The 143,261-nt window shown below is 47.0% G+C and overlaps 5 protein-coding genes across 11 annotated transcripts in view; 2 read left to right on the forward strand and 3 right to left on the reverse strand.

The window, feature by feature from the left end:
- Positions 1 to 1,033: 1,033 nt before the first annotated feature.
- Positions 1,034 to 49,071, reverse strand: PITPNM1 (phosphatidylinositol transfer protein membrane associated 1). The gene is given in 26 exon segments (XM_029575618.1): positions 1,034 to 5,760; positions 6,861 to 6,989; positions 8,942 to 9,125; positions 10,799 to 10,948; positions 15,130 to 15,278; positions 15,739 to 15,855; positions 15,964 to 16,074; positions 16,237 to 16,385; positions 23,097 to 23,258; positions 24,811 to 24,981; positions 25,083 to 25,264; positions 26,646 to 26,860; positions 27,618 to 27,725; positions 28,462 to 28,651; positions 29,555 to 29,799; positions 30,616 to 30,680; positions 31,832 to 31,908; positions 31,910 to 31,943; positions 32,063 to 32,105; positions 32,107 to 32,159; positions 32,984 to 33,298; positions 39,313 to 39,534; positions 40,954 to 41,075; positions 43,484 to 43,698; positions 44,707 to 44,878; positions 48,373 to 49,071. Coding segments are annotated over 25 exon segments (3,786 nt in total). The 5' UTR covers positions 44,785 to 44,878; positions 48,373 to 49,071; the 3' UTR covers positions 1,034 to 5,460.
- Positions 49,072 to 51,665: 2,594 nt separating this feature from the next.
- Positions 51,666 to 61,734, reverse strand: CDK2AP2 (cyclin dependent kinase 2 associated protein 2). 6 transcript variants are annotated; one of them, XM_029575221.1, is made up of 5 exons: positions 61,593 to 61,734; positions 60,789 to 60,892; positions 60,565 to 60,671; positions 52,519 to 52,651; positions 51,666 to 52,077 (listed from the first exon to the last, which is right to left on the reverse strand). In XM_029575221.1, the coding sequence occupies exons 2-5, from the start codon at positions 60,880 to 60,882 to the stop codon at positions 52,010 to 52,012; spliced, it is 402 nt and encodes a 133-aa protein (XP_029431081.1). In that variant the 5' UTR covers positions 60,883 to 60,892; positions 61,593 to 61,734; the 3' UTR covers positions 51,666 to 52,009. The 6 variants fall into 6 exon arrangements, with proteins under 6 accessions (XP_029431081.1, XP_029431083.1, XP_029431082.1 ...); XM_029575223.1 differs by having other exon boundaries at positions 60,789 to 60,889; positions 61,593 to 61,731; XM_029575222.1 differs by having other exon boundaries at positions 60,789 to 60,889; positions 61,581 to 61,724.
- Positions 61,735 to 74,707: 12,973 nt separating this feature from the next.
- Positions 74,708 to 77,894, forward strand: LOC115075108 (G-protein coupled receptor 1-like). The gene is made up of 2 exons (XM_029575308.1): positions 74,708 to 74,789; positions 75,354 to 77,894. The coding sequence occupies exon 2, from the start codon at positions 75,359 to 75,361 to the stop codon at positions 76,451 to 76,453; it is 1,095 nt and encodes a 364-aa protein (XP_029431168.1). The 5' UTR covers positions 74,708 to 74,789; positions 75,354 to 75,358; the 3' UTR covers positions 76,454 to 77,894.
- A 3,782-nt stretch (positions 77,895 to 81,676) lies between these two features.
- Positions 81,677 to 95,993, reverse strand: LOC115075218 (calcium-binding protein 2-like). Its single transcript, XM_029575489.1, has 6 exons — positions 95,713 to 95,993; positions 88,589 to 88,619; positions 88,142 to 88,276; positions 87,501 to 87,610; positions 85,372 to 85,519; positions 81,677 to 82,908 (listed from the first exon to the last, which is right to left on the reverse strand). The coding sequence occupies exons 1-6, from the start codon at positions 95,755 to 95,757 to the stop codon at positions 82,883 to 82,885; spliced, it is 495 nt and encodes a 164-aa protein (XP_029431349.1). The 5' UTR covers positions 95,758 to 95,993; the 3' UTR covers positions 81,677 to 82,882.
- Positions 95,994 to 127,932: 31,939 nt separating this feature from the next.
- The window catches only part of GSTP1 (glutathione S-transferase pi 1), a 19,670-nt gene continuing 4,341 nt past the window's right edge, over positions 127,933 to 143,261 (forward strand). The window contains exons 1-3 of one of the 2 annotated variants that reach the window (XM_029574608.1): positions 127,933 to 128,056; positions 137,751 to 137,786; positions 139,232 to 139,338. In XM_029574608.1, coding sequence (XP_029430468.1) covers position 128,056; positions 137,751 to 137,786; positions 139,232 to 139,338 — 144 coding nt within the window. In that variant the 5' untranslated portion in view covers positions 127,933 to 128,055. Of the gene's footprint in view, positions 128,057 to 129,224; positions 129,347 to 137,750; positions 137,787 to 139,231; positions 139,339 to 143,261 lie in introns of those variants that run through there. The other variant, XM_029574609.1, reaches the window with a different exon arrangement.

Here is a 143,261-nt window from a genome sequence, read left to right on the forward strand (position 1 = left end):
AATATTTGTTTTTTGTTTTACTCTGACTGTTGGTATCCCCAGACTGTAAAATAAAAAGTTGGGTTTGAAGACACCCTTTGGAGTAAGATTACACTTATACCCAGGTGTGAGTTCAAAAGAGGGGGTTATCCGTTCTGGAAGACGCATTTAGTGGAGCCTTGGCCTCTGATCCTCTACACCATCTGCTCGACCACGTTTGTTTTTGAACCCACAGAAAAGGCTGGGGCCCAGCTCACAAACGGGCATCAGACCCGCTTTCATTTTCTGGGCCCCTTTTAGCATCTCTGCATTTCCTTTGTCCTCCTTTTCTCCTCAGAGCCTCGCAGTCTCCTCTCCCTGACCTTCCCGAAGAGTCATCGTCTTCCTTTACCATCGTAGCTATCCTTTCGCCTTCGCCACCCTGACTCCCTTCCTGCTTTCTTCAGCTTTACCTGTTCTTCTTCTTTTTGGGATCCTCTCTACTTTCTTAGCCATCTCTTTGGAAAACCAGACCAGTTTCATTTTCTTCTTACTTTTATTCACGTTCCTACCTTCTTACTGTGAACTTGTTTCAGCGCACTATTGAGATACTGAACCAGTGTCCCAGCGTGATTTTAGGATACACTTCACGCTGCACCAGTACTGAGCTAATGCCCCAGGCTGGAGTTAGGGGTCCGTTTCTCTGCACCAGTACTAAACCAGTGCCCCAGGCTGGAGTTAGGGGTCCGTTTCTCTGCACCAGTACTAAACCAGTGCCCCAGGCTGGAGTTAGGGGGCACTCTTCCCTCTGCACCAGTACTAAACCAGTGCCCCAGGCTGGAGTTAGGGGTCCTTTCCTCTGCACCAGTACTAAACCAGTGCCCCAGGCTGGAGTTAGGGGTCCTAAACTAATGCTGCGCATGGTGTTGGCGGCAGTCTTCCCCCGACCCCTTGTGACCCAGTTCCCAGCATGCACAGAGGAATGGATTCCAAACCTGCCTCGCTCCATAGGAATCTGCCAGAGCAAGACCCATGTGAATGTGCATTATCTGACACACTAAGCAGAAGACACGCAATTGCTTCTCTCTTTTATTATTTCTCACTTTTATAAATTAACATTTTACTGTCCTTTTAACCAAGATTATCTTGGAATTATTTACATTGTGAAAATAAACTCTACAAATGTCTTTTTACAAGGGAACCTGTTGAATTCCTTGTTTTGAACCAAAGTGTGCGAGTACCTGTGCCTGATGCGGGAAGTTTGCTTTTGAAAATTTTGCTACAAAGTGCACGAGGACTTGCTATTTCTGTGCATGGCAGGAAGGGGTGGGGCAACAAGCCAAAACATGCATGTGCCGTTAGCCTCCCCCCCCCCCCCCAAGCCCACCACTGGGACAGACGAGACGTGAAAGCGAAGGGAAACGTTTTCAAGCAGGCAATCTAGCCAGGTGGGTAAATCCTTTTGGAAACTTCATCCCAGTGCTCCTTCCTCTCCGCTGGTGATGAGAGCTTTCATGCAACAGGCAGCCCATGCTTGGGTGCCCTGCGGCTGAGCCCAGATCCGTTTATGTGTTAGAAGTTTCTTGTTTTCATACTTGGAGAAAATGGAATAGAAAGGCGAAGCCGTATAAGATTAGTAACCGCAGTAGCATTGCCTGATGACGGTGCTGGGATCTGCTGTGGAAGAAAGCACATGCATGCTGAGCTCCAGGTGTGTTACAGCAGGACAGGGGCTGAAGGGAGCAGGAGACATCCCCTCTTGGTCCATGAACAGGGATTTTACCTGCAATTCCCCAAGCAACAGCTAACAAGGGAGCAGTAAGGCTTGTGAAAGGTGGGCAGTGGCAACAGCAGACGAGGGAGGGTTCAAAGGGTCTAGAGACAGAAAATAGCACTCACTGCCCAATCAAAAGAGGACTTACACCCATGCAAAGTTATGATGGACATTAATAGATGCATGGGAGAAATCATTATTATAAATCAGCAATGCCATCAGGCTATTGGATGTCTCTATTTTGCAAAGTAACTTGGTCTCTGTATCATACCAGCATCTGACAAGGGAAGCAGGAAATGGGACCGGATGTAGATTTAGTATTAAAATAGCTGAAGCCCCTGACGTAGTTCCTACAATTGTTTCAAAACACGTTATTAGCTCCACAAGAGATTCTAGCACTCTAAGTTTCTTTGTGGATTAGGAACGCAACTTAGTATTTTTCTCAGCCTAACATGCGTGAAACCACTCGGGATACTAAGCAGGACTGACTCGCATGGACCCATTGACCTAGCTGAGGGTATCCAAGTATTGGGATCCGTTGCACAGTACCAGGAGTTGGATAATGCGCCATCAATGCCAGGGCACATTCAGAAAGGCCACCTGATATCACCGTGTGCTGTGCTCCATTGCCACAAGCCTGCGGTGGAAAGGACTGTACGTTTGGTCTTGTGAAAGTGCATGCATGTGACCACCTTTCCTGCACAGCGTGGGAAGGTGTGCATTAAAGGATTGAGAATCTCTCCCCAAGGCAGCCTTTGACCTTGTGCCTTAGCCCACACCGAGTGAATGCATTGATGCCCTTTAATCCACAGCTTGTCCTGTGCTGTCTACGACAGGACTCTTGCATTGAGAACCACCCAAGAATATAAGGTAAAGCACCAGAGGCTGAGCAAACAATCAAGCTGCTCTGGTGAGCTGATAAGCCAAGGCAGAGAGGGAGGAATCACTGCAGGCCCCCCACCCGAGCTGGAATTAACTTCACCCTTCATCACCCCTGTCTACCAGCAGGCAGGACACAGCAGCATGGATCACCTCAGCTGCCGTCCTGCCCCGCTCACCAGCCACCCAGCCACTTGTTTCTCCTGCAAGACTTTACTGGCAGTTGCATTCTCATTTTCAGAACTACGGTAGGACACAATTTTAGCACGGTGTCAGCAAGGCACACAGAAAAGAAGTGAGAGAGTTTTCCTGGAAATCTGATTCACAGCCAAGATGGCAGAGGGTTGGTTTTTTTCACATTATTCTTCACAGGAAGGGCCAGCAGTTTACAGGAAATGACACCATGACAGAATGGAACATGGCTGTGAATTTCAGGAAGTGACATCACATCAGTAATTAGCAAGCAGTAGAGCATAGCTACCATCGAGAAGGAAATTAACAGGTTCCTGTACTGTCTCGTACGTCTACATGCACTCCGGCGTAACCACTCTCCAATTTGACTGCTCAAAAACTCTGGGGAGCATGCAGGAAGCAGTTATGTGCACAGGAATCCATACACAGAGCACAGTGCAAATATTACAACTCTCCTGAAATCAGCACCAGTTGTCCTTAGAAGCAAGTGACTCCTTGTATCCTCACCCTAGCTCCACAGGGGCATACACGTAGCCAGTACGGGCATTCACCCCCAACGAAAAGTGAAAGCACACTGCAACTCTTTCACGGACAACTATCACTGCAAAATAAAGTCCTGCCTGGGGTAACTTCATGACTCCAAGTCCTCAGGACAGGCTGCGCAGGTCCTGCTTTTACCTCATTGCACCTATGCGCTTGTACTTCCAGTTCCTGCCTGTGATTCCAGGCCTGGCTTAATCTGACCCTGAGGACATGGAGTCATCTGGCAAACCTTCATTGTCCAGGCAGCTGACAGTGTGTGCTTGGCTGAATGGTACGTTTCAGACCCAAGTGATGCTACAAAAAGCTCTCTTTGCTTGAGAGGTTGCTTCTGCCATCTTTCTCCTTTATTACCACCAGGCGAGCAGCATAGCCTTGCTGGCAATTACAAATAAGATGTGGCAACTTGTAGAGGGGAGAGTTGGCGGCCAGTGTCACTGCAGCGTTGCCCAGTACACAAGGAATAAGAATATTCTGTAGAGGAACCAAGACTCATCTGTGCAGACCCAGAAGCAGCCAGGCTCGCTCCTCTGAGGTAATAGGAAGAGTGGCAGTAATTAGTAATATAGTGGCCTCCGTGTGATCGAATCAGAACAGAGGATTTTCAGTCAGTAATGCATGTAGGGGTTAACTCCATGGCCTCTGGTTCATTAGGGATGGACTGAGTTTAGTTCTGGTTATGGCTCAGTTATTGGTCTGCCCTGCCTGTGAAATTCAGAAACTCGCCACGGCAGGGCCAGTCTGTCCTTCATGGAAAAAGCACCTTCATCAGTCAGGCCTGCCTGGGGTAACTTCATGACTCCAAGAGGCATTTTAGTCAGCGGCTCTAAGCCATGCTACAATGCCCGAAGTCAGCCATCCAGGAAAATCGTATCCTCTTGGTAAAACCTAACCCGGGTACAGCAGGAGGCCTGGGCTGAGGCTGAGCCTCAGTGCTGACACAGGTTGGTGTTGGTGTTTGAAAAGAATGGACCTCACTCATAAGCCAGGATAGGTTGGGTACAGTCTCAATCTCTGAACATTTACTGTCAGTGCTCTTCTTAATCTCTGCATTGTGCCAGAGAGAGCCTCCTCCCAGAACCCGTAAGGTGTACTAGATACTGGCACCACATCGAGATGCATTACAAGTGCTTAATTATTTTGGCCCGGCAGTTTCTCCCTCCTCCCTTGGAACAGGGCTGGGATCTGGTACCCGCAGCCTGGGGATTTTTCCCCTGTTTTATCCCCTCCCAACTCACCTGGCCCAGTCAGCGCAGTCACAGTTCTCAGCAGGGGGCTTGGCAACCACGGGGCCTGAATCTGACCACGAGGTGTCACCACTGAACAATGACCGAGATCCTCCCGCCTCCTCCAGGGGCTATGAACACTGCTTCAGTGGCAACCGCAGCCTGGGAATTCATCAAGGCCCTCTGAATGGCAGTGCACAGCACTGGACCATGGCTCTGGCCCTTTGGAAGTTCTTTTCAATCGGCCCAACGCTGCCAAAAACAACTGGGATTACTTCTGTATCTCTGAAGACCTCTCTCATCACAGGTAGTAGAGAACAGGCTCTTGGTGCTGACATTTCTATCCTTGTGGTTTTCTCCTTTCCCGCTCTTGTCTGGTTTTCTGGCAGCTTTTTATCAGTTGCAATGAGACTGTTCCATGTGCTCACAACTTCTTTCTTCTCTGCAGTTCTGTTAGGTTCGTGTTCTGGTTTTCAATGCCCTATCAGCAGGGCCTGCTGCATGTCGGGATGTGAAGTGCATTTGCAGAGTTGTAAGGGGGCCCTCGGTGCTGCAGGGCGGGACTGAGGTGCACGGGGGTCTCTGCACTGGAAGAGAAGTGGTTGCAGCAGGGCGGGAATGAGGTGCACTGGCAGTGTGGGTATAGATCACAGCACTTTAATAACGGGGTGTGCTGCAGTCACAAAAGAATGTCATATAGTTGCACGACGACTCAGTCTGGCAGATTTGAGTTTTGGTGTTTAAATATAAATACAAGATTAAGAGTACTCACTGGCCCATACTGGGATCTCTGTGCCCTTCTTGATGTAATTTTCTGATTGCACAGCAGCTGACGGGCACTATGCTTTGGTTTGTGCACTGCTCTCTGGCTCACTCGCTCTTGCTGGCACCTCAGCCCTCGTTCTCCAGCTTCAGGCTCACACTGCGAGATTTGTTGCGGGAAAGTGCCAGTGGTGGGGTCCCCAGGGTGCTGCTCCCCTGCGCATCCCGCTCCGCCTGCCCACGCTCGCCCGCTACTGCCGGGGGGTGCCGAGAGCGCAGGAGTTGGCTTTGCTTCCTCAGGAAGTCCACGGGAGTGGGGCAGCCGTAACTGCTCTTCGTCAAGGTGCTGCGCGGGTTTCCCTTCGGTGAGTGGGTGTGGCTCAAGGATTCCAGCTGTGCCAGGTGTGCCACATAGCCCTCCGAGAGAAACTGCAGCCAGGAGCAAAGAGACAATAGTGAAAGTTGGCTAACAGAGGTCACAGGTTCTCAGTCACAAACTCCCATAATGCAATATTCTTATCTGGGAGCCTCACTCCTCTCAGAGAACCAACAGGCATAGGAGCATTTCCTTCTCATTAGAGCTGTCAACTCAGGCTGCAAAAAAATACCAGCTTTCCTACAAACCTTAGCTCGATTCAAACTTTCCCTGCCCACCGGCTGGCTCTTTCAACCCTCACTCCCTGATTCCACCAATCTCTGCTGTTTCCATCTCCAATCCCCTCCCCCCTCACCACCACCACCACCATCTCTCACCCTAGCTTTGTGCTTTGAATCCCACCCAGCGGTTCACCTCCTCTCTGCACCCTGGATCCTGCCACACCACTGCTCACCTCAGTTCTCTGGCTCACACCAGGATGTGAGTGAGTGCTGGGGGGGCTGTGAGCCCAGCGTATGCACAGTCACAGCCTTCACGGTGTCCCCACTCCCTCTACCCCTCAAACTGTGCAAGTGTTGGGTGGAGCCATGGGGGAAACGGGTGTTGGAGTTGCCCGTGTGCACGGTCCCAGCTGTCACAACGTGCCACCACTCTCTCTTAGCGAGTGGAGCTGCAATAGGGGGAAGTTGACGGTATAGGGGGGAGGAGAGGGAAGGAGCCTTAGGGGAGTGGTCAAGGAGGCCTCTGGGGTGGGGAGAGGAGTTGGGAGGAGAGCATTGGTGGGGAATGTCTGCTTCTGGGGAGGCGGCAGCCAGCGCATTGTTTTAAGATCCCGCTAGCTTCAGCAAAAGCAGCCAAGCCAGTCACCTACTGGTCGCTTGGCATTTCTGTCTCTCATCAGGAACACACCATGGAAAGAACCTCTCCTCGCACCAGCCCATGCCATCCTCATCGGAGAGGATTCGCCCACGGCCTCTCTTCTTGTGCCCTCCTATCTGGGACGCATCCAGGAGCTAATGTGCAGGGCTCACCTCTCCTCACCGTGCAGGAAGTCGTCGCCACCCTTCTGCCACCGAATTTCACACTGACTTGCAAATCTCTGTGCCCTTCCTGCCTTCCCCGCCCCTTGCCATGCCCTGGGCTTCCATCTTACCTGACACTGGTTCTGAAACTTCTTCACTGTTCTCCCCACGATGTAGATTTGGGTGGCAAGAAGCCCCAGGGAGCCGTAGACAGAGATGTCCTTGGTGGATCCATAGCCAGCCACAATGCTGAGCCCAACCTGCAACGAGAAGGCTGTCAGGCAACGTGCGGCCAGAAACCCTGCCGTGACGGCCCCCACCCCTCTCCCGCCGTCACCGCTGGCACTGCTGGAGCGCAGGAGGAGGTTGGGTGGTGGTGGTGGGAGAGAGAGAGGAGGAGAAGAAAGCAGGGAGGGGCATGCAGGACTGTGGCAGGAAGGAGGAGAAAAAGAGTCCAGGGACAGGGGAAGTGGAAGTGGACAAAAGGGCTGTGGGGAGATAAAAGAGCAGAAGAGACAAAGGATTAAAGAAAGACGCAAAACAGCAGAAAAGGAGGGAAGACAGTGAAAATGAAAGAAAGTTAAAAAGAAGACAGAGAGACCGATCAGCAGAAAACAGAAGATTTTGGGCAAATACCGCAGGCTTTTATTACTGTGGGGGAAAAAGAAACAAAAATAAATGGTTTCCAATGATTTCAGTCACATGGAGTTGGGCCCGGCCCTGGCAAATGAAAGATTGGGGGGGGTGGGAGGAGTCGAGCCAGAGACCAAACTGCCGTGGCCTTCCTCGCCCGCCAAACTTTCAGACACCGCCTGCGACCAAGGACGGACGGTGCCCCTGTCAGAAAGGACCCCAGCTTTGCTTTTTTCCCTTTTGGATCCTCGCAGTTTCTTCCTCCTTCTGGGCTTCCAGCAGACCCGGGGCTGGCGTCGGGCACCGTGAGCCTTCCCGTCACAACTCACCCGGGAATGAATTCGCCATGCGCCAGGGGTCCCCTCCCCACCCACGGGGGCTGTGACAGTCGCAGGACGCACAAAGCCCTGGCACCCGTAACCCTCCCGGCTCCCGTTCCCGCTCCCGCTCTCTGCGCTCGGAACCGGGGGCCTGACTGTCCAGTCACCGTTTTCAAAGGGGAGGGCGGGAATGGGTCCGAGAATATCCCGAGCCAAACCGACCTCCTCTTGCCCTCGTGAAAACAGCGTGCGAAGAATAAAAGGAACTCACTAAAGCACTGCCGGACACGAGCAGAGCCGCACAAAGGCACCGAACGTGAATTCTCCGAAACTAAATAACCCGCAGAGCTGCCAAGTGACCCAGTTCCAGGAGGGAGAGCTTCTGGCCAGTCCTACTATGGAGCTTATATCACAATGTAGTGCGGTATTTGTAACCCCCAATTCTACTTCCGGTCCGTTGACAGCGGCGCTGCAGCTCCCACAATGCATCAGGGTGGGGGGTTGTCAGAAATCCAGGACCGGCCTGAAACCTCCCTCCTGGAGCTGGGTCCCTTGGCCGCTCTCTAAAAGCATCCAGAGGTGCAGGGCACCACCTTTTTCACATAAACGCCTGTTCCTCGTAGCCCCTTTCACCTGGAGCATCCTCAAGCTGCAGGGCGACAGGTAACCACGCCCTGTGTGAGAAGCCTGCACCCGTCATTTCACCTGCTTCAGAAAATGTAATTTGTATCAGGATTTAGTCAATGAGAAGTGGCCCTGGGCTTTCTCTTCCATTCTGTGTGAGACGGAGGCTGAACAATAACTTATATATTCCACCTCTAGACAAAATGGGAGTTTGTGAATGAAACAGCTGTTCTCTCCCCTTAATTAATGCACATTAATCATAAGCCCCACTGAAGTGGCGCTCCATCACTGAAAAATGCCCCCGTTCCACAGATTTTCTCCAGCAAACTGACCACCCTGCCTTCCCCCCAATTAGTGCTTCCTGACGAAGCTGGGCACCAGCATCTCCTGCTTCACAGACCCCCCCCCCCCCCCCCTTTATCTCTCTACGTAGGAGCGAGCACAGGGAGAATAATTACTTCCTGCAGCGTTACTGACTGTGAGGACACAACCAACGACGACTCTGGGCAATGCCACCCGCCAAACAGTCAATATTCTTCCTATACTGAGCCGGAGGGGGCCGCAGGTCGTGCTCTGGCTCAGGAACGGGTGGGAATCGGTGGCCACCGGGCGCTGACGGGTCCCACCGGGCCTACCTCTTGCACCATGCTCTGGAGGAAGGCTGCCTTCTGCCGCAAGGGATCGTGGGTAAGGCCATCACAGAAGGACACCACGCCGTGCGGGAAGTTGTGCTGGGAGAGCCAGGCCACCACGCGGTGCTTCTGCATGTCCGGCCGTCCCGTCACGTACACGATCATGTACCCGGAGTCCTGCCAGTGTCTGGGGGAGAAAGTTAGTGGCGGCATGTGCTTCCTGAACAACGGCTTCATGTTTGAGTTTTCCTATAACCAACCATGAAAAAAAAAACCCCAAACCTCCAAACTTTCTAGTAAACATCTCATGGAGTTCCTCCTTCTGTTTTTACCCAGAACCCCTACGACTGGAGAAAGGGAGAGGCAAAAACCCAGAGAGTGATATAAAGAGAAAGCTGAGGAAAGAAAGTGTGAAGGAGAGACGGAGGAAGAAAAAAAGAGGGAAAAAGAAAGACGGCGAGGACCACGTAGAGAGCTAGAACCCGAGGAGTCACGGCCAGGATTATTGTTCTGTTTTCAGCTCCCCCCTCTTCACTGCAGATCAAGACAAGTCACATTCAGGTACTCTCGGTATTTCCTGGTCCCCAGAGGGTTCACATTCTGAGGGAGGCATTCGCTAAGCCGAGGTATTCTAACCCGAGGGAAAAATACCGCAGGAGTCACAAGGTGGCAATGAGTGACCCTGCCGCCTTCTGGGAAAATATAACAGCGGTAAATGCTTCTCTTACAATGCACAATGGTGGCCCCCAGGACCGTGGGACTGTCGTCACTTCAGGGGGCCTCGGGCCTCAAGTCAACCCCTCCCCCCTCACAAAGTGAAGACAATCCCTGGGGGTCTGAATAGACCCCCCCTCCCCTGTCCCAAGCACCCTCCCCGCCTGTTGCCATGCAGGTGACCCTAGTTAAACAAAACAATATAAATCCTGGGGCAAACCCCTCCCCCAACTCCTCTCCTTCAATAAAAAAAAAAATGTGGTCCCGTGAGGTCAGGAACCCAACACCCAGACCCTGCGGGTGGTCCAGTGGGGGGGGGGGGCCCACAGTACCCTTTAGGCTCTGGCCTGGCAGTGGCCATTTTTCAGAATTGTGCCATCCTTCCCATCACATGACGGGGGCAAAACAGCTGCCGCCGGGCGAAGAACCTAAAGGGGCACCTCAGGCCCCCACCGGACCACCAGGGGGGGAATTGGAGGGTGGGCTATGGCGTTTGTCCCACTGGAATTTATATTTATACTACATTTATTTTTTAAACTACGGCCACTTCAGGGGCGGTGGGGGTGGAGTGGACAGGAGGTTTCTGCAGCCCCCCAGGGTATTTCCTATACTTTGGGGAGGGAGGGAGGGGCTTTGACTCAGGGCTGTTGGCCCTGGGAGCATCAGGATGTGCATCCCTATTCTCCTGGGGGAACTTAGCTACAACTCAAAAGTTGTAGTTAACTTTACATCAAATAATGCACATTTTTTGGCAAACTGTGTAATTCGATTTGCATAATATAGTAATGAGCTAATTAGCCTGCATGTGCATACATTTGCATGCTAATCAGCTCATTTAAATGTAGACAGTGCCAGAGCTGAAATAATGTGAGGTATTTCAAATACCGTGCATTATCCTTGTGTTAGGCCATTTACCATGGAGTAAGTGGCCTAACACGGCTTTGTGACTGAGCCCTTACGTTTGTACCTGAGGCAATCAAAGATGAAGTGACTTGTCCAAGGAGCATGAACAGGATTTGAACCTTGGCTTCCCCGATTCCCAGCCCGCTGCTCTAACCACTAGGCTACAACCTTGCACACGGCCAGGCCAGGGTATCACTGCACAGGAGCACTGCAAACGTGGCCTCCCCCTCCTCTGCAACTCACCTCACTACATCCACTGCACCTGCCCGCACCTTGGGATCACTGCCCATGATGGAGACGCTGGCAGTGAAGGAGCCATCGATGCTGAACACAGCGCATTCTGTCTTCCTCGCCACCACGGTCAGGTAGGACTCTGCATAGGTGTGATCTCCCCTGTAACAGCAGAGACAACAAGAAACAGACTGAGAGAGAGAAAGCCGTGAAACACAAGACTGCTACTTCCATTCCCGTAACACAGGCACACTGTCTGCTCTGTGCAACACTTCTCTGCCAAGGATGGGCAACAGTCTTTTAAAGAGGAAGTGTGAGGATACTCTATGCAGTGCTCACCTCCTAAGAACATAAGAAATTGCCATGTGGGTCACACCAAGGGTCCATCAAGCCCAGCATCCTGTTTCCAACAGAGGCCAAACCAGGCCACAAGAACCTGGCAATTACCCAAACACCAAGAAGAGCCCATGCTACTGATGCAATTAATAGCAGTGGCTATTCCCTAAGTAAAATTGATTAATGGCCGTTAATGGACTTCTCCTCCAAGAACTTATCCAGACCTTTTCTGAACCCAGCTACACTAACTGCACTAACCACATCCCCTGGCAACAAATTCCAGAGCTTAATTCTGTGCTGAGTGAAAAATAATTGTCTCCGATTAGTCTTAAATGTGCCCCCTAGCCCTTCTATTATCCAAAAGTGTAAATCAAAGATGAAGTGACTTGTCCAAGGAGCATCAATAGGATCTGAACCTTGGCTTCCCTGATTCTCAGCCGCTGCTCTAACCACTAGGCTACACCTTGCACACGGCCAGGCCAGGGTATCACTGCACAGGAGGGGCCCTCAGTGGGCCACGTTTTCGGCTCTATGACATGGAAGTGTTGCTGACAGCCATGTTCTCTGCACTGCTTCTGTATACTCCACAAGTACTCTGGCTCAGGGTGGAGTTCCTGGCATTTTGTGTTGCGATCCTTTGATAGCCTATTAGTTTGAGTTTGAGTTCTTGCCTTGTTTCTGTTTTGTGTGTTTGTGTCTAGTTTGGTTCTTGTCTGTATCTGGCTTGGCCTAAGTTTTGTGGCCTTCTGCTTTGTTTAGTCTTGCTTTGTTTGCTTGTTCTTGGCTCTAGTTTTGTGGCCTTTTGGTCTTGGTCTGTCTGTCCATCCTATGACTTGCAGTGCACTTCTTATTTTGTGTTTGTGGACACCTTTTTGTTCCTGTTTCCTAAGCCAGCTGTGCCTCAGTGGGGAAAAATAGTGGAAATTGTTATAAAGAATAAAATCACAAAACATTTAGATAGACATGGTTTGATGGGACACAGCCAGCATGGATTTACCCAAGGGAAGTCTTGCCTCACAAATCTCCTACATTTTTTTAAAGGGGTGAATAAACATGTGGATAAAGGTGAACCATAGATGTGGTGTATTTGGATTTTCAGAAGGCGTTTGACAAAGTCCCTCATGAGAGGCTTCTAAGAAAACTAGAAAGTCATGGGATAGGAGGCGATGTCCTTTTGTGGATTACAAACTGGTTAAAAGACAGGAAACAGAGTAGGATTAAATGGTCAATTTTCTTAGTGGAAAAGGGTAAACAGTGGAGTGCCTCAGGGATCTGTACTTGGACCGGTGCTTTTCAATATATATATAAATGATCTGGAAAGGAATAGGACGAGTGAGGTTATCAAATTTGCGGATGATACAAAATTATTCAGAGTAGTTAAATCACAAGCAGACTGTGATACATTAAGAACATAAGAAAATGCCATACTGGGTCAGACCAAGGGTCCATCAAGCCCAGCATCCTGTTTCCAACAGTGGCCAATCCAGGCCAAAAGAACCTGGCAAGTACCCAAAAACTAAGTCTATTCCATGTTACCATTGCTAATGGCAGTGGCTATTCTCTAGGTGAACTTAATAGCAGGTAATGGACTTCTCCTCCAAGAACTTATCCAATCCTTTTTTAAACTCAGCTATACTAACTGCACTAACCACATCCTCTGGCAACAAATTCCAGAGTTTAATTGTGCGGTGAGTAAAAGAACTCTCTCAGATTAGTTTTAAATGTGCCCCATGCTAACTTCATGGAGTGCCCCCTGGTTCTTCTATTATCCGAAAGAGTAAATAACCGATTCACATCTACCCGTTCTAGACCTCTCATGATTTTAAACACCTCTATCATATCTCCCCCCTCAGTCATCTCTTCTCCAAGCTGAAAAGTCCTAACCTCTTTAGTCTTTCCTCATAGGGGAGTTGTTCCATTCCCCTTATCATTTTGGTCGCACTTCTCTGTACCTTCTCCATCGCAATTACATCTTTTTTGAGATGCGGCGACCAGAATTGTACACAGTATTCAAGGTGCGGTCTCACCATGGAGCGATACAGAGGCATTATGACATTTTCAGTTTTATTCACCATTCCCTTTCTAATAATTCCCAACATTGTTTGCTTTTTTGACTGCCGCAGCACACTGAACCAACTATTTCAATGTGTTATCCACTATGACGCCTAGATCTCTTTCTTGGGTGCTAGTTCCTAATATGGAACCCAACATTGTGTAATTATAGCATGGGTTATTTTTCCCTATATGCATCACCTTGCACTTATCCACATTAAATTTCAACTGCCATTTGGATGCCCAATTTTCCAGTCTCAAGGTCTTCCTGCAATTTATCACAACCTGCTTGTGATTTAACTACTCTGAACAATTTTGTGTCATCTGCAAATTTAATTCTCACTCGTATTTCTTTCCAGATCATTTATAAATTTATTGAAAAGTAAGGGTCCCAATACAGATCCCTGAGGCACTCCATTGTCCACTCCCTTCCACTGAGAACATTGTCCATTTAATCCTACTCTCTGTTTCCTGTCTTTTAGCCAGTTTGCAATCCACGAAAGGACATCGCCACCTATCCCATGACTTTTTACTTTTCCTAGAAGCCTCTCATGAGGAACTTTGTCAAACGCCTTCTGAAAATCCAAGTATACTATATCTACCGGTTCACCTTTATCCACATGTTTATTAACTCCTTCAAAAAAGTGAAGCAGATTTGTGAGGCAAGACTTGCCCTGGGTAAAGCCATGCTGACTTTGTTCCATTAAACCATGTCTTTCTATATGTTCTGTGATTTTGATGTTTAGAACACTTTCCACTATTTTTCCTGGCACTGAAGTCAGGCTAACGGGTCTGTAGTTTCCCGGATCGCCCCTGGAGCCCTTTTTAAATATTGGGGTTACATTTGCTATCCTCCAGTCTTCAGGTACAATGGATGATTTTAATGATAAGTTACAAATTTTTACTAATAGGTCTGAAATTTCATTTTTTAGTTCCTTCAGAACTCTGGGGTGTATACCATCTGGTCCAGGTGATTTACAACTCTTCAGTTTGTCAATCAGGCCTAGCACATCTTCTAGGTTCACCGTGATTTGATTCAGTCCATCTGAATCATTACCCATGAAAACCTTCTCCATTACGGGTACCTCCCCAACATCCTCTTCAGTAAACACCGAAGCAAAGAAATCATTTAATCTATGGATGCTATGTCTGCCTCCGAGCAGCAGGTTTTAACTGTCTGCCTTAAAATGAAAACAAAATCATAAAAATTAAAAAATATAAACCTAATTAGTTTATTAATATTTCCTTAGTTGCTATGTTTTTTAATGTGTTAATATTGATTATGTTATTTTCTGTATATTCTATATTGGTATGGTCTCAGTTGGATAATAAAAACAAACATTGCAGGAGGAGCTTGCGAGACTGGAAAATTGGGCATCGAAATGGCAGATGAAATTTAATGTGGATAAGTGCAAGGTGATGCATATAGGGAAAAATAACCCTTGCTGTAGTTACAGGTGTAAGACTCTTCTTCTGTTCTCCTGTTCCCATCACCCTTCTCCTTCCCTCTATCGCTTCCCCCTCAGCTTTTTCCCTTCTCCTTGACCCTCACCTTCTCTCCCCTTCTATTTCCTTTTCCTTTCTTTCCCAATGCTGAACTCCTCCCTCTCTCCTGTTCTCCATTTTTTGCTGCACTCTTCTCCACCTCTGATTTCACTCTCCTTCCCTTCTTCTGCTCTCTCATCTCTCTAACCCCTTCTCCCCACTATTGCTCTCCAGACAGTTCAAGCTGGCAAAGGTCACTTCAGGGAGACTGAGGTGGGAGGGGAAGGAAACCTGCCAAGAACTCTCCCCCCACCCCTACCCCTACCCCATCCTCACCCACACTGGACAAACAGAGCAAACAAAAAACCCAAAATAGAAAATCGCTCAATGACTGCGGTTAACGCTATGTGCAAAAGACAGAGCTGGCGAGGAAGGAGCAGAAGCTGCATATTGTGTTATATCTTCCTCACCTCACTACCATACGGACAGGATACATGCCGATTCCCAACAACTTGTCCTCTGGGACCCCAAAGGAAAGCCGTCCACTGTTTGTTGTGACCTCCGTGCCAAAAAATATCCATTTCCCAGACAGTGGCTGGATCATGATGTAAATATCCACCTTGGAAAAGAGAAAGGGATTTAGTGCTGACTAAGAAGGCAGACCCGGCCTCTCCCAGCAGGAGACACGGGAGGGAATGGGGTAAGAGGAGAGTAATCAATCTCTCAGCTTTAGGTTTAGGTTCACCACCCCTGTGTCAAGTTTTGATCCGTGTGGCACTGCAGAACTCTCTGTATTTACCTCTCTATTTGTGCTTTTGCCAATTGATTTTCCTTGCATAATGGCCTGGATTTTCTGACTGGAGGAGATGGTGTGGGAGCACTGGATGCGGGTGTTGGTGTCAGAGCGCTGGCTGTGGAGGAGCGTGATGGACGCGCGCCGGCCACCAGAGGATGGCGGAGAAGTGCTGGCAGTGGAAGAGAACAGTGGAGGGGGGCACTGGGAGTGGGAGACGGTGGTGGGGGAGGCACGGGAGCACAGACGGCAGGGGAGGGAGGCGCTGCTGCTTTAGAGGTTTTACCTTTTCGCCAGTGAGCGTCACCACATCCAGGGGTCCGTACATGAATCGGCCGGTCAGGACCTGCACTTGCCCCTCGGACACGATGACATCGCTGGCCCGGTGATTGGATGTCACGTTCTGGGGGCAAAAAAAAAAAAAGCAGCCCGTGTTAGTGCGGCATCGGGTAAGGCGCGTGCTCCCCGGAATCGGACGTTCCCAGTGAATGGGGAGGGGGGAGTCGCATACCCTAATCTTCACTTGCGTTCTCTTGCGTTGCCACTTTTCTCGAGGTATCGGGGGGCTGTATATGGAGGCCTCTTCACACTCTGACAGCAGCGGAGTCTCCTTCTCTATTACCTGACGGCACAAAAAGCTGTACAGCGTCACCGCTCTTCGCACGCCCCCCCAAGAAGCAGCCCATCCTACCCCAGTGGCACTTTCTCCCTCTCTCTCTCTCTCTTCCTCTACCTTGTTTCCCCCCTCTTTATCTCCGTCACCATCTTGAACATGTTAACTCACCTGCCGCAAAATAAAGGCCACGACGTCCGTGGACTCCCAGTAGCTGGCGTGGAAGAGGTGAGGCAGGGTGACGGTGGGGAAGGCCGTCAAGGCGTCGGGGCAGTACAGCGTGTAATCAATTCGCTTTGTCCCCCACCACCTCTCCAGAACTGCGGAGAGAAATGACGGTGTGAACCGTGCCCACAGAATTCGGGGAGACAGGAAAAAGAAGAAGAATTATACGATCGCTCCGTGTGGCGAGGCTCCGTAATAGCCCAGCCAGCCGCAGACTGGTCCTTCTCTGCCGACCCCGCCTGATGAGAGCTTGCTCTTACCCCGGTCCCTTCCTGATCTGTTCGCTCTCCCACCGCTCTGAACCACAGGCTGCTCTGTGGGGTCTCAAGGCTAGAGATCAATAAACTGTTCTGAATGCTGTGATGCTTTCTACATTCAGCTACAGGTGGGTGCAAGATCCTCTTCTTGCTCTCTCCCGTTCATGTATTTCCATAGCTTACCACCAATAACATAACTAAATAATAAATTACCAACAATCCTGCAATCATTCTGAAAACACTGGAAGACATTAATCGGGGTGAGTTATAGCCCCAGCTGGAGAAGGTGACAAACAGAACAGAAATCGTACCAGGTACGAAAAATGTCACCCTCCTTCCTCTCCCCAGTCTAAACCCACAGGGATATACCAGGCAGTACTACCAGTTACATTACCGGCCTCTCATACGCTGTATCTAAAAATGCCCAGTCATCCAGATCTGGGCTACTGAACCCACAGGGATATACCAGGCAGTGCTACCAGTTACATTACCGGCCTCTCATACGCTGTATCTAAAAATGCCCAGTCATCCAGATCTGGGCTACTGAACCCACAGGGATATACCAGACAGTACTACCAGTTACATTACCGGCCTCTCATACGCTGTATCTAAAAATGCCCAGTCATCCAGATCTGGGCTACTGAACCCACAGGGATATACCAGACAGTACTACCAGTTACATTACCGGCCTCTCATACGCTGTATCTAAAATGCCCAGTCATCCAGATCTGGGCTACTGAACCCACAGGGATATACCAGGCAGTGCTACCAGTTACATTACCGGTCTCTCATACGCTGTATCTAAAAATGCCCAGTCATCCAGATCTGGGCTACTGAACCCACAGGGATATACCAGACAGTACTACCAGTTACATTACCGGCCTCTCATACGCTGTATCTAAAAATGCCCAGTCATCCAGATCTGGGCTACTGAACCCACAGGGATATACCAGGCAGTGCTACCAGTTACATTACCGGCCTCTCATACGCTGTATCTAAAAATGCCCAGTCATCCAGATCTGGGCTACTGAACCCACAGGGATATACCAGGCAGTGCTACCAGTTACATTACCGGTCTCTCATACGCTGTATCTAAAAATGCCCAGTCATCCAGATCTGGGCTACTGAACCCACAGGGATATACCAGGCAGTGCTACCAGTTACATTACCGGTCTCTCATACGCTGTATCTAAAAATGCCCAGTCATCCAGATCTGGGCTACTGAACCCACAGGGATATACCAGGCAGTGCTACCAGTTACATTACCGGTCTCTCATACGCTGTATCTAAAAATGCCCAGTCATCCAGATCTGGGCTACTGAACCCACAGGGATATACCAGGCAGTGCTACCAGTTACATTACCGGCCTCTCATACGCTGTATCTAAAAATGCCCAGTCATCCAGATCTGGGCTACTGAACCCACAGGGATATACCAGGCAGTGCTACCAGTTACATTACCGGCCTCTCATACGCTGTATCTAAAAATGCCCAGTCATCCAGATCTGGGCTACTGAACCCACAGGGATATACCAGGCAGTGCTACCAGTTACATTACCGGCCTCTCATACGCTGTATCTAAAAATGCCCAGTCATCCAGATCTGGGCTACTGAACCCACAGGGATATACCAGGCAGTGCTACCAGTTACATTACCGGTCTCTCATACGCTGTATCTAAAAATGCCCAGTCATCCAGATCTGGGCTACTGAACCCACAGGGATATACCAGGCAGTACTACCAGTTACATTACCGGTCTCTCATACGCTGTATCTAAAAATGCCCAGTCATCCAGATCTGGGCTACTGAACCCACAGGGATATACCAGGCAGTACTACCAGTTACATTACCGGTCTCTCATACGCTGTATCTAAAAATGCCCAGTCATCCAGATCTGGGCTACTGAACCCACAGGGATATACCAGGCAGTACTACCAGTTACATTACCGGCCTCTCATATGCTGTATCTAATCCAGATCTGGGCTACTGACACCACTGCCTTTTTTGTAAAGGAAAGAGCTGCCGCAAAGGCAGAATGTGCTCGCATAAACTTTTTGTACGCCTCTGCAATCATTGTTTTTAGGTATCTGGAACAGGTAGGTTTTGAGGCTGGTAATCCCTTCTTACCAGATGCATAAAACACAAACTATTTGAACATAAGTACTCTCTTAACATTATGAGACTGCGTCTGCCTCTTTTTCCCAAGTTCTTGGCTCAGGACGTAAGGTAGGTAAAGCAACCTCCTGATTTCTGTGAAAGCCAGGATTCATTGTAGGAATGAGACTTGGAACAGTCATTAAAACTACTTTATCCTGAAAAATCTGAACAAACGGAAACACAGATGAAGAGAGTTTAATTCCCTCACTCATCTGGCTAAACATACGGCAACAAAAAAATCGTGTCTTAACCATGAGAAAACGCAAAGCCGGTGCTCAGCGCTCCAGCCTGCTCCCCAGCTCAGTTAAAAGCACATGCGTAAGCGAGTTACACGCATGCTGTCACATGCACTGAGCCTGGGCTGTTTTCTAACAGCCTTTACATGCATAAAACATGCTTCTAGGTGTATAAATGACTTTGAAAATGCCGATTCCTCGCTAATGGGAAAAAAAGCTCTGGCCCTAAGGTAGCAAAAGAGAGCGATAAGGTGGTGGCCAGAGCCAGTGCGATGCTCGGGTGCATAGGGAGAGGATTAACCAGCAGAAAGAAAGAACATGATACTGCCTCTGTATAGGACATTGGTGAGACCTCACCTAGAATACTGTGCCCAGTTCTGGAAGCCGTTCCTCCAAACGAATATAGACAGAGTGGAGGCGGCCCAGAGAAAAGCAAGTCAAATAGTGCAGGGTGTGCATCGAGGGTCCTATGAGATGAGACTAAAGGAGCTAAATATGTGTACCCTGGAGGGGAAGAGAGACGGAGATGGGTGGGGGGGGGGGGGGAATGACATCCAAAGTATCAATGCTGAAGAGGCAATCCTTTGTCAGGGGAGAGCATGTTCTAGAAGAGGAGGTCACAATAGGAGAGATTCAGGAGTAACCTTAGGAACTATTTCTTCACAGAATAGATAGTGGGTGCACAGGGAATGGCCTCCGATGAGGAGGAGGGGGGGGGGGTGGAGACAGAAACAATGACAAAGTTCAAGAAGGCCTGTGCAGGGACCCTCGGGGCTCCTTGTGAAGGTGAGGAGCTGTAGAGAGGTCATGCACCTCCAGGAGGAGAGAGAGGAGAGCACCCCATGTGAGACTGCGAGCCTCCTGGTATGACATCTGGTGCCCCTAGGGGCCTGTGTGCAACTTGAGTTTGCTTTGGAGAAGGAAGGAGCCTTTTCTGTTCAGTTCCTGTTAATTTGTAAAAGTGCGGAAACGAGCCTTAGGGTAAGGAGACCTAAAAATTACAAGGTTTTTTTTTTTAATCTTAAACTTATATCCAGTGAATAACTGATTTATTCCTAAGTGATTTTTGAGTATCTTTTCTGAAAAACTGATTTTGTTTTCGGAGGAAGTTTCCAGTCGCTTTCCTCTCCAGCAGAGGTAAGAAAGGAGCTGTCCTTTGAAGCTGTGATCGACTTGCTCAACCAACAAGGGAAGGAGAAGAAATGGATACCCAACCGGTTCCAAAAGGAGAAGCAGAGTTCCCCACCCGGTGCTCCTGGTGAGGATGCCCCTCCGGTGCTCCAGGACAGAGGAGAGAGAAAAGTGAGGAGCTGTGGATTCCTGCTATTGCACGAGGAGTCCTTAAGGGAAAGGATACTCGTAGCCCAGGGAAGCTTCATACTCAGTTCAAGGGTAAGGAAGGGAAGAGAGGCACCGGGGGCACCGTCGAAAACTGAATGACGCCCTCTGCTGGCGAGCGGTCGGCGGCCACCGAGGAGAGACACGCTGGGAATGAACCGCAAAAAAAGGTAAAAGTAACTTACCTCGCCCCCAGAGGGACACCAACAGGAGAAGGGGTACCCGACGCTGAAAACCCAGAAATCCGGGTAAGAAAACTGAAGAAAAAAATATTATAAGAGCAGAGCTCCACCACCGCAAGGCAACTAACTCTGCGGTAAAAAAAAGAGACTGAAGAGGGGACAGATAGTGGCATGCTGGGCATGCTCAGTGCGCCAGTCAACGTTCTAGAAAGTCTGACAAACGTTTTCCGTGCCGGGCTCCATCTGATGATGTCAGCCATCTGTGAGAACCAACATCCTGCTTGTCCTAGGAGAAAATGTAATCTACACTTCTTATTTTTCATGCCCCCTGGGTTCGCCTCCCCCCCCACGAGGCTATAAATGTGTTCATTGTGGAACCCTGAACTAATTATAAGGTGGACTGAAGGAGGGCATTTTCCAGGAGTAAACAGATTTGCAACTCTGTCCCCTTTATGCAGTCAGTCTATGTGTGATTTTAGCATCAACCACAAGTCGGCAGCAAAGCACATTTTGGCTGCGAGAAGAGCGAGATGTGCTTAGGAGGGCACTTCTCTGCAAGTCTGCGGAAGCAAAATGCGTAGGCCGAAATGCCACAGTAAGCTTGCGTTATCAAACTTCCCCTCCTCTCCTCACTCGTGTCGCACACAACGAATAAGATCTTATTTAGTCACAGATCATACAAGCAGATTCAAGGCAAAAAGGAGCATCCATCAGGCTATCATCAATAGAGATGAGGAGGAAGACATTCCTCACAAGACAGACAGCCTGCACCAGCCTCCCCCACACCTCTTGCATTTCTTTAAGGGGCTGAATCACCTGCTTAGCTTTATTTCTTTTCTTACCATAGACACAGAATGGAAGAAAAGCCTTAATGAATCAGACCCTGAATGGTCTTACAGAAAGACTTGCACCAAAAAAGGCAGGGTGAGCAGGTTAAAAGTGTCAGCAGTGCAGCTCTCCCCCCAGAGAGTCCTCCCTGGGATAGAGAGAGAGATCCGGGATGCACAGAAAGAATGAAGCTTAAAAGTCGCTTACCCAAGACAAAAAACCTACATTAAAATCTGGTAATGACCGTCTAAATCAGGGATGGCGAACTCCAGTCCTCTAGGGCCACAAACAGGCCAGGTTTTCAGGAGAACCACAATGAATATGCATGAGATAGTTTTGCATACACTGGAGGCAGAGCATGCAGATCTATCTCATGCATATTCATTGTGGATATCCTGAAAACCTGGCCTGTTTGTGTCCCTCGAGGACCGGAGTTTGCCACCTGTGGTCTAAATTATCTGAACTCTAGTTTGGTTTTATTTGATTTTATTTTTTCAAAAAGAACTACATAGAAAAAAAACCACAGAGGTCAATATTCAAAAACCATTTAGACAGATAACTGAAAAGTCATCCACCTAAACGGCTACCCGGCGATACTGAAAGCCATATGTGGCTAAATTCTACCACATAAGTCAGGGGTATTCCAGGGGCGGGAGGGCGGCGATTTCGGGTGGAGCAGTTGGCTTGCATAAGTTATGCGCCTAACTCTGGTCGGGCCATAGGGCTGTCCTAAAGTTAGCCAGTTAGACATAACCGGCTAACTTTAAGATATCCCGGTATGTTCAGCTGAGTAGCTGAGCTGCCTGTTGACTGAAAATGGAGCCCACACTATTCAGACCAAAAGGGAAACCCTTGTTCACTGCAGTACTCCACTGACAAGAAGAGAATGTAAAAATCGTTCCCCAGGGTACTCGCTTCCTAGACTGTTTCAGTGGGAGAAAAATTCCTCCTCCAGATCCCTCACCTGATCTCTGCTTAACAACTATTATTTAACATTTCTGTAACGCTACACGACACACACAGCGCTGTACAAACAACTCCACAGGTCCACCGTCGGGGAAAGTATTCACTGGCCTGCTGAGTGCTGGCTCCTTCTGCACAAAATGGCCGTCATCAGCACTCCCTGCTGCCTCGTGCACCAACAGCTCCTCCCCTCTCCCAAATACCAGCTGCGGGCCTCACCACTGGGCCCAGCTGCTTCGTGCACCAACAGCTCCTCCCCTCTCCCAACTACCAGCTGCGGGCCTCACCATGACTGGGCCCTCGACTGAGGCTTCTCACTGCCACACCGGCAAAGACACAAGAAGCGTGAGCTGCCCAGAAGTATTGTCTCCAAACCTGCCAAGACCAACGGTGAGTTGGAGAGAGGAGCAAGAGGCTCTGGCGTCCATGATGGCAGCTGCAGAAAATATCACAAGGTGGGGCCTAAGTATGAAGCATTTTCCATAGAAACAAAAGGAGGAAGACCCTTTACTACATCTGGCCCATGGAGAGGATTATTTGTCTTGAAGCTGCGGCCCACAACAAATACTCTAGGGTACAAATCTCCATTTCTATGAAGTTTGTGTGGCAAAGAGGAGCACCTGGTGAAAAGGTTTCATGGTGGTGGGGAAGATAGTGAAAGTAACACTGAATTTTTCTGTGGTCATAACTCAGCTGTTACCATCTGACAGCGACCGATTACAATTCTTTTATTACTTTTCCTTGCGGCCTTGCTGCAATTAATTCATGAAAAATGAGTTTCCCCCTCCCGCTCCCCGCCACAACAGTGCACCAAAGACGAGTCCCCCCCCCCCCAAAAACAACTTACTCTTCACCACCTCAATGGTGCTGTCCGATGACCCCATGACCTCGCAAGAGATACTCAGTTCATTGGCTTTCCAGAAGCCACAGAATCCTCCGGTGGGGGTCGTTGGCATGGCAGCTTCCAGATCATCCATGAAAAGAGAGGAGTGAGTCTGTAAGGCATCCGCTGAGCCACCCAAAAGAAACGAAAAAGAAAGAGGTTGGTGAAAAGCTAAAGAGTCAGTCATAGATGTCTTGGCTCACATATCCACCAATGGAGCTCAACACTGCCCTCAAGAAAGGGCTCCTCTCCCGAGCAGATTGAGTCTTCTCATTCCTCAGTCCTAGGGTAATTCCATCAATGCAGCCCGAACAAGAACAGGTGGAACTGCCCTCTGCTGAAGCTAAAGGGAAAATGGAGCCTCCACATTGGAAGAGAGCGAGCCCCAAAACGTGACCTACAATCGCAGTGCTGCTGTAATTGCGGTCATAGCCAAAGTCATAGCACAGACCTTTATAGCCCTCTCTCATCTCTGCCCCGGATTTCTTTTCTAGCTCTGCATGTAAATTAGGGTGGTCACCAGTGCATGTCCAGTTTACAGGTCATCTCCCTGGCCAAAATCATACCGAATATTTCCATACTGAAAAGGCTGACCCCTCCTGTCTGGCAGTCAGATGAGGGGCAGCGGGAAGCACGCGCTCCCAGTCTCCTGCCATTCCTGTGCTTCCAGATTAAAAAGGAAGCCTGCACCAGAGCAGAACTGCAGCTGGGGGGGGGGGGGGGTGGCAGAATACGCACACAGTGTCTCTGCTCTGCTGGCCTGCAGCTACTGTGCACCAAGAAACCGAGAGGAACCTAAAGAAGAGGAACCTGGGGGTGGGGTGATAGAGAGGAATCAGAGGAGACAAGATAGCTAGGGACCTGGGAGCGGGATGATAGAGAGGAATCAGAGAAGAGAAGATAGCTAGGAACCTGGGAGCGTGGTGATAGAGAGGAATCAGAGGAGAGAAGATAGCTAGGAACCTGGGAGCGGGATGATAGAGAGGAATCAGAGGAGAGAAGATAGCTAGGAACCTGGGAGCATGATGATAGAGAGGAATCAGAGGAGAGAAGATAGCTAGGAACCTGGGAGCGTGGTGATAGACAGGAATCAGAGGAGAGAAGATAGCTAGGAACCTGGGACCGGGGTGATAGAGAGGAATCAGAGGAGAGAAGATAGCTAGGAACCTGGGGGCGTGGTGATAGAGAGGAATCAGAGGAGAGAAGATAGCTAGGAACCTGGGAGCGTGGTGATAGAGAGGAATCAGAGGAGAGAAGATAGCTAGGAACCTGGGAGCGTGGTGATAGACAGGAATCAGAGGAGAGAAGATAGCTAGGAACCTGGGACCGGGGTGATAGAGAGGAATCAGAGGAGAGAAGATAGCTAGGAACCTGGGAGCGGGATGATAGAGAGGAATCAGAGGAGAGAAGATAGCTAGGAACCTGGGGAGGTTGGGGTGGGGGGCAGAGATGGAGAAGATCTTAAGGAAAAGTAGGGGAGAGATACAAAGGAATCCAAGGAAAAAGGAAGATAAAGAGGGACTCAGGCAAGGGAGGAGGAAATGGAGAGGAATCTTGGGCAGAGGAGGATGGAGTTAGAGGTATCCGAGGGAGGGAAGGGGGAGATGGAGAAGAACCTGCTTTCTCTACCTGCTCTCTAAGAAGAGGCAAATATGTCTCCGGAAAGATCTGAGCTCACCCAACAAAGCCGAGTTTCCGTCCCCCAGCGGGAACTTCTGATAGCGTGGGATGGCGAAGGGCGAGATGGCGTGGAATTTCTTGGCCAGCAGGGGCTCCAGACGGGACGCACAAGGGTCAGCGGAGTGGAATAGGTTGTAGATCTGCTCGCAGGCTGGACGCATCTGAGACACTGCACGCGGAAAGGAGAGAGAGAGAGAGAGAGACTTCACACATCTCAGCTACCTCTTTGCTCTGCCCCTTCCTTATATTCTCCCACTTCAGGGTCTTTACCGTCCACAGTGGGCATCACAGTCTTTCGCAGAGCAAGGACAAGACCCAGGGGGGAGCCGAAGAGGAAGAACCCGGACACTTTGAATTCCAGCCTCCCCGTGGCTTCACCGATATCCAGGGTGGTAGTGGGGGTGATGGGTTTATGAGCCTCCGGCTCAGACTTCAGCACGCTGGCCTGGAGACTGAGAGGAGGAGAAGGGCTTGTAAAAAAAGAGTACATAATCTTTCTACCCTAAAAACATTCACACAGACACAGGGCCTTAGGGGCAATGCAAACATGCTAAGCTGGTCTTCTCCATTACCCATAATTCCCTGCACTCGGCTTCCAGCACTCCCAGTGAAGAATCGGGTCTCTTAGCTGTAACCCTTTACGCTGCGTCTCAAACATATCCCCCACAGCCTCCTACACCTCATCCGGGGGACCTCGAGGAGGAGGAGGGACCAGTTCCCCCTCAGCCTTTGATCTGCAGGGGTTTCCTCACTTATTGCTTTCCATGCAAAGTCATTTTATTCTTGCACTCTGCTCACGTATTCAGTCTCCTGGTCTCTACCTTGGCTTGTTGCCCTCGACCTGGTCACAGCACTGCCAGTGACGCCGCCGGCCGCGTGCTGCATCATTCACAGGCCCTGCCAACCACTGCCTCCCTTCAACTTGGAACCACTTGGGATTCTTTTGGGTTGTTTTTTAAATTTCTGTTAATATTCAGTTCATAAAACTCAAACATGATACGGCTGAGCGTACGCATACCCAAAGGAATAATAATAAGGCTTAATTATATTTCTACATCAGTTCCACTCAGTATTTGGGGGGAAGGGGGCAGAAACTGTCAAATCTAAAGGCCTATTTGGAGCAGAAAGTTTAAACGAAAGCAGTGATGCGCATTCAGTTTTAAAGAAATCTCGGCACCATCAGTTGCGGTAATGATCACAAAATGCAAAGAAAAAAATATATTTCTTGCTGCAGCCTGCGATTCACAGACTCAGCAGATTTCCAAAGCCCTGGTAGCCAGGGAGAGCCAGTGCTCATCACTCAGGCCCACCTCTCGACACATCCGCTTAATCTTCCACCTGCGCCGCCTACCCTGGAGAGCCACCCTCGCCCCCACAAGATCTCGGCCTGAAATCAGTGGAACATCTTCCCTGAGCACAAGCACATTTTTCTGCGCTTGACTTGAGCAGTGCACACGAGATCAGGAAACATCCAGGGGCTGTCCCAGATTAATGTTAACTGAGCCTCAGCCCATGTCACATGTAACCTGGAGAAGTTATATTTATGCACGCTCACATTTTGGTCTAAACGGTGAACCAACGTGCCACTTAGTGGGATAGTTAATTCCCTGGTACTTATCCTCAGGGTTTCAAGGTATTCCCCAAATCCTTCCGTTTCTCACACGTGATCTATTGCTCAGGGCTTTGCTTCGTCACTGTAAAAAAGGGGCACGCTCTTAACCTAATCCCCCCAATCGCAGCTGCCTTACAAGCACATTGTGCTTTCTGGCCTCCACGTGTGCGTTCAGATTCTTAGAAAGAATTATCTTGGCTTCGTCCATCCTGCTGCGTTACCTGCACAGGAATGTCTGCTGCTGCCTGCCCGTCTCGGCTTCCAGCGCAGAGAAGTCACCGCGTTTCTGGATTAACTGTAGCCCCGCCTCCGTCGTGCCACAGCTGGTGGGCCCCGGCGGCTCGGGGCTTCTGCGGCTGAGATCCCCGGTTGCCTCTGCACCTTCTGCCACAGGGTCCTTCGCCACTTGAATCCCGGGGCACAAGAGCTCTGTGTTCTGTAAGGAAGCATCAGAAGTGCGTAAGGACTCTTCCAGATCTTTCCCAGCCTCGCTGGGGAATATGATTCACCAGAGATCTGACCTCCAAGGCTAAAAGTGCATCGGCTCAACCTTACCCATCGGTGGCTGCTGGAGGGGGCCCGCGGGTGAGACTGGGCCCAGATTCCTCCAGTCTACGCCATGGGAGGAAGCTTGGCTATATCAGGGTCCACCAAGCGAGCAGGCAGGGCTGCTACAGACTGACTGTAGAAACCAAGCCTCTCCCCTCAGCAGGACTGAATCACTCGCCTTTCCAAACCCAAGCTCAAGGCACGTTACAATTCAGCTATAGAAGGAGGGCCCCTGTCCAAGAGGTTTACAATCTAATTTAGTACCTGAGGCAATGGAGGGCAGTGGGAGGAGCGGGATTTGGATCCCGGATTCCCCGATTCACAGGCTGCTGCTGCTCCGGCCACTCTGCCACTCCTCTGCAAGACAGTGGTCCCCAACCCTGTCCTGGGGGCCCCACCGGCCAGTCGGGTTTTCAGGATACCCACAATGAATATGCATGAGAGAACATTTGCATAGCCACAATGAATATGCATGAGAGAAAATTTGCATGTTATGGAGGCAGTGCATGCAAATGTTCTCTCATGCATATTCCTTGTGGATATCCGACTGGCCGGTGGGGCCCCCAGGACAGGGTTGGGGGACCACTGGTCCAGTACCCTGTTGTTGGTGCTTTCCTCTCCCCTCCGCGCGTCCTTAGACTCACCATGCTGCCACGACGGCTGCTACCTCTGCTTCCGCACACCGTCGGCCCACTGTGACACAGAGCGTCAAAGGCCAGGATCCCACCAACACAATCCCCGATTAGAACAACCTACGGCAACACGCAAACAGGAACGCCAGACGTAAGCACCACCGGACATCACTTCTATACCATCCTCCCCAACGGTCAGCACTCCTGTATCACCCCCAGTCAGCCCTCCTGTATCACCCCCCAGTCAGCCCTCCTGTATCACCCCCCAGTCAGCCCTCCTGTATCACCCCCCAGTCAGCCCTCCTGTATCACCCCCCAGTCAGCCCTCCTGTATCACCCCCAGTCAGCACTCCTGTATCACCCCCAGTCAGCCCTCCTGTATCACCCCCCAGTGTCAGCACTACTTGTATCACCCCCCCAGTCAGCCCTCCTGTATCACCCCAGTCAGCACTCCTGTATCCCCCCCAGTCAGCCCTCCTGTATCACCCCCCAGTCAGCACTCTGTATCACCCCCCCAGTCAGCCCTCCTGATCACCCCCAGTCAGCACTCCTGTATCAACCCCCAGTCAGCCCTCCTGTATCACCCCCCCAGTCAGCACTCCTTTATCAACCACCCCCAGTCAGCCCTCCTGTATCACCCCCAGTCAGCACTCCTGTATCACCCCCCAGTCAGCACTCCTGTATCACCCCCCAGTCAGCCCTCCTGTATCACCCCCAGTCAGCACTTCTGTGCTATCCCAAGCCACAGACCTTTATACCTTTCCCCAAAGCTAACGCTCTTATCCCATCCCTCCTACATCATCTCCCTCCTCCACACCCCCCTGCAGGTATCACTCATGCCTCAGTGGCGACTCACCTGCCCGCAGAAGCCGGTCCCCTCCCTCGATTTCAGGAAGTCGCCGTGAGCCTGGTTGATGCGCGCTATCACCGTGGAGACGGTGTTCTGGTAGTGGACGGAAGAGGTGGCAAGGAGCGGCAGGGCGGCCAGCGGGATGTGGTCCTGGCTACTGAACAGGTTGTCGCTGTCATAACTGTACGGGCTCAAGCTGAGAGGCAGAGAGGAAGACGGGTGCAAAGGCGGAGAGAGAGAGAGAGAGAGAGAGAGAGAGAGAGAGAGAGAGAGAAGTGCCCCACGGATACAGCGACGAAGCAGAAGAGAAAGAAATATGGATGGAGTGAAGGGATGCAGCAAAAGGAGCAGACGGAAGAAAGAATAGGGAGGGAGGGTGGTAGAAAGCTTCCAGTTAAGCAAGGAACGCCAATTGTTAAGAAGGACGGCAGCAACGTTAGCTGGCACCACCGACCTCCCGCCACGGCCCGATCCTGGCTACGTGTTTATTATGGCCACAGCGGGTTGCAAAGCTCTCTCGCCCCCCCCGAGTCCTCGCTTTGGTCGTTTGTGCTGTGTCCACACTTTGCAGACAGCAGTGATGGCTGCGTAAGGAGAAAAAAAAAAAAGCACAGCAACCCCCCCCCACCCCCCCCGACAGCTTTATAATGGAGGGGGAGGAGTGCTGGAAAGCCTATCTGAAGGGCTGAGTCAGACATCAGGACCGGGGCTTTGCTCTCTGTGAAGGAAGAGCTGCCCTGCACTGCTGCTTTAAGGCACAGCCTGGCATCCCTGGAGGAATACGGTCATCTGGTTTTTGGGTTTTTTTTCATAAAACTCTGTTAATTGTGGATGTGCTGTGGGAGGGCTGCAAGATACCATCAAACCTGCAATATTTTCTGCTATTAAGCAGCCCCCGCAAGATCCAGCTGCCCCTGGGACGTTACTGAGGGCGCGCGCCTGGCCTGACCTCGGCCCAAGCCCCCTGGACCCTGCGGGCAAGCCGCTGCCCCTCCCCCGACCCGGTGTGAATTGCGCTCGGGGCCCCGACGGCTGCTCTCCCCCCTAAACACGGGCTGTGCTAGAAGAGCGGGAAAGGGGGGGGGGGATTCCCTCGTACTTGGAGACGAGCGCGTAGGCCTCGGCGCAGATGGGAGGGCAGGGCACCAGGCGCAGCGCGATGTGCCCCAGCGCCTCGGGGAAGTGCACCCGCGTGACGGCATCGAAGGCAGAGGACAGAGTCTGCAGGTCGGCTTGCTTGGACGCCAGGTCCCCGCCGCCCAGGTCCAGGATGTTTCCGCTGTGCAGGACGAGGAAGAGGACGTGGATCTTGCACGCCTCCCCGCTGCACGCCACGGAGCCCGCCTGCCGGCGTGGGCCAGAAAACAGAGAGGGGCGGAGAGAGCGATGGCAAGAGAAAACGGATATGCGGCAGGAGAGAGAGAGAGGGGGGGGGACAAAAAATGGGGAGACAGAAAGAAACGTTTGAACACACAAGGCAAAATTGTATGCAGGCTATGGAGGCCGTTTTGATAGACTGTGCATGTTTTCCCACCTGAAGCTTGCCGTGGCTGCAGTGGACCCGTGGATATCTGCACCTGTTTTGGTTTTTTTTTTGCGGGGATTTTCTCTCAGAAAATAACATGGGGAGATTTGAAACCGCGCGCTATTATCCTTCCTGACCCAACCTCACCCCTGGGATCACCACCTCCCAACATGGCTAAAAGTCCACGCCTCGTGGAATAACGTGAGTAGTTTTAGCTGGATTGAGGGAAGGCAACTTTCACAGACAATTTGCCCGGGTAATCGGCAATTTATCCGGGGAAACTTGCCTGTCTGTAAATGGTCTTTCACGGCATGAACGGGGGGGAGACATTCCCAGGGACACATTTAGGATGGGATCACAAAACACTTTCTAACCTACGTGGCTTGTTTTCCAGCTAACGTTTGCCCACGGAAAATGCAGGTACAAAGCCGTGGGCACTTTGCGTCCATGGGCAGTTTGAAAAGGTGAAGCAGAGCTTTACTCACAGAGTTTGTACTTGCGGACAGACAGACTGACTTAAAGCCACCCCCCCCCCCCCCCCCGATGGCTTGCGATCTCATGAAAACTCTGGGTGTAGGGAGAGAGATCGGGTAAGGGAGGGAGAGACACGGAGAACGCAGAAGGCTGAGAAATACCTCAGGGGACGCTGCAGGCCCCAGCTCATCAGGACTAAAAGTGCTTGTGACCTCAGCAGCATCTCCTAAAGAGCAAGATAAGAACACACGGTTACTGCAGGGCCTTCTGAGACGCAGTAACATAACACAGCAAATGACGGCAGATAAAGATCGACATGGTCCATCATCCAGCTTGTATCGTGGCGAGGAGAGAGCGAGGAGAAGCACAAGTGGGACAGAAACAGAGAAACAGGATGGCAGAAAAAGACCATACGGCCTACCTAGTCTGTCCATCCACACAATCCCTACCACTCCCTCAGAGATTCCCTGTGTTTGGCCCCTGCTGTCTTGAATTCAGATTCTGTCTTTCTCTCCACCACCTCCACGGGGAGGCTGTGCCATGCATCCACCACCCTCTCTGTAAGAAATATTTCCATAGATTACTCCTGAGTTATCCTAGGTTCATTTCCTCTGCATGGAAACCTTGGAGGTACTTAAATGCCTCTATCATATCTCCCTGCTCTGACCTTCATGTTTAGATCTTTAAATCTAACCCCATATGCTTTAGAATGAAGACCACTGACTGTTTTAGTAGCCACCCTCTGAGGCAGCTCAGTCCTGTTTATAGCCTTTTGAAGGTGCGGATTCCAGAATTAAAGAATTTTACACCACAGGATTATTCAGGAGCTGAGTGAGGAGAGGCAGAGGCGGGGATACCACGGGTTTATTCAGGAGCTCAGAATGAATGAGGAGAGGCAGAGGCGGGTTTATTCAGGGGCTCAGAGTAAGTAAGGAGGGATACAGAGCCAGAGCATAGGACGTGTGCTTTCAGTTATAATACACATGGCTGCCACAAGTGACTAAACACAAACATTTACATGTTAAGCTGAATATATAACAACTCCACCCCCTCCTTGCGAGGGACAGGCCCACTCCCAGGCTGGGACAGAAGGGGCCTATGAGTGCTAGCAGAGTCCTGAGCTCTGGAGGGGAGATCTGGGGCAAGATTAGCGTCTGGGGAGGAGGTATGTGTTGGGGGGGGGGGGGTGTAGCAGGAACTTTGCAGCCAGCAACATTTTCCTTCCCTAGGCACAGACCTAATAGGCCGATGCAGAAATTCAAGCCTGGGGATAAGCCCTCCCATATGAGCCAGAGGGGGACGGTGAGACAAGGCCCTGCCCTTCTGGCATAGGTCAGAGGTAGACTGGGACAGCAGCTCCCTCCCAGTGATGGTCACCAGTTACCTGCAGTTTCTTCAGCATCCCCAGCCTCTCATAGGTGTCGATAAAGTCATTGGAATTCCACTTGGTCATTCTTGGCGAAAACATCATCACTGTCGGAGAAATCCTCTGCGAGAAAAAGAGCAAAGCACAGATGAATCTAGAGTAAGGCGATTCCTCAGTCGCAGGCAGCGACACTGGGAAAACAACAAACGTTAGCTTAGCACACACAAGGAAAAGGTTTTTACCATGAGCATCAAAGAACTCCTCATCGGAGTGTTTTTCCGAGTCAACGGGCAATATTCTGCATTCTCCATTCAGATAAACTCTGAGGAGATACCCCGGCTGCAAAGCAGAGAAGGGAAAAATGATAAACTCGTCATTACCCTAGTAACAGCAGGGTTATCCTTTCCACCCTCTCCCCTCCCCCACCCAATGCTCCTACATCACCCCCCTCCCAATGCTCCTAACATCGTCCCCCTCCCCCAAAGGCCAATGCTCTTAACACCATCCCCCCTCCCCCAGCCAGTTGGTCCTACACCATCCCCCCTCCCCCAGCCAATGCTCCTACACCATCCCCCTCCACCCCAGCCAATGCTCCTACACCTCCCCCTCCCCCTCCCAATGCTCCTACACCATCCCCCTCCCCCCCCCAGCCAGTGCGCTCCTACACCATCCCCCTCCCCCCCAGCCAATGCTCCTACACCATCCCCTCCCCCCCAGCCAATGCTCCTACACCAGCGCCCGTTTCTGGGGTCATCAATCTTACGTCTCCCAACCCACAGCTACCCAATGTGCTGCATCATTCCCCAGGGAGAGGCAGGGACTGCAGAAGCTGAGAGCCTCCATACGGTCAGCAGTCCCTACAGTGCCTCCTACTGAGAGGGTCCAGGACTAGCAGCAGGATCTGTGCACTCCCCCCCCCGCAGCCAAGGATCCCACATCATTCCCTACAGTGCCTCCTACTGAGAGGGTCCAGGACTAGCAGCAGGAACTGTGCGCTCCCCCCGCAGCCAAGGATCCTACATCATTCCCTACAGTGCCTCTTGCTGGGAAAGGCTGAAGCTGCAAAAGCCGTGAACTCTCCCACGGACGGTGTTCCTGCGCCATTCCCTGTCGTGTCTCCTGCTGGGAGAGGCTTAGACGAGCTTTACTGTGCTCCCTCTTACCTCCATGTTGGGAGGAATACGATGACCTGGAGGATGTCGACCATTGCTTGGTCAGGTTGTCATCCACCATGGTGTCCAGGCCTCCCTTCCCCTCCGTTCCGTTCTTCCCCACCACGTCTCCGGGCTCTTCCCTGCCCTCTGGGCTCGGCGTTGGCACCTCGGATTGCGCCACCTCCAGGCACTTTGACATCTTCTGTGCCAGCATGCGCGCCGTCTCTTCCTCCAGCAGGCGGATGTCCTCCATGGTGAGATCACTCCACTCATCCTGCCAGCACCAGGCCTGCCGGTGGGCCCGCAACATGACCTTCCGTAACCCTGCCTCAGACCAAAATGCGTGAGAACAGGTCAGCAGAAGCCTCAACCTGGCATTCAGTTTCCGTCTCATCTGCTAGACGTGTTCTGCCAACTGAGCATGTGGGATGTAATCATCCAGTTTGCATAGGAAAACATTACTGAGCACATAATTGATGCAAATATATCTTGTACATTTACATTTTGTTCATTGATTATGCAGTTTATGCTAATACTAGGGGTTGGGGGGGGGGGTGTGTGTGTGAAATTTTCAGTAACCGGTGCTGCTGCCAAATACATATTTAATCTGCAATCTTAGAAGTCAGTTTTTAGAGAGAAACATCTCGGGTGGTTTGTTTGCAAAACTGCCCAAAAGATCTGCAGGTAAGAAAGTGCTGGTGAAATCTCTGTGGGCAGCAGAAGGGGAGATAAAACGGCACGGGGAGATCTGCAAACTCAGCTCCATGTGGGTTGTTTCCTTGCTTGACTTAAGCATGGCCCCGGGAACGTCTCTTTGTAAACCGGCTAAAAGCTGGCGCATTGTGGACGGCCCCCTGTGATTTTACCTGCTGTGAGGGGGGGAGACACGGTTATTGACCAGGGGAATCTAGCCGGGTACCAGATAAAATCCCTCCGAATACCTGTCCTCCCCGTTCAGTACCTCTGAGCTCCTTTTGCCCGTCGGCCACGGCGTAAAGGTCGCCGGCGCCAACGAAATCCCATGCAGGCGCACCGCATGCTGGCAAGTCGCTTCCGCTCCCGCGGGAGGCTCTGCGTGTGGGGCTGCTCCCCGGGGAAACCGCAGGGGAGCAACTCTCGAGTATTGGGCACAAAATGACGGTTTTGCTGCAGAATCTGGAACTGGCACGGGGCGAGCGTTCGAGCTCTCTCTCTCTCTCTCTCTCGGGTGCTTCTGAATTACTGCGCAGAAGGCACAGCTTTCATTTGCAAGCTAAAATTAGCTTGGCAGAGTCGCTCGGCAAGGCCCCGCATCTCGTTTGCTCTCACTTTTGTGGCAAAGGCAGAGCGCCACTGCCTCCTCAAGAAAAGGTAGGAAATGGCCCTTTGAGGTGGCCGGGCCGGACGGTAAGCGGGCACTGCTCTGACAGAATCAGGCAAGAGTAAAAATAGAACGTAACAGCTGAATGAGAGAAATGACTGTATCACCTAAAACAATAAAACCTGAATTATTCATGGCCAGATGGGGACTGATCAATTCCGTGCATAGCAGAGTATTCCAGTCTAGGACACGATGGCTACTTACAGACTTCCTGGCTCTGCATGTCAAAGTGTCTTGCTCAGGAAGCCCCCTCCCCCCTAAAGCTCTGATAGAAGAGCCGCATCCAAAAGTATACATTTCACATTATAAATGTTTATATTACTATTTTTTTTTTTTTAACTTGCATACTGGCTCCCAGCCCCTCCAGCAGTCTTGTCGTGAATTAGAAGACAACCCCTGGCGAGCACCCCACAGCATCCTAGGATCATTTCCTCCATATGAGCTATAGGAAAAAAATCAATCCATGACGCCCCGCACCACGGGAACTTCTTCTGTAGGGACCAGGGGCTGGTGCAAGGATCAAAAAATAAAATCTTTATCTTTTAAATCACCGTTTTAGGCATGTCCTCAGCCTTCTCAAGGCAAAGGAGTCCTTGTGGAAGAGAGAAATGTTCAACCCCTTACCACCAAAACGCCTCCGACATGGAGCCATGTTCAAAACGGTGTCTTAAGTTGCCTCATAGGCACTGGATCTGATTGGTCCATACCACCTATGATGTCACAAGTGAAATCACACACAGCATGGAATTTCCATTAAATGAACAGGAACAGTCTCACCGGGGGGGGGGGGGGGGGGGAGTGGAGGAGGCGGAGCCAAATGGTTACAGCTGGAATCCAGGGTTCAAATCCCACCACGGCTCCTGACCTTCAGTGAGTCACTTCCCACTTCCCCTGTGGTGTGCAGTGTAGCCGGTCCAGCCACAAATCTGGACCGGCTACAATACACAGCGCAGTCTTATATATTTCTTCAGTGCTTTCAAGATACAATTTGGATGAAGTGTTCTTCACAATTGGTGATACATGTCATTATTACATGTTCTAAAGAACAGGTAAAAAGATCCTATACAATAGTGGATTCACAAACATTGTGGCCTCAGCCCTGCAGGTGTGCGATTAATCTTGCTACAATTTATTGTCCCTGAGGCAGCTCTCGACCAAAGAGCGAAACTCGGCCAGAGTCGGGCAAATTTCAATAAAGGGCTTTTGTCTATGCACCGATCTTCGCTTCTAGTGCTGAGTTAGAGACACTGTTGAAAAAAATTACCATCTCGATGTCAAAATCTTATCCCAGTTCATTTCAGGATTTCACTTTTGCTCTAGCCTTAATGACCCTCAAGCTTTATGCACGGAGGCAGGATATTTTATAAAGCTGTGCGCGGACCTCACTTCTGAAAATACTTGTGTGCACATTTCCAAGCACCAGATCACCCGCCCGCCGCCTCAACCAAAAACTGTGGGCAAAAAAAGAAGTCCGATTCAATATCCGCGACTCGGTTAGCAGGTGCAAAAGCCTGTGCACGCGTGTTTGAGGATGCATTGACGTGCTCGGGTTATAAAACATGTAAATGTGCTCATCCTGCCACACCCTCTTTCTCCGTGCCTACTGTTTCGCAGTAGCAACAAAATGCATCTCTTCCTGCCCTCCTGACAGTGCGCCCACAGGGGCGCGTTACGCCCGTACACGCCGATTTTCCGGGCCCAACCCCCCGTCTAAGTCTTTGAAAATTCATCCTCAAGAGCTCGGAGCTTTCCAGTTTGCGTAAGCCCAGCAATAAATCGGGGAGTGTGGCTTTCCACCAGTTTAACGACAAAGACATGACCAGGTGCAAGTTTATTTAACAAATAAGCACAGGTACGAACAGAATCACTAAAACGAGCCCTGCTCAGGAAATTAGGCACAGTCAGCGCGCATCCGAAGATCAATCCGCTACGGGAGCTGCAATAGCCACAGCAGTAAAGAAGTCTGTGATGGGGCCTGTGGCTTTTCGCGGCAGTCAAGGAGCAGGCCGGAGACATTTAGAGAGGGCTGGGAAGTGACTCAGCAAAGTCTCTGTGAAAGTTATTAAGTCTGCGCGGCGGAACAAACCCCAGCTATCAAAAGAACAACGTCCCTCTCTCGGAAAAAGAGCAGGGGCTGCATCCGATGCCCGCAGACACCCACAGGCATCTGCCACACCCCCCCACCCCGAGACTTCCACAAGAAAAATGAAGGAACTTCCATCAGCATGGGGAAAAAAGGGGTTTCAGCTTCTGACACCTTTCTGGCTCTTGTCCCAGAAATTCCCATTTCCCAAGTGCTGGGCAGCTCTTCAAGTGCTTCCCAGAGAAAGAACAGCAGTGCCCTGCAGATAGGAACTAAAAATATCCCAGCTAGAGCGGCAGTGCCTCCTCCACTCAGCAGCACCAAACTTCAGCAGCAAGGCAGGAGGACACGATCAGCCCCGGCACGACGATGCACCGCCCTCATCTCGTCTACCTCCATTCCATCAGGGGCGCCCTGAACCTGCCCTGCGTTTCCCCAATTCAAAGCGTCTTAAGGTTTCTGGTTTGCGTTTTGCATTGATAAAAGTGCACTGGCATATTCCATGTGACATGAAACGTTGTGTGCAGTTCTTTGGAATATGTGGTCCCGGCAGTGCCTTTTCCTTACAGCAGTTTGTCCTAAACACAGTAACATCAAAGATGGCAGCAGATAAAGATCAACTGGGCCAATCCAGGGTGTCTACTTATTCTGATCTATACTGCTGTGGCTGGATAAAATGGTGCCCTGGGCAAGGGTTGCTTTCGGGGCCACTCTTCCTTTTTGGGCTTATAGACGGACTCAAAAGGATGGCGTGACGCATCCCCCTCCCTCTAAGGCCACCGTCAACCTGCTGGCATTCACCTGATTGCTTTTTGGGGAATTACAAAAGGACACAAGTTTGACATGCTGGGTCCCCGGATTAAATTTGTCCTCTCAGCCGAGGAGGGACCTTCCCCACCCGGCAGGCAAGCAGGGCAAAGACCCTGCAGCGATAAACGGGAGTAAAAAAAGCCCACAGGCAAGACAAACTGACTGCCGAGGCATGGCCCAAGCTGTGCCGAGGAAAAAAAAAAGTAAAAAGTAAAAAAAAGTCTTAAAGTGACAGCCTCAGCACCAAGGAGAGAGCAGGGAGACCCTGCTGACTGCTGCCTGTCTGACTGCCGGATTAAAGCCCGAGGACCAGAAAAGGGCCAAAAAAAAAAGTAAGAAAAATTCTGGCCAACTGCTGCAGAAGTCAGAGGTATTTGAGTACCTGCAGTTTCAGAACTTTGGTACCTTTTAAATCAGCAGTGACTGAGCGCAGGAGCGGGTCTGAAACCCTCTCGGCAGCCAGAAAAGGGGAGCGAGTCCCGGAGGGAGATGGTCCCACACCAGGAAGGTAACCTGGACTCAGACTATGCAGCGCAAAAGGGGCAAATAGCCCCGTGAGTCCGGCAAGAGCGAGGAGACGAAGTCGTCTCCCAAGGAAAAAGAAAAAGACACCAGGGATCAAAACCCCCAGAAATACAGAACAGAGACAGAAATATAACTTTTCTGAAGTACTTGCTTGAACCTAAAAAGGAATGGAAAAGGCTGACTAGCCCGAGACAGAGAACCGAAGGGGAGCTGTTGCACCTGCTGGAGACAGACGAATACTAAAAGGACATCCTCACAATTCTGGTCTGTCTCCACCTGCTGGACAGGGGACATAACCCACTGTCTGGACTGATCCTGGTACGTACAGGGAATTAAAACTAAAGATAAAAAATCCCCCACTCGCTATACCTGAGAAGGTTTGATTCTAATCACCCTGAGATTGTCATGGATTAGTCAGGACTGGGGAATATGCACACACTTTCTCCCCTCTCTCATATATTCACATACTCTCTAATGATACGTTCTCTCTCACACACACACTCCTGTATGTGCTCATTGACTCATTCACTCTCCCTCTCACACACATGCTGACATACTCTCTCTCTCATGCTCACATACATGCTCATTGGCTCAATTGCTTTCTCTCGCATACATGCTCACTCTCTCTGTCATGCTCACAGACATGCTCACTCACGCTCTTATGCTCACACATATGGTCACTGGCTCACTTGCACATTCACACATATACATGCTTTCTCTCATGCTCTCTTTAATCTCTCTCCACTTGTGAATAAGTTTAAAAAAAACATTTTTACTTATATTGGTGGTCAGGAAGGATCCAGGTCAGGGAGGGCCCTTTGTAAAGAAAGGAGCGGGCTAGAAGACCTCCGTGTTTTGGGGGTTTTTTAATTGCTTTTTTTTGCCAGTCTGAGCACGAGGGAAGCCAGAGGCAGACAGCGGTGGGAGGGTTGAGCTGGTGGTGAAGCAGCCTGCCAGGAGAGGCAGGGCTGAAGGAAGGGGAGCCAGTGGGGGGCAGTGAGTTGGCAATGAGACATCAGTAGGAGATCTGCAGGCTGCCTCTTACCACAGGAGAGGCAGGACTGATGTGAGTGGAGGCAACAGGAGAGTTTCCCACCAGCACAGGGATGGTGGGTGGGGGAAGTGTTGAGCAGAACAGGCCCAGGAAGCCACTGCAGCTGCCACAGGTAAAATCTAGAGGCAGTAGGAGTGAGTGGAGAACCTTGGGGGAGGCTCCCACTGTAGAAGAACAACTGCTGCAGGGCCTTGTGTCAGTTGCAGCGGCTCCACAGACACAGGGCCGCTGCAAGCAATACCAATCATGTGATCGTCCTGACCAGCCCACCAAGGCATGCCCGATGCCCCGATACGCCAACCTGGCCCTGGGAGGAGTAATGATAGGAAGGGGATCCCACAGCATCCAGCATTGGGATCTAAATGCTCTGTTTTTATTTGCATGGTGTCCTATGGTAGAACTATTGCCAGAGAAGCCCTAGAATCACTTTAAGAATTCCATAGCTAACAGAATATTTGCTTTTGGCATACAAAAGAAGATGTGACTGATGCACAGGTTTCACTCACCCACATCATGGATAAACTGCTCAATCTTGGACTGCATGCCCCAGTAGCGGAACTCCACCTTGCAAAGCTTGTATGCACACATAATGGGTTCATGGCCGAAGTCCTCAATCCAGTCCTCTCCCAACGGACCCCGGCTTGTCTTCACCGAGTGGTACAGCTTCGGATCCTCATCCATCTTATACTCATTCAGTGAGATAAAATCCCGCACAATATCTATGATGTCTGAGGTCACCAAGAGAGAAAAGCAGCAAGCAATAAAAAGTACAGTACTGTAGACCATTACATCAGTTTTTAAGAGATGAAACAGCCCACCTTACGGTAATCACACATTCATTGTTAGCAGTGCCTTGAGCCTTTTGGAGAGGCAGTACAGAAGTGCCTAAATAAATACTCCATATGTTTGTGAAATTATCCAAGTTTCTTTTTAAATGTGTCAACTCAGTAGGTAGTGACACCTTTTACCGGATCAACAAACAAGATCAAAAAACGAGGCAGCTCACTGTGTGATCTTGACAACTCACGTAGTGCAACATCTTTTTTAGAAAATGCCATACTGGGTCAGACCAAGGGTCCATCAAGCCCAGCATCCTGTTTCCAACAGTGGCCAACCCAGGCCATAAGAACCTGGCAAGTACCCAAACACTAAGTCTATTCCATGTAACCATTGCTAATGGCAGTGGCTATTCTTTTGATCTTTATTGTCTGTCCAGTATTAGGTAGCACTACTTGCAAAACTCTGAGTTTCCTCCAGGACCAATATGACATATGGAACTCTGCACTTTTAAAAAGTGCCCAGAAATGGAGCTGGCTTGGTGCTATGCATGGGAAGGACATGGGTTGGACTCCTGGGCCTGATTTCTGCCAGCCTAGTTGATCGGGGCAAGGGATGCTGTGGGGTCAGGGTTCACAGCCCCTGTGCAGAAAAGGTCTCTGCCATGACTCAGCAACAGCTCCTCATTAGCCCGGTACCGGAAGAAGCTACGAAGCGGGGCCCTGACTCAGGACTGCCGCAGAGATGACTGAGCAGAAGACTCTTAATAGGGACTGGTTTCAATTGAGCTGGAAGTCCAAAGAAAGAGGAAACTGCCAGACCCAAAAAAAAAATCCAATCACGGTAACCCACAGCTTCATAGGCGGTGATTCTGAAAGGTGGCCCTTGAGACTCTGCACTGGATCGGGCTTTTTAGGCTCTCCACCATGACTGTGCAGGAGGTACATTTACATACTTTGGGTCTAAGAACCAATTTAATTTGCATAGGATGTATTTTACTGAGCTGTAACCCACTTAGCTCAACTGGTTTTGCTATAAATGGGCTATAAAATATTTTATAATATATAAATTAACATTATCTACCCTAAAATCCAGTCCTGGTTGAGGGCCCCAGAGCAGAGTATAAGAGCCTTGCCATAACAGTAATATAGCTCTTCCTTAAAAGCAAGTAGAATTTCCATTTTTGGAGCTTCAGCAGAAGCTCTTTTGTCGTTTCCACATTACCCGGATGCAAGGATTTATGGAAACACAGTTCAACTTGCTTTGGAGCTCTAAGACCTATAAAGACAAAGGGGCAAATCCAGGATTGACTCAGCTTGGTCTCTGAAGACCTGGGGCCACCCTTGACTTTAGCTAAACCCCAAACTTACCCACAATCCTTTGCCTCTTTTCGGCTGATGTCAGGTTGAAGACATTGTTGTGGCTCCCAGAGTCGGGCCGATAATAAGTCTCAATCTCTATGGAAAACTTCTCCACAAAAGGACAAGTGTACCTGCAGGAGAAGGTGGCGAGGAGAGAAGAATCTGATTACAGGACGTCTGCGGAGCTCCACAAACTTGGTTTGTAAAGGGAAATAAGGGAAGCCGTCACGGCACTGGCAAATATCATCACAGAAAGACCAACCAGCAAATGATTGAAGCATAATTCGGGCAATTTCTTACCAATTGCATGTGCTGGAAAAGTGATGGGCGTAGCACGCTACTGAAGGTCACTCCAGGGCATCAGGAATCGGCTGAACCAGTCTTGGCTCTGTCCCATGAGGAAAGCAGATCCAAAACCAGGACTGGTTCAACCTGTCTTTAGTGACACAAGCGTGATCCCTCTGCATTTGAAAACGGTGCTATATATTTAAGAGACAGCCTTTTATTTAGGTCTCAGTCTTGCAGACAAAACTCTTCCAGTCCAATGCATTCCTCTTTCCCATCCAGGCCTCTAAAATACCCCTCAGAATAACACGATATATACAAATCTGTACCTGGACACCACTTTACCAGTTTATTGAGGACTTAAAGCAAACTGGCTTCTACCTATGCAATACAACATGGCTATGACATCATGAAGGCAGTCACATCTTACCAATCATGCTGTCATGGGCTAGTGAATGCTTTCTCCCGAGCACCAGAACCCATCTCAAATGCATTATGGGCGTCAAGGTCACATGACAAATACCCAAGAATTATTGTAGTTCCCAAGGAAGGGCATGGGATGTAGCAGTGATGGTCAACTACTGGAAAGAGGTCTATGGGAGAGATTCAAAATAAAAGACATCTGACAGACATCCCAGAGAGAAGCTACAAAAGCCTATCCCGTTACACTACAATGTATTATCAGTTCAAAAGGATAAAAGCAAGGCCTATGTTGTGTTCAGGCTCATTTGCGCGATTTCGATCTGCTCCTCTCGCTGCGAAATCAATAAGGAGTTTTCACTGAAGAAGCACACCGACCACAACCTTAAGAGTTAACGCTCCACCTTTAGTGCACAAACAGCATTCTAATGAAGGAGCGCAGTTACCACAATATACTGAGTACATTATTACAGCCGAGATACACAAGCAGATTCCATGCCTAGAAGTGATTCCCTGACGAAGAACTTCCATTCGAAACATTGCAGTGTCAGGATCGTTACACTTACTGCATGAAGATTTTTACAGATTGCCTTGGTGTCATAACAGTGAGCACATTTGGTATAACAATTTGATTGTATACCATCACTCACACCTACAGTAGTGGACTTATACTGGACTTATAAGATAGCTTAATGAATCAACAAATTAAGCATCTTCTTATCTGGGGTTACCAATGATTATATATTCATTCTGACATCCACAGTGTTGGAGTTGGAGTTCAAGTAGCCATATAGGCATCCATTTTAGCCTGTTATTGGCACTTTATGAGGTTTCCCCAGTTTGATTTCATACAATCCCCTTGAATTTGAGCTAGAGACTTTTTCATGTTTTTTTGTTATTACATAAGTGTCTAGCATTTTTTGGATCCGTTTTGTTTAGAACTAGAAAAGCTGCAGAGAAGAGCAACTGAAATGGTAAAGGGGATGGAACAGGTCCCTTATGAAGAAAGACTGAAAAGGTTAGGTTTTAGCTTGGAAAGGAGATGATTGGGATCCAGGGATACGACAGAGGCTTATAAAATCATGAGAGCAGTGGAACAGGTAAGCAAAGGACGGCTACTTACCCTTTCAAACAATACCAAAACAAGGGGATGCTAAATCTAATCGTAGACAGTATTTTTTCCAATGTACGATCAAGCTATGGAATTTGTTGACAGAGAGGATATCCTCGAGGCAATTAGCATAAATTAGCATGGTAGGTTTGGACAAGTAAATACTTCCTGTACCTGAATGCGCTACATGTACAATGTTCAAATATTATTAAGTCCCTAAAAGAAATGTCCATAAACAATTATTAGCCGGGAAGACTTGGGGAAAGGAAGAAGAAACAGATCTAGTGTTTGGGGTCTCCCAGGAGACAGGGTGCTGGGCTCGGTGGTCTGACCCAGCACGGCATCTCTTACGCTCTTACGTTCTCACAGCAGAGCCCTCCTGAGGGGCGTGTGACTGACTGGTATGGAACCCGCTTAACTGAGACAGCAAGCACTGCAAGATTTCAGCCGAACGGCTTCCTGGAAATCGACGGCTTTACTGAGCATTCGGATTTATTGTGATTCCCATTGACAGGTGCTGATTCGGGGATTTGGTCTGATTGCATCGTTTGGGTTTCGAAGGAATCAGGTTTCCTATGCAACGTAACTAGCCTGGGCGCCACTGTTCAAACGTCCGATGAAAATAAAACTTAACAGGCTGTTGTTACTGCATTACAGTAGCCACATCCCTGGCTACCACAGTCCAGGATTTGGCCACTTGGTGCAAGTCCTACAAAACTTTACCTTGTCCTGGTGTAGGGGTAGGCGTTCCACGATTCCTCCTCCACCTGCAGGGCGGCTTTCGGAAGCAAAGCCCGGAACCAGCTGGGAATGTGGGAGCCAACATGGTAGATTTTGTGGGTGTACTGGCCAGTCCCACCAGGCCCATTGGTGTACGGACGGTTTGCCAAGATCTCCACACCACTGCCCTCACCGCTGGATTCCTCTCGGCTTTTCTTCTGTCAAGAAAAGGAAAGACCGCCTGTATTCATCGGGTCCAAGGAGTCCACCTCGCTCTTCTATTTCTATTTGCATCCTGCTTTTGTCAAAAAAATGACTCAAAGCAGCTTACATAATACAGTCATAAAATACATAATAAAACAATCAAAAATAACTCACCTCCCTCCCCTGCACATCCAAATACTCCCACATTAGGTAAATGGGAGCCCACACTCAATGGGTTGGGACCCAGAAGCCATGGAAACAGCTAAGGGTTGCAAGTTCCTAAAAACAGCATTTCTACAGCACAGCTCTAACGCACCGGATCACGCAAACGAATTGCACAAAACGAATGGGCAGCGTTGTCCAGGTCGTGGAGGGCAGGGAAAAGGTGGGAGGCGTGCAAGCTGGAACACCCCCCCCCCCTCCTCCCGGTGCTGAGCATGGAGCCTGACTGAGGGCACCTCACCAACCCAGCCCAAGAATGATCTGTAGGGGCGAGGGAACTGAATCCCAGGGCTCCGGCTTTCTCTTTTTCACACACTCACGCTGCTCCACAAATGGAGCCTGGCCGTGCTCTGGAAGGACGTTCTTCCCGGACATAAGGGAAGATTCAGTCCTAGAGTTTCCTCTCTCCCTCACACGCACACATTAACGGCTATTAATCAAGTTTACTTAGGGCATAGCCACTGCTATTAATTGCATCAGTGGCATGGGATCTTCTTAGTGTTTGGGTACTTGCCAGGTTCTTGTGGCCTGGTTTTTGGCCTCTGTTGGAAACAGGATGCTGGGCTTGATGGACCCTTGGTCTGACCCAGCATGGCAATTTCTTATGTATCTTCATTCAGCTTTGGGTTTCTCCCGTACACAAATGCGCCCCGCCACTAACGAAGTCAGACTCTGCCCTGGGTCTCCCTTCCCCTCCAGAGGCGTCAGCCGTTCACGTTTTACTGAACTTCGCCCCTTCACCCACAAGGCTCCACTGCTACAGACCCCGCCATATTCTGCCCGAAGCGCAGTGGAGTTACCTGGATCATATACAGCTGAGCTACTTGATACTCCTCCAGACTCATTGGCAGGGGGATGCGATATTCTTTGATCAACATTATCAGTTCTAGAGAAAGAGGCCTCCTGGACCCCTGCTTCCTCTATTATTCTGGCTTTTTTTTTTTTTTAATTTCGTGAACCATCAGCAGGCTGCTAAAAGAAAAAGAAGTGACTATCAGGAGGCCGTCTCATTCATAAATCCTACAGCTATGTCTGTTCCACCCTGAGGGGTGCTGTCTCCATTCCTCTAGCCCTCCCACGCTAGGAAGGGGCTGCCTGCAATCCTCTGATCCACGGGAGGAAAGAGTTCTCTCCATTTCCTCCCTCCCATTCTGGAAGGAACACTTTCTATTCATCTAAACCCCAGAGCTACATAGATAAGGGGCTGACACCATCCCCCTCACCCTCAGAGCTCCCCCTGTCTCACACTGGGAAGGGGCTGTCTCTATCCCCCTCAGCTTCAGAGCTCCCTCTGTCTCACACTGGGAGGGGGCTGTCTCTATCCTGCTCACCCTCAGAGCTCCCTCTGTCTCACACTGGGAAGGGGCTGACACCATCCCCCTCACCCTCAGAGCTCCTTCTGTCTCACACTGTGAAGGGGCTGTCTCTATCCTGCTCACCCTCAGAGCTCCCTCTGTCTCACACTGGGAAGGGGCTGTCTCTATCTCGCTCACCCTCTGAGCTCCCTGTCTCACACTGGGAAGGGGCTGTCTCTATCTCGCTCACCCTCAGTCTCACACTGGGAAGGGGCTGTCTCTATCTCGCTCACCCTCTGAGCTCCCTGTCTCACACTGGGAAGGGGCTGTCTCTATCTCGCTCACCCTCAGTCTCACACTGGGAAGGGCTGTCTCTATCTCACTCACCCTCAGAGCTCCCTGTCTCACACTGGGAAGGGGCTGTCTCTATCTCGCTCACCCTCAGTCTCACACTGGGAAGGGCTGTCTCTATCCCGCTCACCCTCAGAGCTCCTTCTGTCTCACACTGGGAAGGGGCTGTCTCTATCTCGCTCACCCTCTGAGCTCCCTGTCTCACACTGGGAAGGGGATGTCTCTATCTCGCTCACCCTCAGTCTCACACTGGGAAGGGCTGTCTATCTCACTCACCCTCAGAGCTCCCTGTCTCACACTGGGAAGGGGCTGTCTCTATCTCGCTCACCCTCAGTCTCACACTGGGAAGGGCTGTCTCTATCCCGCTCACCCTCAGAGCTCCCTCTGTCTCACACGGGGAAGGGGCTGTCTCTATCCCGCTCACCCTCAGAGCTCCCTCAGTCTCACACTGGGAAGGGGCTGTCTCTATCCCGCTCACCCTCAGAGCTCCCTCTGTCTCACACGGGGAAGGGGCTGTCTCTATCCCGCTCACCCTCAGAGCTCCCTCTGTCTCACACGGGGAAGGGGCTGTCTCTATCCCGCTCACCCTCAGAGCTCCTTCTGTTTCACACTGGAAAGGGGCCGTCTCTATCCCGCTCACCCTCAGTCTGACACTGGGAAGGGGCTGTCTCTATCCCGCTCACCCTCAGTCTGACACTGGGAAGGGGCTGTCTCTATCCCGCTCACCCTCAGTCTCACACTGGGAAGGGGCTCTCTCTATCCCGCTCACGCTCAGTCTCACACTGGGAAGGGGCTGTCTCTATCCCGCTCACCCTCAGTTTGACACTGGGAAGGGGCTGTCTCTATCCCGCTCACCCTCAGAGCTCCCTCTGTCTCACACTGGGAAGGGGCTGTCTCTATCCCGCTCACCCTCAGTCTCACACTGGGAAGGGGCTGTCCACATCCCTCTCTTAAGAATATCAGTGACTGGGGGGAGGGGGGGGGGGACACATTCGTCCCCCTTCCCAAATCTGGCCCAGTCTGAAATCAGTGGGGGCTGCAGATAACTTTCTGCGCTAAACCTAAGGAATACATTTGACCTTGTTTAAAAATACCCATGTAGACGTTTGTTTCCATGCCAACGGACTGCTCAGAAAAGAAAGCTGGAGGGGGGGGGGAGAGGGAGGGATTCAAGAGACCGCAGGCCTCTGCTCTCTCTGTGTGTGATGATAATAAATACGTCAGCTCTGTACCCCCCGATTCCACCCACACTGTCCCCCAAATCCCAGGCCACTCTTTCCTCCCCCACACTTTCACTATTTCTCTCTCTCTTCCCCTTTCCAGTTTGTTTCCGCCTCGCCCTATTGTCTCCCTTCCTTACTCTGCTCTCCTCCAGTCCTCCACCCAGATCCCCTTCTCCTCTCCCTCTCTATAGAAGTTTAGTAGTTGGCTAGGGGGTAGGAATTGTCAAAAAAAGACGGTCAGTCTCTAACCTGTCCCTCGCTACACATCCAAGTTTCCCTCTGCCCCACCGAAGCATGGACCATAACGCAGGGCCCAGCACCGCTGCTGCGATACCGCAGGACTTACTGTGAAACCGTCCTCTCTGCTTCTCATACCCCTCGGGTCTCCGCTGGAGGCCTCTTCCATGCACCCACCTCCCTTTCCAGGAAGAAATAGTCCCTAACCTCATTTCCTGAGTCTGCCCCCCCCCCCCCCTTCTCAACTATCTACTATGACCCTTTGTTCTAGAGTCTCACTGAAAAAAATGTTTGCTTTTCATGTATTATTTATGCTTTCAAGGTATTTGGATGTCTCTTCTGTGTCCCCTTCCCACCTCCCTTCGGGTCTCTCACTAGTCTCATTACCGACCCGAATACTTGTAGTTTTCTCACCGTCTCTAAGCTCTTCCTTGTTCGGGGTAGGTAACTCTGGTCCTGGAGTGCCATGAACGGGTCTGGTTTTCAGGATATCCACAGTGAAAATGCAGGAGATCGATTTGCAGAGGATGGAAGCCGTGCATGCAAATAGACCTCATGCAACACACTCGGGACTGCCCTACATCCTAGAAACTTGCAGCCGTAACCACCGTTCCTCCTTACAGATGTGAATTTTTCTACATCCCTCAGACCTTCCACTCTCCCAGTGATCTTCCCTCCCCTCTCACTTTACAGACCTAAATACCTCTGCATCCCCCAGGCTTCCTATTCTGGTTTTATCCCTTCCTTTCTCACCCCTCCCTCTTTACAGATGCAAATACCTCTATAGCCCCCACCTCACGATCACCCTCTGCAGACCTAAATATCTCCACTCTCCCACTTGTCCCCCTTTATAGACCTAAATACCTCTGCATTCCCCAGACTTGCTATTCTGGCTTTATTCTTTCCTCCCTCACCCGTCTCTACATCCCCCAAACCTGCAACTCCCCCTCCCCCGTGATCCCCTCTCCAATCCCTAGACCTCACCCTCCACCACTGCCCTTCCCTTCCTTCTCAGTCCCTTCTTACACATCAGTATTCCTCGCGGTTTCTCAGACCTGCCACTCTCCTTCTCCTCCCCTGTCCCTTCTTACAGACCTGAATTCCCCTCCATCCACTGATCAGATGTGCAGCCTGTGTCGCCCCCCAAGACCTTGCTTTAAAATCCCCCCTGTCCTACCTGGCCGTGCAATTCTCGCAGCGTTATCTGGATGCTGCCCCAGGGTTGCGGATCCCCACCGTCTCTCACCTCCCCCCTCCTCTCCATAGCAAACCCCAGACCCCCATCCCTCCTTCCCGAGGATTCTGCCTCTCACACATCTCATCACATCTCAGGGCTGAATTCCCCTGCACCGTCTCTCACCTGGTCCTGGTCACAGATGCAGTCTCCTCTCCATCACTTCCTAAAGCCCGTTTGGAGGATGCAGAAAGGCTGGGGTTGAACCCTACCCCAGGGCCGAGGCAGAAAGGGGGGGGGGGGTCACATACGATGGAAGGGGGAGGGGACAGATCCAGCTGTGCAGAGCGCGGAAGATCAAAGCCAGAGACTGGGGAGGAAGAAGAAGACTGAAATCATGAAAGAAATGAGGTCCTAGCGAGGGACTGCGCGTCTGACTGCACAGTTATGCACGCGGCGCGCATCCTTATCCCTCTGCCGGCCCGGGGAGGGGGAGGCAGCTCCCAAAATCGCCCCGGTTGCCATTGAAAATAAAGCAAGAACAGAAAAGAGAAAGCCCCCCCGCCCCCGAGCCACCGGCGTGCGGCAGGGTGCGGAGCCGGCGGGTCCGTGGCTCGGCAGTGGGCGGGTCCGGGCTTCCCTCCTCCCCGGCAGATGGGCGAGAGGAGCCCGGGGGCTGGGGGCAGCAGCGGCGGCGGCCCCCCTGGGAAAGCCCCCCCCGCCAGACACAAGACGATCGGGAGCGCCCCCTGAAGCCCAGTCAGCACCCAAAGCAGGGGAAGGTGCCCCCTGCTGGCCCGGCCAGGAGGCCGCAGGTTCGGGGGAAGAGGAAGGAAGGGGCGGGGCCGAGCGCCGCCTGCGCGCGTTCCTGCCTGCGCTCAGATAGGGCTTGGGGCTGCGGGTTCCCTTTTTCGCAAGCTGCAGGCAAAAACGTAACCGCGATCTTCTTTCTAGAAAGCCCCCCCCCCTGCCGGAATGTTCCTCCTTTCGTAGCCGCCTCAGCCCCCCCCCCCTCCCTGCTGCATCTCTCGCCTGCCCGTGGCAGGGAGGGGGAGGAACAGCCGGGGACCCGCACCCACCTCGCTCACGGTTCCCTTCCCAGGTCGCTGGCTCGCTCTGTTTGGGGTTTTGTTTTTTTTACAATCTGCTTTCTGTCGGTGCCGGTTTCTCCTTGCTCTACCTGCCAGTCCGGATCTACCGATTTCTCTGCCTCTCTTGCCATCTGGCTCCCTTTCTTCCTGTCCTCTGCTTCTGTTTGGGCTGTGTATTTCTGTTTGGTTGGTTTTCCCCCCCCCCCCCTTTTGTTCTATCCCAGTCCGGTTCCTTCATTGCCCTGCCTGCTGCATCCCAGCTGGCATGGCTCTGTCCCCTCTTTCCATGTTATCTCTGCTCCGGATTCATTAGGACTACACTAAAGCGAATTAACCCCAACAAGCACCGCTTGCACAAGTCTCCCGCACCGCGCGAGCCCAGCAGCCAGGATTAGGCCATAGAATAATCCAGCTCGTTGAAACCCCGGGGAGGAAGAATAGCTACAAGCCCCGCTAGTGTTTACCAGGACTATTTGCTGTTTTTGCTTCCAGAAGTAGTTTATTATTTTTTATGGCACAAAATGCTGCTCTCGGTTGTGTTGTGGCGGCCTGGATTTTTTTTTTTCCTTTCCCTCTGCTGAGGATAATGCAGATGAAAAATGAATTTTGTCTGCCTGCCAAAAGTATGTGGCAGCTCCCACAGCAGAAAGGAGAAGATAGATGGGGAAGTGCTCGTGCAGGCTCCGGCTCCCTGCCTGAGCTGGCAGGAGCAGCAGCCACAGCTGGCGGTGCTTTGTTTAAAGTCACAAAATTAGAGAAAACTTAAAAAAAAAAATATCCAACATGCAACTCGCCACAAATAAAACTAAGGTCCCAGCTTTTGTGGAAAATAGGTTGTGTGTACATTGCCTCCCAGAAACTCATGCTGGGACTTTTCTATCACACCTGAATATGGCAGTAGCCTTGAACTGCTTTTAGTCAAATTTCTAAATTGTATTCTACAATATATATATATATAAATATATATGTAACCTTCTTCACTTTTTATTTTTCAGCTTTTATTATAATGATCACAGAAGAAAAGTCAGTGGAAACAGATGAATTTTTTTCACTCTTCTGTTCATTATAATACTGATAAATTCCTGATGAAAATAAAATAAAAATTGAAAATGAAGGTCCCCAACCATATATATACAGTCTATAAAAAGTATCCTGAGGCATTAGCCAGGGCTGATCACAAAATCAATGCTGCATTGTGGTGGAGCCTGGTGATTGAACATTTGCTCATGTTAATACGTTTGAATGAGATGCTACTGCCTAGTAGCAGATGCATGAAAACCTTCTGAGAGTTTTAGATAAGAGGGCAGATTATTAACCTTAATAATAAACCTTAATAATAATAATAAAAATAATAATAAATAATAATAAAATAAAATAAATAATAATAATAATAAAATAAAATAAATAATAATAATAATAAAATAAAAATAATAATAATAATAAAAATAACCTTAATAATAAACCTTAATAATCTTAACCTACAAATCCCTTTCATAAAGCATACTTCCTCCAGACCCATAAGAGAGTACTACAAAGAGTCTCTGCAGGTACCACCTTCCAAAACTTCCCTCCATATAACTTATAGAGATAGGGCTTTCTCCACAGCAGGACCCACTCTTTGGAATTCCATACCAACGGAACTTAGACAAGAACCCTGCTTATTGACATTTAGAAAAAAAACTCAAAACATGGCTTTTCAAACAAGCCTTCCCAGACCCAGTCTAAAAACAATTCTCTCCGATATTCAAATTCCAAGCAACAATTTTCTTTTATAACTATCCTGATAATTTTCCCCTACACTTTATAAACATCCAGAATCTTCATTATTTATGATTTCTTCCTTATTGTTAAAAACTGCATTTTTGAACTGAACAATTCATTGTAAATCATTCACTTCCATCTTTGGAAACCTTACCATTCTACAGGTTAATACAACATGTTAAAGTTCCTATCTTTTCTTCTTCTTACTCCTAGTTGTACATATCCTTGTTTATTGTAACTGTATTTATAATATGTATATTACATATTTTGTTCTATGTTCCGGTTATTACCCCATTGTTTACTGTAAACCGGCTTGATGTGATGTTATCACGAATGCCGGTATAGAAAAAAATCAAAATAAATAAATAAATAAATTATCTGTGACCCTCCTACTCTGAAAAGAATCTTTCCAACAGGGTGCTGGACTTTTGTCTGTAGGAGCAGCAGTAGCTGAGTGGCTTCTAGGTTGCATCCAATCTTGGAGACTAGGACCTTGTATCAACATTTATTCAATCAAATTGACTTCTAGACGAGATAAGGTGTGATCTAATTTACGTACACAAACCATGCAACCTGCATAGCCCTACCCTGCCTATATGCTCATTTCCAAATCCAAACCAAAAGAAATATTAATCCTGAATGCAAAACTTTATTTATAAAAAAAGTTATTTTTCTTAAAAGACATTGTGAAAAGAGTTAGACCAAGGGCCCTTATAATTCTTTACAGGGAGAGGGAAGACGTGGGTGAGATCCTGAAGTTAAGCAAGGTAAGGGGATAGGTTTGGTGGGGAGCAGGAAAGTCTCCATGATGTGACTGAAGGGTTATGACTCAAGATAGGAATAAAGTTTCCATGATGTTGATTTGTGGGGTCTGTGGAAGATAGGACACACTCCACGATGCTGATTGGTGGGAAGGTCCATTGGGCACCAAGTATCCCAGCAAAATCCCAATTGTGAGGCAAGAGGTGATGTTATGTACGTGCATTGCGCTCTGTCTCAGCCAGACACTCTCGCACGAGTGCCCGGGCGTGGATAATTCCTGCAAGGACAGACCAGAACATAGCAAGATCACAATCACAAGCTGCAATTTTATAAATGAGAGAGAGCAACACAGGTTCAAGTTCAGAGGGAAAGCTGTCGCTTCTCTTTTGGGCCCAGCAATTTCCTCCAGCTCTTTTCGGCTTCCAGCACAATTGGAACCATCCTCTAATGGGCTATAGTGCCTTGAACCTTCAACAGCCACTACCCTGGGATTTTACCCATTTGATCAACCAGCCCAGTCACTGCCGCAAGGATCTTTGGCCATGTGCATCCTGGGTCTGACGTCTAGGTGGTGCTGTGTGCAATGGCAGACACTCCCTCCCTATCACAGGGCTCAATGAATACTGCAGCCACAGCATCCAACTTAAGACATTACTATAAAATCAATGGAAGGAAAGCTGGACAATTAATTGGAAAAAAAAAGAAAAGGTTTTCTTACCTCTTTTCAGTCTCTCCATGGCACTTTTGCTGCCAGCATAAGTGGGCCGGATCTCCTTGCCCATCTCCTCAATGACAGACAGCAGGTCAGAGTAGGTGCTCTGAGATCCCTGAGATCCAGGTGGTTTCATAGCCTGGAATGAGGAAACAATGAGCTGTAAACAGGACATCACCCTGCCTAACAACAAATGTAACAAAACCATCTTTCTATAGTAAATACTTCCATTGTCACAAAGTGAAAGCATTTCAGAAGGGTCCCTCCAGTGAGGTGTCTTATCTGGATGAGCAGTATAGCAGGGAGAGCGGTTCTATTCTCATTCCCCCCCCACACACACCAGGTACTCTGTGAGACCTGAAGCAAATTACTTAACCTCCCTAGGCTCCTGTGTAAGACCAAAATCTTTGGGGCAGGGCTGGTATAACTTGTTTATTTTGTGCACTGCTGAATATACTAACATTCCAGATACAAATATAAAAAAAAGTAAACAAGCCACCAGCAGACTAGATTTATTCTGCACTATCTACACTTCTAGGCAGGTAACAATCATATACGTGAAACACATTCTACACTGTACAGACAAAACACAATAAAACAGTGACTGCTCGTTGAAAGCACATATGCCCAGTACTAATCGGCCTTAAAGTCGTAAGTCATATTTCACCTAACAAGTAAAATCTCAAGAAGCCAGCATACACTGAACACCACACCTAGGCTATTTCGGTTAGCCCAACTGTCTGGGTACAAAATAAAGCCTTCAATGGTTTCCTGAAAGTGTGGGTTACAGGTTACAGAACAGAGTTCTAAAGTAGGAGTCCCGCCATCAAAAAATGTGATCCCGAGACTCCACTAACCAAATGGATGGGACAGTGAGATGATTCCTCTTGGAAGGTCAGAGTTAAGTGTGGCTTTATACATTTTTTAATGTATGAGCGTCAAGATCTTAAATCTTGTTCTCTACTGAACTGGCAACCAGTGCAAGGCATGAGGAATTGGAGTAATGTGATCCCGAAGGTAAGTACCCTTCAGTATTCAGGCAGCAGCATTTCAAGCTGTCTGGAAAGCTTGTATTTTTATGTAACATCTTTATATACTGCCTTCTAGTGACAGATCAAAGCAGTTTACAAACATATACAAAATACAATAAGACCAAAACAAAATAATAACAGCATTTCTAGTCAGCCATCTTTAATTCTTCATATCCCTGCCAGATATCAACTTATGCCAAATCCTCACTGCATCCACTCACCCATTATTTTCCTTAACCCCAATTCAGCTCCAGAAACAACCATTTTTTTAATAATTGAAAGTTTATTGAAATCACAACAAATCATCAGCAAACAATAACAAATTATTTTTGTTTTCATCAAACCCCATCACCCTCTCCTAACAACCCAAGAAACAATCATATTTTTACCTTTTTTTTTGTGGAACTTTAGAAAATATGACTCTTGGTTTGTCATTGGCAAACCTAAAAATAACCCTAAAATAAACTCCTGAAAAAGGAATTGCAATAGTGCAATCTGGATAAAACAAGGGCCTGTTCTTTTATCTACTGGATGATTTTAGCTAAACATCAGTAGATAAAAGAAAAGCTTTAGCTTGAGAAGTTGAAGGGAACTTTTCCCACTGCTTTTGTGTGTAAATGTAGTGAAAGAGGGGTGAGGAATAATGCTCAGATTCTGCAGATCCTGGAAGTATGAGATTCATTTCTAGGGGTGGAAACCTCCTAACAATCAACTCCGTTTTCTTTACATTTAGTGCTAATTTTATTATCTACCATCCAACAACTGACAGTTGACAGAGTTTTGACAGTAATGTTAATGCATCTTGTACTGAAAGTCAGGACAGGAACATAAAATTGGATATAGTCTGCATAAAGACTATATCCAACCCCTGCTTTACAGGGTCATTTATCAAATCGCGTTAGGGCCCTAACGCCCATGATAATGCCATAACACCCACGATAAATAATGCATAGCAAGACACTGGTGGGGGGAGAAGAGGGAGAGGCACACATATTAGTCAACTATTTATACCACTGCAGGAGGGGCAACTAGGAACTCAGGGTGAGGGTGGCAGTTTTACATGTGCACAGGCAGAGGTACGAATAGCACAGTATACGTCAGTGATGTGAGTTGGAGTGATGAAAGGTGACAGAAAGATGAGGAGATTTGTACAATGTACTCGCGACCTAGTTTGATGCACTCTCTACCTAGCGGCTATCAAGCTAGGTCGAGAGTACAATGTACAAATCTTCACTGACGTGTACTCTGCATGTAAGACTGTCCCCCCTCAAAACCTCACCCAGAGTTACTAGTTGCCTCTTCTACAGTGGTATAAATAGTTTACTTATGAGAGCCTTATAAAGAGTCTGTCTCTCTCTCTCTATGCGGTATCTCAAAAATTACACTAACTACATCCTTTTTTTTTTTTTTTTTTTAAATCGGGCCATATTTCTGCAATATTTATAGCAAAATGATAAATCTAAGTCTTAGTGAGTAGTTTGCAAAATGTAGATGTGAAAGTGGCAGACAGGGCAGAACCCTGTGTGAGAGACTAGTAAGCAGAAGACTGCTTGGTCTTTTTCTGCAATCATGTCTATGCTTACGATTGCTCTGTAAAGATCTGCTCAGTTTGCTGGTGAAAAATCACTAGGGGCTCAGTAACATTTTAAGCCAGCGCGTGCCACCCAGGCCCTTTCACCACTGGGAGAGGACGGGCCAGGGTGAATGGAAATGCAGAAGAGGAAGAGACTGGGAGCAAGAAGAGAGGGCAGAGTCAATGCTGAACGCATCAGGAATCCTAGCAACATGCAAGAATTTGTGAACCAATAGGAGGAGGAGAAATAAAGTCATGAAATATAAGATGAAACAACCAAGAACAGGAAGAAAAAGAAAAAAAAAATCAGTAGTAAGAAGGAAGAAATCAGCAAGAGATACAGATGTTTAGAACTTATTTAATTTTTTATTTGCATTTCAATTGTAACATCAACTTGAAAAACAAACAAAAAAAAACAAACGATATTAGTTCACATCTCAAACAAAATAAAAAAAAAAAGAAAAAACAAAACTGTCATTGATCAAAGAACCACAATATTAAAAACAACCAAGGGAAAACCCAGAACAAATACAAGAAAAAAAGACTGCACATGAGAGCACTTCCATCATATAGAACTGCAGGGCATGAGAAGAAATATATATATATATATATATATATATAGTTATTTGCCTCTAAAATACAACTTCATTCTCCAAACAGAATGCAATTTTGGATTCTCCTGACTACTATTGTTTGAATATCCCTAGAAAATTATTCTTACCTTCTATATTATTACCCATTTTAGGCTTGTTTAACTTGTATTATATGTTTCTTGTATTTGTTTTGTTCTATGATCATTAGAATGTAAAGCTAGTTGCTGAATTATTGTTTATTGTAAACCGAGGTGATGTTTTTAACGTGCTGCGGTATATAAAAAATTTATAAATAAATAAATATGTTTTTGAGTCCTCTCAGTTGAGGGGTTTTTTGGACAGTAGAAGATGAGACTAAAAACTGTTTCTCACAGAAAAAGATTCAAAACATTAAGAGAACTGACAAAAAACAGGAGATAAATCATGCTACTGCATCTTTTTTTTTTTACAAGCCCAGAAATGAACTCCACATGCTGGGGAAGAAAAATTAAAGGGCGCTCTGCCTGCTAGTCAGAAACTTCCATCCGAGTCTGGAGGCATTCCTTTGAGGGACGCTGAGACAAGACCACTCCGGTTTTTAATTAAAACAAACATTTTGGTCTTTGATGGTTTTACATATTTATGAAAGCAAATAACCTCCAGACTGGGGTTCAACTCAGAAAACACTTTTCTTTACGGTCAATTTACTCAGTTAATGCAGGCAGAAAGATAGAATATCAAGTTGTTTTCCTTTTTGTGCTGGTACCAATCTGTTGACTGGTGGTGGCTGAAATCATGAGCAGGGTTTACCTGTTCCAGTAACTGGGTGTGGGATAATAGTGATTACAAATTAGTCAATTGAAGTCTGAGCTGGAAGTCACAGACTTGTCCACACACAAACAACTTGACGGGCTCAATCTTTACTCCTGGGTGAATTCTGCATACTTTACATTGGTCTAAATAACCCAATATACATGACAGTCTTTAAGTAATTAATGTAAAATGTAATACAGAAAAAAGTCATTCCTTAAAGATGCAGAGTTTTAAATATTCTGAGCAGAATTTCCCTAGAAGTTCACTGTAAGAGGGTCCCTTCCACCCTCTCTCCTTACTCCCCTGACCAGTCTCCTTTCACTTTGCGCTCTCAGGCCCCAACTCCTCCACCTGCCACTATCTCTCTCCTCCCCCCTAGGCTCAATCCCTTCCACTCTATCTCCACTCCAGAGTTTGATCCCTCTCTCAGTACTGCCCCTCACATAGGCTCCCTTCATCCACTCACAGGGCTCCATCACTCTACAGCATATACACCCCCCCCCCCCCCAATACAGGCTCCCTTTGTCTCACTCACACACTCTCACTTGCACATACACATCCCCTCATACATGCGAGAGAGAGAGAGAGGGAGCCTGTACACTCCCACAGGCTCCCTCTCTCTCACCCCCCCCCGCACACTGACTCCCTTTCTCACTCACCCCACACACACATGTAGAGGCTCCCTCTCTTACACATACACAATTCCTTTTTCAGGCACACCAGCTCCCAATCTCTCACACATATATACACACTCCTTCACAATCTCCTAACACAGGCTCCCTCTCTCTGGCACCCATGCTATCTCACCCCTTCAGGCTTGCAGTCCTAAATACCCCAGGGCCCCCACACACACCAGGGCCTGCTCCTTTCTTGCCACAAGCAGGGCGGCCTCCGCTCGCAGCTTCTTCGCCACGACGAACATGAAGCAGGTCCAGGCGTGCCGTGAGCAGAGGCCGTCCCACTCGTGGCACCCTGGGGCCTGCCAAATTCTGTACAGGAGGGGAATTCCGTAGGAATACTGCGCTCTGTAGTAGTGCAGAATTCCCACAGGGCTAATTCTTACACAATGCCTAACAGGAGGCGACTTTTAAGGCAGTATTCCCAGTCCAGTTTTCAGGATATCTCTAATGAATATGCATGAGATAGATCTGCATACATTGGAGACCCAGGGTATGCAAATATATCTCTTGCATATTCACTGTGGAAATCCCGAAAATCCGCATGGCTAGATGTGCCTTCAGGAGAGGTTTGGGAAACACTATTTGAAAGTGCGCTACCATGACAGTCTGGGACTCTGCACTTTGCTTTTGATAGACAGGCCAGAAAGGCTTTGGATAAATAAAAACCAAAAAGGTGCAATAGCTGGGCGTTTTCATCTTCTGCTACCCCTCCCAATTCTCTGCAAAAGTGTGGGAGGCAGAATGAGGTCATTATGGCACCAACAGTGGTTCCAGCTACCAGGAAGAAAGGCAGTCTCTGTGTAGTCTCCCTTCCTCCTCCATGCTACTGGGACAATGTGACAGAAATGTGGTCTCTTGTACCCTCTTGTTTAGCCAAGAACAGATATCAAGTGGTGAGGGCCCCCTGCAGAGTCTGCCAGGGAGAGCCAGTTTCAGGAGCAGGCTAGGATTCAAAGACCTCTAGGGAGGAAAACCAAGATGCTTCTCAAAAACAAAACCTATTAGCTTGTACCAGGTTCACCCAGCTGGAGCACTGCCACTGCACTATCTGGATTGCCAAAAAGCAAACAGAGGCATATAAAGGGAGCAAAAATATCTTTGCAAGGCATGAGTGAACTATGGAGGTAAGCATGCATGGTATAGGATAGGTAAGTTTGGAAATCCAAGGCTATCTGACCAAAATAATTAACCAGCAAGCCACACAAGGCGTCTCGTACATAGAGTGGACTGCCTGATATTTACTGCGGGCAAACAGAAGGAAAGGGGCTGCGTGCCAACAAATGAGCAAGGAAACAGGTTTCAAATAGGAATTTTATTTTTTCCTATTGCAAGTATTTAATACGTCCTCTCTCTGCTATTCTGACTCTACTGTTTTAGATCACGAGTACTTCAGCCAGGAGCTTTGTGCCTATGAAATCTTATTTGTCGCTATACTTAACACTAAACAATAGATATTTTTCAGATGTGGTTAGCCTTTCATGATAAAACATTCTGAAATTAAGAACTGCTCTTGACTTTTTGTGAGGAAAACAATGGAAGAATTTTGGGGGAGAAGGGAGGAGTAATACTTCATTGGTTATTTATTTGGGGCTGGCAGTTTCCACCTGATCCTTTCTGGCTTCCAGCTCAATCAGAATTGGGGCTGGGATCTGGCGCCAAGAGCTTTCATTTGCAACTAACCAGAGAATGTCCCCCCCCTTATTTTATATTCCCCTCCCACTGCACCTAGTCCAGTCAGTGCACAGCGCTCAGCTGAGGCCAATGTATTACTCCTTCCAGCGTCCTGCAATCACGGGTCCTAAATCTGGCCACTTGGTGTCCTTGTTTTATAATGACTGGGACTCCTTCCCTCCAGGGGCTGTAAGCACTCCCTCTAAAAGCATCCTCTGGAAAACCCAGGGAGTGGAAAACCAGGCTCTCTACACAGTAGTTCATAGCATTGCCACCAAGCCAGCCCACATATTCATTTAATATCATCTACTGAAATATTAAGCAATTAAATACAAAGGATGAAACAAAGAAGTTGTTTTATAGTTAAATACATACCATGTGACTGGAAGCAGACAGCAGCCAAGTCAAATGGCCTCAGTGAGTGTGGTGAGATCTTGTTACCAGCATAATTAAATGTATTCTGGCTTGTAGGCACCCATTTCTCCATCCTTTTGAATTCAAAAGGTTGAAAAGTGTGGGCTGGCGAGATCCTAATCCCAAGTGACCTACAATCATGAAAATCCTACTATCCATGCAACTGTATAACAATGCATAAAAAGGGATGGCTGGAAGGTGCTTTCTGATTGGCTCAGGATAAACTCTGGTTTGTGTCTGGTGGGTGTTAGTAATAATTTTGGGGCCACTGTCAGAGACAGGAAACTGGGCTAAATGAACTATTGGTATGAGCCAGCTTGGTCATTCTGATGTTCTTTTTGGCTGAGACTGCACAACTTAGATGCCATTTTGACTCAGGGTTTCCGATATCTGCACAGGCAGGAATACAGTGGTGACAGATAGTGGCTAGATGTAAGACCTGTAATTGCAGTGCTCCAGAAGGAGCCCTCCTAGCTTCCCAGCTGAGGACTGTTTTCAGTAACTAGGTGTGATGAGTTGGGAGAGGAGGGTATATAAAATAGGGCAAAAAAAAAAAATCCCTAGATAGTTGTAAATGAAGATTCATGGTGCTGGATCTGATCCCCTTTTCAGATTAAACTGGAAGCCTAAAAGGAGGAAACTTAAGTTCCTCAAATATTCCTAGTATTGCTAAAAAAAGGTGCACAAACAGAAAACATTAACACTGGCTGTTAAATTATACAATTTATTTTCACTGTTCACATAGGAAGGATGCTTGTATATAACTATTTTTTTTTTATTTCAGATATTTATATTCCACCTATATTGCCTTTGTCATGCCAGGCAGATCACAGCAAAAACAAGAGATAAACAATTCAGGCAATACACATTTTAAAATTAATCAGCATCTAACAAGCTATTCCACCATATACTGAAATGCAGTTTTTAGTGCCTTCCAAAATAGTTTGTAGTTGGTCAAGCCCTGAACCTGTTCTGTCAAACTCTTCAAGAGCACAGCCCCAGCAATGAACTTAAAAATCACTGAAAATTACATCTTTATCTGTATTTTGTGTGAAACATAGACCTCGTGGGCTTACATAATGAAGTTATGGTGCAAGGGTACTAGTTGCTGTATTGATCTTGTAGAATGCAGATTTCTTTGCATTCGGGTATTACAAGAAGTCTGTGGGATATCAAAAGTACATCATCTCTAGATAGTTCCTACATTGATCCACATTAAAAGGCATTGCAACCTACAAAGAATCCATGATATGGTAATATTATGAAGGTTGGAGCAAGCAAAATCATCAACATCTTACCTGGACGTAGCCCATGGATGGAGGTCCAAAATCGTTGAAAAGCGGCCTAAAAGGTGCAGATGCTCCAACGATGGATCCTGACGGCGAGGGGACACTAACACTGGAAACTGAAAGATTCAAAACACAATATTACTATAATTAATAAAATCACAAGTGATGGCTAAAACTGAATCAAAATAATTTGCAAGGTGCGATTTGGGTTCTATTGGATACTGGATCATTACCTGGAGGGACAGGGGTACCTGGGCCGGCAGTGCTGGTGCTGGTTCCAGTAGATCCAGAATTGGTTGGTGCAGGAGCAATAGGTTTGTAGGACATTCCAAAACTCCTCAATATAACAAAACAATAAAAATTAAAAAAACAAAGACAAAAAACTTGTCTTGTTTCGGATTGGTAGACTAACTCCAATCCTCTCTCTTATTGATCATTTACCTGTAATCTATTTTATAATTAGTAATCTGACTGTAATCCTTTTCTGAAAGGGATGGCTATAATATCTCTCTGAAAAACAATAGTTGTAATCCTCTTTCTTTGATTGATAAAACCAGATTATATTCTCTAATCTTCTGTGATTGGTATTAAACTAATTTTTTCCAACTGGAAAGCTAGTTTCTAATCATTTTTTTTTTACTTCGGAGAGTGCCATATATTCTTCTAATTGGTGGTTTGATGTCAAATCACGTTCCACTGATTGGTTTAGGGAGCTATTTCCAATGCCTCCCTTTCCTTCCTTCTTATTGGACAGGAATAAAATAAGTTTCAGAGCTGGCTCCTTGCTCTGGATTGGTTGGTTCAAGCACTCCCTTCTTGATTGCCGATTGGCGTGCGTCAGCCTGCTCCTCCCCCTCTCGCCTCGCGCAGACTCAGGATTGGGCGGAGCGCTCGCTCTGTGTATCCTCGCGCCGGGCGGTTCTCCCGTGCCTTCTCCTTGCACTGCCTACTGGGCCCCCCTGTACAACCTTGCCGGTTCTGAGACTCTACCGCACGCGCCGCGGCCCACGCTCCGCCCGGTATACCTGGTTTCCTACCGTCAGCTCGGGGGACACCTCTTGGCTCTGCTCCTCGCTCTCGTTCCGGGCGGCGGGCGGAGGGCGGACAGGCGCGCGCATAGGGGGAGCTGACCCCCGGGAGAACCAGCGGCGGCAGCTTCACCTCCGACTGACGCCGAAGTGACGCACGCGCTGGCCCTCGCTGTCTCACCTCGTTCGCCCTCTCTGTGACGTTATCTGTCAAACCCCGCCTCATTTCTTTGCCTGTCCTGGTCTCCATGGTAACTGCCCGCTGAGGCCTTCTTGTTTTATCCCAAACTATCAGACTAGATATAGTTAGTGGCAGCCTTTGTGCATGTATATGTCAAACCTGGCATCTGTTACGGAACTCCTTATTGGACAGTGGGATGTCACGTGATCCCGCAGGCTAATGTAATTACTCTCCAAAGGGCAGTGGTGGTGTTGGTGCTGATCCCCAGATATCTCCTTCGTTATGAGGGTGGCACCCACTGAGAAGACAGACAGACTAAACAAGGTAGTCGCTGCCATTGATTTGGAAAGCGTCATCTTAAATTTCTTCCTTGCAGTTTTTTTTTCATTTTCAGGCTTCACTGATGCAGATTTTCTCAGCTGCATCTTCCTCAAAGCATTCACCTCTGTAGTCTGCAAATGGCACCACCCTTTTAAACATCCCTCCCAGTGTCATCCATCTGCTCACAGCCTTCAATAGCATCATCCTTAATATCATTTCAGGTATCATTCAGCTCTGTAGACATCAGTTATGTTGTTTTTTTTTAAATTATGTTCTACCTTTCATGTCTGCTCAGCTGCTTCATACCTCCATAAATGTCAGTAGTATTGAACAATTAAAATAAATCTATCAAAAATTGCACTTTGTGGCTCAGTTTGAAAGTTATGCATTACCCTCTAAACAATGAAAATTTCTGTATAACTCTTGACTTTTAGCTTGAGACACAAATGAGTGTGTGTTCGGTTATTTTCAATAGTTACAGTGGAACAATTACCAGTTATGTTCAAGAAAGTATTGCTGTTGAAGTCTGCAAAGATGATGATGTTAGTTGGATAACTATGCAGATGCTGGTAACAGCCTGAGGATGAAAGCTACTGTAAATAACAATATCTTTGGTACTACTTTGCCTTTAAGAACACCTCACCTCTGCCCTATTGTTGAGTGATTCTGTGATGGTTCATGATTTCCAGAGCAGCACTTTACTGTTTAAAGTAGCCTTGTAGTCAAGGCTATTAGATAGTGCTGTGAGCACTAGGTCCATTCTCAGTGAACCTTGTCGGTTGCCATGTTTGACATCAGTTCATTTAATTACATTTGGATATCAGAAGTCTAGGGTCTGTATAATTTTATATCACAGAGGGAAAGAGGTGCCCTGGAGCAAGCATACCTTATGCTAAAAGGAGTAAACTTTTTTTTTTTTTTTTTTTGCTATTCATAATTACTTCTTTATTCCACTTTTAAATAAAAGCAAGAGAGACAAAAACATAGCCAATATAGAGTGCTTCGTGCACCAGGCACCAATCAGGCACGCAATGTCATAGTTTGCTACCACGATTACGCCATGAAAGAAAAGATAGCTAATATAGCCAGGAAACAAATCCGATGGGCCTGGGAGGCGCAAGAAATATTGGTTTATGCGGATTTATCTCAGGCCACTCTATCAAATCGGCAGGAGTTGAGAGAGACCACAGCCTTCCTCAGAAAGGAAAATATTAAATACCGATGGCTGCACCCGTTTGGCCTTCAATATATTTGGGAGGGCAAATCCTCTCGTATTCTTACAGCAGTGGAGGCAGCCTCTCAACTAAAAGACCGGGGCTTCTCTCCAACTGGATCCCACGTGGCGGGGCCTGGCAGGATGTCATCGAAACACCAACCCCCCCGATGGCAACGGGTGGGGGCCAGAAACAGTCGCCTGAAAAGAAACTCAGATCATCGGCGGTCCCCGGAGGCGGCAACTTGACACTAAACCCGCGACAAATGGGATTGGTAACCTCTTTGAGGCCATAATCCGGTGGCCCAGATTAATTGAGCAAGTTCTCTGGTTAATGTTTTCTTTAGCTGTTTTGTTAATATGATGGCAACCTCTATTGCTTTTGTAGCACATTAGCCCACTCAGATTTTCTGTATGTCTGGTGGCTTGAGGGAGCCTGCAGCTCCTGATTGATATATTCCTCCTTAAAAGGGTTTCAGATGAGCCTGCGTGGAGATATTAGCAGGCTACGAAGGGGGGGTAGGGAGGGGTGGGGGGGGATGTTTGGCAATTTATGCTCTAGTAATAGCTTGTATGAGGGAGAGAGTCAACTATTGTTCCATGAAGTGCAGCCCATATCTATCCTTGTTGAGGGTTCTGATTCCAAGATGATGTCAGTGGTTTGTATGTATCACTTACCTGTGCAGCACAGTTTGTTGGGGGAGGAGGTGAGAATGGGACTTACTGTAACTTGTATTCTATGTGAAATACCATGGTGGAGGTTAATGGCCTATCTTATTCTTTGATTCCTAGTCATGGCTTCATTCCGTGTAGTATCCCTTAATGTTAAGGGATTAAATACCCCATATAAGCGCCATAGTTTGTTTAAAGAATTAAATCTGCTTAAAGCAGATGTGGTGTTTATACAAGAATCTCACCTAAAACGCAAGTATGAGGGTCTGCTTAAACATCCGCAGTTCCCTTATCAGTTTTTCACTCCATGCAAAACCTCCACCAAATATGCAGGGGTATGTATTTTGATTGCGCAACATCTGGTGTTTGAACAAAGAGCCTGTATATCTGATCCGAAGGGACGTTACTTACTACTGAGGATTGCGATAGATGGTCACGAATACACCTTGGTAAATTTATATGCTCCCAACCAAGATCAGGGGTCTTTTTTCAAAGATATCAACAATTTGCTTTTGTTACAGGGAAGAGGGCAGTTAATCCTAGGGGGAGATCTCAATGTGGCTAGACAACCAGGGCTAGATACCTCAAGGGGGAGTGCGTCTCTAGCACCTACCCACAGGCAGCAGCTACAGATGTTGATGGACGATTGTCAATTAGTGGATGTGTGGAGAATGCACTTTCCAAAATCTCGCTCCTATACATATTACTCAGCATCCCATGCCACTTACTCCAGAATAGACTATCTAATGGTTGACAAGGCCATTCTATCTTGCGTCTCCAAACCCGATATATGCCCAGTAGCTTGGACGGACCATGCTGCGGTCTTGATGGATATCAATATACCACATTATGCCAAGGGGGCGAGATTCTGGCGCCTAAATGATTCACTATTGTCAGATGAGGATTTCAATAAATCCCTAATTCTACAGATTCAGGAATTTTTCAATATCAATGCCACCGGGGAGGTGAACCCGCCTGTAGTTTGGGACTCGTTTAAGGCTTACATTAGGGGTCTATTAATCTCCAGGGCGTCTTTCCTCCAGAAAAGGGACACCCAGAAAGTATGTGAGCTGCGCCAAAGGTTAAACCAACTTACCCATGCCCATCAACTCTCAGGGGCCAAGAGACTTTGGCGACAGATATTAATGACTAGAGAGGAGCTATCAAGGTTGGGGGCTGAGTCTCTGGCGCACTCCTTGAATGTAGTCAAGCAGGCCTATTTTGAAGGGGGAAATAAGGCGGGTGGGACCCTAGCCCGTAAGCTTAAACAGACCTCATATCAGTATACTATTTCCAAGATAAAAAATGGTAAGGGGGAGTTACTTACCACCAATACTGATATTCGTGACCAATTCCTGGAATTTTATGGTAAATTATATGCATCGGATGGTAATATTAGTAATTCTGATATAGACTCTTACTTGGATGGGGTACACCTACCCACCTTGAAACCTGAAGCACAAGCTCGGATGGATGAAGAGATATCATCCGCTGAAATCCTCCACGCAATTAAGACATTAAAGAATGGAAAATCACCGGGTCCTGACGGGCTTACAGCTAAGTTTTATAAGTCATTTGCCCCCTATATAGTAGCCCACCTCCAAAAAGTATATAATTATCTGAGAGATGGAGGATCCCTGTCCCACAATTCTAATCTTGCAGGGATTACAATATTATTGAAACCGGGCAGGGACCCCACCGCATGCGGTTCATATAGACCCATATCATTAATAAATCTTGATTTGAAGATCTTAGCGAAAATAATTGCAGCTCGCATGAACTGCTTTATCACATCATTGGTACATCAAGACCAGGCGGGCTTTATGCCAGGGCGCTTGGCGGGTGATAATTTACGTAAATTGATCGACTTAATGTGGTGGGCTCATCAACACCGTCAGGAGGCCATATTTCTCTCTATAGACGCGGAGAAAGCTTTTGATATGGTCCATTGGCCTTATCTATTTAAGGTTCTGCAAAAGATGGGGTTTGGCCCGCATTTCCATGCCTGGATAACCAGTCTCTATAGCAATCCTAGGGCATGCCTAAAAATTAATGGGGGCTATTCTGATACCTTCCAAGTAGCACGAGGGACGAGGCAGGGATGCCCCTTATCGCCCCTACTATTTGCCCTATTCCTTGAGCCTCTGGCCATTACCATCAGAGATAATGACAAGATAACCGGCTTTACGTTTGCCCAACAAGCTTTCAAAATAACGTTGTTCGCAGATGATATTATGTTCACACTGACCAATCCCCATGACTCCCTTACGGCTATTGAGGACGACATCAGACATTTTAGTCATGTTTCAGGTTTCAAAGTGAACTGGGACAAGTCTGAAATTCTAAATATCACCTGTAGCCCCAGCACCGTTCAGGCGACACAACCATTCCACCCATTTCGATGGGCAAAACAAACAATAAAATACTTGGGGGTTCATATTGCATCACACCCCAGGGATTTATATAGCCTCAACTACGTTCCCCTAATTAAGAAATTAATGTTGGATATGGACAAATGGGGTAGTCTTCCAATATCATGGTTGGGGCGTGTGGCCATAACAAAGATGAATATTCTCCCGCGGCTCCTATATTTATTTCAATCCCTACCAGTCCCGATACCGACAGAGCTTTTAAAGCAATGGCAGAGTAAACTAATGAGATTTTTGTGGAAAAGGAGACCACCTAGGGTAGCTCGTAGGGTGTTATACCAAAGTAAGATGGAGGGTGGGCTTGGTGTACCGAACCTCGGTTGGTATTATGTAGCAGCTCAACTGCGCCCTCTGATCCTCTGGCACCAGTCCTGTGACCCTAAACACTGGGCGATAATAGAACAATCACAAACCCCCTTGATGCCTTTGGCCGCCTTGGCGTGGCAGGAACCCAAATCCTGGCGGCCCACGGGCCACATGTTACCTACCACCAGACATACGTTAAACCTCTGGAAAAGATGGAAGTGTAAACTAGTGGGAGACAAATCATGTTACCATCTTACCCACTTGTTTTGTACCACTAAGTTCCAGCCAGGAATCCCGCAAACAGCCTTCCTCCTGTGGAAAGCTAATAACCTTAACAAGTTCGAGGATGTCTGGGGTGAGGAAGATATTATACCCTTTGCATCGTTTAGAGATAAGTATAATATGCCTTCTCCTGAGTACCTGGCATATTCCCAGCTTCGTCACTTTTGCTATGGGGAGCGGGTTAAGGTGTGCTTAACGAAGGGAAAGTCGTTGTTTGAAGGTTATTGCTCTGTTCCTAGCCAATATAAAGGTCTTATTGCAAAAGTATATAAACTATTGAATGCAAAACTACTAGATGATACCACACATATCCGGGCATGGAAGAAAGACTTACCCAGAGAATATATGGACTCGGATTGGGAAGCCCTTTTTGACTCTCTGAGTAAAGCCTCTGTATCATCGGCTTTGGTCGAAAACGGATATAAACAATTGTACCGATGGTATCTCACGCCTGAGCGACTGGCCAAAATCTCATCGACCATTTCTCCTCTATGCTGGCGAGGGTGTGCATCCGTCGGAACCTACATTCATATGTGGTGGTCGGGGATTGTATAAAGCCGTTGTGGAGGCAGGTTGAAGACCATTTAACTCAGATATTGCATACACCGCTCCGATTACAAATTGACACAGCACTTCTGAATGCGCCAGATAGTGGCCACCAACCTGCTCATCGTGCATTGGTGGTACAGACCTGTATTGCAGTGAGGCTGGAAATAGTAAAGGACTGGAAGGCTCGCCGAGGCCCAACCTTGGCAGCGGTGTTGGCAAGACTTGATCATGTCTGTACCCTGAGTAGATTAACAGCTGCAAAACACCATACCATTCAACGTTTCCAGAAAACTTGGCAACCCCACCTGACCTGGCTCACTCATCAGAAGCCATGAACGTCCACTCTTCAATGTACAACACTCCAACACGCAGTGCTGCTTGCATGCACATAATGATCTCGACTCACAAGGATACACTTACGGATCAGTCCCACCAAGATTCTTTATTGGGCTCTTGTAGCCGAGAAGGGACATTTAATGTTTTTCGTTCTTAGTTTGACATATCTGTTGAGGACAGGAATGACTCTTGCTTTCTAGCCGAACATCAAATCTCGGGGGAGGGAGGGGGGAAGGGGGGGGGGAATTATAAAGAGCATCTAAGTTGTTTAAACAGTTTGTCTTTGTATTTGACTTCTTGTTAATAAAACTTTAAATGGAAAAAAAAAAAAACATAGCCAATTACCGGTACATCAAAATAAGAAATAACTATCACCCTTCTAAACAGTTTTGGTATGAGCCTGTTGAAGTTACAAGCCTCAAAAACTGCACCATTTTGTTGTGAAAAATTGCTTGGACTTCAATGGAAAGTATTAGAAATTTGTATAAATACAATCCTTTTTGAGTAAGGTGTATCAGTTGATTGAACGCTATTCATTCCTCTGGGAGAAAAATGTATATGAAGACCTACTTTTAAAATCTAAAAGACATAGCAAAAGCATTTGGGGGCTGATTCAGTCTTTCCATCCAGAGGCACAATAAATTTAAACTGCTCTAGTTGGGCCCAGCATTGGGGGCGATGTCCCCCCATTATACATTCTGCCATACACAATGACAAGAACTTGATGAGGTAATTTTCAGTCCCTTAACTATGAAACGTGCTAGAGCGTCTATATTTATGGTTTTGTTTCCTTTGAAGCCTCTATCCCCCTCCAGGTAATGGTACCAGAATTCTGGTGAGCAGATGTGGAAGACTTTTTTTTTTTCTTTCTGATATCCAGTAGCAAACAAGTGAGCAATTCATTTATCATAAAAAAAATAAATTTCATTGGCAGAATTATAAAACAATAGCAAAGTACTATATTTTTTCTTTTACATCCCATGCCCTAAGAAATAGCAAACAATACAGTATGAGAACAAACTACATCGTACCCTCTCCTAGTCCAACCCAGCCCCTCTTCATCCTCTCCTCTGTACAAATATACTGCGTCGTTTTTGTGAGCATACATAAGGTCAAATGAAAATGGAAAATGAGAGAGAAAAACAAAACCTCTAAAAATGATCAGCTGTAGATCATTCCAAACCAGACTGTGAGCCTCTTGAGGTAAGGATTGGATGAATGGAGACCAAATGTAAAAAAAAAATGTCTTTTGTCAGAATTGCCCAAATTTACAAACATATTTCTCCATGATCAACAAATGCTGCATGACATTCCTCCATTGTAACAGAGAAGGAGAATCTGTGGACCTCCAGCATTTCAAAATCGATAGTTCTGCCAAAATCCAATTTTCTTCAACCACAGTTTCTGGAATTTGATCCCCTGTCTTATGTGTAGCGTCTCATCAAAGAGGAGAACTTCCAAAGTCAAGGTTATATCAAAACCCGTACCAAGCTCGGAATAATTCATATTTGTCTCCAAAAGGTTTGACTAATAAGTCAAATCCAAAAATGGTGAACCAAAGTACTTATATCCACACCACAATTAATACAAAGGTCAGTATCAAAAAGTGTAGATAAGCAGGTTCAACTCTGAGAAAAATAAAATCCCATAAGAAATATATTTCACTTCTCCCATATTAGCATTAATAGATATCTGATGGATTCCTTTGAAACCATCCTGGTATTGTTACTCCATTTATCTACTACATGTTGTATCTGACAGACTTTAGCAGTGGTCAATAAATCTTTATAAAAAACAGAAACTATGTATGATTTGTCTTTCATCCATATTCAATGATTGATATAAAGGAGCTGTGTTCCTGTTCTTACCCCAGACAAGTGGTTTTTTGCATCCCTACTAGGAGATGGAGGCAGAGAACTAAAAACTGTGAGGCACTGCTACATAACCGGGAGTGCCACCTGCAGACCCTCAATATTTCTCTGCCTTCAGCAGGTGATAGAGGTGCCCGGAGGCAGGCGCAACAGTTAAAACAAAGGTCGGGGGGTGTCTAGGTGAGGGCTAGGGAGCAGAAGGGGAAGGGAGGGTAGGTTTAGGGGGTTGGGAAGTTCCCTCCGAGACCGAAATCGGAGTGGTCTGGGAGGGAACGGGGGAAGGCCACGGGCGTTGCACGCGCATGTTATAAAATCTCAGGATGACTGGAAAACTAAAGTTCCCAGGTATGGAGACTTCTCTCTTATCTGGTGACACTGGTTCCTTCTGTTTAGATACTATAGTAAGAACATAAGAACATGCCATACTGGGTCAGACCAAGGGTCCATCAAGCCCAGCATCCTGTTTCCAACAGTGGCCAATCCAGGCCATAAGAACCTGCAAGTACCCAAAAACTAAGTCTATTCCATGTTACCATAGAGAATAGCCACTGCCATTAGCAAAGTGAACTTAATAGCAGGTAATGGACTTCTCTTCCAAGAACTTATCCAATCCTTTTTTAAACACAGCTACACTAACTGCACTAACCACATCCTCTGGTAACAAATTCCAGAGTTTAATTGTGCATTGAGTAAAAAAGAACTTTCTACGATTGGTTTTAAATGTGCCCCATGCTAACTTCATGGAGTGCCCCCTAGTCTTTCTATTATCCGAAAGAGTAAATAACCGATTCACATCTACCCGTTCTAGACCTCTCATGATTTTTTCCAGATAAACCTCTTGGAGCTGCAAGCCATTCTGGTTTATGCTAGGGATATTCTCCCATCTCATAGATGGAATGAGATTGTTGATCCAATAGTCAAATGGTAATCTATGAAAGCAAGTAAGGAGGCACAGGGTCTATGACATTCTGCTGAGACTCTCAGCAGATTAGGTATGAACTCTCAGTTGTAGGCCTCCTTTCAGGGAACAGACGCTCCTGGAGTTTCCAACTCATTAATGGATCACCTTCACAAGGTTTTCTAACCTCATTAATGGGCTGGCCTAATTAATGGACTACTCAAATGTTTTTGTGTGGAAAAGCAACAAGAAGGTTGAATATTTGGTTCCATCATATGGAGTGAATATATATCCGCTCCGGCCCCTTCCCTGCTAACATGGGAAGCACACCTACTGCCTATGTTTCCACAACTTCAGTGGCAAGAACAATTCAGAAAGTACTTTAGAATTGGGCTAAGCTTTTCCTCATTGTCACAACATGACCCAGTCAGGGTGGGTTTTTATCTTATCTAGTTGTCGATCCTTCTTCTGATTCCTCCAGGAGTTGACACTCATTCCTACCACAGTGGAAAGATTGTCTATACCTCATGAACATTCCCTTGCTTGACCTAATGGCAAGGGTGTTCAGTGCTTTATAATTTCCTCTCTTCACTGTCCAAAGAGGTCCAGAGCATCTTCTGTTTGGCAAGAAAGTTGTACACAAGGAAGTGTATAGGTTTAGATGACAGATATTTTCATCCTGGTGTAGGCAGGATGCAAATATATATACCTATTCTACCAAGAATCTGCGTCAGCATTTGTGTCTCCTCTCGCCACTGAGTCTGAATGCTTCATCAATGAGTCTGCACCTTAGTGCCTTTGCTGCTTGCTTCTTCCAAGCACAGGAATTACTACTCTTGCTTTATTCTTGGGTATCACAATTTATAGAGGGTTTAGTGGCACTTCAAACCTCCAGTTTCAAGTCATCTTGTGCTATGGGACCTCAAGGTTAAGCTGCCAGAGTTGGTCTTTCAAAGTATCTTACCTGGAAGGTGAGGTTCCTAGTTGCTATTTCTTTGACTAGATAGGCGACTGGTGGTCTATGTTTTTCCTCAAAATCATGCCATATGCATTGAGGACAGAAGGCCCTTCATTCGCTGCTATGTGAGAGGGCTGTGGCATATAGCAGAGAACAACTCTACCACATCAAGCTTCTCAGCTGTCTGTGTTCTATGATCCCATCTGCCTGGGAATAGCAGTTGCCATTCGTTCTTTGCCCAACTGGCTACAGGCTGTATTGCACACTGGTTGGCCTTCCAATTACAAGGCTCATCAAGTCATAGCCATGCATTTTCATTGCTCTTCTGAGAGCTGTCATCATTGCAGTCATCTGCAAAGCTGCTACTTGGTCATCTGTACTTCCCTCTATAGTCTGGACAACCTATCCAGAAGAGAATATTTTTGGACAAGCAGTTTTGCACAGCTCATTCATCAGTAATACATGGAGAGCCGTGTTGCTTTATTAGTTAAGTACTACGCTATGCAATCCTTAGCTTGGGATTCCCTATGTGCCAGGGCTAATTCAGTCCTGCTTGATGATGGAGAAAGCCAAGTTCGCTTACCATAAATGGTGTTCTCCGTAGACAGCAGGATGAATTAGCCGTGCTTAATACCTGCCTGCCTCCCTGGAGAGTTGACTAGCTGGATTCACTTCTAAAACCGACTGAGGGGCTTTTGAGATAATGCGCACATGGGAACTCCCACACATGCTCAATAGTAAAAGCTCTGTGAGCTAAGAGAGAAGGGTCCATTCGGCACTGTTGGGTGATGTCACCCACATGTCATGGCTAATTCATCTTGCTGTCTATGGAGAACATCATTTATGGTAAGCAAATTTGCTTTATGTGAATTTTCATTTGAAAACCTTGGCTCCTAAGCTCAGCTGAAAATATGCAAATAACCTAGGTTCCTAAATTTAGGCACTCAGAGGCAGATATTCAAATAAAAGTTGAGACCCTAAATGTAGGCCTCTAAAAAAGATTGATTTACTAAGGCTTTTCTCCCATTCTGTGTCTAAGGGAAAAATGCTAAGTAAATCAGGCCTTAAATTAGGAACCTATTTTCAGTCAAAGTGAGGTGCCTAAGTTTTCAGCAGAAAATTCACATGAATTTAGGTACCTAACTTTTAGGAACCTCAATTTAGGACTGCTATTTGTTTGTCAAGATATAGCCGCTCAATTAGGTGCCTTTTTCTGAAAATCAGTGCTAATTTTGTTTCCCTGCCCTAACTCTGCCCCCATAGTCATGCACTTTTTAAGATCCTAAATTTAGGAGTCTAATGAAACTAGGACCCTAAATTTAGATAATTAGCCCTAGTAAATTTTTAAAACAGCTAATTTACGGGGTCTAACTCCAAATGTTAGGAACCTAAACTCTGAGAAAATTGGCCATTCAGGTATTTTTTAATATCGGCTTCATAAAGTTTAAAAAAATGAAAAAAGACATTTCTGAGATGGACTTTCCCTGGAGGTAATAGATTAGACTAGATCAATGATTCCCAAATTTGGTCCTCGGGAATCCTGAACAGGATTGGTTTTTCAGGGTAACCAAAATATGCAAATCTGGTTCACAAACCAAATGTATGAAGATAGGCTCTCATGGTTCTATACTGCGTGTTAGTCTTTCCGTATTATACATCATGCAGTCCTAATAACTTGGGGAATCATGTACTCCAAGTCTCCTGCACCTTTGCCATCAGGCTGGTCCTGTTGCATCCGTCGGTCTTCGACAGTTTCGCCCCGCCTACCTCTCTCTAATCGCGGCTCCTCCCGCTCATCATGGACTGATGGCCGCCGCGGCGTCCTCTTGCCATTTTCTCCGGTGTCTCTGGACCGGCTTTGGTGCTGCCTCCCGCCATTCTCCTTCAAGGTACCTCTAGGGCACGCACACACTGCCCTCATCTTTAACTTCACATTGGCGCAAACCTCAGGGGCGTCCCCCTGTTCTGACATCATGACTCCAGGGTATATCTGCCTACAGTATTTGCTAGCTCGTTGAGTTAGCAACAGGAGTCTTACGGATGGGATTCACTCTCCGTTCCTAAGCTACTCTACCACTCCAGCTCTACCTGGAACTCTTAATACCCTTTGAGGTCGCAAACGGGGTACCCGCTCCTCGGGGGCCTCTCTGCTTCTTTCAGGTGCTATCAGGAAACCGGTACTCGCTCCTCAAGGGCCCATGTTCCCTGTGTCACTGCCTGCTACGTCTACCCTTCTACTTGGAAGAACTAACTTACAGTCACCATTAGTGAGTACGGAAAACATCTCTCTCTACAGTACTGCTTCACCGGAATCAGGTACCTGCTCCTCGAGGGCCTACTTTCTGCTCTGGTGCCAGACCTCTTGTCTAGTGGAATCTCTGCTACTGCTAGTGAGTACAACACCACTGAGTCTTTCTGCTCTAAGGGATCTGGTACTCGCTCCTCGAGGGCCTGCTCTCCCTGTCTCGGAGCTCTCCTATTTCTACACAACCTTGGATTAACCTTATTGCGTGCTCATAACTCTCAGTCTCTTTCCACTACAGTACTGCTCTACAGAGGATCCACTGTTCCAGCGTTCTGTGAGAGACCTGCCCAGCCGGGCTCTACAACCACTACTCACTACTGCCACCTCTGGTGGTTCCATAAACTGTTTAATAAAAGATTCAGTTCTGTGTTTGTCTGTCCGGAGTTTAGCCTGACACTGTGGTCCCTCACGGGACTGCCCCCCCCCCGTGGGCATGGACAGCTGCCACAGTGTCCAAGGATCTACCCAAACACCATTAACCATAACAGGTCCTGCAGCATTAGAACTGGATGCCTTTTAGAAATAGATTTTCATTACACTGACAACGCATTAGGGAAGGGGGACATTTGCCTTCATCATTTTCATCAAAGCGATGCTGCCTGCACGGTGAAAATGCTTACTGTGTGTGCAACAGCTGCAGAAACGATTTGCATTTCACAAGACTCCATTTCCCTTCCTCTCTGTTGTTCGACCACCTGCAAGTAAGTGTCCCAACAAACCGCAAACTTTTGTCGTTGGCTATAAGAGATTATAAATGCATTGCAATGTTTGGAGAAGACAAATTTGCATCTGCTTCAAGGGGATTCCCAGCAGAGGCAGCGCGTTACAGACGAAAGCTACAAAACCCCAGGCAACTGTGGTACAAAAAATCCATCCTCCCAAAAGGTCAGTACTTTTCATCAAGAGTTCACTGAGTGTTCATAAGCAGAGGATATGTCAGAAGTGTGCTACACTGGTTCCTGAGAACTGCAAACCAGTTTGACTTACAAGTTAGCCAAACTCCTCTTACACCAAATATTCATGAATACTTATTGTGGGGATCTTGTAAACTAGACTTGTCTGTGGCCCTCAAGGACCAATTTACACAACCTTGGATTAATCAAAGATAAAAAAGTGTATCATATTTAAGAATGTTAACCTTTGTATCACAACCAATTCTCACTGGATTCCTTGTAGGATGTGATGCCCAGTGCTATGTTTCTGGGGGAAAAAAAGATGCTGGTACTCATATACAGGATGTATGTAATTTTTTGAGGGGTCACAGGGCAAATAAACAGGTGGAGGAAAAAAGGTGCCAGTACTCAGCACCAGCACTTATCCCCTGAAAAATAGCCCTGGGGATACTTATAATTGGAATAATATTAAATTATGTAGGATTGGAAAGGGGAGATAGAAAAAGTGCTACAGTAAACAAAAGTAACATTTAAAAAAAAACCCTTTCATTTTCAGGCGCAATGGTGGTAGTGAATTGCAGCATCAGCACTGAAGATTTCATGGCAACACTGGATTCCCAAGCAGTTCTGGGGACATCAGTTGTGTTCCAGGCCATCAGCATCCTGACCTTTATTCTAGGGGTGCCTGGGAATGGGTTAGTCTTATGGATGCTCAGCTTTCATGTGCCACTTACTGAGACTACCCTCCTCTACCTCAACTTGTCGCTGGCTGATTTCTTCTATGTCCTCTTTGTACCACTGCGGGTGGTATACTCTAGTCGACTTTTTGACTGGCCTTTCGGTGACTTTCTGTGTAAGATTGACTTCTTTGTGGCATTTTTAAACATGTATGCCAGTGTTTTCTTTCTAGCAGTGGTCAGCACTGACCGCTGCCTTCTGGTGACATTGCCAGTTTGGTATCGGAAGCGGCGCTCTAAGCGTGTCTCCCTCTTGGCATGCATTTTTGTATGGCTGCTTTCTGTTATGTTATGTGCCCCCTATCTCTTCTACGCCAATGCCCAAATCATGTTCAATAGAACTATCTGCTTCATCAACTATGATCCCAGAGATGAGGGCTCTATGCATGGGTGGCGGGAGAAAACAATGGTTATCATACGCTTATTGATGGCCTTCTTCCTCCCTGTCTTTATCATCATCAGCTGCTATGTAGTCATCGGATTACGAGTGCGGAGAATGAATTTGGGGAACCCTGCTCGAGTCTACAAGATTGCTATTGTCACTGTCCTGGCATTTTTCATCAACTGGACGCCCTACCAGCTCTTCAGCATCATCAGCCTCTTCCAAAACTCAGAGCTTAGTTGCAGCTTCCACCCATCAGTTTTTGTAGGTTATCCAGTGGTCTATGCCTTTGCCTACCTCAACAGCTGCATAAACCCCATCCTGTACGTATTCATGGGGGGTGGCTTCACGCGAAAGCTGGTTAAGTCGTTGGCTGCCACTTTTGAGAAGGCTTTCAAAGAAGATGATCTCTTAGAAAAGAAAAGGACTGGTCGGGGGCTGTCATTCAGGCCATCCCTTGCAAAACTCAGCAGGGAAGCCAGCATACCTACACTTCCACAGATTGTCAACCCAGGCTTCTGTGAAGATCAGCCCTAACCTACAGGCACGTGCAATGTGAAGAATTCCTGCTATGAGAGGACTACCAGGCCCAGATTCCATTCTCAATCACTTCTCATTGTGGAAACTGGTAAAAATATTATGGAAAGGGATACAAGTGTTAGCATCTCCATCCTGTGGTCTACCATCTGCATTCCAGTAATCATAATATAATGATATTGATACTTAAAGATTAGCTGTCAGGCTACTAAGACCACCTGTTTTATACATGGGTAACATATTTCCCAGCAAACACATACGGCATGTGAAATCTGTATTATCAGGACTTTTCTTTAAAAAGGCGAGGCAATCAGTATCCCATTGTGCTATTAGTCGTCAAGGGTCACTCTGATCGCTTCAGATTTATATAATGATATGACCGAATGAGACCTCGTGATCTTAGCAAGCAAATATTATTAGTCAATTACAGTCTTGTAAACAGAAGTACAGAGAGATAAAGTGACATTTCTAAGGTCCCACAAAAAAACAGCTCTACCCCTTGGGTGAACTTGAGTGCTGTGCTGACCCTCAGCCCTGTTGTTCTAGCAGACCAGGCCTTGCCTGTATACATTGCTCTAGTTTCTGAAGGGCCTGATCAATCAAAACATGAAACAGTACCTGAGTCATACCCTTAACCTATGATATAAAGAGAGTTACTGCCTACTTTTCATATCAAAGCTGGCAGTAAGATTTGTTTCAGATAAATGACATAACTACCATAAGAGCCAACTTTTCAAAAATAATTGGGGATACTAAACTCAACACAAATTATCCCCCTTCCCAAAATCTTACCTCCCACCTCAGTGCTGCATCCCATGTATCACACACATATACACCAGATGCTGATCCCCTCACAGCCCCACCTGCCAATCCCCTTTCATCTCTCCCCAGCTTATCCATTCTCTCATCCCCCCTCCACCCAACTGATCCTCACCTCCTCCAGCCCTTCTCTTGCATCCTCACTAGATGATGTCCTCTCTCAACCCATATCCGATTCCCTCTCTCAGTCCTTTCTCACCCCTAGCCAATTCCCTTTCTCATCCCCACTTATCCTCTCTCAACCCACATCCGATTCCCTCTCTCAGTCCTTTCTCACCCCTAGCCAATTCCCTTTCTCATCCCCACTGATCCTCTCTCTTGCACCACTGCTTTTACTCTCTCTCATCCTCAAACCTATCTCCTCTCCTCCTCTCCCTCCAGCCCACTCTCATCCCCCAGATGACAATGTTGCTCATCCCAGCTCCCCCATCCTTCAATAAATCCTTACTCTCATCATCCCAGCGCCTCCTCACCTCTCCACTCAATATTGGCAATATTCAAGCACCCATGCAGCTAGTACATATGATGGATACTGAAAAACTAATTCAAGAAAAAGAGAATGTACTGTACCTTTTGAGTGCTTTCAGAGTCATGCTTTTTTTTTTTTTTTAGATTTATATTCCCTTTTCGCACTTTTTTCAGTGCTTCAAAGTGGATTACATTCAGGTACTGTAGGTATTTCCCTATCCCTGGAGGGCTTACAACCTAAGGCCTGGATTCACCTGCGAAAGCCGGCAGTCTTCGCACCACCGCGGTGTTTTTGCTGCCGGCTTTCGCACCCAATAGCGCCACCGTGAAAGTTGGTGCTATTGGGCACGCTACTGGCGACGATAATGTTACTAACCTTATCACCGCCAGCGAAGACTCCGCCAAGTCTGCCTCCTCTCCCCGACTCCGCCCCAGCCTGCTATCGCACGCGAAAAGCCTTTGAAAATGACCCCCTAAGTTTGTAGCTGAGGCAATGGAGATGCTGATAATATTTGGGATTTTCTGAGATCTGCTGCCTATGTTCACTGAAGACTTTGATAAGCCAGAGCAAGGGTTGTCAAGTAAAACAGATACTCAAAAAATTACCACATTCACAGAATGCCCTCAAAATTGATAATAAAATAATCCAGACAAAAAGTCTACAAAATAACTACTACATATAAAATTATAAATCCAGGGGGATATATCAAAAGCAAAAAATTCTTAACTAGTAAATAAATGATATAATTTAGAAAAACATGCCCTTCTGCTGACTCATATTGCCCAAAACACTACCTGTGAGGATATTAATCTGTAAATGCAGGGAAGGCGGTATAATTTTAATCCCAAAATTATTTCATTTTAGTTTGCTATATATAACAAAACTTAGTGAAATAAATGTGCAACAAAAAATTGTAAACTATCAAAGTAAAGCCATCAAAAACCATTAATAATACTCATGCATGCATATTAACAAAGCAGCATTGATCCCAATATTCCTGAAACAGGTCTCTTTCCATCCCACAAATCATCCCAGTAGCCCTGAAAATGCATCATTTTTTCATCCAACTAAGGCCGCCTCAGGGTTAATAATAATCACTGACATTTTCTGTTTTAAGAATGATGATCTGTGTACTCGACAAACCATCGGGGTTATTCACGCTGCACCCTAAATACATATCTGACCAAAAAAAACCCCAGTCATAATGAAAAAGAGTAAATAAAGAGATTTTTAGGACGCATCAAGAAGAGGCAGAACTGATGTCGTCAGGGAGGGGTTTTCATGGAGGCCGCAGAGACCCTTTTGGCAACAAATGCAGCAATTGAAATAGGATCCCAAAATACAAATCCCACATCTCTACAAATAATTTCACGTTTAGCAGGATCTCTTAATACGAAAGTGGCTCCCACCTTCAGGAGATCTGATCTTAATGCTAAAAACAGTTTCTTTTTAACTTGCTGATACATCAGGAAACAGCCTCATTCTGCAGCCTTTAAAAGCCTTGGACATTTTTCTGAAGGACAATTTCATAATGCAGTCCAATAAAGTTCCAGATGCAGAAGGAGTTTCAAGAGATGTTTCCAGATCCTGCGTTAAAGAGAGTATTTGTTCCGGGGTGGATGCAGGTGATCATGAGAAGCACAAGGGCCTTTGCAATAGCAGGGAGCTTATCCCATGGAACAGAAAGACGTTCTACCAAGCAGTTCTTAAAAAGCTCCAACAGAGGAAAGTTAACAATTTGAATGCACTTAGAGTGAAGAGAAAATTTTAAGTAAATTCAACGTTTCCAGCATTAATTAAGATTTCCTTTGCCACAGAGCCATTACTATGGCCAAATGAAACGTGTGCTCGCAACCTGAATATTACATACGGCCCCATGAGCTGGGAGATTGTTAATATTTTTTGGAGTGGGTATTTAAAATATAAAATAATAATGTCTCTGTTAATCCAATTTGTTATAATCCGCCTTAAGACCAACTTGGAAAAAGGCATCAAATGTACATATAAAGAAAAAAATAAAGAATATTATTTATAACTATAAGCAGACACATGTGTGACTTTGGTCTTAAAAATGTGGACCTCAGGTCTGTGTGGATGTGATCTTAAACCTCTACTTAACCGATTAGCAATCTCTACCCTGTTAAGCAGTAAGGGTTGAAAAGGAATAGTTATTCAGAGTAGTTAAATCACAAGCGGATTGTGATACATTCCAGGAGGACCTTGCAAGACTGGAAGATTGGGCATCCAAATGGCAGATGAAATTTAATGTGGACAAGTGCAAGGTGATGCATATAGGGAAAAATAACCCTTGCTGTAGTTACACGATGTTAGGTTCCATATTAGGAGCTACCATCCAGGAAAAAGATCTGGGCATCATAGTGGATAACACATTGAAATCATCGGCTCAGAGTGGCAGTCAAAAAAGCAGTATGGACATAATGAGCAAGTTGACCAAACAATGAGAAACCTAGAAACAGTACTTTTTTTTGTACAATCTCTTTATTCATTTTATATGATAAGAACATACAGCATAATAATATTTCTGTTACAATCTTTGTAGATCAACAATGAATATCAACAATGCAGCTCAACAAAGAAAATAGAAAAATTCCCCCCTCCCCCCTCCCCTCCTCTCCCATTCTGAGCAGGAGCCATCCTAGCGAGACTGTAAATATTTATTTATTTATTTATTTATTTTCACTGCGGAGGATTTCCTATCCGCGGGACCTTTAAAAGTGCCTGAGTCGCACGTGCATGGCGGCCGGCCATGTCTTCGACCAAGGCACAGCCACTGCATTGACGGGCCCCCCTATGCCCTGGAGGTCAGAGCAGCCAGCCATGGGATGGACCCGCAACTGGCCAAAAGCAACATAAATGAGTAGGGGGCAACAAACCAGCGGACTGCCATATGGACCAGTTATGGGTTTTTGGGCAACCTGAAATTTGGAATTTAGCCAGAGCAAAACCAATGCTGATGATTTCCATGGTATAAACAATTGCCGGATAATGTTTTCCAAAGCGTGAAAAGCTGTATAGGAGGCTAAAAGAATTGGTTGAGAGCAGAAAGGCGTCATTGTGGCTAACCCAAGTAGAGCAGATAAAGAAACCAGACTGGATATTGCTTGCGCTAATGGAAGCCATACTGGGAGAGAAGAAAGATGAAACTCTTCAGAGATCCAGGCAAGACCCTTCTGTAATATAAAGGAAAGGTGGTAGTATCTAATATCTGGGAAGTTAACGCCACCTTTCTGACTAGGCAACTTTAGCTTTCATAATGCTATTCGTGGAGGTCTATTATTCCACCCAAAAACGAGATAATATGCCGCCCACTCTAAGATAAAACTTATAGGAGAATAGCATTGGTAGCATATGAGGGACAGATGGCTCCACCAGGAAAGAAGTATTGGCTACCGTTGAGTAACCCGGAAAGGGTCAGAGGTAAGGAAGTATAAAATTACATCCCAAGGTATTTCAAGCAGTCAGGGAGCCATCTAAACTGGCGATGTGGGGACGCAATTCCGAGGGCGCGCCCATTGAGAGACGTCAGTTCTGACTGGATAACCAGAAATGCATGAGGAGGAAGAAATATGAGCCATTATTTTTGGGGATCGTGTCTAGGGGCTTGGCTGATAAATAACAGGACATCAGCAGCTTAAGGCGCTAATTTAAATTCCGCCTCACGATACCGAACCCCTGCAATTGCAGACGGAGAAGAGAAGGGGTTCCACGGAAATATTAAACAGCTGTGGAGAGAAAGGGCAGCCCTGTCGTGTCCCCCTCTGCAAGAGAACTTGTGGAGATGGGGAGAGAGACATTTTGTAACTCAGGGATTTCACAGTCCTGTGAATTTTCTTTAGTTTTCCCTTCTCTCGGTCCCAGGCTTTGTCCTGAACATCCACGTTTTGCACTGCTGGCCTACCCAGTGTCCTCCACTCCCTCCTGGACCTGCCCAGAGGCTGTTAAATTAAACTTTTTTTTCCTTTTTTTTTTTTTTAATTTGACAATTTTTATTAAAGACAAAATGAAAACAACAGTAATGCAAACATGGTCCAAGTATAAAAGATAGTGCATAAGACAGTTTTAGTACAGTATAAGTGAACCGAATGCCTCTCATTTCCATTTTAGCCCTTCGTTTCATCACAGGCTCTGTCGGTCGCTTTATTTCATCAGTTACGATTTGCCAATATTTTATTTCAACAGATAAGAGGGTCACAAATATAACAACCATCCCACACAGGAAACGAGCAGAAAAATCCTGCAAACATCAAATAGGTTGCAAATTCTTCATCAAACACCAATTCTTTAATTCCACGGGAGAATATAGGAAACTAAAGCTAAAAGCTAATGAGGTGGAGTATGGGACAGAGGGAGCTCTGGGGTGAGGAGGAGTGAGACAGCTCCTCCCAGTGTGGAGCAGATAGGGAGAAAGACAGCTCCTCCCAGTATGGCATGGGGGAGCTGGGGGGTGAGAGGCTTAGTAATGGACCCTCCCAGGGGGGGGACACTGATGGTGAGAAGACTCCGAGCTCCAGGGGTGAGAGAGCTGAAGACAGCAGCCCTCTTCCAGCGTGAGAGATCTCGCCCCAGCTAGTGGGACAGAGAAGGAATTCTGCAGCTGGGGTAAGAGGGAATGACGCCAGCCCTCCCAGTGCAGAACAGAGGGGGTGGTAAAAGAGATTTAAAAAGCCCCCTCCTAGGGTTAGACAGAAAGACCTCCGCAGCTGGAGGTGAGAGGGACGGAGAAGGCTCCCGTCTGATGCAGGAGAAAGGGAGGCTATAGCAGGTGGTAAAAGGGAAGGAGAGAGCGCCTTCCCAGGGTGGGACGGAGGGGGGAGGGATTAAGACAGCTCCCTTCCAGTGTAGGACAGAGGCACATTTGAGGATGAGAAGGATAGGTTAGGAGGATCCTGGGCGGAAATAAGGCCGCACACCAAAAACACACAGAGTAAGGAATCAGTGAGAGGCAATAACACAGGTCTTTGATTCTGACGTGCTGGAAGAGTTAGTGCGACAGATTATTTGTTTTCCTTTGGATTTTAGCCATGTGGTTAATCTCCATTTCATCAGGGTCCAGCCAGGAAGAAGCTCTCTCCTCACTGCTTCTCAGTCCGGCGCACACAGTAACGCCTCCTCCATTGGCGTCAACGTGACATCATACGTACAAATTCTGCCCGGGGAGAAAGCAGACGACACATCGGCATGAGATACATGTGAGCGAGCAAGAGGAAGAGAGAGAGAGAGTCAGGGCAAGAAGGCAAAGAGACAGGGAGGGAGGGAGGAGAAGGAACAAGGACAGAGGGACAGGGGACGGTTTTTTATTTTCTTTTTGTAACCCTCCACTTTGGGTGCAACTTTAAGTTGGGGGCACACTCGATACCAGAACTTAGTCCTAATTCACTCCTGAAAACCCTGGCATAGTTTCTCAGGTCTGAAGATGGATTACTTTCAGAGCCCAAAGTGTTTTAATAGTATTAAACCAATCAGGCATTTGACATAAGGTACGGTGTTCCAAAATGAAAAATCTGCACTGAAACAATTCAAAATCAAATAGTTGCAAATGGTAGAGTTTAAGCATTTAGCATCAGATACTGAGATGTATCAAGGGGGTTACTGGTCCTTGCCATTACACTCTCGTGTTCTTGGTGTTTCAGCTCATTTGGATGGATGCTGGGCTACCTGATTCTCGAAAGACATGATTTAATGGAACAAAGTCAGCATGGCTTACCCAGGGCAAGTCTTGCCTCACAAATCTGCTTCACTTTTTTGAAGGAGTTAATAAACATGTGGATAAAGGTGAACCGATAGATATAGTATACTTGGATTTTCAGAAGGCGTTTGACAAAGTTCCTCATGAGAGGCTTCTAGGAAAAGTAAAAAGTCATGGGATAGGTGGCGATGTCCTTTCGTGGATTGCAAACTGGCTAAAAGACAGGAAACAGCGAGTAGGATTAAATGGGCAATTTTCTCATTGGAAGGGAGTGGGCAGTGGAGTGCCTCAGGGATCTGTATTGGGTCCCTTACTTTTCAATATATTTATAAATGATCTGGAAAGAAATATGACGAGTGAGGTAATCAAATGTGCAGATGATACAAAATTGTTCAGAGTAGTTAGATCAAAAGCAGATTGTGATAAATTGCAGGAAGACCTTGTGAGACTGGAAAATTGGGCATCGAAATGGCAGATGAAATTTAATGTGGATAAGTGCAAGGTGATGCATATCGGGAAAAATAACCCATGCTATAGTTACACAATGTTAGGTTCCATATTAGATGCTACAACCCAAGAAAATTACTGGATGAAAGCACCAGATGGGCAGCTCTCTCACTATCTCTGGTCCACATTGCTGGTTACCTCCGGACAAGCACCTGACACTCACTTCTAGCTTTCCTGTGAATTTGGATCAGGTTCTTCTTTTTCCCATAGAAAATGAAACCCGGATTTACCTTCTCAGAGTGGTTGCTGTTGGAGACAGGATACTGGACTTGATAGACCCTTGGTCTGACCCAATATGGCATATCTTATATTCTTATGCAACTTTGGGGAAATTTTTATGGGCGTAAAACAAGGGTTAATCTTCCTAACTAAGCCCTTTCCAGCTGAGTGGATTTTTAGCTGGCTCAATGTACTTTTACAATACATAGACATTTAGCCATATATAAAAGCAGGCGTTCAAGCAGGCTTTCCAGAGATATGGCTGGAAACTATGCTCATACTAGGATGTGCTGTGATTTTAAAGCAGGAAATCATCAATGATCTGTTATATAATTTTGCATCTGAAATAACACAAACCACTAACAAAATATGTAAGTCATGCATGTTTCTTTAGTGTGCAGTAAAACATTTTTGGCATGTATTTACAAAAATATGTGCCTTGTGAAAAAAACAGCGCGCAGCGAAAATGAAACGAATCAAATGACATACTTTTCAAAACAAAAAATTGAAGACTGAAACGAAACATTTTTTTTCCATGCATGCTGCTAGTGCATTCAGATTATGTGTGGGTAGGCTAATGTGTGTATTTTACACCATTGGTGCACTTGTGTACTTTTAGCTGCCTAACAGGTTCATATTCAGACAATGTTTGAACATCAGCTGAATTTGTGCAGATTAAAACGTTGGTGCAGAGAGAGGGGGGAGAGCATGATGTAGAAAAAGATGGTGCCAGACAGACAGGAATAGAAAGTGATGGGAGACAGCAAGAGATGCAGGGAAAGAGACAAGAAGAAAGAGAGAAAGAAATAGCCCTAGGGAGAATGAAACAGAAAAAGAGATGCATGGAGAGGTAGAGGAGAGAGAGATTAAAAGACAGAAGTTTGATAGGGACAGAGGAAAAGCGAGATAAGATATGGAGAGTGGGGTGACAAGGATGGACAAAGAGATTAGGACTGGCCTAGTTGATTATTCTCCTACAAGGAAAAGGAACTTTTCAAATCCCGCTGGCTGTGTGTTTATATAAATAAGCCATTTAAGCTCTGTGCCATTTGCAAATGGCAATTAGGTAGCAATAATCTCAACATTGTTTTCGGAAAATACAAACTGCAGGTCCATGCAGGCAACAGGGTGAAACCAGGCCTGGATCAGCCACTAGAGATGAGGATTAGCCCCTCCACCGCCTTCACCATTTCGTACCTTCGAAATCCACCTGCCCATCCCCGTTCAGATCCACGTCCTTCAGAATCTCATCCACCTCACGGTGGTTCAGCTGCTGCCCCAGTAGTTTCTTCATCGCCTCCCGCAGTTCAGCCGTGCTGATTTGCCCATCGCCATCCGAGTCAAACTGCCAATACGAGAGAGCCACTCATGGTTAGTAACAGGTTGTGACCTCAGAGCCGAGCCTGTCAATAGCTGCGCAGTACCACAGCAGAAAGGCTGGAAAAGGTAGATGGCCAGTCCTGATTTGGAATTAAGTGATGCCAAAGATAAATCATCATCTGCAATTTACACAGCTGCCACAAGATGGCAGCATTGCCACACAAATCACTTGCTTCTGTTACAAAGCCTGTAGTGCAGAAAAATACCTAATCTATTCCTACCTCTCAGTTTGCCTCATTGCATGAGTGGTGTCCTCATAAGCCAACACTATCCCCTTAATTATGTTATTCATTTCCACGACATCACCCTCTTCTCAGGTCAGTCTAGAGGCTCAGCAGTAGTGCCATGCACTGCTATATGAAAGAACCACAGTGCAGCAGTTACTGGCATAGGCTTGCTGGGCAGACCATTTGGTTCTTTTTTGCCGTCATTTCTATGTTTCTATGGTTTTTCTCTTCTCCCATTGTATTCAATTGTATTGTTAACAGGAGGTTGTTATCAGATGTATTGTAAGAGCTCACCAATTACCTTACGCTTAACTTACTGATTTAACTATGGTGCTCTTTGGTTTTAGATATCATTATTTACTGTTATTGATGTCTAATGTACATTGTGTGTTATGCTGGGTCTCCTTTAGATTCAGTTATGAATGTATCTGTTTCTCTTACAAATAAAGAGTTTTAAAAAAAACCCTCAAGTTATTGACGATTCTTGGGCCCGGAAGCTCTCCAGTGACATAAGGTACTGCACTTATTATGAGACCCTGTGCCACCTAAGGACTGAATGTGGAATGAGTCTTCCTGGATGTGGCCGAAAAGGTGGAAGCTACACGGAAAAAGTGGCAACTGGCAATCGGACCATGCAAGCCATTGCCTAACTCTCCCAGTCACTCGTTTGTCTCTGCAGCCTCCAGCCCCTGTGTATACATCAGTCAGGCTGCAAATGGTGGAAGTGTATTCAGTGATTATTCCTCTACCCCAATTATCAGCCAGAGAGAGCTTAGACCACTGGTGACTCCAGCACTCCTAGGCGCATTTGCAGAAAGTCCAAATGCCGCTCTAACATCTTCATATCTCAGAAGAGAGCAGACATGGACAGAGAGAAAATTCCAGAGTACGCAGATGGGTCATCCCTATCAAAAATATTTTTGTATCACATCAGCCTGGAAGGGGGGGGGGGGGGGGACCAGTGAATGGGTCAGTGGGGGGGACTAGTGAATGGGTCAGTCAGGCTCGCAGGAGAGGTGATGGAGGATAAGTGAGTTGGATTTGCAGGAGTGGAGGAGTGGAAGGTTGGGTGGTTCACTTTGGTGTAGGAGCAGCTGAGTGGTCGGGTTTGGAGAGAGGATTGGGAGGGTGGATTAGGCTTCAGTGGAGGAATAGGTGAGTGCTGTGTCATCTTTATAAGGAAGCCAAGTTTCAGTCTCCAGACCTGCATCCCCTGGTGACGAAAGACCAGACCCAGTTCTGTAGCAGTATCTGTGCAAGGTCGCCAGCTTCCAATCTGGGGCCACCTCTCCCTGCAGCCTCCAGTCCTGGCCTTTGTTGCCCCACTGAAGTGGTGAAGCCCCTTCGTGAGCAGGGGTGGGGCTTTGTGTGGACTTGAGGTTTTGTGATGTTTCCAATCCCTCTGTGAGAGAGGAATTGGAAATTGTTGGGATATTAGGTTGAGTTTAAAGTCACCTATTTTTTTACTTTTCTTGTATTTTTTAATTTATTTTTTTGCTGTATTTTTTTAAATATATATATGCTGCTTTGAATTGTTTTATATATAGAATTACATTGTTGTAATCTGCTTTGGAGCCTTGGAAGAGAGTGGGGTACAAACAGAAAACTCCCTGGGCAGAGTTGAATGAAGGCACATCGAGCCGTAGCCCTACCTAGAGCAGATTCTGACTGATCAGGAAGCGCTAGGGGCACGAGGAAGCTGATGTGCTGCGTCCTCACCTCACGGAAGGCATCACGCAGCTCCTTCACGCCGATCATATCTGCTGTCTCCGCCAGCATTTTGGGGCCCATCAACTCCACAAAGTCATCAAAATCCACCTTTCCTCCTGCTACAGAGTCAAAGAGAAATTGGTGAGCCCTTTTACGGAAAGTTAGCAGCAATCCTGCCTCATAAGGTTATCCTGGTCTCCCGATTACAGTGGCTGCCTCTGCAGTAAACAGTTAACACCATTCTTTGACATGAATGTCACCCTCTCTGGATGTGAGAAGCCAGCAATTGGAAATATTAAGCCCAGGGACTGGATGTGCTGTGTGTAGATGTTTCCCCCTAGAAACCCTTTAGGACATCTGGTTATGAAATGAAATGAAAATGATACAGACATCAACCAAGGAGGTAGGAAGATAGAAGCATAACCCTAGGGCTTCCATTACTGATGGACTGAGCTGATCTTGAGGTGCTGCGGGCTGGGAGTGTCAGTAACTTGCTGGGCTGAGCCTGAGGTGCGGCAGGCTGACTGTTCTGTCCCTACCATATTTAATTTATTGATGAAAGTTACAAAGCTCGTTAACTAATCTCCTCCTGCAGACTGACAGTGACGAGACCAGGGTGTGCTGTGGGGATGAATTGCAGAGGAACTTACTGATCTGCTGAGATAACTCGATTAGCTCCATCTCAGTAGGCATATAGCCCATGGTGCGCATGCATTCCCCCAGGTCCCTGTAGCTGATGAATCCATCGTGGTCCTTATCAAACTCCTTAAACGCTTCCTTCAGTTCTGAGAGTACAGAAGAAAAGAAAAAAAAGGAGAGGATTGAAAATTCTCCAGTCCAAGCTCCCTTTCTACTCATCCAAACTCCTCCCCCACCCAACCAAGCTCTTTCTGCCTCTCCTAACTCCACTCAGCCTCATACCCCCCTCACTTTCTCTTTCTCCATTATGTCAGACTTAGCATCCCTAGGGGTAGACAAAGTGCATCCCACCCACATACAACAAGAAACTGGAAGGAGGCGCGCTAGCTATCAGAGGCACACCTCTCTAGCAAAGGATAAAGGAGGTCAGACAACAGGTCACAGCAACATTTACTGACCTTCAATCTCTTCTGGCCGGAGGTCCCGGTCCTGGAAAGAGAAATGGGGAAAATTAACACTTCCTCCTTCACTGCTTGCCTTTGTCCTGCAATGGGTTCTCCTGCAATCTTACTTTTGTATCAGTTCCTTTAAGGGAAGAAGGGGGCACAATGCTGCCTAAGCAGCTCAGTATATTAGATCCGCTGAATTTCCAAATGAGAATGTAAATTGTCTTAGAGACAAGGCTTCCACTAACTGATACTCATTACATTTCCACTGAAGATTTCTCTACCTATAAATGTTCCCTTCCTTCAGTCTTGCAGTCACACCTGAAAATCCATCTATTCAACGTATGTTCATTTTTTCTGTTGGTCCAATAAAAGCCATCACAAACAGCAGATTCAAAGTAGTATGTTAAGCAGCTGTCCCTCAATGCTAATATTCAGAAGAGATTCGATATCACTCCAAGATAGTACTGACGGCAGATAAAGACCGAGCCTCTAGGGATCCACAGTGATTGTCCCATCCCATTCTGAATTCATTAACCACCCCCTCTGGGAGGGCGTTCCAGGCATCCACCACTCTCTCTGTGAAGACAATTTCCTGACGTTGGTTCTCAGTCATTCCCCCCCCCCCCCCCTGGAGATTCATTTTGGGACCCCTAGTTCTACTGTTTCCTTTCCAGCAGAAAAGATTTGAAGTTCAAGGCACTTCCTCTCTTCCAGGGTTTATATATTCAGCTTCTTCTCATTTCCAATGAAGACCCCCCCACCATTTTGGTCCTCCTTCTCTGGACCACCTCCATCCTGGCTCTTCCCTCAGCCACAGTGCTGAGCCCGCCTCTTCTGCTGGTTACCCCACCCACCGTGTCAGCTGCATTAACCCAGCACAGAAACAAAACAAAACTCAATCTTCTGGAACCATCAGAGACCATGGTGATACCCAACCTCGGTCACAAAGTCAGTAACTTCAGCTCTCAGCCAAGTTGCTTGAAGGGAAAGGTTTTTCAACTGCCCTGGTTTTTCTGATGTCGATGATCCAGTTTATTGCGTGATATGAACAAGCCACACGGAGAATCCTGCAAAGACCCAGCTTCTATGAATGATTGGCCTTCATCAATGCACTACAATGCCTGCTGGGTGCCTCTCTCAACTTGCTCTGAATGAAAGCTGACATTGTTTCCCAAATGGCTACCCTGAGGAGGATGTCACTGAGTATTGTTGCAGCCTGAGAGCATAATACACCTGCACTGTGATGTCATCATGGATGTTTAGCGCCCCAGAGTACAGTGTCATTGCGATGTCATCAAGCATTGTGAAAACTACTTTTCCTTTGGTCAGTGCTAGCAAGGACTATTTTGTGTTCTCAACAGTTCCCTTAAGCACTTTCATCTCAATCTATTCAACCAATCAGATTGCAGGGTTTTCTTGGTTCACTTCATGGTACATGTTAGAGGGGAGATCAGAGGCTGTAAGGCTCTATTAGGATTGATACTTTGGCACGGGAAGATGCAAGAGGTATGGAAGGATGAACTACGGAGCAGAAAGGTAGAATGCCGGGGAAGCAGGGTGAGTAATGTGTGGTGATGAAAGAAGAGCTGATTACATACAAGCTGTGTAATGGCGATACTCTGTCGCAGGAAGATGCATGCAGGACCCACGAGGCTGTGCATGACAGAGTAACGCTGGAGCGGGGCGTAGAACGCATCCACCAAGTCCTGGGCATTGGCTGCATCAGCACCAGGAGGAGCCGGGACTCTGGAGCCATGCTGCTTACCATCCTGAAGCAAATGAGGCAGTTAGCAAAAGGAACAAAGAAAGAGAGAAAGGAGATAGGGAAAGACAGACAGAGAAGGAGGGAGGGAGATAGGAGGGTGATGCAGAGAAAGAGAGACAATGAAGGAGAAAAAAGAAGGGACAAATGAAGGAGAACGTGTGTTGACTTTAAAAAAACGTTTGACTATTTGGCACTTAACCTCAACCTCAAAGTACTGCAAACTGTAATCCATGTATTCTGTCTATCAGCTGTAAAGATAAACATACAGACAGCGTCAGGCAGGAGCGAGGAATAAGACAGGGATCTAATGTCAGCCCTACTCTCTTTACATGCGCATCAATGAGCCCCCCCCATACTTCAGACAAGGATAGACTCTCAGCCTCAGAGATCAAATGCCTGCTGTATGCAGACAGTGTGGTCATTTCATCCCTTGCTGGAGCCCTACTGCAAATCATGGTGTCCTACAGTCAAATCTGGAAAAGACAAAACATCTCCAACACAAACTTCTCCCATTTTGCGGATCCATATTATTTTGTAACTGATTTCTCTTTCTGTTTCTCCCTGTTTTTGCATTGTAAACCGGCAGGATGTCTCTGATGAATGTGGGTAAAGAAAGGCCTTAAAATAAATAAATAAATACAATTTCACTCAAGTAATCAAGACATAGGCACACTTGAGATTATGCAAACCTTGACCTGGGAATTTTATCCTGATTATAAAGACATTCAAGAAAAAGCTCAAAAGGCCTTCTATGCCACTGTTTTTCTAAAGGCGCGCCATGTCAAAGTTTTCAACGTGCCAGGGCAGTTCCAGCGTGATCCCTTCTCCCGTCCCTCTAGCTGATAAGAGGAGACTGGTGCTTCTTACCTCCATCTGCCTCTTCTGCTGGCAGACTTCACTCTGAATTTTGGCCCCGTAGTCTTGCAGAGCCAGTTTATTGTTAGAGAATGTAACTTTGGTATCTCGTTTGAATGCTCTTCTTGACAAATGTATGGATTTAATGATTTTGATAGTTGAAGCCACACAGGCATCATTTGTTGATATTAAGAGATGTTGAAAAAAAAAAGAGATGTTGAAATCCTCTTTAAATAATGACCTGTATGATATAAACTTTTCCATTGCTTTAAATCCAAACTTATCTATAGATCTTAAATTGTTTATTTAAGTTGAAAAAAAAACGTAAGAGAGATGGAGAGGATCATGGTCAAGGTTCTGTGTAACTGTAGACATCTTGCACTCATCGTACTGGACCATGAAAGACGGTTACTTTTGATTCCTCCTATGATGATTCCTCAGGGCATTCGTTTTTTAGATCAACCCTGAAGGACTCAATGGGACTCCAGGGGACATCCACAACTCCTGAGGGGATAGAGCAGAACCAAGGTATGCAATTGGCCATGGTCGATAATTTGGAGCATTTGTCAATCTCTCCTCTCGACATATTACTCCAGTTGAATCAAGGATTTTAGAGAAAGGGTTATCATTTTCACCTACTGCATTTCATGATTCCTTTATATTAAGGACATTTTTCTTTAGATTTCAGATTTTACCTTACAGGGTCATTTATCAAATTGCATTATGGTGTTTTCGCATGCGAAAAATGCCTTAACACATGGTGCAATGCAAATTTTTAAAATGATGCACCTGAGCATTTTAAAATCACCTGAGCCCTGCATAAAAGGCAAGCAGGTCGTCTCATTCGTGAGAAGCTAGTTGCCATCCTGTTTCCTTGATCCTGTGCTTGTTCCAGTGTTCCTGTGTTCATGTCCTTGTTCCAGTGTTCCTGCGTTCCAGTGTGTGTTCCAGTGTTCCTGCGTCTGTGTTCCCGTGGTCCTTCCTGTGTGACAGCGTCTGTTCCTGATTCCTGATCCACTTCCCAGGTTGTACCTTCTCAGACTGATTCACGGTACTGACCTTGGCTTGCCTCTGACCACATTTGGACTGATACCCGGTATTGACCTCTGCTCGCCATGTTTGGACCACTGCCTGGAACTGACCTCTGCTCGCCATTGACCACACTAGGACTGATACCTGGAACTGACCTCCGCTCACCACTGACCATGCTCAGACTGATACCTGGAACTGACCCTTGCTTTGGCTGACCACCCTCAGATGGATACCCTGGCTTTGACCCTTGCGCTTCACTCGGATACTCTCTTCGCTTCTCCTGTGACCACCAGGTCTGCCTGCTCTGATGATGCCTGCAGCCTTCTATAAGCTAGACCACTAGGCGCTGCCTATCCTGTCCGAAGGACCTTCAGTTCCTGTTCCCTTCCAGTGGTCTCCAGTACACTCTATTCCGGTCTAGCTCAGCTGTTCTCCACGAGCCGCGCACCCTTGCTCTTGGTGGGCACACCTCTCCGCTACCTCTCCGGGAGACTCTCTGAGGCCCACCTAAGCCCAGGCAGTCCGGAAACCCAAGGGCTCAACCTGCAGAACACCCAGACTGTTATTGGTGAAGCTCCAGCTTGCCTCTGTCTCCTTTTGTGCTCCGCCTCCTGGCGGCAGGCGCCCTCTGGGACCTCCCTGAGGGCTGAACCAATCCTGCGCCAGGCCAAGGGTCCACCTCCAGCGCAACACTGGCTTCGCAAAGTGATAACGCATGATATCACCAAAACTACTCAGGTAGAGAGTCCATCAAGCTTGTTTGAGAGAAAATTGTACAAATGTCATCATAGTGTGAGTTTCCTCACTCCGAAGGACATCAAATCTTCACAAGAGAGCACTGTTCTGTTCATACGTCTCACACTGCATGTAAAAGTGGCCCCTAACCCCTACACTACTACCTAAACCTCACCTCGAGTTACTAGGTGGGCTTCCTATAGTAGCAGAAATAGCTTACTACTTCAAAGGCCTTGTAGATAATGTCTCTCTCTCTTTCTCTCTCTCTCCACACATTATGATAAATAGGCTACTATCATAAAATACACCCCTTTTCCTATCACATATGATATTTAGTGCAGTTTGATATATCTAGGCCTTAATTTGAAGTTGTTTTTTTGTGGTAAAGATTCATTTCTGGCTGGTCCCTCAGTTGGTTCATGCCCATCTACTTAGTGTCCCCCATGATCCTTGTGACCCTATGATTTCAGCATTTGAAAACATGATTGAGAAAGATTTGAAGTCATTGGAGTCATCCAAGACGTTTTACTCTTTGAATCTATCAAGGGAGGAACATTTAGGTTATATGATTTGTCTATTGTTACTTTGTCTAATAGACAATCCACTACAGAATAATTCATAAGTCCCTCACCACAATCTACAAAAATATCCATGGACTGGCTCCACTCCATCTACAAATAGCTCTCAAAAAACATTCCTCCAACAGACCCATCAGAGAAGCATATAGAGAATATCTACAAGTACCTCACAACAATACCACCCAACATATAACATTGAGAGATCGGGCCTTCTCCACAGCAGGTCCCCCACTATGGAACTCAATCCCCTTAGAATTACGACAGGAACCATGTCTTCCAACCTTCAGGAAGAGACTTAAAACATGGCTGTTCATGAAAGCATTTCCGGACCCTTAATGATTCACTTCCATCAAATGCAGCAACACTGAGCATCTTCTATTAAACTGAAACAGACAATACCAACCAATCACTACAATGTTTTACTTCTTGTTAAACTTTTTATCTCTCCTCTAACTCTAATCCCAGTTAGAATAACCCCTGTTTTATTGTAACTTTTTCTTCTACGCACTTGTTATACTTTTGTAATGTATACTCTTACGTTTTAGCTATGTACGTTATAATGTATTGCTCACCCCCTTGTTTTATGTAAACCGACATGATACGAACTGCCGTGAATGCCGGTATAGAAAAACACAAATAAATAAATAAATAAATGATTTATCAAGTGATGTGAATATAATAATCAAATCTGCTGATAAAGGGGCTGCACTGTTATTCAAAATAGGGAAGATTATTTAAATGAAGCACATCAACAATTATCAAATTAAGTTTATTATCAGAAACTGTATTCTGATCCTAGTCCTACTATTATATTGATTTCATCTGTACCCTTCTTGGTTGAGGAAGCTATATCTCAGGGGTATAGTACTAAAAAGAAGGCATGATTTTTGATTGAAAGTCATCCCAGTATTCCTTGTTTTTATAATTTACCAAAGATTCATAAACATTTAAATAAACTTCCTGGTAGACCTACTGTTTTGGGTATAAATTCTATGCACTGCCACCGGGCTGTCCCAATAGCCTTCCTTTATCATCTTTGCTCTCCTAAGATCTTGGCTGTGGGGGATGGGAATGTGCCAGCATGGCCGGTACCCCCTGTCACTGATGGGTGTGCCTGTTCCCCTGGTTGAGGACTGCAATGCCCTATAGATCGGGCCACCTGCCAGACTGATTCATAGATTGCAAAATGCTGCAGCATGGATGGGGACTTCTTAGCTGCAAAAGGACGAGCTTTAATGCCTTCACTTTGTGAGCCACATTGGCTTCCGGTGGTGATGGAAGCAAAACGTAAACGGTCAGCACTCGCTTTCCACGGGCGTTAATGGGCACGAGGCCCTCTCGTCTGGTAAAGAGATCAAAATGGTACCCACCAAAGTGCGAATCTCTTTCTTCCCAGAGCTCCTTCTCCAGAAGTGCATTTGGTACATTTCAGATCAAGAGCCTTAGTGGCTGCTGCTCCAGCTTTTTGGAAGAGTTTGGAGACCAGGGAGGGAAATTATCTTTCTATCACAGGGCCTGGGGGCTTTGAGTTGTTTCATTTCTGCTGTGTAATTTCTGGGGTATGCAGGGCTATGAGAGCACTGGCACTAGGTTTTTATTGCTGGGTTTTTTTTAATACTTTGTAAGTGGATGGTGTACTTTGTTGTTTATATAGATATTGTTTGTAGGGTTTGCTGTTCACCACTTTGAGCTTTCTTTTAAGACATAAATCTTTCAGATTTCTGAACTCTGGGATCAGCCTTGGGGCGCTTCTTGTGAATCTTTGCAAATATTGCAATAAAGCACAATATCGGTGTCGGACAAATAGCAGGAGACTTATCTTCTGCCAGGGCTAGGAGAGAAACTACAGCATTTTGCATGGAATGGGAAGGCGAGGAGCTCGGGGACTCGGGAGACAGCACTGGGTGCAGACGGACAGGCCGGCAGGCTCTCAGACACACAGATGGACGAGTGGGTGCCTGGGGACATCCGTCCACATGCAACTTCTTAACAAAATAGATAAACTCACTCGTGCTTATTATCACAGACTGCGGAAATCCACTCTTCCAGGTCAGGTCTTTAGTGCAGGTGTGCACCCCCCCACCCTCTCCCTGTCCCCTCCCTGGGACGGGAGGAATGACCCATCCCCCTGAGCCCCTCCATCCCCTGGGCTGCTCATGGCCACTTACCTTTGAGAGCCTCCCCCGAGGGGGCAGTTTGGTGCAGTTGCCCATCCTTCACCGTCCTTCCTCCTTTCCCTCTGACATCTCCCTTTGTCTCTGACTTTTTCTCACCTTTTCTTCGACTCACACTACTTTGACGTTTTGCTTTCTCTTTTCCTTCTCGCCCTGTCAGTCTCTCTTTCTTAGTGAACTCTCCTCTCTTGCATTTACTCTCTCCTCAGGCTCTCCTTCTCTTTCCTGTCATCTGTTTCTCAAGTTCTTTCCTGCTCTCTTTATTTCTCTCTCTCTCCCTCTGTCTCTCCTTTGGTTGCTGTTTTTAGCTGCATGACATTCCTCTACATTTATTTTAATTCCTGGATTTTTTTTTTTTTTTAAATGTCTAGAATAGTTTAGAGGGGCTGAGGGGGGGGAGGGACTTTAATCTGCCTCAGGGATTACACTAAATCTCAATCATTGCTGATGGGACCCAGGCAGAGCGAGACAGATGCATGAAGCCAGAGAGAGATACAGAGAGGGGAGAGGCAAGTAAGAGAGAGAGAGATTCACATAAAGAGAGAGGGAGAACAGAGAAATGTAAAGGGAGGGAGAGCAGAGGGACATGGTGGGAGACAGGCAGAGCAGAGAGGCATACAGAGGGGAGAGGGGGGAGAGGCAAGTAAGAGAGAGAGATTCACATAAAGAGAGAGGGAGAGCAGAGAAATGTAAAGGGAGGAGAGAGAGAGCAGAGGGACATGGTGAGAGACAGGCCGTGCAGAGAGGCATACAGAGGGGAGAGGGGGGAGAGGCAAGTAAGAGAGAGAGATTCACATAAAGAGAGAGGGAGAGCAGAGAAATGTAAAGGGGGGAGAGAGAGAGCAGAGGGACATGGTGAGAGACAGGCCGTGCAGAGAGGCATGCACGGAGAGACAGGCAGAGTGGCAGAATAGGGGAGGGGCAGCAGAGTTGAGAGAGGACTCCTTGGGGTGTGTTTCCTCATTTTAGATTTCTCCCCCAATCTGGGGCAGCCATGGCAGTGGCAGTGCTTGACTTCTTTGGCTACATATACACCCAAACTTTGGCTACCGGGTAGCACTGATGTGCAATGGTCTGCAGACTCCCAGCCCCGACTGCAGCAGGCAGTAAAAGCTGAGCCCAAAAATCAAACCCAGGTCTGCCACATGGCAACGTGCAGGATTGGCACTGAGCCAAACAAAATATATATTTTTTTAAAGTTTGCACTTTTAAAGTGCTGTTGGGGATGGTGCAGAAGCACTGGCTTAATATGTACTACAGTTGCAGATAGTAACAGGGCCCGATATTCAGCATTATCCGGCTATGCTACTGCATATCTCTGTATTCGGATAAGTTATATCCCTATGGCAGGTCTAAGTTATCCAATTAGCTTAACTGATAAGTCCAAATATGAGCACTTACCCAGTTACATGGCTAAGTAGCGCTGCCCCATTACACCCATTGCCTGCCCACTGGATATTCGGCAATCTACTTAGCCAAATAAGTGGCTTATCCGACTAGGTGGTGGCCACTGAACATAGCTGGATATTCAGCAGCCGCCACTTTGCTGGATAAGTCACTACTTATGCATATCAGCCTCCCCGTCTATTGAGGGTTTTTTTTTTTTTAACGATATGAATATTTTAACAGCAACTAACAGAACTGCAGCAGCCACCAAAGAAGAGAGGAGTGCGATAAAATGGAGCAGTCTGACTGATAATAATTTTCGAGAAAAAATGATGTTGCAAATCATTGAGGTAGGCAACCAATCAGATCACTGGGATTTTCTGGCATTCCTAACCTTCTACGAATTTTAATATATTTGGTTTGTTGTTGTTACTGCAGTTACTCAAGGTGCTACATAAATGCATTAAGGGGGGGTGGGGGAGGGGCTTAATGATATTTAAATACCTGAAAGGTATCAAAAACAATAAATAAATAAATAAATAAATGCACAGGAAGCCAAGCTTATTCCATGGCTGGGTTCCTTTCAGGTGAATTAGGGAAATCGTGTAAACGAGTTCTCCGCCTGCACTGCTGTCATTTTAAAGGAATTGCTGTATATTTGGGGGTTTTTTTCTCACCGTTCACTATGGTTTTTCCTTTCTCATCTCTTTCTTCTGCCCTCTGTCCTTCCCGCTGCTCTTGCCCCTACCCCCCCCCCCCCTCTCCTCCCTTTCTCGTCTGCTCCCCTCTCCCCCTCCCGCGTTCATTGTAATTTCTGCCGTTTGAGTTTTTGGTAAACCGGCATGATGTGTCCTACGAATGTCGGAATATGAAACGTTCTTAAATAAATAAATGAATGAATGGTGCACCCCCGGCACCTCCTCGGCAGCAGGCGACCAGGAGAGGTGGCTGTGAGCAGGTTAGGAAAACGCGCGCTCGTTAATTGAGCCTCCCTTTTCCTAACCTGACTGCCGCCACGCTTTTGTTTTTTCTGACACTTCTACTTTTTCAGTTCCTCCGACTTTATATCGTCACAATATTAAGCTGGAGGAAGTACAGAAAACAGGCATTAATGTTTGAGAGTAAAAGTGTGCGTCGGGTGCACATTTTTTGTTTTTTTTTTTAATCGGGGGAAATAGCTAATAGCCTCCTCGACACGAATCTGCATGTGATGAGCGCTATTAGCTACACGCGCTCTATTGGACACGTGTTTTGGATGCGCTATCCCCCAGTTTTGCATCGGGGGGGGGTTATGGACGTGTCTCCAAAACATGCATCCAGTCGCGTGTTGAGCTGTGCGCTGTGGCCTGTGCATGGGATTGCATGGGCCTGAATTTCAGGAGGTATTTATTTTCAGTGAGAGGGTGGTGGAATGCTCTCCTGGAGGAGGAGGTGGTAACAAAGACAGTGACAGGCTTCAAAAAAGCATGAGATAAGCACAGAGAGTCTCTAGTGAAAAGATAATGAAGCCTTGGGCAAATTTCACTGAGCCACAGTTGCTGCCCTGGGCAGCAGTGAGATTAGATGCATCTCCTTCCTGTATCGGAGCAGCATTTGTAGCCCTGAAAGAGACACAACAGGACCGGGGTTTGGATTCCTTGTGGAAATTTGATGCCAGGTTTGAGGAGAGCTGCCCTGCTGTCTCCACAAAACAGGTTTGTCCTTGGTTGTGCTGCTAGACAGCCAGTTAACCCCTTAACCAGTTTCAGGTAATCAGATGGACTCTGCACTTAACTTTCAGAACATTTTTTAGAGCAAAAAAAATTGCAAGATGCTCGCTGAGAAGAATTGATGTCAAGAGCAACTGCACAAGGGCTGGAACTGTCACAGCTGTGATGAGTTTCTCTGGCGTCTTAGTTGAATTTGACGAAGCAAACTGCAACTATGATAGAAGCTGGAATTCAAACTGCAAATAGTAATAAACAACGCCTTTCTTGGGAGTTGGAGGATAAGGGATACAGAAGGTTGGCCTAGCTTGCTGAGAGCCTTTTTTTTCCCCATTGAAAATCCCTCCAAGCAATAAACTATCCCAGGCTGCTTTGGCCAAAGGGAGAACAGGCGATGTCTAATCAGGAAGTTCAGAATAATCAAACAGGAGGAAGGGCGCCAGTGCACTCTGGGAAACATAAAAAACCCCCACACACTGTGAGGACAGAGCAGTGGCACTGGATTACGTTCCTGGACACTGGGGCCGGGAGTCGCTTTGAATGGTGAATTATCACAATGGCTTTTGCCCAATCCTCTGTTCAGATCCTGTTGAGCTGATGCTTCGCCTTGCTTACATTTCTGACACAAATGTCAACCCACCGTGGTGTAAGCCAACTAAATCATTCGTATTTGTATGAAAAAGATAACCAAAGCTAAAAGAAATACAAGTTATAATTAAGTAAGTGGGAACAAATAGCTCTAGGATAACAACATTGATCTTCTGCGGATCCTTGTCTACCGGTCCTGGCACTGGCCCTTTAAATAGTGAGCGCTGTAGAGGGGAGCTGTCATCATAGGGCAGCGTTGCTATGGCCACCAGAGATACAAAAGAGATAGGGGTTGCCGGGCTGTCACCTAGCAACCAGACAACCAGCAGCCGCCACAGGACAGATCAAAAGACAGGCGGCAAGAACCTTCTGAGTTTGGAATTTTAGACCTGGGAAAGAGGTAGAGCCTGAGCCAGAAAACTGCCTCCCAGACCTTACCTGGCGCAGGGAGGTATGGTGTAACCCAGGGACAAGAAACATAAAAGGACAAAAAAGATAATAACTGGACTGGTGACAACTGTATCCCAGGTTTGCAGCAAGGGGACAACTGGGCGCTGTTGTTTTTCCCTGTGGAGCAGAGCGATGTCATAATAAAACTGTTTCAGTTTACATCCATGAGATTTGTGCTGCTGCAAAAAGCAGCCAAGTTATCGGATTACAAGAGGCACAGGGGGTTCAGTTACTAAAATGAGCCAATGGGGAGCCAGCTTACTACCCGGAGAGAGGAGAGAACGGCAGACCAATCAGTGAGGAGCAAGAAAAAAAGGCACATTTCAGTTACTAAAATGAGCCAATGGGGAGCCAGCTTACTACCTGGAGAGAGGAGAGAACATCAAACCAATCAGTGAGGAGGAAGCAAAAAAAAAAAGGCACGAGGCTGGGTGGGAGATTGAGGGAGCAGCAGGTGAAGGAAAGCAGAGAGCTGTGCTTGGGCTAGGATCCCTCCTTGCCCTTCGCCCATGTCTACCAGGAGACAGAGCACAGCAGAAGGAGAGTCCAGGAGCTGAGAGTTTACGTCTTCCTCCTGCAGGTCCTTGTTCAGCTAAGTAATCCTACTTTGCTCAGCAGCTGTACAGCGATTCCAGCTGTCTTTCTGGGGCCCAGACTGTTGTATCAGTGAGCTACAGGATAAACCCCTGCTGTTTGCTACCAGCCAAGTAGGGGCCTACCCTGAATTTCTAAATCCCCGCACCAGGACAGGGAACCAGCTTGTTTTCCCCTGGTTTGGAATCTCTATAAGCTTGGAGCTTCCCCAGAGAGAGCCATTACGTTTCAGCTTATACAGCCTGCATTGACTATGATTTAACAACCATTTTCCTAGTTATACCTGGGCCCAACGTTCTCGTGATTTTTCCTTTTTTTATTTTGGGTGTATACACTCCTTGGACTGGGGACTAATGAGAGTAACAGTAAAACATTCTTTTGTGCACTGGTAGGACATTTACCCTTAATTCAAGTTGCTCATAGCCCTGGTTGACTGGGCAGGCTGCTTAATTTACTAGACAAATATTTGGCCAACTTGTGATTGTGCTGTTAATAATTATTTTCCCTTCTTTTGCTTTATCATTTCTGTATTGTTCTGCGTACCTGTTCATAGTAAAAAAAAAAGTTAATGTGTACATTAAAGTGGTGATTTTTGTGCTGTGCACTGTTCCCAGGTGTGGAGTGAGAACCACAGAGAGGATTGGGGCATCGGGATCATTAATCCCAGAGGTGCTAACGTAACCCGCCCTCTGATACTCCTACCCCCGGGTGCAGGTGGGAGGGTTATTCTTCTTGTGCAGCCCCCTCTCCCTTGGCAGCATAATACTTGAGGGGGGGGCTACATGAGATTCCAGAACTGGGGCAAAACAGGAGTTTTGACTATTAAAGTTATTATTTCTCATGCAAAACCCCTTTCACTTGAGAACATTTTTGTTCTGGTAATACTGAGCTAGAAGACATTAGGGCGTCAGAATAACAGCGCAGTGACTGGAGCCGAGGGGGTGAATCTCACTCTTGACCTCACTCTGCTGCTGAGGCTCAAACAGGCTGATGCAATCCAGTGCGTCCAACGCCCCCCCTCCCCCCGTGTCCAACCCCCCCCCCCCCCGCAAAGCTAAAAGTGCTCATCACATGCAAATGTATGTTAATGAGGCTATTAGCTATTCTCCCCTGATTTAAAAAAAAAAAATGTGCGCCCGACGCGTACATTTTTACCTTCAGAAACCAACACCTGCCCGGAGAAGGCGTTAAGCTTTGAGCAGCCCAGAAAGTGTACAGAAAAGTAGAAAATACTGCTTTTCTGTACTTCCTTCGACTTAATATCGTGGAGATGTTAAATCAGAAGAACAAAAACGAGTAGAACCACAGGTTAATGAGCGTCCATTTTCCTAACCCGTGGCTGTGCTGGTAAAATTGAGCGTCCCTTTTCCTAACCTGACCGCCGGCACTCTTAATATCACCGCGGGTAATTTCATTTCAATAATGAACTTATTAGGGTAGTGGGCGGGCGTGTGAGCCCTTTGTGCTGCAGCACAGTTGACCCTGGAGGTCTACGCCGGCAGCTGGCGAATGCGCCCTGTGGCGAGCTCCGCCTTTACCAGCCACCTCCCCCACTGGTTGAGCCCTTGGGTTCTGGCCGCCGGCAGGACTTAGGTGGGTCACTAGGGCAGTGAAGATACCTGAAGTGGAAAGGAACACCGAGGTCAGGGCGGGCAGCAGACTACCAGAGTCAGAGACAGAGCGAGGTCAGGGCGGGCAGCAGACTACCAGAGTCAGAGACAGAGCGAGGTCAGGGCGGGCAGCAGACTACCAGAGTTAGAGACAGAGCAAGGTCAGGGCGGGCAGCAGACTACCAGAGTCAGAGACAGAGCGAGGTCAGGGCAGACAGCTAACAAGAAGGATCAGATCCAGGCAGCAGGTAACCACGGTCATGTGCAAGCAAGAGGCAAAGATCTGGAGAGTCAGGCCAAGGGTGGACGAGGGCACATTGAAGACACTGGACAATAGAGGCTGGACAAAGCAAGGCTGGCCGAGAATCAGGAATACAGAAATGCTAGAAAACATGGACTGCAAGGCGGGAGACCCATTGCTGAGGCGAGGTGATGCTGCGAGGCCCTTGCTTAAATAGGCCGGCTGGCCCTGACATCATCAGAGGGCGCCACTCAGAGTTTCCTGCCATGGGGCCCATATAATGCGCCTCTAAGGGGATACAGATACGGAAGCAGCATGGTGACGTGTGGGGCCGCTCTCGGCAGTGTTGGGGAGGTGGCAGCATCCCAGCCGCGGGAGCATGTTGATGGAGACCTGGGCTGCTCTCAGCTGCCGTTAGAGTCCAGCGGCTCACGCACCATCCCGCCAACCATGTTCCTAACCTTTACTGGTACTGAGGTCAGTATTCAAAAGCATCCGTGATCACACTGAACTGCGGTCCCAGGATCAAAAATGAGGGCAGCGATTTAGGTACCAGGTAGGTGGAAGGACTTTGGGGGGAGGGTGGCATATAGGGGGGTGTTTTTTTTGGGGGGGGGGGAGGGCAAGGAGGACATATTTATGGTTTGTCTAGCAGGGAGGGCTGGCCATGGCCGGCACTGAGATTTGTTTATATTAAACAATTCAAGGAGTCAGGGGTTTCCTGGCCAGTGGTTAGGTTTGAATGTGTGTGTGGTGAAGGATGGCTTTATTTTTTTTAAAGGTTGGCCACATAACTGGATATCTTTGGAAGATATCCGGGTAAGTAGCTAGTTATCTGGCCATATTCAAACTCTGGCCGGTTAGGTTTATCTGGCTATACATAGCCAGATAATTTTAGGCTGGTATATTCAGCGGGACGTTTATCCTGCTGAATATACAGGACAAGTTATCTGGCTACGTTTGGCCACATAACTTGGCCACTAGCTGTCCTACTGACTATTGGTCTCACTGTGTTTTTGTGACTGGTTAGCAACCCGACAAGTGAAATGCTGTAGGATCCCAGTATTAATAGTAAATGTTCTGTGAATGTCCTGAGAGCTGTGTGACCTCAGCTTGTTGGGAGGTGGCAGAGTTCCCAGAATCCCTCAGGGAGTAGCTTGTGGACAGAGGCAAATGGAAACCCAGTTGGTAGGTTGGAGGTTGCCAGCAGAGAGGCACATGTGAGGCGCAGGCAAAGCCCCAGTACAGATCCCTGAGGCACTGCACTGTTTAATTTTCTTCACTGAGAAAATTGCCCATTTAATCCTACTCTCTGCTTCCTGTCTTTTAGCCAGTTTGCAATCCATGAAAGGACATTGCTTCCTATATCATGATTTCTTATTTTTCTTAGGAGTCTCTCATGGGGGACTATTAATAGGGATGTGCAGAAGAAAAAAAATCATTTTGGTTCATTCATTTATTTTGTTGGGACCCAAATTCATTTCATTAGTTTCAAAATGAAAAAAAATATATTTATTTGTTTCATTAGTTCATTCGTTTTCATTAAAGTCAATGGGAGAACCACTGAAGTGTATTTTGGGCTCCAGAATGGTGGTGTTCTTATCAATTCTCATGAAACTTGTGGGAAGAAATCATCAGAAAGTGAAACGAACTGCAAGGTACTTAGATTGTGGCAAAGTGGCACCAAAAGTGGCATAAATAGCCTAAGGCTCCGCAAAGGGGTCCCAGTATTGACAGGAGCTCTCCAAGGCACTGTGAGAGCAACAATGAAGCAGCAAGTAAAGGAAGAACACCCCCAAGGTGCCAAAAGAGGACACCTGCAACAGTGAAATGAACCCTCGAAGCATCCTATCACAAGAGACAAAGTGACACCAAAAGTGGCATCAGTGCCCTAAAGCACCACGAAAGGGAAATGAAGCAGAAAAAGTGGCAGGAAAAATCCCAAGGCACTGATAAAGGGATCAAGAATCAGAAAGAGTGGTATCAAGATTTAAAACGCACATGAGAGGTGCATAACAGCTCCCCAGACCAGCAAAAGCACTTCAAGGTGTAAGAGCTGGAGTATGCCAGGAAGGCACAGTGACAGAAAACACCCCAAGATGTAAAATCTATGCATGGCAGTAAAGCTGATTGACACAAGGACCCAAAGTTATAGCATGAGGGGCATAGCATTAAGGCAGAATAGCATGGGAGATGCCAGTCATTCAAGCTCATTTGCCATTGTCATAATCAGTACAAGAGAATTAACTGGGATAAGTACCATTGTCTGGGAATAAGCTTTGATTACATTCTCTGCTGGAACCTGATCTAGCTGTTGGGTGGAATAGCGATTGTCTTGTGAACTGTGCCTTCTGAACGAGACTATTATGACATGCAGGACATCTAAATGGTTTCTCAAATATGTGTGGTGTGGTTTTCCTGGAAAGTGGTGAAGGTTGCTCCATTAGAAACCGTTTCCTGAAATCTGTCTGTTATATATGCTGGGTTTTCTGGGTTTGTATAAATAAAATCTGTCTGACTGAAACTCTAACCACATGTATAATATGGAAATGGTGATTGTCCTTTATGTTTTCTGTTCTGTCTGTATTTCATCTTGCTGACTGAGGGCTTTTGTGGATAAACAAACAGGATGTGAGAAGATAACCAGGCTGGGACTAGAAGGATAGAAGAAAATGAAGGAGTCAAACAGTTGTCATGTGAGGAGAAACTTGTATTCTTAGATCATCTTATTCTGATTTGGGGTCACAACACTCCAATATAATCAATAAAGAGGATAACTAGAGTGGGCCTCAAAAGAGGGCACCAACAAGTTTGGTAAGAACCCTCCAAGGCTATATGAGACGGGAAAAGTGGATTCATGTGTGGTATAAATAGCTGAAGGAACCACGAAGGTAGGAAAAGCACCAGAAGAGGCAGAAAATCCCTCAAGGCAGTGATAGAGGATAAAAACATCTGACAGAGTGGCATGAAGAAACCAAAGCATCATAAGACTGGTAAGAGCACCCCAAGGCTCCAAATGAGGAACAAAGGGCAACAAGTAAATTGGTAGAAAGCAACAAGCATGCAGGGAGAAGGCAGAGAAAAACTTTAAAGGATGCCTAATGTTACTTCTGAAGGATGTGGCTGTTTGGGCTTGGTTTGGTCTTCACTGGAGGCTAAGATGCTACTGACTAGAGGAACAAAATGCTCTTTAGCCAGTAGCTGTGTAATATTCTATGATTCAGGAATATACTACATGATTCTTCTTCTGAAACAGTATTTGCAAATAATGGCTCCATTACCTCAGAAGTAGAAAGAGCGCAGATCTGGTGTTTCTAAGTGCTGCATCTCTGCAGCCCAGGCCTTGCCTTTTGCTCTGGTACAATTCATTGAAGGTTGAATATTTGATGAGACTAATAATGGCTAGATTTGAAAAGATACGGAATAAAAAAAATGTTCAAGAGACCATGAAACTGTTAAAACATAAGTGGGTGGGTAAGGCCTGTATAAAGTTACAGATAAGAGCTAGAGTCGCCACCATCATTCCCTCTAAGCTGTGCATGTGGGTGCACGCATACAGCTTTTCTTTTGTTAAACGAACTTATAAGTCCAGATTTGTCAAAATGGTAATACTGGGCTATATTGAAGAGCTTGACCTATCAAACCCAGCAACATGGAACCTGTAAGCCAAGCATCTTTCTTTCTATAGATCCAAGTGAGGGGGCGTGGCCTAGGGAACCAGGGTTTAACTACCATTTCTGCCACTGCGGCACCTCGGGCAGGTCACCTTACCCTCCATTGCCTCTGGGAGATTTTAAAAAGCCGCTATATTTCACTGCGGGTGGGGCAAAATATCACGGGTGTATGGTCCCGCAATCTATGGCCCCCTCCCCAACAAAATATCATGGCAGTTTTGTGGCAATATTTTTTATAGCAGAAAAAATCCATGATTAAAAATATAGCTGCATAACCGCAAACCCGTCTACCTCCCCTCCCCCCCCCCCCCCCCGGCTACCTGTCAAGATGGCCCCATATTTAAAAATATAATTAAAAAATAAATTAAAAAACTCCTGCGGTGACTCCCCACTCTCCTATCCAAAACCCTTCCCTTTGAAAGAACAAAAGCCCCCACTCCTCAGACCCCCCCCACGCCCAACCCCATAAAGTACACCTGGTCCTTGGGGGTCTAGTGGCCCCAACCCCCTTCCATTAAATAAATCCCTGGTTTAGGGTGCCCCCCCCCAGATTCCCCCTCCCCCATACCTTAACTTGTAGAGTAGGGGTGGCCCAGATCGTCCCCTAGCTCCATGGCCGACCGGCCTTTACCCCAATCTTTCTTTAACTTTGGTTTTTCCTTTCTACCACTTGTTTCGTTTTCCATTTTAGTTTGGACAGGTTGAACCAGGGGTCCCCAGATTCTCTCCTTTCAGGATGGTAACCCAGTCAGGGTTTCCTGAGAGCCGCCATGAATATGCATGAGATCTGCCGGATCCTGGTTCTTAATCTATTCCCTGTTTTACCCTCCTGCATGCAAAGAGATGTAGTTCTGGGGTTCTCTAAATAAAGCAGGACTACATCTCCCAGCATGCTGTGGGTAAAACTAAGGCTGGATTAACTGGTCCCCATAAACTGTACAGAAACACCAATTAATAAAGCCAGTGCATCTACAGGGCAAAGAAGTATGAGAGGTAGCCTTTTAGCTTAATAGGAGGGCTCATATAAAGCTCAGATCACTGTGTTGCTCATTGCTACAGGGCATGATTGTGATTTGAGCTTTATATGAGTACCCCCATGAAATTAGAAGGCTGTTTTAGGTAATCCCCACCCCCCCCCCAAAACTGTTGCAGTTGATCACCCTTCTTCTCTGGGAGCCATTAATGCACGGCTTCTCAAACATGTCCTCAGGATCCCACATCTGGGATATCTACAATGAATATGCATGAGACAAATGTGCATACATTGGAAACCCAGAATATGTAAATTTATCTCCTGCATCTTCATTGTGGAGAACCTGAAAACTCAACAGGCTGTGGGGTCCCCAGGATGGGTTAGGGAAAGCCCCTATACGGACGCATTAACTGGACCAGTGCTAAAATCCCGCTTACCCTCCCCATCCCCACCCCTTACCTGCCCAAAGACGGTGCTGATGATGGGATCCATCCCCTCGCACTCGGGGGGGGCCGGCAGCCTCCAGGGACCTGCTGGGCCCCAAGCACCTGCTGGGAGTGGAGGAGGCGCTGCCTCCCACACAAAGGAAGCTTTGGGAAATGGGGCCAAGCTTTGCCCCTTCCTCCTCTTCATAGTCCTTCTCGTGCGACATCTCCCGCACGTCCAAGCTTTGTGCACTCCCCAGGGGGCCTCTTTCCTTGGCCCCTGCAAAGGGAGGGTCCGGAGGGCTCTGAGGAGGACGCGCCTTGTGCCCGGCGCCCCTGCTGCCCTTCTGGGAGCGCTGCTTCTGCCGCTGCATGCCCTCTTCCTCCTGTCCCCCTCCCTCCCGCGCCTGCTCTTCCTGCTCCTGCTTCTTCCTGTCCAGCTCGCGCCGCTCGATGCGTTTCTTGAAGGAGTTTTTCCAACTCTTCCTGCCGAACCCAGAGTCCAGGGAGTCAGTACTTGCTTGCTGGGTCTCACGAAGGAAAAAAAACATTCCTCAAAGCATAGGTGTGACCTCGTGTTGTGTGAGGGGGGGAGTGATGAGAGTCTTCTGGTCCTGACCTCTCCTCTCTGCTTCTCTCCTTTCCTAGCTCGCTCTCCTTCACTATTTTGCCTTTTCCATTCTCTTTCTTCTGCTTCTCTCCTTGTCTCTCTCTTTCTACCTTCCCCGTGCAAGTCTTTTTCTTTCTGTCTCTTGCCCTGCCTTTCCACCTCTGTCACTGCTATCGCTTCTCACTCCCCCTTTTCTCTTTCACTCCATTCCCGATCTCTCTTCTCCCCTCTGTCCCTCTTTCATTCTCTCTCTTCACCCTCTCTCTCAGTTTCTCTCTATCCTTTCCTCTTTAAATCCTCTTAATTCAGAAAAGAATTCTGTGTCCATCTCAGGCATCGGCAGGCGGTGGCCGGACACCTGCTCTGTAAATGGAGAAAGCAAAAGCCGTACGGACGAGAGAGGCAATGCCTGGCTCTGCCCCTCTCCCTCCTCCTCTCCTGTCACAATAAGTGGGTTTGAAACTCAGTGAAAAGCATTACTTATTAATGATAGGCTTGCTGGCCCAACACAAACAGGGAAACTGAATCTCTGATATCTGACGCAACCCCTTATCTTTCCTTAAGAACTGAGGAGCAAAGAGGGGATGGAGGAGCAGCTTTGTTCTCTTGTCCGTCAGAGGCAGCGAGGGCTGGGTACATTGACGAGACGCCATGCAGAAGTGCTGGCTGCTAGGGAGTTTACAGCTCTTGCAATCCTGGTCTCTCTCCGCAGGAGGCGCTCTAGGGAATGGTGCCGGATTCCTCTCATAGCTCCTGCAGTCCCAGCCACTCCCAGCAGGGAGCGCTATGAGGAAAGGTGCAGATACACTGGCGGAGTTCGCTCTACGTTAGTCCTCCAGCAGGGAGCAATTATAAGGCATGAGATAGGCGCTCTGGCTATGGAGGAGGTCACAGATCGTGAAGGCTAAGACTCTTTCAGCAGGAGGTGTGATAGGGGATAGCAGAGAGGCTTAATAGCATGGTCATTTAAGTCCTGGCCGCTGAAACATTAGCTAGAAGTATCTGGTTTATACCATTTACTGATGCATAAGTATTGGCCTTGACAAAGGAGATGAAGGAGGGAGGTGGAAGGTTAGGTTACTGAGAAGATGTCAGCTTGTCAGAAACTGAGGGTTAAGATCTTCAGTACATCGACTTCAATCACCTCTTCATCGTTTTCTCAGATTACACAGTAGCAGATATAAATCCAGCAAAATACATTTGTCCTCTGTCCCCCTCCTCTCTAAAACCAATCTACCATCACCAACAGTACTCCCAGAGAAACAGCTGTCCCAGCAGGCACCTCCTCACCATCTTCACCTCCCCCGGCTTTTTATTTGTGAGCCTCAGTTGTTCACTCTTCTCTGTTCCCTCTCCCTCAATTGGTGCTCTTACTCCTTGAGGAGGAGAGAGGGGGTAGGAGAAGGTCCTGAGAGGGAGGAAGAACGTGAGGATACAGCATCAGGGTGGCTAGAATAAAGAGAATTTGGTGAACAAGAAAGACAGAAGTACCTCTATTTTCCAATGATATTTACCCAAAACAAAACAAATTTTTTGTGGTTTAATGACCTCATACCGGGCTTAAAGGTGCAGATTTGCATGGTCATTCGCCACTATGTGCGGGATAGCATATATTTGTTGCTATCACCACGCTGTATTTAATCATCGGTCACTAAATATTTTTCTTTTGCTCATCATATCAGAAATATTGGTGACTTGTGATATTAACACCATTCATGTGGATAAAGTCATTTGATTAACTTATTGCATTTTGCATTATTTTTTACAAATTTCCAGCTACTTAGCTTTGAAATGGAGAAACACTTTTTAGACCCAGTGTCCGTGTTTCGGCTGAACACCTTCTTCATGGGGCCATCTATGAGAAAGCAAATGATCACAGCATGTTATCTATATCGATAAGCAAAATTTGTAAGGCACAATAATCGAGGTACTAACGGTTGAATAGGTTCAGCGTCCCTTAACTCCGTCATCCGGTAGTGTGTTTCTTCCACCGGAGAGGGGCGCGTGAGCGCCATTTTTAAAGGGCTCTTAGCCAATGCAAGAACTCCACGTAAGGTAATGATGCTGATGTCAGATGGTCAACATGAATGCAGTAGAAAATAATTACAGGATGGTATACCACTCAATAGATGCATTTAACCCATCCAGTTAAAGGCTAAGAGAGAATTTGAAAAGAAGTTGGCCGCAGAGTCAAAAACTCACAATAAAATCTTTTAGAACATAAGAACATAAGAACATGCCATACTGGGTCAGACCAAGAGTTCATCAAGCCCAGTATCCTGTTTCCAACAGAAAACTGTTGCGCCCGTCGGTCTCAGATGGCTTCCACCTCTGTGCCTCACCTTTCTTTCTTCTCTCTCCTCAAGCCTTGGGAAGATGGCTGCTGCCGCGTCTTCATGCCTTTCTCTCTCCAGCGTCCCCGGAACAGCAACGGCGACGATGTTCGCCATGTTTCTCCTGAGGGGCTCCTAGGTGCGCACGCGCATGCCACCCATGTCTTTATCCACGTCATGGCGGGAACCTCGGGGGCGTCCCCTCCGAGTGACGCCATGCCATCCGGGTATTTAGCCTGCCCTTCGTTTGCTAACAGAGTTAGCAAGGATTGTGAATGGATTGGAACGCCTCCGGTCTAAGCTGCTCTGTTGCTTCCTTGCTGCCGCTGGAAGCTCTCTCTGCCCTTCGGGGTCTTTTATCTCTAACCTGGGTACCCACTCCTCGGGGACCCTTATGCTCTCTTTCATGTGCCTATCTGGGATACCGAGTTACTCATTCCTCGAGGGCCTGCTCTCCCTGCCTTGGTGCCTGCAATTCAACTACTTCTGCCTGCAGGATCTCCATCAATACAGCTATCTACTTCTGTGAGTAATCTAACCTTGTCAGTCTGTCTCACCTACAGTTCGGCGTTGGGAGTCTGCATCTGGGACTTCCTCTACTACCTCGCGCTGCCTACCATCTATTCAAGTGTGGGACTGGTCTCCTCTGCTGAGGACCCCTGGACTGCTTCCACTGGATTACCTCACTACTGCCACCCCCTGGCCAGTAGCTCCAAGCTGTACAATAAATACAAGTCTTCTGTGTCATCCTCTATGTCTGCGTGTATAGAATCTAGCCTAGTACTGCGGTTCCTCATGGAGTGGCCATCGCCGCAGTACCCAAGAATCCACTCCAAACCTCAAAACCATAACAAAAACCTGCAAGGGTGTCTGTTGAACTGTTAGATGATTGAGGGGTTAAAGGGGCATTTAGAAACAATAAGGCCATTGCGGAAAGATTAAACGATTTTTTTTTCTTTGGCGTTTACTGAAGAAGATGTTGGGGACATACCTGTTCGAGAGATGGTTTTCAAGAGTGATGATTCAGATGAACTAAACCGAATCATGGTGAACCTAGAAGATGTGGTAGGCCAGATTGACAAACTGAAGAGTGGTAAATCACCTGGACCAGATGGCATACACCCCAGGGTTCTGAAAGAATTAAAAAATGAAATTTCAGACCTGTTAGTAAAAATTTGCAACCTATCATTAAAATCGTCCATTGTACCTGAAGACTGGAGGGTGGCCACTAAAACGCCTCCAGAGGAGATCCAGGAAACTATAGACCTGTGAGCCTGACTTCAGTGCCAGGAAAAATTGTGGAAACTATTCTAAAGAATAAATCTCAGAACATTGAGATAGACATGGTTTAATAGGACACAGCCAGCATGGATTTCTCCAAGGGAAGTCTTGCCTTACAAATCTCCTACATTTTTATAAAGGGGTGAATAAACATGTGGACAGAGGTGAATTGGTAGATTGCTGGCAACTTCATTTTAAGGTGAATGAGGGAGAAGGTGGGGGGGCTAAAAGGACATCCAGATCCAGACCCTATTTTAATTTAAGAGGGAGAGAGAGGAGATTTGCCAGGCCAGGCCACATCAGGCCCACTGGGGAGGTCGGGAACTTGGGGATTTTTTTAGTTGTTTTCTAGCATGGGTTGGCTTGCTAATTGACCATGAATCAAAAGAGTGCACTTGTAAAGTTTAGTGCATTTTTGTTTGTTTTTTTACTCCTGGTCCATTTGCATGTCCTTAGCTTCCTGCATCCTATGGGGACTGCATTTATTACTGTGCAAAGAAATAAAACCCACGCTAAAATCTAACTCCGACTTTAGCACGAGTTTTATTATATTGGCCCCACATTGAGAAAAAAGCCTTAGTAAATTAGGCCCTAAGTTAGCCTCATCCTGGAATACCTGAAACGTCCCCAATTTATCTGGGTGATTTTTATCCAGCTAAAAACGCACCCAAATAAACTGGAACTAGTCAGCACAGCGGGATTTTGAAATCCTGAAGTTTGTCCAGCTAAGTCCCAAACTTAGCCAGGTAAACCTTTGGAATATGTACCTCAAAGATTGTTGGAGGGGATGACGGGGGGGGGGGGGGAGAGGACACACAGATAGATGCACACACACACACGCATATAGTGATCTCATAAGCCTTCATCTCTCGGAAATAGGATAAAAATGGATTATGTTTCTATCAAAGGATTTGTGATGCATTCTGCTATCTGCAGTTCCAACGTCAAATGGAAGAAGCAGGGTTCCAGATGCCACGGGGCACTGGGCTACTCAGGCTCTAGGGGAAAGGCTATTCAAAGCAGAACGTGTGGCTACAACACATGATGCACTCCTTTTATTGAAAACATCAAAAATACAAGTAATCAATACACATTGCAGAACATTGTAGATAGCTCAGGTGCTACATCCAACTTTGGATTAACGTAACATGGTAACGTAGTAGATAATGGCAAAAAAAAAAGATCAACCTACTTTTTCAGTCTACCGTGCAATTTCTGTCCATACTCCCAAGGATATATCACAGCTGCCAGCCTTAAAGTATGACCGCCTGTAAGATACCATTCCTTATTCCGGACATGGTCATTTTTCTCCTCTGTATCCCATCATCTTGGATAGCTGAGTGTACTGATCTGTTTAGTTCACAGCCAGTGCTCCTCCCTTCCTATGTCTTATTACAAAGTCGTGTGGTTAATTTTAAATCTTGCAGGGATGGGCCTGAGTCCTAAATCGTTTAAAGTTACCTAATGACACCTCTGGCCGGATGGTATGTGCCAAGGGAAAAGAGTGGAGGCCAAAGAAAAACAATCAAAGCTACAAATAAACAGCAGTGGTACAAAGACAAGAACATATAAAATTAAAAGTTCAATTATAGAATCCAAATAATACATACCATATATATGAATTAAAAAAATTCATAAAATAAAATGTTAAATAAAAGATAAAAAATAAATAAGTGACTAAATCAAGGCACTCAAAAGGGGGGGCCTCCCTTTTTTAATGGTATCATACCTAACATACACACAAAACCTGCAATAAAATAATCATGGATTCATACATTTTAAAACAGCATTTTATTCATAGACCTTTAATGGGCACATTGTAATGGTCACTAGGTGGACCTATTACGTTAAGAATAATAATGTATAATGAAGCAAGGAAAAAAATAATACAAATAAAATATTATGCGTAGATAATAAGAAAATCAAAGGCCAGAGAGAGAGAGAGTGTATGTGTGTATATAAATATGCAGGAGGACACCGGTGATGTGCTTATAGAGTACCATGGCTGACTTCCCGTCACAGGCCCTTTAAGATTGTGGACATCGGGCATGCGTGTGCCTACATGAAGCTGAGAGATGCATTGAGCAGCTTTAGTGTTTGAAGCGGCGTCCTGGGCGCAGGAGGCCTCAGGTGGCATCGGGGTGACTGAGGCAGCTTGCGGGGCAATCCCTTGAGCCACCAATCACAACAGTACCCCTCCTTCAAAGTCCTCTCCCCAGTCTTCTGGGCTTGGGTTTCCTGCGGGACCTCCTGTGGAATTCTTGCAATAGCTGTGGGGCCTGGAGGTTCGAGGCTGACTTCCAGGAGTTCTTTTCAGGTCCGAAGTTCTTCCATGAAATTAAGTATTACATTTGGTTCCTGACTTTCCTGGAATCCAGGATCTCCTCCTCTTTACATTGGGTATCTTCTTCAGCTGCTGTTTCTGTGGGTCTGAGGGGCATTCTAGCTGGCCAAGATAAGATTGCTGGTATTAACAAAGATACATTGAACATGTCATGAATCCAGAGAGTTGGAGGTATCTGCAGTTTGTGGGCTACTGGGTCCACCTCTCACACAATAGGAAATGGCCCCACAAATTTTGGGGCAAACTTCAACAAGGGCATCTTAAGGCATACGTTTTTTGTACTGAGCCAAATTAGATTTCCAGGTTGGAGTTGAAGTGCTGGGTTATGTTTTTTATCTGCATGCCTCTTGAAACAGTCTGCCGCTTGTTCCAAGAGGTGATGCATTTTTTGCCAAAAAATCCTAGAGTTCACGTCCCATTAAATTGCCTGCAGGACAAGTGACGAAAACCGGGATAGGCTTTGGCATAAGGGGGTGATGGCTGAATACCACATAGAAAGGTAAGGACCCAGATGAGCTGCTTACTTGATTATTGTGGCAGAACACCACCCACGGGAATAAGGATACCCAGTTGTCCTGTCGTTGGTTTACGTAGGCCCTTAGGAATGCTTTTAGAGACTGATTTGTCAACTCGGTTTGCCTATTGCCCTGGGAGGGATAGGCTGAAGTGAAATCCAAGGTCATTCTGAATTCTCTTGCACATGCTTTTGCAAAAGCGAGCGGTGCAGACAGATGATGTGTTGGATGAAGAGATTGGCCAATTCAGATGCTGAAAGAAGGCCAGAGAGAGATGTGAAATGGGCCATCTTTGAAAAACGATCTACCACTATCCACATAATTGTTTTGCCACTTGAGAGGGGAAGATCAGTGGCCAAGTGGGTTCAGCGTTCCTTGGGGGATGGCTGCAGCTGTGATATCCCCCAAAGTCGAGTTCAAGAGCTCTTGTTCATAGTACATGTAGGGTAGGGCTCTACATATTTCTTCTTGTCGATCTTAATCTGAGGCCACCAATAGTGTCAGTAAATTAACTCCAGGGATCTGGTGATGCCTGGGTGGTCTCAAAAGGGAGTTGAGGGCCCATTGAAGAACTTTCTGTCATAGTAGGGGAACTACCATCTTGACTGTCACTGTGGCACCAACCACCAAGTTCAGGGCCCTTGTTGGTAACTGTTTGATTCGAATTTCCTGCCACCCCCTGCCGTTGATGCAGAGAGTAATGTTGGAGTTGCATCAAAGGTGAGCATAAGGCTTAATGGTTAAGGGTTGTAACCGCCGCATCAAGCAAGTTAACCTGATGCTTGTTTACCCAGACTGCACAGATCAATGCCTTGTTGGATGTTGTCTGAATGTAAATCCTCTTTTCCACATTTCTCCCTGCCATTGAAGCAGAGAACAACGCTGTATATGCATTCAAAGTGAAGTACCAGGCTTAATTGGTTTAGGGTAGTAACTGCCGCAATAAGCAAGCTACCCCCATGCTTATTTGTTTACCCAGACTGTGTAGTTCAGTCCTTGTTGGTTGTTGTCTGAATGCAAATCCTCTTTTCCACATTTCCCATTGCTGTTGAAGCAGAGAGCAATGTTGGAGTTGCATTAACCGTGTGAAGGCTTATTGAGTAAGTGTAGTAATCACCAGATAGTAGCCATCATTCCAGCAAGCCACCTCCATGGCCCTTCTCTTCATTCCCATCCTCTAACCTTTATGGATCCACAGAGTCCCCTGATCTTGACCCATATGTTTTTTTAATTTTAATTTTATTTTTACTTATTTCTCCTTTTTTAAACTTGGTATTGTGGGATGGATGCAAAGCAGGAAGTGATGTCACCGTGACATGGCCCAGACTTCCTGTTGACGCTGGAGCTTTGCCTGAGCCTCAGAAACTAAATTTGTCACCATCACGGCCAGGAACATGGCGGGAACAGCGACAGCAGCAGCAGTTGAAACCTATGCTGCTCACTTTCTATGCCCCCCATGCCTGCGTCTTTCAGGCCATGGGGAAATCTTCCTTTGCTCCCACGGCAGTCAGCAACAGGCAGCTCACAGCCGAACTCGAGGTCCCATGCTCTAAATGCCAGTGGCAGTGCCAAGCTGCCTCTCAGCCCACACCAGACCCTATGTCTGGGCTCCTACATGTTGCCCTTACACCAGGCCCACTCCAGGCTCCACGCCAGCCACATTCTGGCTGTATCACCACTGGTCTCTCTCCAGCACAAGCCGCCACCATCAATCCCAGGACCCAGGTAATTGCCACTGTTTTGTTTTATTATTATTAACCCTATTCACACTTGGGATTCAGGGGTGAATCATTAGGAAGGAAAAAAAACAATACAGAGCCCACCTGGTGCTGATAGTGGAGTGGAGAATATTGGAAGGCTACAGGAGAGGTATAAGAATGGGGACTTTTTATTTTGATAATAAATTGGGATACATTTTCCCGCCATTGCTATGGGGGTGAGGGGGGGGGGGGGAAGCTGAAGAGTAGAGCATAAACTGAGGAGAAATAAGGGGCCAAACTTGCTGAAGTAATTGGAAAACATGTTGGAAAAGTAGGATGATGGCAAATTTATTAAAAGCCATCTTATAATAACCAGTTGGTCTATTTTTTTCAGGTGAAGCTGTAAAGAACCATCAATTCAGTTTTTCAACCAATCGTTGAGGTGGAACCCATATCGTTTCCCGCGAGATTATTGCTGCTACTTCTGTTAAGAGATCATCGGTGCTGTTTACAAGAGACTGCAAGAGTGATTTTGGAGTAAGCAACGCACAAGGGCCTTGGAGTTAAGCTTCCCCCCGCAAGGGACCCTGGACAATCAGAGAGAGGTGGCATTTAGGTGAGAACGGTGCAGTGAGCCTTTGGGTCTAGTAACCGGGTTTTTCTGCCCAGGAGTTACATCTGCTAAGAGACTTATGTTAAGAGCTTGACAGCTTTGCAGCTATAATGGGTAGCTTTGTGGAGCTAATCTAAAGAGCAGCAAAGAAAAGTAAGACAGCCTTGGAATAGTGCTGAAAGCGAAGAATCCCACTAGCCTAGCACGTAAGACCTGAGACTATAAGAAATTTTGTTTCAATGCACGCTGTAAACTCTTGACCTTGTGATAGGGCCCCAGCTACTGAGACGGGTTTCACGGAAGAACTAAGCAGAAAGCCATCGCAGGTGAAATTCCTGCAGTTTTAGAAAAACAAATCACCAACTAACGTCGTTGCATAATTACGCATATGCCCAATCAAAGGGAATAAAACATCCGACGTAGAACTGGATATAAAATATAGGAGAGCAAAATGAGCCAAGAGACAAAAAGTAAAAACCTGATGGACTAATTAATTAAAAAAACAAACAAACAAGAAGCAAAGCATCACAAGCTGGTTTGATATTCGAGAACTCCCCATTCAAGAGGACCCACATGCAAACGTTGAGGTTTCCAGAAGTGTGGCTTTCTGCTTTGTCGTAGCTAAATTTGTAAGTCTTATGTAAGGCAGCTCATAAAAGCGTATTGAGCCTGATACGTAAAGAAAGCTGAGCCCCTAAATTTAGACTCCTGCCTTAGGTGCTTATTTTCAGCCAAACTTAGATGTCTAACTTACGAGCAGGCTTGGAATGAGCCTGGTTATACGAAATTTCAGAAACCACTTAAGGCCCATCTGTTTCCGTTTCAGTCTTCGGAAGCGAGGGCTGCTCAACCTGAGTTGGGGCTGAGTGAGTTGTACTTGAGAGGCTTAGGAATGTGACTTAAGATGTCACATAAACATCAGATTACGAATCCAAGTCATAAACTTGTTTAAAAACATTGGACTTAAGTCGCTTTCTGAAAATGTTATAATCTTCATGTTACCCTTACTGGGAGGGGTTTACGTCCCAAGGATACTTAAACATATTTGTTTTCTCTGGGGCTGCTCGAGCTACAAGTAACTCCCATGCTTGACTCTCTATCCCATGCTGGATCCTTTTCATGGGGGGAAGCTCTCACTTACGGCCCAGATGACGTTGCACTGCTCCCTGTCTGTGTGTAGACTGTAGGTGCTTCTCGTGAGGTAAGAAGCAGTAATAAAGTAGACGGGATTAGAGTCTGGGTGTTTAAAATAATAATTTACTGATTGGTAATTGTAAATTATAATCCATTGTCCAGAAGTGTGAATTTACATCTGACTCGTGGTACAGGAATGGTTTTCCCCTGTGGGTAGGGTTCGGACCTCTGCGTAGAGGCCCTGTGGTGATTTTAATTGTACAAGGCTCACACGGTGCCGGTCCGGGACTCCTACTGGAGCAACTCCCAACTTCACAGCAAAAGGTCCTACCTTGCCCCACGCCCTTTCTGGACACCCGGCCCCTCCCGGTCCCTTGGGTGGAAATCCGGATGGGACCTCCTGATTTTGATCTTCCTTCCTTAGTTTTCTTTCAGGGGGACTTCTCGGGATCCAAAATCCTCCTCACACTGTTCAAGCCCCCCCCAAAAAAATACTTGAAAAGGTTGAAGTGGATGCATCTTCTGCCCTCACTGCCTCTCGCAGCAGGATCCATCGCTGGTGCTTAGAGTGGGCTCGCAGTCTTTGGATCCTGCTGAGAACTAGAAACAAATGCCCATCAGCAGCCGTGCTATACCCACTTTTAATGCAGTGTTCGCTCCGGGCTTTTCGCCCTTTAGTGGATGATACCTGAACTAGGCCACTTCAGCGTGCTTTAGTACATTTCTTCTTCTTCTTCTTCTTCTCTCTGCCGTCACTTTTACCCTGTGTATGATTAATGTAGCCCAGGTACTGCTCTGACAAAAAAATCCTAAACCACTAGCGCTAGGGAAGAAAACAGCTTCTGTTTCAGGACCGGGTTCAAGACCGTCCTCTACCACTAGTTCTGCGTCGCCATGAGCAAGTCACATTGCCTCCCGCGCTCTCCAGGAGGCACTCGGGGAAAAAGGCATTGGACTTAACCTGCCTTTCCTGATGAGCAAATTAAAAATTAGTTAGGGGTTGATTCACCCACTTTGAGGCTAAAAGGGAAGCTGAGGTGCACAGCTGTTTGGGAAGGCCAGTAAATACAAACATTGGCCACTCAAAACTGGAGAAGAGGCTGTGGAAAAATAGAGTAAGAATGGATATTCAGTAAAGGCATTTTGGAGCTGACCTCTTCCAAGCTGCAGGACGCATTCGCTGCCTCCCAGGCCTGGCCTGTCCTGTTAAGCTGTGGCGCTGGTGCATGGCACCAGGAGGAAGGTTTTACCTACAGGAAAGCTGCTGATGCAATGCCGCCCTGCCAGAAAGGTAGCAGAAAAGCCCCACACGCCTTCAGAGGACCTTCCTAGAGGCTGCAGAACATTTCTGACATTCCTGGAGAAGTGTAAGAGTCAAGAGGCTTTTGTTCGGCCGAATATGAGGACAATGGTGACATTGAGGATTTCATGCTACAGCGCGGAAAAGATAAGACTGAAAATGTAGCCGTGTCAGGCTGGCTCCCAGCGTGGGACGTGCACGGCAGGGACAAGGCTTGCCAGAGATATTCCAGCCTGAGGCTTCGGAGAGGCAGTAAAAGGCACCAGGGTGGGGATGTAGAATCTTGTGTCTGCAGGTCTGAGGCCTGTGCTCGTTACAGGGATCTTCACGGTAGACGCTCCTCCCATGAGCCCCATACATGCTCTTTTTGACCCCCAGGTGCTGTATCTCCCAAACATCCTCTTCTATGACAGATGATCATCCTGTGGGGGGGGGTCCAAGACAGCTGCTGTGAATCAAGCCCTATATTCCCTCTGGAGGATTTAGCCTTGGTTTCAGGTAAAATCATCCCTAATATACTAATGGACCGGTGCTAAAGGGAAGAGATTTTGACAGAGACCAGACCCGTATTGGTGAATAAGGAACAGCTTCTTGACAGTGACAGAGAGTTAGGATTTTCTGCCACCCTTAGGCACCATTGATGCTGTCGTCAACCCCTCCCCCCAAGGAAGGTCAGACAATAGGAAGTAAAAGATCTAAGGCACAGCCCCCACAGAAAACTTTGAAGCACATTGGCAAATCTTTCTGTCTTTTATATTGCATTATAAACATGATTTTCCAACCTTGCTTGTGTAACCCCCAGGCAAATGTCCTGCTACAGGACCCCAAAAGTCACCTTGAATTCTTCAGGGCTTAAACTATTCAGATTATCCCTGACACTTCCTAAAACCTCGCTCTGAGTTCCAAAATTCCTTGGGGGGGCGGATAGAGACTCGGATAGTTGCCATTTCTAATCTGAAGTCTTTTCCTTCTAAATAAAAATAAGACCAGTTTTGATGATGTGATCAAGATTGTTAGGTGCAACATTTTTTTTTGACTCTAAACAAAAGACAGCATTATTTTTTTTATACCTAATTAAAAAGGTTTATGAGCAATTGATCCTCTGATCCTCACTGGCTCCGTCCAGATATTGCCCACCTAAGTTCTGACGCAAAGACCTACAATTGGTTCGGTGAAACAAAATTAGAATTTATAACAACTAACCTTCCATGAAACACAAATATCTCCCCCTGTCCAATAATATCCACTAAGTGGCGCTGTGACCTAGTGAAACTTGTGAAATTAAGAGGACAACTTTAAAACAAGCATGTGGACGCACGTGCACGCATGTTATTTTATATTGTGTGCACACTAATTAAAATATGCTTAAATCTACCCAACGTGTTCGCGTATCTAAAAGATAATGCGTCGTGTATTTTCAACATTTCTGGATAAGTAGCATTTAAACACTTACCCAGCCGTCTTGAGACTTATCCGGCTAAGTGGCAGCAGAGGCATTTCTTACGCAGAGAAGTCAAAATGTATTTGGATAACTGGTGCAAATCTCCTATATGTGAGTATTTGTGCTCCTAATGTGAACCATTTAAATGTGTCGGTTACATGCGTGTATTTTCCTTAGCACTTAGCGGCTTTTACGCATATAAACCATCAAATTTTGTAACATGTGCAAGAAGGACATGTTACATAAGAACCTTATGGCTTAAATGCCGGGGATTGATTGGGAGGCGTTCTATAAATAGGTTTGAATGTTTTTGTTATTTTTCGTCAACTGTAATGTGGTTGTATGGTTAGTGGGTTGGCATGTTTGTTTAGTTGGTCGCATGTGAGTGTTGCTTCTAGTGTTATTTGGTTGTGAGTGGGGGTTGGGTTATTGGGTATGATTGGTCCGTTGGTTGATTATTATGAATGGGGCATGGTGGATTTATGTAATGAATGGGTATGTCAGAGTTTTGTTGTGTAATGGGGCATGTCAGTGTTTTGTTGTACTTTGGCATATCAGTGTTAGATTGTGAATGGGTACGTTTGAGTTACGTTATGTATGGGTGTGTTGGAGTTGCGTGATGAATGAATTTGTTGAAGTTATGTTGTGAATGGGTACGTCGATATACGTTGTGAGTAGTGGAGACGTTCTAGTTTTTATTGGTTGTTTGCGTGCGTGCTGGATGTGGGGTGGAGTTATTGGGTGTGGTTGATGAATGCTCTCTTAAAACATTTAGTTAGACGTCATTTGGTTACTGACACCATGAGTTGAATTATTCCGATTCGCTGTATTGAAAGACGGGTTCTGGTCGGAGTGAGATACTGGTTGGTATAGTGGAAAGTAAAACTGGGGAAGTTGTGAAAGTAAGATCGGATTAATGATTTTTAGAATTTTGTATCAACTTGAGCTAATTGGAAGTTTTGTAGTGGATGTTATTTTGTGTACCTTGTCTTTGAATAGGTACACGTGATGATGTGGAGTCATTATTTGAAGATGTTTTGAGAAATGTTGAAGGATCATGGAAGGTTAGAGTTCATTGATATTGTATACAAAGAATTGTGAATTGTGATATTTGCACAAAGATCTTTAATCTAATGTCTTTATTATAGGTTGAAGTTAAGCTGGTGAATGGAAGCCGCTTTTTTTGAGAATATTGGAGGAAGGGAGTTGTGAACTAAATAAGGGTATTGTTATACTTTTGGGAGTTATTATTTTCTAATTATTCTTCAATTTTGTCTTTGTAATTGAGGTTCTTGGGGAGCAAGGAGGCGCTGATTTATTTTCTGGCTTGGGTCTAAGCCGTCCCCTGAAGAAGCTGAGGCGAAACAAGGATCCTTGTTGGGACGCATTGGAGTGATCCTGTATGGATACAGATATATGGAGAAGATCCTGGATGATAAAGTGGCAGAATACAGTGTGGGAAATTGATAATAGGGTTGAGAAGACCCTGACTGATATAGTGATAGAATTTAGTATAGGGAATTGATAATAGAGTATTTGGATAATTTAAAAAAGGGTGGTGGGATGTAATCAGTGTGGGATTAGTTATAATCATGTTGAGATGAATTAAATGATAGGTGTCTAATATTAATGAGGCAGAGTGTGGCCTTTAGATCTGTTCAGAAAACTGATACATGATTATTTTATATTGGGTGGGGGTGTGTATGATGAATGAATGAATATGTGTGTAGAAGGGGTGTTTAAGTATATTGATTCTGAATAGATATAATTTGTCTATGTTCTCTGGGACATCTATATTATAGAGACGTTGTGATTAAAAAATTCTTATTCCGGTTTTTGTATTTTGCACATGTTTCTACTGATATTGTATTATTGATTAATAAGTGTATTTTTGATACCGTATTTATGAATAAAAAAATATGTAATATGATACTCTATGATGTAAGTTTATATCATTGAAGAAAATATTTTTTATACTAGATTGAATATATATACAAAAGTGTTTAAAATTAGCATATAGATTCCCTATATATATGTTTATTTGGAAAAGAATTAGGGGATCTGTGTTCTCTCCATATGTGATTACCAAGAAGGAAATTACCAGTTAGTCCACCAGTTTGCCCAGTCTATCTCTAGGTCATCAAGACCCTCCTGGTTCTTCAGCCTGAACTCCCTCTCATTTACCCAGACCCCTCACCCAGTCAGCATTTGCCCATAAATAACGTTGTTCTCACTTAACGCCAGATGCGCCATATGCGCAGTGACCTGCGCATATTTACGCAGGTCACTGCGTAAATATGCGCAGGTCACTGTTATAAAACAGCATCTTACAGGCATAAATGTTGGGCCTGCCGCAGGACCACCCCATTTTTATACAAGCACATGTATTTGTGCACCATTACTTGCCCGAGTACGTTTGAGGTTTGAGGCCCAGGATGCGGCAGGACGCTGTCGTTATCCGGGCGGCTTCAATACTTTAATTCAAGGTATAGGGGGGGAGGGGGGGGGGGGCGGACCCTGAAGACATTCATATTAAAAAAAAACCCAAAAAGAACTGGGACCCGGGTATGGGGGGAGAGGGGGAGGGGATGAGGCACCAACCCTGCCTCTATCATTTTTACAAATGAACTTGTGGTCAGTTGGAGACAGAGGTAGCAGGCTCAGCCCTGCAGAGCTGAGCTTTCGGGAGGGGGGGAAGGGGTCTCGTTCGGGCTTGTAGGCCTGTGATCTTTTTTTTCCCCCGCCTTCGGCTCCCTATTTAACTAAACTATATTTTTGTGCATGCAGCCAGTTATGTGTAAAGTTATCTGGATGTGTCAGCCCCTCCCCGGAGCACCCCCTCTTCATCCGGCTTAATTCCGTCTGGATGAGTGGCTGAATATTTGGCACATTTGCCATTTTGCGTTATCTCTCTGAATGGCTCTTGAATTTGGAGCACCTCTTTCACCAGTCGCTTATCTCAGCCCTTCATGCTGCTTCCTTCCCTTTCGTCTCGCATCGCCTTACACGGATTCCTTCCTCTCCTCTCTTCCTTGCCCTGCTATTTTTTGCCCTCCTTCCCTACCCCCATTGTCCCTTCTTTTTCACATCTCCTCCTCCCTTCCCACCTTCTCCTCTTTCTCTCTCCCTGCTTGCCACCCCTCCCTTACATCCTCCTCCTCTCCTTGCTACTCCACATCGCAAGTCACTTTTAACCTTCTCGTTCCCCTTCCGTACCCCCCACTCCTTCTTAACCCTCTCCTCTTCCTGCCACTCGTCCTCTCCCCCCGTCTCCGTCCCTGGGCCAGAGTCACAGCTCTGCCACTCACTGGTGCCAGCCCAGTGCCGCCCGGAGAAAGCCAGCGGCTGCAGGAAGTGCATCTCCTGCCAATTAATGTCACAGGCAGGACCTGCTCCAAAGCCAGAGCTTCCCGATCTCAGTAAGGTTAGCAAATGCTGAACGATGGCTTTTCTTGGACTCCCAGATATAAGGCAGGTGTGAAGGAGTAGCAGCCGCTTAGGCTGAAAACCAGGGAAGCCAAGGTTCAAATCCCCCCTTCAGCCTGATGTACCCAGGCTCTTCTCCCATCCTGTGTCTACGGGGCCGGGGCCTACCCACTGTACCTTTCCTCAAGTTTGGAAAGACAAGTGATTAAATTCAAGCTTGGCTCTCATGAAAAACCGTTAAATTAATGTTTAACAGTTCCGACTTATCAAGGTTTGCCTGAAACCTTCCGGAACATAATCCAGTCGCTACACCCCGTAAGGATGAGCACGGATCGGCCAGAGGGAACATGATATCGTCGGCGAATAGGGATAACTTAAATGGGAGGAATCCAAACGGGCCCCTTTGATAACAGTGGAGGCTCGACCTCTAGTGGCAAAGGGTTCCAGGAATAGTGCGAATAACAGCGGGGAAGGCAGACGGCCCTGTGTAGTGCCCCGGCCAATGCTAAAACTCTCCCACACCCTCCATTTACCTTCACTCTGGCCACAGGTGACTCGTATAATTTCATTATCCAGTGAGGAAGGAAAGGGCCAAAGTTCATTTGCTGTAAAGTTTTGACTAGGAAAGACCAATGAAGAAGATCAAACGCCTTTTCAGCATAAATGGAAAATGTTCCTGAGCAACCCACCACATGAGATCTATAATTTTACGAACACTATCTGCCGCCAGTCGCTGCAATACAAAGCCCACCTGATCGGCGTGGACAAGGGCGGGCAAAAAATTGTTCAACTGGAGAGCTAGCACCCTGGCCAATATTTTCAAATCTAGGTTGATCAAGGATATAGGTCTGAAATACCCACAGATGGATGGATCCCTGCTACGTTGGAGTGTGCTGGTAATGAACCACCCTTCTGTATAAAATGAAACCTTGCTGTTAAGGGGGCCACTAGTATAGGAGAGAGGTGACGAGAATCCCCACTGGGGAAACCATCTAGCCCGGGGGGATTTACCAGGCTTAAGCTGTTTTATAACCTGAAGAACTTCCGCCATAAGGATAGGCCCATCTAGGTATCGCCGCTGTTCTTGGGAAAGAGAGGTAAAGAAATAACCTTTAGATATTGATCAGTGTCCAAATAGCTAATGGCTGCGTTCCCAATAAATAGGAAGGAATAGAACTCTGTAAAACCATCCCATATCTCGGAGGTGGCAGTACAAGTATGCCCCTGAGCAGCTTTAATTTTAGAAATAGACCTCTGAGCTAATTGAGCTTTTAACTTGTGAGCTAAGAGCCTGCCAGTTTTATTCCCTCCTTCATAATGTGCCTGCGTGGCCATATCTAAGCGATAGGCTATCTGGGCATCATCAAGCCGCCGCAATTCAGATTTAGCTCCCAGAGGGCGATGATAAACAGCCTTAGATTGCGCTTGCGTATGTTGATGTGTAAGGTGCTCTATGTTACTTAATAATAATAACCTCTTCCTTTCCTTCGCCCTCTTGCAAGAGATATGGTAACCTTTCACCACAGCGTTAGAGCATTCCCATACTGTACCTGGAGAGACAGAGGAAAGAGAGTTTGAATGAAAATGTTCTTGTAAGTGGCAGTTTTCACAAACAGATCATCTTTAAGAAAATGTTCAGATGCCAAATCTGTGAGATCTCACAGGCTTGCTGACTGGGCAAAATCAGGAATCCGAAACAACTCCTTTTTTTTTTTTTGTATTTTTCTGTGTTGAACCCCTACCAAATTTTAAATGTGATTTTTAATTAATTTTACCAAAAATGCTTCCTAAAAGCAAATGTATAAACCCGGAAGCACTTTTAATGGTCCAGGAAAGCCATCATTGATATTATTCCTCTCAGAGTTCACAAATGTTATTCAAGCTCAAAAATACTTAAGCTCATACACAGTGGGACGGCTTTGTAGGTGGATAAACGTTCTTCCCAGTTTCTAAACAACTTATCTTTTAAACACGCTGACCTGACCAGTGTTTTGCCCATAAAGGCTGTATCAGGAAGTTAACTTTCAACTTCCATCTTCTCAACAAATTATAAAGTTGCCTCTATGCTTCCACAGTTTCTGTCGCTGAAATATAATAAGTTCACAAAAAAAGAAAATATGCAAATTAAAACATCATCATCTTCATTTTTAACTCATCAGTTATCTGTCTAAATGGCGTAGTTAATGCTTCCAGCGCTGTCTATCAGAGGCAGCGCTGGAGTCGCCCGAAGCAGGGGAGAGAGACTCTTGATCCCGGCTGGAATGATATTTTTTTTGACACCAGGGAGGGTGGGATGGTAGTTCGGGGGGGGGGCTAACTTATACTGGGTCATTTATCATTTCGCATTAGGGCCTTAATGCTTAGAGAGAGCTTTGTACAAATCAACTCCTCTTATACCTTTCATCAATTGAAAATGGCAGAAAATCTTCAGTGATGTGTACTTTCCTGTTCCTACCTCCTACTGTGTATGTAAAACCACTCCAAAACTACCCTACTCCCCCCCCCCGCCCCCCATCAAACCCCACTCTGAATTAAAAGTGCCCCCTCTTACAGTGGTATAAACAGAGTGCGACATATTGACACCTATGCAAAGGTGCTCTCTCTCTCTCTTTACTGACACAGCACTACTTACCCGGGTGTCTTTTAAAGATATCTGGATAAGTAGCAAGTTATCCGGCCACACAAGGCTGGATAACTTTAAAATCTAACCTGCTATATCCAATCATAACCCTTTAGGTTTTAAAGTTAACCGGATACATGTAGCCAGATAACACCGAATATACAGGACAAGTTATCCGGCTAACGTCCACTTCAGCCCGGCCAAACATTTCACAGATAACCTTCAATCAATGTAGTAAGAATGTCTTTTACATGATAAATGTAGGAATTTCTTGGGATTTTATTTTTGTAGTTATCTCCAGAAATCAGATATGACATGGGCATTTTATTTTTTAGATTAGGTTGGTCCTGGTCTTCTCCCTTCCCTGCATCAGACATTAATCTTTCATCTCCCCCACTCACCTCTCCCTCCCCCTCCCCCCACCCGTCTCTCACTTCTTCCCCAGCCTCCTATACCCCTTGTATCTTTTACCCACTCCCCAATCCTCCATTTCTGCTCACATCAACTTTCCTGGCCCTCTCATCTGAGGGAGCTCAGAGACCTGGTGGTCAGTCTGATGAAAGGCAAACTTGCCATTGCAAAACAGCACTATCTCCCACAGCTCAAACAGCAACAACCGTACCTGAAAAGGTAATACTGCAAATATTCCACCTGGCCCTTAAACACCAGTACACTTTCTAGCAGGAAAACAGAACAAGCTGGACTGCTTCAGATCCCTGCACAGAATCGACATGCTAGCAGAATATTTCACCTTTTTCACACATACAGAACACAGACCTTCACCAAATAGAGGTTATGGGTGTATATGTGATAATGTACGTATTTGGGGGGGGGGGGGCAGCGAGGGGAGCACCATCTCATCCCTCCCCTCAGGCAGAAGATTGCCTTGACCTGCCCCTGAGGATGAGACACTGAGCTGCAGCTGGAGGGCTAAAATAAGGACATTTATGAACATTTTATCCATTTCTCTACAGCATCCCAAAAACCTGTAGGCTAGGAAAAATCAGGACAGCGGGTAACCCAAGTGGAGCCTGGGGATCTGGGTGACAGAGCAAGCATGTGTGTGAAAGGCGGAGGCGGGGGTTGGGTTGCGTTTGTGCAGGGTGCATGGAAGAGTCCAGGGTGGAAGTGATTCTGCACTTTAGAAAGATGAAAGCCAGCAATGCGTTTGCTCTCTGTCCTCAGTTAGGGGGCGGGTCAGCGCAGGCTCTCCGGGTCACTTTCTCCTGAGGAGGGGGCGGGGCTTGGTGGATAATTACTCGGCAGAAAGGAGCACGTGACCCGAACCTTAAAAGGAGCGGTAGCCGCGCGCTAGCCCCACCAGCTTCCTATTCCCCCCCTGCCTGGTGTGAGCGCGGACCCGTGATTTCAGCAGTAAGTTGGGATTTCCCCTTTTACTTTCTTCGCCTTTCGCGCCCCCCCCCCCCCCCGGGTACCCTGCTGCCGCCCCGCCTAGAGATGGAGGTCGTTTAAGGGGGGGGCGCGCTGAGCTGAGCTTTTTCTTGCTAGCGGTTGCAGTGGCTGCGCGCCGCTTTTCACTCTCTCGCCTGAGCAGCGCTCTCCATCTAACGGTGCTCGCCGCGAGCCATGAAGCGGTGCAGGAGAGGCAGGCAGGCAGCGTCCCGGTGCCCGCTCCAGACGGGATGCGCTGGGCATTTATTACGCGCGCTTCTGGGTGAACCCGCATCCGAGCGCCTGCTGTGCGCGAGCGCGTCCCCGTGACCTGACGGCCGCGCCAGAAGCGCGCGCCGGGGGCAGCCGCTGGGCTGTGGCGTCGGCTCGGGGTGGGGGCCTTCTCCGTGAACGGTGCTGGGTCCTGACTCTTCTAGCGCGGAACTAGAAAACGCGCTGTCTCTTTAAGTAATGTCCTCTCCTCTTCAGCTCTAAAGGGGAAACGCGTTTTATATGTGGGATGGGGGCTTGCTGGCTGTGGTTTAATCCCTTGCATGGGGAGCGCTGCTGCAGGCAGAGAGTAAAGTCACCCAACTACCCTAACCGCCTCCCCTCGCTGGCTCTAGTTCCTTGTCTTGGGGGGGGGGGGTGGTTTTTTTTTTCTTGCTCGCTCTTGAGGCTGCAAACCCCCAGGGCCTCGCGTGCTGTCCAAGAACTGCTAACGACGTGGCGGCCGTCCCGGCTCAGCGGCGGGGGCCTCCCTAGAGACCCGGGAGCAGCTCCCGAGTGACTTCGCTTTGCACGGCTGCTCTGGTGCTAGGAGCTGCCGGCGCAGATCTAAGAGCAACAGGTTTCCTGCTCCAGCTCTTGCCCAGGCAGGCGACGCTGCTGCTCCGCCCTGGGAAAATGGCTGAGGGAGGCGCGTGCTGCTTCCGCGCGCGCTCTGCCTCGCGGGCTAATAAGCGGTAAAAGTGCCTGCTTTTGACTGCTCTGTGGCTTCCGTTCATGCTGACTTCAAAAGCTTCCCAGGGGGATCTCGAGAGTCATGCGTTAGAAGTTCTTTTCACACTTAATCACGCGATTGTTCTATCCACAAAGAGGCTGTAACGATGGTCTGGTAGCCCCGTTTTCCCAAGAAAAGTTCTCTGGAGCCCGACAGAAAGTGAATATTGCATGGTTCACTGGGAGCAGCCATGAAATGAAAGCTGCCTGATGTACCTAGACTCTGTTATCCTGGTGTAATAAGAGCATTAGAGCAATGGAGCTAGTAAGGTGAGTACCTGCTATCAGGTGTCCTCTTGGAAGGGAAGTGGGCAGTACATAATTGCTGGAGTGGAGGAGGAGTCTAGTGCTTAGAGCAGTTTGCAATGAAGCAGAGAAGTCACTTTACCTCTTCGTGTCTGGGGGTTTTATGTTCAAATATTTATATACTTGCCTTTTTTAATTGTATAACGCTTATATAACTCTGTTAAATGTAAAACGCTCCGGCGTAAGTTCCTGTTCACTGTACACCGACGTGATATCTTTGAGCGGCGGTATATAAAAATTTATAAATAAATAAATAAATTTACTAATGGGCCGGTACAGAAAAAGCGCAGGAGAGCCGGCGAGCGCCCGCTCTCCTGACACGTGCACAGGCCCAGTGTCCTAGGAGCACGATTTCAGTATCGGCCTGCATGCAAATGAGGGCCCACTGTAAAAGGAGATGCTAGGGACACTTAGTGCGTCCCTAGCGCCTCCTTTTTGACAGGTGGCGGCTGTCAGTTTGACAGCAGACACTCAACTTTAGTGGCGTCTGTTCTCGAACCCGCTGGCAGCCATGGGTTCAGAAAATGGATGCCGGCTAAATTGAGCGTCTGGCTTCCTACCCTGGGCAGATTTTTAATTTTGTTTTACTTTTGGGGCCTCCAACTTAATATTGCTTTGATATTAAATTGGAGGGTGTACAGCAAAGCAGTTTTCTCTGCTTTTCTGTACACTTTCCTGGTGCCGGCCAAAATTAACGCCTGCCTTTGGGCAGGTGTTAATTTCTGAAAGTAAAATGTGTGGCTTGACTGCACACTTTACTTTCTGTATCAGGCGGGATGACTAAGAGGCCAATCAACATGCATTTGCATGTTGCGGGCACTATTAGTTTCGGGGGGGGGGGGGGGGTTGGCTGCACGTTTTCAACGCACTAATACCCCTTACTGTATAAGGGGTAAAAATAGCGCACGCCAAACGCAGGCTAACGGTGCGTTCCGCTGGAGCGCACTTTACTGTATCTGCCCGTATGGGAGCTTGCTGGGCAGACTAGATGAGCCATAGGGTCCTCTCTTGCCATCATTTTGTTTCTAAACCCTCTGGGGCTAGGAAAATATCTACAGTACCTACTGTTTCCCCAAAAATAAACCCTACCCTGAAAATAAGCCCTAGCTTGAGTTTTTAGAATTTTTGGAGTGGGCTTGAAATATGAGCCCTAGTGGATGCGCAGTTGCACCCCAAGACTTACCAGACACCCCCCCCTCCTGTTGGTCCAGTGGGGTCCTGGGAACATTCTCCCGCTGTTGGCTGCCACTAATCAAAATGGCGCCGATGGCCTTTTGCCCTTACCGTGTGACAGGGGCTATTGGTGCCATTGGTTAGCCCCTGTCACATGGCAGGAGCAATGGATGGCCCACGCCACTTTTTTAAGATGGCGCCAGCCATCTATTGCTCCTACTGTACCATGTGACAGACCAGCCAATGGCACAGATAGCCCCTGTCACAAGGCAGCTGAGAGCAGGAGATAGCTCCTGGGACCCCTGCTGGACCACCAGGCAATTTTGGCAAGTTTTGGGGGGGTTGGGAGGCTGTGGCCAGTGGGCGCCTGCTGACAGGTCGGGGACCGGTTCCCTCCGGAGGGGAGGGCACAGGGACTTCCGTGGATCTGCACTGTGAAGACCTGCTCTTCCGTGCCTAGGCAGGGTCTCTTTGTGCTCGGCCGCTCTTGCCTGATCGGTGCTGCTGAAACTTCTACCTTCTCTCACCCGCTCTGCAAGGCATGTTCATGGGGGGGGGGGGGGTGAATAGACATCCCTCTGAAAATAAGCCCTAACCTATTTTTTATTTTTTTTTGGAGCTAAAAAGAAATGTAAGACTTGTCTTATTTTCAGAGAGACACTGTAAAGGCAATCTGCCTTGAAGTACCAAAAAAGTAGAATATAAATATCAAAAGGAAGGAATATTTATTTATTTACATCTTTTTACTATACCGACGTTCAAGACAAAGGTTCTTATCACCCTGGTTTACATCGAACCAAATAGGAAAAGTTACAAATAACAAGAATCTTCAAATCCAATTAAATATAAAACATAGATGAGAGAATAAGTATAACAAGGGCTGATCAAAGAAAAACAATGTAGTAGAAGAAAACCTCGTGTGAGGAAGCAACTAGATTAGACTATCACTGCACATAGTGCGGATCCTGAACGGAGACGGGGAGGGAGAGGGCAAAGGGTCCTGAAGGGAAAGAGATTCGAGTATTAACAAGAATTACACGTTAACTGCATCAGGAGTCCCGCGTTAGTGATGTTAAGGGAAGGCTTGTCTGAATAACCAGCGACACATTCTTAACCTTGTGTTTGCTGTGGCAGCTCAGGGTAGATTCTTTGGTAAAGTCTCTAATTCTATAGCAGATAAATTTTTTTTTTCTGCATATTAAAGGCTTGCATACTGTGTCTTTGTATAAAGATTCAGTAACCACCCTGGTTCCTCCTAGGCATGGTAATTAGGTATAGCTTTGACTACTTAATGCATGAGCTGGGCCCTGCTGGAAGAGGATGCCAGCTGCATGAGTACAGGAGGTGCATAGTCCCTGGATGCAGAGATTAGCCAAGTCTGCAGCAAGGCCCATCCTCTGGCTCCTGCTCTGGAAGAGCAAACTGTGGGGGGGAACAATGCATTGATTCGGCTCTCTTCCTTTTTTTCTTAGAGTAACTGCTACCATGAGCACCTGCTGCTGCTTCTCACTCCTCCATGCAGCTTATTGCCTCTCTGAAGTGCAGGGCTAATGAGCTGTGGGATTCAGAAAAGCTTCATCCCACCCCTGTCTGGCGCAAAAGCAGGCTGGGGAGAGGACCTGGGCCTGTTTTCAACCAAAACATAATCTAGCAGTGCTGGGGCTTGGTGATAAGACGTGCCCTCCACACCCAGCCAGCATGCTGAACAGCCTGTCCCTCAATTAGCACTTAAGATTTTATTTATTTAAAATTTTTTGTATACCGACATTCGTTTAGAAAACATCACATCGGTTTCCATAGAACAAAAAAATAGCCAACAGGGCTTTACATAGAAACTGAATAAAGTAACTAGTGAGGATGGGGGGAGAGGGGGAGGGGGTAAGGGCTTTACAATGAAAATATTAGTTGAACTGGAAAGGGGGGGGGGGGGTGTAGAGGGATAAGGGAAACCAAGGATATGCTGTACAAGTAAATTCTAAAGATGCTGGGAGCAGGCCAGTGCCAGGTGTCTGCTCTAGCCTGTAACTCAAGCAACAGGATGATCAAGAAACTGCTTCCCCTGGCAGGGCCGCCGTACATCCTGGCCTGCCCTCAACCCTGGCAGGGCCGCCGTACATCCTGGCCTGCCCTCAACCCTGGCAGGGCCGCCGTACATCCTGGCCACCACCCCCCCCCCCTGCTTACCTCCCTATGTTTCCTCCTTCCACAAGATATATTATGTCAATCGCCTAAGATAAATCTACAGCCGAGCTCAATCAACCTGTTTGTCACGCTACTCTATCGCTTTTAATTGACTATTTCACTCTCCAGTTGTTGTTCAAAATCTTTCCTATCTTCCAGATCCCGTGTTTTCGCTCCCTGTTTAATGTAACTTTACCTTCTATATAGTTGTTAATAGGTTTCCCCCTATTCTATTGTAAACCGGTACGATAAGACCTCGTCTTGAGTATCTGTATAGTAAAAGAATTTAAATAAATAAAAGCTGAATGGCCCTGTTTGGGAAGCCCTGGTTATAAGGGCGCTCTGGGCTGCTTTGGGAACAGGACTATATACAGGTTCTTGGATGGACGACACATAGTCCCAGGCGTACAGGCTGGTGGAATTGCAGGTGAGTATTAGGAGGGGCCAAGATGGGGGCGGATACTACTTTAGCACCACCCCCCAATTTATAATTTTAAAATTTCCTAAACATTGATAAAATATTTCAAAACAGCAGACATCAAATAACACCCAGTAATTAAAACTAAGGATTTTAAAAATCCCCCACTCTCCATACTTGTCACCCTGAGAACGGGGGGTACACACACACACAATGTACTTGTGTGTGTGAAAAGGAGACACACGTTTCCTTCTCTCTCGCACATACACACTTCCTCTGTATCTCTCCCCCCACCCTCTTATATACACTCACTGTCTTATATGCACACACAGGCATCCTCATGCACACCCTCTCATATAGGCACACACAGGCATCCTCATGCACACCCTCTCATATAGGCACACACAGGCATCCTCATGCACACCCTCTCATATAGGCACACACGGGCATCCTCATGCACACCCTCTCATATAGGCACACACGGGCATCCTCATGCACACCCTCTCATATAGGCACACACGGGCATCCTCATGCACACCCTCTCATATAGGCACACACGGGCTTCCTCATGCACACCCTCTCATATAGGCACACACGGGCTTCCTCATGCACACCCTCTCATATAGGCACACACGGGCTTCCTCATGCACACCCTCTCATATAGGCACACACGGGCATCCTCATGCACACCCTCTCATATAGGCACACACGGGCATCCTCATGCACACCCTCTCATATAGGCACACACGGGCTTCCTCATGCACACCCTCTCATATAGGCACACACGGGCTTCCTCATGCACACCCTCTCATATAGGCACACACGGGCTTCCTCATGCACACCCTCTCATATAGGCACACACGGGCTTCCTCTCTCTCGGCACACGTACTGTCTAGCAGGCATGCAGGACTGATCTCCTGCCAACACGGTGCCTCCTTTAGTTGGACCACTAGGCAGGATGCGAACCCCTCACAGCCCTGGTGCCTCCTGACTGGGAACGTTGCTTCTTCAGCCCCAGCAGGGCTTGGGCTCCCTGCTGTTCCTGGCTGGAAAGCTGCTTCTTCCTGGGTGATGACAAGAGGTTGACTGGGGACACAGTTGCTGGCAATCCCCTGGCTCACAATCATGTACCGAAGGCAGAGCTGCCTCCAACCTCCAGCAGGGGGTGATGTGCTTTTGGTGGAGGGGAAGGGTGGATGTGTGACCCACATTAGACTAGTGCAGGTCATGTACTACAGTCTGAGCTCAGAATTGCATATGGTACCCTACACATGGATATCCCAAGCTGCTGCTGCTAGGCAAGTACAAGGATTCGTAGAGGAACTTGAACTCTGGCCTGTTAATAACATTTGGGATTTTGTGGGGGTGACAGGGAGGTGGCAGGGAGGTGGACAAAACAAGCCTTCTCTAATAGAAGTCAGGTGCTTGAGGTGCCCATATGCCCAGACCATGATATTGGGCTACTTGCCACCTCTGCACATGGTGTTATGCCCTGGCCTCTGTTCTGGGTCCGGCTGAATGTGCACGCACAGGGATACAGCACTGGCAAGCATCACTGTGTGTTGCAGCTTCTCTGCAAACCTAAGCATTTCCGTGGTCCTCAATTCACCTTCCTCTCTGCTGTTAGGCTCGCTCCTAGGAAATGCAGCAGGCTCGGTGTTTCTATTTTCTATAGCTCAAATAGAAGGGGGTCTCTCTAAAGTTTGCAGTGTCAATGTTGCTATTCATCCCTGCCCCCTCCTCCAATCAGCCAAAGAGGGACAGTAGCTTTCATTGTTCCTTCTAGGGCTGCCAATGCATGAAGTTAAGTCACGAATAGACTGCTAGGCCATCTTGCATAGAAGGAAGTGCATCGGTTTCTGATTCTTACTGTAAGTGTTTAAATTTATATGCTTCCTCTGGAAGCTGACTCCTGACTTTTTGAGATCTGGTAATGATCCTCTATCCACAGCTACCTGGGCACTTTATCCCCCACTAACAAACTTGCCTAAGTCATCACAGGGGCCATCTGCAGGGTACCTTCTGCAGCACTGCACTTGTAGGCCCTACATCCAGCCACTAGATGTTACCATTGCATGAGGATGGACTGACCATGGCCTCTCCCAGAACCCTTCTGAGCCAGGAATCCAACTAAAATCCTCCACCGTGCAGCACACAAACTCAGGGATTCTCTTTGAAAGGATCCTCAAATAGCTTGTTTGCCTTGTTATACTTTCAAGGCAGAGGGAGGGCAAACTACAGCCAGTGGACTGGCCTGCCCCACCACCCCTGTCTCCTGCCAGAAAGGAGAAAGCTGGCCATAGACATGAAACGCCTTGTTCCAGGAGCAGCTGTTCTTGCATTGTTTCAAAAGCAGGGACAGCCACCTGCTTTCTGGCGAGATGAGGACCCTCCTTCAGCCGCAGGCAGCTCTGCAGAAGAGAGACTGCAGCGGATAGCACCAGCAAGCTGCCTGGTTCCCTCCCCATCCCCCTTGGATTCACCGGAGTCCGCCAGGTATGTGCTAGTGTTCATGCACAGATAGGAACCAGGCTAGAGAAATGTTAGGGGGTTGTAGCCTGGTTAGTTTTGCTTTTGCGTGTGACGTCACAACATGGTGACTGCTAGTGGCCAGACTTGGGTCTGCACATACAGGGCTCCAGAGGGAGTTCCCCCATAGCCAGGGACTTGCGGTTCAGGGTAGATGGCAGAGCATGAAAATTGCACCTAAGTAGTTGTAAAACACAGACTCTTGGTGCCTTGGTCCTAGTACCAGCCATTTGCAATGGAGTTGGAAGCTCAGAAGCAAGTGAAATTTGCCTGATCAAAATCCCTCTACACGGGGGAGAAGTTTTTGGTAGAACAACCAGGTGACCCAAGCTTAACATGCACACCTCACCTTGTCCTCTGGCAAGTTGTTATCTTGTGTGCACTGGGCACCACAAAACTAAACTTTATTTCAGGGAGAGCGGGCATTAATTGCATCTGTGTATGTAACTTCGTGCTGTGACTGCACCTCTTGGCCTGTGCAGTCTGCCTCAGCAGGTGCCTTCTCCTCCTCCTTGCTGCAATCTGACCTTGGTGGATAAGTTCTCACAACCTTTGTTTGCCTGGCTCTAGATTTTTAGCACTTCTGGCTCTACCTGTTTCTCTACATCCGTAACGTTACCACGCTTGTTACTGCAACAAATACAAGCAGAACACTTCTCCCTTGTAAGGTTGTCTCTTTGTAATTGGTGCAGAGGAGAAGGTAGTTCGGTGTAAAGGGGCATCTGGTCTGTCCGGCAAAGAAGAGCTTTTCAGGGATTGGCTAACTTGTTATCCTTGGCAAGATGCCAGCATAAGGATCAGTAGTATCTAATTGCCCATTGAGAGGATGTTTTGCCAAAAAAGGGATCAGGTTATCAGATTCAGGCCTGTCTAATAATTAAAAGCTTGAGCTAATGTTTGACTCGGGGGTGGGGATTAAACACCAGCTTACGGGAGCGTAACTGCAGCGCATCCCACTGGGAAAGGCTTCAGCTGCTTGCAATACCCGGGGCATGGGGACTGGAGCCTAGAGCTCTTACAAGAAGGCCAAACCTTTATTTTGATTCTTGCAGGATCAGGCTGCAGCTAGCGCGTCCAGCCTCTTTCTCACCCAGGTGTTCTGCAGTGGCCATTTCTTGGACCCTGGCCGGCATAGCAAGTGCTGGCCAGGGTCCAAGGGTCATTGTAAGGCACTCTCTCTATTGCATCAACTACAATACAACCAGTTCCTTCCCTGAGCTCCCGTTCTGAGAAGCCTGTGTACCCAATCCTAAATACGTAGGACCCAAAGTGTGCTGCTGAGCTGGTGGCGGATAACTTGCTGGAGGTCATAGCAGGTGTCGTGTCAGGAGGAGAACTTGGGGTGTCCTGACTAATAGATCATTATGTTAACTAACCAGGCTGCTCCTTACGGATTCCAGTAATGGCTTCTTCAGCAGGATCCCTCTAGCCTGACAAGGGGTTAGGAGGTGGGTAACCCTCGGATACCGGCATCTACAAACTTTCTGCTTCTACTTGCAGACTGTATTGTGCCAATTAAGTGTCCCTCTGCCAGTAGGAGGCTAAAACGGTCTGGATTTATGGGCTTTGCCCATAGCATTCCCCTGCCTGCTTTTTTCCATTTCTTGTTCAGTTACTATAGATGCCTGTAATGGTAAGACAAAGAAGGATATGCGTTATCTTCCAGTCTGACATTGTGTAAAATGTATACCTTCTGATTCATGCTCCATTTCTGCTTTAACATAGCAGACCTGTTCAGAAATATTCTATTCTCTAGTCCTAGACAAGTTTTAATCTTTCCCTGAATTGGAAGAAATAATGATCTAGCGCTCCCTTCCCACCGTATTATGAAACAATCACAAGGTGATGTAACCCACTTATTTATTCCTAGCAGTCTCAGGTAGTGTGGTGTCTGGCAAATGAAGCATCGCTATAGGAGGAAAGAGGAAATATCATACTTTCAGTTAAATTTAGAACACTTGACATAATTTCTAATCTGCTCCCCTATAAATCTCATTTGACAAGCAGCATCGTAACATATGGTATTTTCCATTCTTAACTTGGATGTTTGTTTTTTTTTTATTTCAGTGCATGACTACACCATAATCTATTTCCCTGTGCGTGGTAAGTGCTTCTTTAATCATGAACTCCCAATTTTTGGCTTCATCCAGTAGGTCTACAATGTTTTAACCAGGGAGGGGGGCAGCTGTTGGGTTTACGAATTGCTTGTTCTGCCGTGCAATCTAAATTTTATTTCTGCTTTCTCTTCGGCTCCCAAAGCTGATTTATATCTAAACTTGTAGGTTGGATGCATAACATTTATTAAATAGCTTAGAGATCTATAAGAGCTGGAAGATTTGTTTATTTCATGCATGCATACAAAGTTAAGAGTGGAAACTATATAAGGAAAGTCAAGAGGTGTTTCCTTATGGGAGTAGAGGAGCTACGTATCACAGAATGTAACTGTTCACCCAGCCATGCCAATCTGCTCGTCGTTCTAAATTTGTCTTTTAAGCACTGGAACAAGGCTTATACGTCCCTCCCCTTTCTCATCTCTACATTTGCTGGTAATTTTCCTTCATATGCCCCTGAAACGTTACATATCAGGCTTATTCAGTAGTTCATTGTTCTTGTGTTGGTTCTCAGGCACTTTGGACACTTCTTTATCTCTCGTTCATTTTGCAGACTCATTCTCTTCCACACTATTGCACAGCTTCTGCTTTTCTGTCTCTGGGCTGGCCATGACTTTGAATTTAAATTACTAGTCAACATGGGGCAGTTTTTCTTAAAACAGCAATTAACAACTAACTTAAATCCCCAGGAGCTGGGCTGAGCTCTGAGCTGGTTGTAGAATCGGTGCATCTCCTGGAGAGACAGGATGGGAAGGTCTTGCAGCAAGCAATATTAATGTCTCCCATATAATAATGCAGGAGACATTCAATAAGCACATAAGCAGCAGAGTGTGTGTGTCTGAGCACTGGTTGGCAGTGCAATTTCCTCATTGCTTGCAACTGGTTCAAGAGCAGGTTTGTTGGCACCATCAGGCCACAAATCTAATTTGTGTACAGTATATGCATGAAAGATTTCTCCAAGCAGGTGTAGGGCCAACCAGCTGAATGAATGGAAGGGGGACTGCAGTTCAGTTTGCTCACGCCTGGTTTAGGGTGTGCTCTACTTACTTACGATAGTTTGGTTCCCGATCACATGATGGCCCTCTCAAGGCTTGGCATGCTTTTGGGAGCTGTTTGAACATGTGCTGAGCAGAAAACTCACAAGGGTGTCAGACATATTATGTGGGCCTGTTTTGGAAAAAATAACTCAGGCCAAAATTTCTCTACACTCTGCCCCTGGGTTTATTTAGCTAAAACTACATTGCTGTGACTTTTTTTTAAATTAATTAGTAGACTTTGATACAAGGTTGCAAAGACTTAAAATCAAAGCATCAGGAGGCTGGCAGAGTAAACTTTCACACGCTCCCCAGAAGGACCAGTAATCGTTTTAACTTTCAAAGGTGCTTACTGCTGTGTACCTCACTGGATACTTCTGTCTGTCTCTTCCCCATGTTGCAGGGCGTGCGGAGAGTACAAGAATTCTCCTGGCTGACCAGGGCCAGACATGGAAGGAGGAAGTTGTGACCCTTGAAAGCTGGATGCAGGGGGACATGAAAAAGAATGCGGTATGAATCTGCGTGGCAGAGTGCCTGGAATAATAAGTAGGAATGCCGAGATGAACAAACTGCTCTGCTTGGCTAAGAACAGCAGCAAAGTAACTTCATATAGCTAACCATCTTTAAAAGGCCACTTCTTGGGACTTAGGATGTGACCAGTAGTCCCGGAAGCTTGCTGCTTACATATTTAACCTCTGCACGTGTAGCTGACAGAGTGTGTTTTCCCTTTGATAGGTTATGAAGATGTCCCAGCAGTTTCCTCCTGGGTTTACAGCTCAGCTGAAACTGATTCTTGCTGGCACTTACAGCATCGTGAACCAGCCTTTTGTTATAATCTGGGGTGGCTTCATTTATCTTGTATGTCTTCCCCACTCCAAAATTGGCCTCAGTGGGGCTGATGCAATACAGTGCACTCAGCTGAGCACACTGTTTAACCTAGAATTGGCAGTGGGTTGTGTAGGTGCAACCAAATCCCCCTTGTGCAATAGGAGATTAGCACCTGTACAATGCATGTCTAATGCACCGGGAAGATAATAGTGCTCATCACATGGAAATGAATGAGGCTATTAGCTATTCACGCCCAATTGCCAAAAAAAAAAAGTGCATCCAATATTCACATTTTTGGCTCGGAAATTAGCACCTGCTTTTTTGTATTTTGACTTAATCATGGTGATTACTGTATTTTTCACTCCATAAGATGCACTTTTTTCCCCCCAAAAGTGGGGGGGGAAATGTCTGTCTTATGGAGCGAATATAAAAAAAAAACAAACTAAAAATCTAAAACACCCCCCCCCCCCCCCCCCAAGACCTGCCAAAAGTCCCTGGTGGTCCAGGGGGGATGCAGGAGCGGTCCGGGAGTGGTCTCCTGCACTTGGGCCGTCGGCTGCCAGTAATCAAAATGGCACCAACGGCCCTTTGCCCTTACTATGGCACCGGTAGCCATTTTGTCTGCACATGCTGGGAGTCAGTAAGGGAGCAGGGAGCAAGAGGCCTTTACCCAGGAAGTCCCCGGGAGGGTAAGAAGCCTAGGGAACAGAGGCATGCAGAGTCTGGAGGGATTCTGTGGTCCTTGGGTCTGAAGCAGTCTGTGGTGGAAGTAGACACGGCAGATGAGATGGTTGATCCGGATCAGATGCAGGGAGTTCGGGTGGATCTGGATAAGGACCCTGTTAGCACATTGAGGGATCCGTTGCAGGATTCAGATGAAGTTCCGATCGCTGATAGTGACAATCCTTGGGTGGTCTGCCTGTTCCGTAGGGATGAGCTGGGCCCACTAATCCCCCAGGGATTAAGGTCTCACAGGGAGATTTGGATAATGAGGGGGGTAAACTATGTCCTGGAGGGGCTATGAGAACTCCCTAAGCACTCTGTTGCCTAAGAAGTTGGAGTGGGAGTCTCCTGAAGGTAGCAAGGGCTATGGCTGTTATAAGTCGTGAAAGATTCCCAAGGTGGATGTGGCGGTTCCACAGTTACCAAGAAGACTACCATCCTGGTGGCAGGTGCAGCCACGGTGAAGGATATCCAGGATCGGAAAGTGGAAATTCTACTTAGACTGAGGTTTCAGCTCTGACTCTTCATGTGGCAGTGTGAGGAAGCTTCATGCGGAGAGCCTGCTTGTGCTGGGTGCAGAAGGCACGTGATAAGCAGTCTAACGACGGCTGAAGCGGCTCAGGCTGCCTGCGGATGCCCTTTATGACATGATTTCAGACTTCCGCCGGGAGTATGGTCTCTGCGGCTGCGGCGTGGAGACTCCTACGGCTGCACAACGGTCAGCAGATGTGTGGTCTAAAGGCCAGCTGTCTAACCATCCCTTCAAGCAAAAGCTGCTATTTGGGGAGGATCTGGAGCACTCATGAAGCAGTTGGGGAGCCGAATAGGTTGTGTGATTTCAGGAAAACCCACAAGCTCAGTTCAGAGAGGCGTGGAGGCTTCGTGCTGGCAGGAGCCCTGGGTCGGTGGCACAAAAAACACAGAATTTGGGCAAACAGTCCTTTCGAGCTCAATGCACACTTCCAAGAGATGGAAGGGGGTGGGGGGGGGAGGCTGAAGTAAGATTGGTCAATGAAGGCATGCTGGTCTGCTATCAGAGGGAGGCACATCTGACCAGTGGGTCCTAGAGGTGGTAAGACGGCAACGCCTTAGAATTTTCTCATCCACTCAAATGCTTTTGTAAATCTCCTGGTACAAGCAGGAGTCTGTGTGGGATGCAACAGCTGCAGCTACTGCGCGTCATTGTGCCGGTACCCTCTCAGGAGAGGGGGCAGGGTCCCAAAAAGGAGGCATTCTCTGCCCATTTTCAATCAGATCAGTGCTGCCCTCCTGGTGCTCCATTTTCCGATGGAGACGTGCACAGTAATATCAACAGTGCGCAAAGGGGCATTATTTCTGGTGGTGTTGGGACTTGCTGGAAACCTATCTCTGTATCCCCATTTGGGCCGAACACTGGAGGGTCCTGGGGAAACACTTCCAATTTTGGGCCTTTCCCTTTTGGGTTGGTGACTGCGCCATGCACGTTCACAAAGGTGATGGTTGTGGCGGCAGCACCGCTCAGTTGCTGTACATGTTTCCCCCATGGCCTCTCATAGGTCGAGTGTTACGGCGCATTGAGCTTCATCCGGGTAGGGTGACTCTGGTGGACAGTCCTGTTTGCTTGACCCATATTTTCAGACTGGGATGATCACTACTGTCTATCAGCTTGGCTTTTGAGAGGCAACGATCCCACTTGATGGGTTATTCGGAGCCAGTGATTACAACTTTGCTTCAGGTAAGGAGGCCTTGCACATCACTAGCTTATATCAGAGTGTGGAGAGTGAATTGTTTGCAGAACAAGGTGCAGTCTTTTGAAGGTGGACATGCTGCAGAATCTGGCCCCTTTTGCAAAGCTGCTTGGCTAAGGGTTTGGCCTATAATTCCCTTGGGTTCAGGTGGCATGCTTAGGGTCTCTTTGAGGTAGACACTTGGTGTCTCATCCAGATGTAGTTTTTCCTCAAGGGGGTGAAACATCTGCATCCTCTGATCTGGAAGATTTGTGCAGTAGGGAATGTTCTTTGGGTGCTGTGTGGTCCTCCCTTTTGAACCGGTTAAGAGGGCTTCTTTGAAGGATTTAACCCTGGTGGCTATCTTCAGGTAGAAGAATATCAGAGCTGCAAGCATTGTCGTATAAGGACCCTTTTATGCACTTTTTAGAGGGGGGGTTTCTTTGCATATGGTTCCTTCCTTTTTGCCTAAGGTGGCTTCCTCTTTTTACCTTAACCAGGTGATCGAGCTACCAGGCTTTTTGAATTTGTCAGCGGATGCTCCTATGGCGAGGGAGCTTCACTTATTGGATGTGCGATGAATGAATTTTGCAATATCTTATGGTGACAAATGCCTTTTGGAGATCTGATCTGTTTGTCCTGTTCAATGGAGCAAAGAAGGGAAATAAGGCTTCCAAGGGCACGTTGCATGATTGATAAAAAGACAATAGCCTTGGCTTACATCTATAAGGGGCTGGTTGACAGTGCATTCCACCAAGGTGCAGGCGATCTCGTGGGCAACATGTCCATTATCTCCGCAGGAGATTTGTCGGGCGGTGACATGGTTTTCTCTGTACACTTTCACCAGACATTGCCGCTTGAATGTGCGGGTGCTGGAGGAAAGTGTTGAGCATGGGTCTTTTGAGTTCTGGCCCAGAATATAAGGGCTTGGGTACATCCCACTTGTGTGGATTGATCTGGGGAACAAACAGGAAAGGAAAATTGGTTCTTGCCTACTAACTTTCATTCCTGAAGTACCACAGATCAGTCCAGAGACCCTACCCCCCCTTCCCACCCCTCCCCATCTTTCAAAAGACTTCCTGGCTTCTGGATGTTGCTGAGCTGGTATGTGATATACTCAGATTAATGAGAGGAGTACATAGTTTGGTATGTGCTTTGTGTTAAGGGGGCCTAATT

This window comes from Rhinatrema bivittatum, chromosome 13 (genome assembly GCF_901001135.1).
Source record: "Rhinatrema bivittatum chromosome 13, aRhiBiv1.1, whole genome shotgun sequence".
Lineage (NCBI taxonomy): Eukaryota > Metazoa > Chordata > Amphibia > Gymnophiona > Rhinatrematidae > Rhinatrema > Rhinatrema bivittatum.

Bases quoted from the DNA above. Each gene is read 5' to 3' on its own strand.
- CDK2AP2 (XM_029575221.1), bottom strand. From the start codon at position 60,882: ATGTCCTACAAACCTATTGCTCCTGCACCAACCAATTCTGGATCTACT. The intron at 60,672-60,788 runs GTAATGATCCAG...TGAATCTTTCAG, and splicing joins AGGTACCCCTGTCCCTCCAG to TTTCCAGTGTTAGTGTCCCC. The intron at 52,078-52,518 runs GTAAGAAAACCT...CTGTCCTTGCAG, and splicing joins CATGGAGAGACTGAAAAGAG to GAATTATCCACGCCCGGGCA.
- LOC115075108 (XM_029575308.1), top strand. From the start codon at position 75,359: ATGGTGGTAGTGAATTGCAGCATCAGCACTGAAGATTTCATGGCAACA.
- LOC115075218 (XM_029575489.1), bottom strand. From the start codon at position 95,757: ATGGGCAACTGCACCAAACTGCCCCCTCGGGGGAGGCTCTCAAAG. The intron at 87,611-88,141 runs GTAAGTTCCTCT...TTGACTCTGTAG, and splicing joins CGAGTTATCTCAGCAGATCA to CAGGAGGAAAGGTGGATTTT. The intron at 82,909-85,371 runs GTACGAAATGGT...CTCCCCGGGCAG, and splicing joins TGGGCAGGTGGATTTCGAAG to AATTTGTACGTATGATGTCA.